Below are 144,179 nucleotides of genomic sequence, written 5' to 3'. Positions count from 1 at the left end.
CTTCCTCTCTCCCTCGTCCCCCTCTCCATCCCCCCATCTTACCTCCTTTCCTTCCCCACAGCACCTGTATATATGTATATATGTTTGTACATATTTATTACTCTATTTATTTATTTTACTTGTACATATCTATTTTATTTTGTTAGTATGGTTTTGTTCTCTGTCTACCCCTTCTAGACTGTGAGCCCACTGTTGGGTAGGGACTGTCTCTATATGTTGCCAACTTGTACTTCCCAAGCGCTTAGTACACTGCTTTGCACACAGAAAGTGCTCAATAAATACGATTGATTGATTGATTGATTGAGAGGAAAAGGGGGCTCAGTCTGGGAAGGCCTCCTGGAGGAGGTGAGCTCTCAGTAGAGCTTTGTAGGGAGGAAGAGAGCTAGTTTGACAGATGTATGGAGGGAAGGCATTCCAGGCCAGAGGTGGGATGCTGACCAGAGGTAGGATCATCATCATCATCATCAATCATATTTATTGAGCGCTTACTATGTGCAGAGCACTGTACTAAGCGCTTGGGAAGTACAAATTGGCAACATCTAGAGACAGTCCCTACCCAACAGTGGGCTCACAGTCTAAAAGGGGGAGACAGAGAACAAAACCAAGCATACTAATGAAATAAAATAAATAGAATAGATATGTACAAGTAAAATAAAAAATAGAGTAATAAATCTGTACAAACATATATACAGGTGCTGTGGGGAAGGGAAGGAGGTAAAATGGGGGCCAGCGGTCGATGGTGGGACAGGCGAGACCGAGGTACAGTGAGGAGGTTAGCGGAAGAGGAGCAGGGGGTGCGTGGGCTATTTTACTTGTACACATCTATTCTATTTATTTTATTTTGTTCATATGTTTGGTTTTGTTCTCTATCTCCCCCTTCTAGATTGTAAGCCCACTCTTGGACTGTCTCTATATGTTGCCAACTTGTACTTCCCAAGCGCTTAGTACAGTGTTCTGCACACAGTAAGCGCTCAATAAATACGATTGATTGATTGATTGAGAGAGGGGAGGTGAGATTTACCCCAGGTTGCAGCAGGCCAGCGGCAGAGCATTAGAACCCAGGACCTGACACCCTGTCTTTGCTTTTTCCATTCTACCATACTGCTTTATTGCATAACTTTCTTCCAGTTCACCCCAGCAGACCCCCTTTTCCCGTTTAGCAAGGGTATTAGACTTGAAACAGCTAGATCTAAATATGCTTTTCAAGACTTTGGGAGCAATTTGGCCTGAGGAGATGGACTTTGTTGGAAGGAAAGGCTAGGGTCAAGGAGGGAGGGGTGGAGTAAGGGGGAATCAGAAAGCTTTTTGCCCAGAGGCTCTGGGGGGACAGTTCCTGGTAATAAATGAGTCTGGGCCTTTTTAACTAATGGACTCCTCAATGCTTTTGAACCCGGGCACCTTGGTGGGATTGTTTTGTTGGGGCTTGTAGGTAGGGGAAGAGCAGAAGCCAAAAGAGAGATTTACTTGCACTGTACCGGAGTTGGAGGAAAGGGAGGTCTGTTTGCTCCCAACTCACCACCCCACCTTCTCCCTCTCCCAGCCTCTCCCTTCAGCCCTTAATAATAATAATTATAATAATGCTATTTGTGCCAAGCATTATACTAAGCACTGGGGTAGATCCAAGATAACCAGGCAGTCTCTCTGTTCCTCATGGGACTCACACTCTAAATTGGAGGGACATTAGGTATTTAATCACTATTTTACAGATAAGGAAACTGAGGCACAGAGAAATTAAAATGACTTGACCAAGGTCACCCAGCAGGCAAGTGGCAGAGCCAGGATTCCAGCCAAAGAAAAGGAATTTATTTTTTGTTGTTTTTAGGGACCATTAATAACACATATTACACCTATACCCGAAAAAGGAAAATGGTTTGTCAGTGTTTTTAAGGAATAAATCAGCCAAAGCCTTTGTGCTCATTTCTTTTGCAGGAGTGGCAAAGCTTTATTTGTGGAAATTCACTTCATATGTAACGAAAAGGATGAGGACGCCCAAGGATGGTAGAGGGAGATGTGTGTTTGGAAGTGTCTCTTTTAGTATGTCATTCAATATTCTATGCTAGTCGTTTGTCAATTGATTAGGAAACAATGAAACAAAGAGCCGCTTTCGAACACTGTAAACTCTGTACTCTACTCTCCCAAGTGCTTAGTACAGTGCTCTGCAGTCTATCAATCAACCAGTGGCATCTATTGAGTGCTTACCATATGCAGAGCGCTGAGTTAAGCACTTAGGAGAGAACAGTAAAGAAACCACGTGAGAAGCAGCGTGGCCCAGTGGAAAGAGCACGGGCTTGGGAATCAGAAGTCATGGGTTCAAATCCTGACTGCCGCTTGTCAGCTGTGTGACTCTGGGCAAGTCACTTCACTTCTCTGTGCCTCAGTTCCCTCATCTGTAAAATGGGGACGAAGACTGTAAGCCCCACGTGGGACAATCTGATCACCTTGTATCCTCCCCAGCGCTTAGAACAGTGCTTTGCATATAGTAAGTGCTTAACAAATGCCATAATAATAATATTATTATTATTATTATTATTAACAGTAGAGTTGGTAGATATGTTCCCTGCCCACAAGGAAATTACCATCTAAAGTCTAGAGTACAGTCTGTACACACTCAATAAATGCCATTGATGGATTGAAGCAGCGTGGCTCAGTGGAAAGAGCACGGGTTTTGGAGTCAGACGTCATGGGTTCCAATCCCGCTCGGCCACTTGTCAGCTGTGTGACTTTGGGCAAGTCACTTCACTTCTCCTTGCCTCAGTTACCTCACCTGTAAAATGGGGATGAAGACTGTGAGCCCCATGTGGCACAACCCACTTTGTAACCTCCCCAGCGCTTAGAACAGTTCCTTGCACATAGTAAGCGCTTAATAAATGCCATCATCGTTATCATTATTGAAGGCCTCGGCAAGAATAAATTCAGATCTTTTCTATTGAATTACAATATTGTTAGAATAAATGAGCAAGACCAGTTAAATCCATCTGCCATAGTGCAGTGCTGAAGTCCTAGGGTTGTGAGAGAGAACAAGTAGGTCATCAGGGCAGTGGATTGAACCCATAATAAACCTTACATTCTAACAGGGAAAACCTCAAGGAACTAACTTGAAAGCAAGGTATGGCAGTTCACACACAGTCAGACAAAAGGAGGAGGAATTAGCAAATCCTTCAAATGCTCAGATCTTGAATCTTAATACTGCCGCCTCCAGGTATCCTGAGCTCATTCAGGTAACATTTATGCAAAACCCCTGCAGCTCTTTTCAGCAACTCCACATCAAAGTCAACAGTGTTCCAGACTTTAATGTTTGATATAGAACCAGCAAAACAATATTATGCCCTTAGCAACAGATTGTAAATAAATTGGCAAATGTGAACTTGCAGGGAGTTCTCCTAATGAAATACTTCTTCCAGCGAAGTAATTAAGGCCCCAGCATTTGCACCAGCAGCAATTTCAGAATTAAAAGCATTAAAAAAAAATCATCTGTCTTGACTCAAAACCTGAGGAGCTAAAGTGAACATCCAGGGAATTGCCTGGCTTAGTATACCACCTTTGTGTTCTATGCACACTGGAAAGAAACATGGTTTAGATTATGAATAATTATTGCTTTCAGTGCTAATGAGCTGAGGAAGGGAAAGGAACAAAAAAAAAAATAGCCAGGGTCTGGAGATTTTTTTTTTCCTTTTGAGACTCAGAAAAAGTCCCAAATAGCCAGGAGGTGGTGCTGCTATAATTGTTACAGGCAAGAAAGATGATTTGTTCGGTAAATCGTAGTTATTAAAAAAGTTTTGTAGACATGTTGGTCCTTGAGGGGAAATGTGTAAGGTAAATATTGTAATGCTTTCTGATTGCAGCAAAAGTAATTAGGTTTGGGATCCAAACCAGTCCCTCCTGTTAGTATAGGCAACTTTTATAGAAAAACACTTAGTGGCATAAAATGTGTAAAGAGAATGAGATCCTGTAGAATATAAGGCATTTTTATAAAAGTTGCAGTTTCTTATAGAAGGAATCATTTTACAGGATTGTAGATTAAAAAAAAAAATTTCTCCCCTCAATCAATTAGTGCTAAATAGATTCATTGGGCCCACCACTCTCCAAAGGAAATTTAAAGATCGGAGCCTCTAAAGGTATTCTTTTTTTTTTTGCCCTTATTTTTTTCTGACAGAAAATTTAAAAAAGTATAATAATAATAACATATTAAGCACTTCTTGTTGTGCTAAGTACTATAGATACAAGATAAACAGAACTAAGCAAGGTCAACAAACACTTTTTTTTAACAGAGAAATCATTTTCTTCCACTCATCCTTGTAATACAGAAAATATGTAATGAAGCATTTCTAACACTGCCATTCTGCCACACTGATTCCTTCCTTTTTCTATAGCAACACTGCCTTTTGCCACAAAAGGAGCCTGATTCACCCCCTCTGCCTTTTATATGATTGCAGCTTTCCTTCTCACACCCTTACTGGGCTGATAATCTGGGTTTTTTTTGGCTGAATACCTAAAGCAGTGACCTTGAGACACCCCACCACAGCTGCTTTATTGAAGGACTAGTTTAGAACTAAATAGGTGGATCACTTAGATTTATTAGGGTTTTCTTCAAACAAGATTGAAAAAGTTAAAAATTATAAAGACTTTTTAGTAGGTTTGCCTAATAGGTAGTCTTTTTAAAGACAGTGTGACAGTGTGGTTTAGAATGTAAAGAATTAGGTGCTTACATTTTAATGTCTTTCCATTCCCCACATTGCTTTATTTGCCTCTTGGATACATTAGAAGGTTCACCTAGTCTAAATTTTGGAGGATGGTGGCATCTGATTAATGGTGTTTTATGTCATCAGCCTGAAGTTTGAAGTTTTTGACAATTGATTTTTGGACGTAGAGTATTTAATGCCACAGGCATTTCTGGTCACATCTTATGAAGGACACAGTAGAGCTGCAAAAGGTACAGAGAAGAACAACCAAAATGATCAGGGGAGAACTCAATATCGTCTGAAAAGCAAATCTCGGCCAAGAGGCCTTCTCCAACTAAGCCCTCATTTTCCTACTCTCTCTCCCTTCTGTGTTGCCTGTGCACTTGAATCTGTCTCCTTTATTCATTCAATCGTATTTATTGAGTGCTTACTGTGTGCAGAGCACTGTACTAAGCGTTGGGAAGTACAAGTCGGCAACATATAGAGACGGTCCCTACCCAACATCGGGCTCACGGTCTAGAAGGGGGAGACAGACAACAAAACAAAACATGTAGACCGGTGTCAAAATCGTCAGAACAAATAGAATTATAGCTATATGCACATCATTAATAAAAGAGTAGTAAATATATACAAGTAAAATAGAGTAATCTGTGCAAATATATACAAGTGCTGTGGGAAGGGTAAGGAGGTAGGGCAGAGGGGGATGAGGAGGAGGAGAGGAAAAAGGGGGCTCAGTCTGGGAAGGCCTCATGGAGGAGGTGAGCCCTCAGTAGGGCTTTGAAGGGAGGAAGAGAGCCAGCTTGGCGGATGTGGAGGGCACTTGATATTCACCCCACCCTCAACCCACAGCACTTATGTCTGTCTCCCCCTCTAGATTCATAGCCAAAATCATTCATATGTAAATTTAGCGAGATTCCTAGTGTTTCCATTAGATTTTAAGCTCCTTGATGGCAGGGGCCTTGTATTTTATTTTGAATTTACTCTTTCCAGAGCTTTACATTATGCCCCATGTTTGTACTGCTTCCTGCTTTATCCTTGCTCTTCCTCCTGCTTTCATTATCCATAAATAATTTTTGCCTGCCATCAAACTGTAAGTTGAGTTGTTCCCTACCAAACACTTAGTACAGTGCCTAAAATTCAGTAAGTGCTCAATACATTCCATTGATTGATTTGCAGTGCATAGTAGGCGATAAATGCTTTTTATTGATTTAACTGACTGGTGGGGAACACATTTGGGTTAAAACATCAGTGCCTGCAAGTAAGAAGCGTTACTAGTTTGAAATGTTGTCGTTCAAAAATAAAACACTTTTAAAACGCTGTGGGCATTGATATCTTATGACATATGATCTCTGATGAAGGAAGACTTGTCCCTTTCCAGAACAGTCTAAGTAGGAAGGAAGTGGACGCTAAAAATATTTATGTGAGTAGGATGGATTAAATTGTAATGTTCCTCATTAAGAAAAAAAAAATCAATCTCAGCTGCAACTTGAGAGAGAAGAGAGAAAAATGAAGAATTAGAGGAGGTGGCAACAAGACCAGTCAGCTCTCAAAACAAACAAGACCCAAACTTCAAAAGGTCATCTTTGCCAGGGCCCTGCCTATACAAACGTAAAACAGTACAAGGCCTTGACTGCTGTCCAATTCTTAAACATGACCCAGGAAAGAAATCCCCCAGGTCTCCCAAGATGTGTTAATGTTTAATCATTTTTATTATCTGAAAATCCTTTTTTATTTCTAGCAACTCCCTTGCTGCAGTTTCAACTCATTTTCACAGTCTGTATTCTATGGAGACAGAGCACAGCTGGACAGCACCCTCTTTTTAATAACTTCCAATATAGTGACAAACCAACACTTGGGTTTTCTTTGTAGCAGATTAAAGAACCCGAATTGCTTTCTCCTTTCTGCAGTGACTCCTTTTTGAGTCATTCCATAAAAAACGACTCCAAATGGGTATGTATTATTTGCACAAAATTCTGCTTTTTTAAAAAAATGCTACAGTAACAGGCACATGTGGCCAATATAATTATTGATTTAGGATTTGTCTGAAATTGTTCATTTGACCCAGAGGAGCCTAGACTTTTGATGATACCAGTTCCTTTTCTTGTGGGATTTCAGACTAGATGAAAGACTGTCAGATTGATAACATGTATGTCTCTGCTCTAGACTGTAAGCTCATTGTGGATAGAGAACGTGTTATATTGTACTTTCCCAAGCACCTAGTACTGTGTCCTGTGCACACAACAAGCCATGTGACCTAGCAGAAAGAGCACGGGCTTGGTGGTCCCAGCACTGCCAGAGCTTGGCATATAGTAAGCACTTAATTACCATAATTATTCATTATTGTCTGCTGTATGACCTTGGGCAAGTCATTTAACTCCTCTATGCCTCAGTTACTTCGTCTGTAAATTGGGGATTATGACCGTGAGCCATATGCGGGCCATGAACTATGTCCAACCTGATTCTCTTGTATCTGCCCCAGCACTTAGTACAGTGCCTGGCACACAGTAAGTGCTCAACAAATACCACTAAAAAATTAAGTAAGCACTCAGTAAATACCATTGATTCTAGTCCTCACTTTGCCTTTTTGAAAAAGCGAATGTAATATAGTTTGAATTAAACTCTTTTTGTTGTTTCTGAATGCATTATCATCATCAACAGTATTATGTCGCCTAGTGGAAAGAACATAGGCCTGGGAATCTGGAGAAATGGGATCTAATCCCAGCTCTGCCACTTGCCTGAAGTGTGACCTAGGGCAAATTCATTCATTCATTCAATCGTATTTATCGAGTGCCTACTGTGTGCAGAGCACTGTACTAAGCACTTGGGAAGTACAAGTTGGCAAACCACTTAACGTCAATCTCCTCTTATGCAAAATGGGGATTAAATATCTGTTTTCCCTCCACTTAGACTGTGAGTCCCTTGTGGGACAGGGACTGTGTCCTTTCTGATTGTATTGACCCCAGCATAGTAAGTGCCTAACAAATACTACAATTATTGTTATTCTCATGATTATTTAATGAGGCTATTTTGTGCAGAACTCTGTACTTGGAGCATTGAGAATATGTCTTGTTCCACTTTTTCCTAATGTCACCTTTTCTACTTTTCAGCCCCATCCCAAGTCAGCATCAGAACCTCACCAATTGTTCCCATTCCTCCTAAATGGACTGTTATTTTTAAAGACCAATTATGCTCGGGCCCCAGACAAAAAGGCCCCCGGCCAAATCAACAGGATTGGGTACAAACGTTTGATCTAAAGACAGGACAGAGAACTTGGTTATTGGCCCGCAATAGTGCTCTTGAATCTTTTGTAGCTCTGCCCCTCCTTCATACTTGGCTCACCATTGCCAACATTTGTGTCCTTCCCCCCTGTATTTATGTATCTGAGCACTCCTGGTATAAGCTCAAAAGCCATACTGGACTCATTTTACCTCAGATTTTCCATCACCTTGCAACTCTGCACTACAATGGCTAGATAATGATTTTACTCCTCCCACATTGGCATTTTGGCCCCCTGATTGCCTCCAACCGCTGGTAAGGCCTTCAGTGCTCTCCTTGAGCCTCTGACTCCCACATCTTCTCCATTGGTAACTCCTGGGCAGGTTGAATCTATTCAGGGCAAATTTCTCCAAAGGCCCCCCCTTTTCTCTTTGATATTATCCTCTCCTTACATCTATATTCTCTTCCTTCCCTGCTGTCTCTCAGAATTAATAATAATGTTAATTGTTAGGTGCTTACTGCCTCAAACTCTGTTCTAAGCATTGGGGTAGATTCAGGACAATCAGGACACATGCAGTCCCTGTCCCACATGGGGCTCACAATCTAAGTAGTAGGGAAAACAGATTTTGAATCCCTAATTTGCAGGTGAGGAAGCTGAGGCATAGAGAAGTTAAGTGACTTGTTCAAGGTCTCACAGCAGAACTTCCAGGCCTGTACTCTTTCCACTAGGCCTTGCTGATTCGCAAAGGAGATGTTCCTTTGCTGTTTTGGTTCCACTTGTAACCCCTTCCATCTTATGATGGCTCTTATATCCTCTTCTCTCCCTTTTACTGGCTCTTTAGTCTTCAAACCTGTTTGTCATCCCCATTTTCTAAAAAAAAAAGGAAGTCTTGACCTCACTGCCCCTCCTGCTATCGTTCCATCTTCCTTCTCCCTTTTCTAAACTCCATAACTACCTCCATTTTCTCTCTGCCAGTCTTCTCTATCCCCTACAATCTCCCTCCCCGCCCTTCACTCCACTAAGACAGCTCTTACTAAGGCCTCAAATGAGCCGCACACCAAATTCAGTGATCTTTTATCTGTTTTAATCCTTCTTGACCTTTCTGCTAGCTTTGACACTGTAGATTACCATCACCTCAAAAATCTAGCTGGCCATAGTTTCAAGGAACCTTTTTTCTTCTCTCTGATCTTTTTTTTTTTTTGTCTTTGGCTGACTCTTAGCCTGACCTGCAGGCTCATTTCTAGGTCCTTTGCCCCTTGGATTTTTGGATTATTTTTTACTCCTTATTTCATCTATTCTCTGTTCTTTCATTTCAGGATGCTGATAATGTTTTTATGGTATTCGTTATGCACTTACTTTGTGCCAGACACTATACAAATAATAATACTAATGATGGTATCTGTAAAGCACTTACTATGTGCCAAGCACTGTTCTAAGCGCTGAGTGGTGGGGCAGATACAATATAATCAAGATGGACACAGACCCTCTCTCACATGGGACTCCCAGTTATATTCCCCATTTTACGGATGAGGTAGCTGAGTCACAGAGAAGTTAAGTGACTTGCCCAAGGTCACACAGCAGAAAGAGTGATAGAGTTGGGATTAGAACCCAGGTCATTCTGACTCCCAAGTTCTTGCTCGATCCACTAGGTCATGCTTGATGTGAGACTCCTGAACAGGTTAAGGAGTCCATTATCACCAGGTTCCTTCCTCAGCTGTAGATACTGCTGTGCCTTCAGTGATTTTATATGTCACGGTTAAATGTATCACTCACTTCTCTGTAGGAGACTTTGGAATACAGGCAAATCCCACACAGATTCACACATTAGAAATTAGGATCTGTACTGGAACCTCTGGAAAAGCAATATGAAATTCCTTTTTGTGCTGTTTACTGTCAGGATAAATATAATCAGCTATTGTTCAATGTTGATTAAAATAATTCAGAGCATAACATAATATTAAATGAGACATGATAATGTGTCTACTATATGAGTCTTTGTAGCTGGTTGTAGAAGTGAAAGCTTGCCCTGCTGGCTGTTGCGGATTAAGTGAATTATTTGTCCAGTTTAAGTTGAACAGCAGCACTCTCCTCCTTTCAGCACCGTTGAGCAAGCAGGCTAATGCCTTCTGAACATCCCTTGGCACCTTTGAATTTGTCTTTCTATTGGGGTCTCCTTCAATCATATATATAAATTAATCTGTTTCTTGAAAATTGGTGTGAAACATTTTAATCACAGCATTTTAGCTGGTGGTGGAGAAACCATAATTTCTTCATCTGTTTTGGCATCCTGCGGTAGACAGTGGATTGGATTAAGTTTGATGTGTTCCTCTCTGAAGAATGATTCCTCTGAAAGAGATGCAATTAACTCATTGATAGCTGCACCATTCATTTCTAAAGTAATTTGTCTATCCAGTTCAATAGCTCCGGCTCTCTGCTCATGGGTCTCCTCAACGCTTTGATAATCTGGTGCAATCTATGGGGCAGAACTTCCTCCGTGATCCATTTGTTGTTGATTGGGTGATCCTAGTCCCAGCTGGTGTGGTGGCTTCTGGAAACAGATTGACTTACCTGTAGTGCTCAGATAGAAGTTTGGAGCTAGTTGGGCATAGATTTGAAATAAGGTATTAAGCAATATAATTGTATCCTTGGGATTGCTGCATTAAGGAGTGGTTGTAACCTAAGATACGGCTGCTTTAAAAGCAAGCTTACTAACATTAATGTGCATAACTCCTAATTCAGTTTTTCCAATCTTCACTTCTTATCTACTCTTTATGCTCATATTTTCTTTTCCCACCTTGTCACTTCCCAGTAAGTGTCCTACAGCCATCTTAAATATAGTGCTGCATGACAAAAATGGTACTCCTCCCCATTCTCCCCCAATTCTTCCCTCCTCCTAACTCTTCCACACTCCTATCTTTTTTGGTTCACCTGTTGACCATCCTGAAATTATCTGTGACTGTTGTCCCTCACCACTTCCTGCAATATTCACCCACCAAGTCCTGCTACTTCTCTGTAATATTCCATGTATCTGTCTGCCTTTTTTTCCTCCTCTTACAGTCAGAACCACATTACAACCAAGATCTTCGTCACCGCATACCCAGATTACTGCACTAATTTACGTGCTGCTCCCGCTGCCTCCTGAATTTCCCCATTTTAGTAAACGCTAGACACAGCAGCAGTCGTTGATTGGTGTTGGTATTTGTTGAGTGCTTACTGTGTGCAGAGCACCGTACTGAGTGCTTGGGACAGTACAACTGAATACAATCGGGCAGCATGGATCACCTTTCTCAGATGCCAACCTACTCCCATCACTGCCCACTCAAGAGCCTCAAGAGTCTCCATTGATTCCCTATTGCTACAAACTGAAGTGAGGTAGCATGACAGGAGCCAAAAATGCCATTTACGTTGTACCAGTAAAGCGAGTGGAAGAGAGTGGAGAACCTTGAAACCAAGGGTTAGGAGTTTCTACTTGATACAGAAATTGTTAGCCATTGGAGGTTTTTGAGGGGAGTGATGCAATATCATCTTCAAATGGAAGGAGAAGAGTGATGTGGGCTGAATGGCATTTGACAAAGATGACCCAGACAGCAAAGTGAAGTCTAGACTGAAAAGAGGTGAGTTGGAGGCAGGGATCTGGTAAAACGGCTGTGAAGTAATTCACTCAGGGGATGATAAAGGGCTCGAAGCAAGATGGAGTTCATAAGAATAAAGGGGAAGGGATGGATCTGTGCCAAATCCTAAACTCAAGTGTTAACAATGTTCAAATTCAATTGTTTAAGGTAAATCCAATTTCTTGTATTTATATGCTTTAAAATTTTGCTTTGAACTATGTACCTTTAATTGTTCACTTTCAGTGGGCTAGTTTTAAATATTTGACTATTTCTCTATTTATAATATTTTATGAGAAATCTGGTCTTTCTAGAACCTAGCCTTCTAATTCCCTTTGACTCAATGCTAGTAAACGTGAGGCTTTCCAAGAATGCAAATATGGTAAAATAGAGGATTTGACTGTACTAGAAATCACAGTCCTTGAGTTACTTGTCTCCTGCTGAGCAACAAAATCCTAATGCCCATAATGGGGAAAGAATGATTGAAAGGAACAGGGCAAGTTGTGAAAACACTGTACAAAACCTGAATGGCCTGTTGGCTAAAAAAAAAAAAAAATTGGAAAAATTGTCATTGGAGTACTCTGTAAACTATGTTTTGACAAATGAAAGGTCCCATGGAGTAATATTCAACAGAGAGTAACAATTTAGTAAACAGACTAGATGCTTGAAAAAAGCAGATTGGAAAGTTTGTAGCAAGTGTAAACAAAATAAGTAACTGGTAACAAAAGCACAGAAACAGCTTCGGGTTTCTCAAATCCAGCCTACTAAGGGAACCATCTGTGGTTTAATTCTGTTTCACGCATGTTAAGATTGATGGGAGAGGTCCATCATTAGGTGGTTACAGTGTATTCAGTGAGTTCTTTAGAATAACTCGTAATGGAGATACAGCAAGGTTTTGATTTTTGACCCCTCTGTACTGCATTTTGGGGTTGGGGGTGGTTATGATATTTGGGATGAGTGGTCTGATAGGGACTGTGTCCCATCCATTGATTACTTAAATGCTTGGTGTGTAGAAAGTCCAAGACTGAACTCCTTATCTTCCTTCCCAAACCCTGCCCTCTTCCTGACTTTCCCATCGCTGTGGACGGCACTACCATCCTTCCCGTCTCATAAGCCTGCAGCTTTGGTGTCATCCTCGACTCTGCTCTCTCGTTCACCCCTCACATCCAATCTGTCACCAAAAACTGCCATTCTCACCTCCGCAACATCGCCAAGATCTGCCCTTTCCTCTCCATCCAAACCACTACCCTGCTCGTTCAATCTCTCATCCTATCCCTACTGGATTACTTTATCAGCCTCCTCTCTGATCTCCCATCCTCCTGTCTCTCCCCACTTCAATCTATACTTCATGCTGCTGCCCGGATCATCTTTGTGCAGAAATGCTCTGGGCATATTACTCCCCTTCTCAAAAATCTCCAGTGGCTTCCAATCAACCTACGCATCAGGCAAAAACTCCTCACTCTTGGCTTCAAGGCTGTCCATCCCCTCGCCCCCTCCTACCTCACCTCCCTTCTTTCCTTCTACAGCCCAGCCCGCACCCTCCGCTCCTCCACCGCTAATCTCCTCACCGTACCTCATTCTCGCCTGTCCCGTCATTGACCCACGTCCTCCCCCTGGCCTGGAATGCCCTCCCTCCGCCCATCCGCCCAGCTAGCTCTCTTCCTCCCTTCAAAGCCCTACCGAGAGCTCACCTCCTCCAGGAGGCCTTCCCAGACAGAGCCCCCTCCTTCCTCTCCCCCTCCCCATCCTCCCACCCTACCTCCTTCCCCTTCCCACAGCACCTGTGTACATGTTTGTACAGATTTATTATTCTATTTATTTTCCTTGTACCTATTTACTATTCTATTTATTTTATTTTGTTAATGTTTTGTTGTCTGTCTCCCCCTTTTAGACTGTGAGCCCACTGTTGGGTAGGGACCATCTCTATATGTTGCCAACTTGTACTTCCCAGTGCTTAGTACAGTGCTCTGCACACAGTAAGCACTCAATAAATACGATTGAATGAATGAATGAATAGTAAATGTTTAACAAATGCCACAGTTGTTGTTATTCTTATCATCATTGTCATCAATGCAAATTATACTTTTCAGTGGAGACGGGCTCCCTTTGAAGGATGTGATTTGTTCCTGGAGGTGGGCAGAGAACAAAGAATTCCCGGGGAGAGTGGGACACAGGTATTTGGATGGGACTGTGTTCAATCCTATTATATTTTATCTACCCAGGGCTTAGTACAGTGCCTGGCACACAGTAAGTGCTTAACAAATACCACAGTTATCATGATTATTATTATTATGGGTCCAGTCCATTGGAGAAGCAGCATGGTTTAGTGGAAGGAGCCTGGGCTTGGGAGTCAGAGGATGTGGGTTCTAATTCCAGCTCTGCCACTTGTCTGCGGTGTGACCTTGGGCAAGCCACTTAACTTCTCTGGGCCTCAGTTACCTCATCTGTAAAATGGGGATTAAGACTGTGAGCCCCACATGGGACAACCTGATTACCTTATATCTACTCCAGCGCTTAGGGTAGTGCTTGGCACGTAGTAAGCACTTAACAAATACTATTATTATTATTATCTGCAAATTTGTGCCAAGAAAGCAAAACTTTCTAATTCTTGTCCTTTTTCTCACCTCTAAAACTCTCCTGATAATGTTCATCTAAAATGCAATTAGAATACATGTCAGGTGCCTTAGCGTGGCATATCTGCCTAGTTTCTTTCGATGTTGAATTCTGCTGATTTTAAGAAGAAATGATGCCTCAATTCTTTGAAAGGTTAACATGCTTGCTGGTCTCAACAGTGACCTGTGAATAGTACCTGTGATATTCGTTAAGTTCTTGCTATGTGCCAACACGGTCCTAAGTGCTGGAGTAGATAGAGGATAATTAGATAAGACACCATTTCTGTCCCATACAGGGGATCACTGTCTAAGGGGAAAGAACAGTTATCAATCAGCCAATCAATGGAATTTCCTGAGCATTTACTCTGTGCAGAGTATGAAGTGTACTCTGTGTAATAAGCACTTTGGACAGTACAATACGAAAGAGTTTAAGACAAGATCCCTGTCCACAAGGAGCTTGTAGTCTGGAGGGGGAGACAGACAGGTAGGGGAAATGGCAGAGTGTAAGGACATATCCATAAATGCTGTGGGCAGGGTGAACATCTAGTGCTTAAGGAATATAGATCCAAGTGCATAGGAGATGCAGAAAGGAGAGTGAATAGGGGAAATGAGGGTTTAGTCAGGGAAGACCTCTTGGAGGAGATGTGATTTTAGAATAGGTTTGGAGGTGGAGAGAGTGGCATTCTCTTGGATATGAAGGGGGAGGGATTTCCAGGCCAAAAGGAGGACATGGGCAAGGGATTGATGGTGAAACAGACAAGATCGAGGTACAGTGAGTAGGCTAATCTTGAAGGAGCAAAGTGTGTAGGCTGGGTTATAGTAGGAAATCAGTGAGGTAAGGTAAGTAGAGAGGCAGCGTGGCTCAGTGGTAAAGAGCCCGGGTTTTGGAGTCAGAGGTCATGGGTTCATATCCTGACTCCACCAATTGTCAGCTGTGTGACTTTGGGCAAGTCACTTAACTTCTCTGTTCCTCAGTTCCCTCACCTGTAAAATGGGGATTAAAGACTGTGAGCCCCCCGTGGGACAATCTGATCAACTTGTAACCCCCCCAGCGCTTAGAACAGTGCTTTGCACATAGTAAGCGCTTAATAAATGCCATCATTAATTGGGAGAGTGTTGATTGATTACTAAAGCTGATGGTAAGGGGTTATTGAATCCCCATTTTACAGATGAGGACTTTAGGCACAGAGATGTTAAACGACTCGTCCAAGGTTACAAAATAGGCAAGTATTGCTGAGCTAAGATTAGAACCCAGATCTCCTGATCTCGGTCCTGTGCTCTTTCCGCTTGGCCACACTGCTTCTCCAAGTAAAGTGGTGGAAGACACGGAATTATCTGTCTAATGAAAGTTTTTTTTTCTTCCATGATTTCAGACTGCTCTTCCTATCCCTACTCACAATAAAACAGTAGTAGTTACTGAGCCTCTACCATGTGCAATACATTATACTAAGTACTTGAGAAGGGTCATTTGGCATAAATGCACCCTGTAGGTTGTGTATCTCATCTGGAAAATCAATGTGTGTTTGTTCTGCTCGTAAATATGCTTTCATCCTCCCTGCATGCCCAATCTCCAAATTCTATATGAGATGGTCTCCTGATATTAGTTTCTTAGTGAATTCTAAGGTAGCAGTGCTTTGAGTAGGATCCTTGCTGTCTCTAATGTTTAATCAATCAATCAAACATATTTATTGAGCACTTAGTGTGCAGAGCACTTTACTAAGCACCTGGGAGTGTACAGTATAACAGGGTTGATTGACATGCTCCCTGCTCACAAGAAGTAAAAACTCCCCATTCTTGCATGGTTTTGTGTTCCTCATTCCCTGCGAACTCAGAATACATTTGAATTGCGTTGTGGTTCCTTTTATGTTTTCCTCAAAGCCACACCTAATCCCAAAATTGAAATGACCCAGTGACTGCCCTAACACATTGATGAGTTGAAACTGAAAAACGTGTCTCAAGTGTTTTCCTGTTCTACCATGTAAAGGTAACTGTTTTCATCTGATTTACTGAAAGCTGTCATTCCCCCCAACCCCGAGAATGAAGTTAAGCTCTTGTTAGTAACTTTTGTAGAATTTATATCTCATGGACTAAGAGAAGGGTGAGTGTGCTGTGTGGTTTATTAAAGAGTTGGTCATGTCGTAATGTGATGGAAATCTCATCCACTCAAAGAAAGAAAGGGGCAGCCCCATTCAGTCATTGTGCTAGGTGTCTGACCTCTAGAGCAACCCCATAGTGGCTTTGGTTGACCCTCATGTCAAGTTGCAACTCCTGCCAGTAGTGGCTTTACGTGGAAACTGCATTGACACTCTATCTGAGGGGATTAATAATAATAATAATAATAATAATGGCATTTATTAAGCCATTTATTAATAGGAGGAGGCTGTGAAGTATCCTTCAGGTCACTATTCTTGGCCATCTGGGAGTGTCTTTTTGGTGGAGCTGACCGTCCCCCTGCCAGCTGCTCTGGATTCCACAGTTTCTGGGCCCTGTAACTTCTGGTGCTTCTGGCTTCCAAGAAGCTGTAAAGAATCCTTAGTGGCAGCTGAAAGTGGCAATAAAGAATCAATCAATGGTATGTATTGAGCAGAGTGGCTCAGTGGAAAGAGCCCGGGCTTTGGAGTCAGAGGTCATGGGTTCGAATTCCGGCTCTGCCAATTGTCAGCTGTGTGACTTTGGGCGAATCACTTAACTTCTCTGTGCCTCAGTTATCTGTAAAATGGGGATGAAGATGTGAGCCTCCCGTGGGACAACCTGATCACCTTGTAACCTCCCCAGCGCTTAGAACAGTGCTTTGCACATAGTAAGTGCTTAACAAATGCCATCATCATCATCAAGAAGCTTACAGTGTAGTGGACTCTTACAAAGGAATACATTGCTCACCCCAGTTGGAAAAGGGCTAGCAAAAGCTGAGCTATTTTTTCTGCATGTGAGAAGTGTGGGAGGATATTGTCTTTTCAGCCACACTCGCACTCATAAATGAAATCCTCTGTCAGCGGCATTGCTTTTGAAAACAAATAACTATAACTATCTCCCTGTCTATCTAATGAGCGTTCCCTACTTTGTGTTAGTTCCAAAGCTGACACAGAAAAGAGCTGGAGCAATATAAGATGAATGAAAAAAATATTTTAAAATATGCAGTGAGGTCATTGGAGCGGAGGCTGGATTGTTGTACTTGGGAACCTCTTCAACCAGTTTGATTGCAACCTCCGTGGAAATCTCAACTTTGATCAAGAAGGGGATTTCTCTAATGGGAAAACTGCCATTTTTTTTTATGCCAGGAATGATTTTCCCTAAGTTCTGGGAACTCTTGAAGAACATTTTCATTCCGATTGCTACTCTATTAACAAGTATTCTGTCAATCATACAAAATCAATTGGATGATTTTTAAAGACATGCTTCATAACGGGGACATCATAAAAGAAATTATTATGATTGCCTAACCGTCATTATTGCATTCCATAGAAGGTTCTACTTCATGAGGCTAGAGTAAGAGGAGTTCTTCATTTGAATTTCCTCCTATTCCCTGTTTAGTTTCTGCCCAACTCTTTCACCTGCCCATTTCCTTCGTTTCATTCTTTCCTCTGTGCTGCACTATTCCTGGAGCAGTTTTTATTTCTCACTAGTCACAAACGGCAAGCGCTTAGTACAGTGCTCTGCACACAGTAAGCGCTCAATAAATACAATTGAATGAATGAATGAAAAAGTATTCCCCGCTCCTGAGGGGAGGAAACATCAAGAGGAAAAAAAAGAACTTTGCATTCTATGAACATTGGTTATAGAATGAGATCATGGGGATAAATGTCAGGTTAAGGGTACAGTCAATATGGTCGATTTTTGCATTTTGCAGTCCTCATCATCTTTCCAGATTTAAAATCTGATTAAATCAATTGCAGTTTCCTCAGTTTCAATTTGAATTGCATTATGGATTTTTAATGGTGCAGAACTGAGTGTCAAAGTGCTTCCTGATCTAGGTGTCTTCTTGATCTGAATTAGATCATCTCATTCACACTTTGAAAAAGAAGCATCTATCTACACAATCCCACGACAGTAAATTCAGACATTCCAAAACTTTCAGCAATGAAATGATAGGCTTTTAAAGTATCAATAATATCAGTTCAATAAAATAGCTTAAGAAGTAGTATTGTGCCAACTATTCAACTTCTCAATTAGTTTTACAGCATGTTGTCCAGACAAGCTAAATCGAGTGGTAAAAAGGGGGAGGATCAAAGGAAGAGAGTGCTGTTCCCAACCTCTCCAACTTCACCGGTAAATGATTTAATAGTGTGGTAAAATGATATTACTGCTCAGTAGATATTCAAGCTGGCAGTTCAATCCAACGTTGTTCAAATATTCCAAAAGAAGTTTTCCTAGCAACATAATTGGATGCATGCCTGATTTTACTTGTACATATCTATTCTATTTATTTTATTTTGTTAGTATCTTTGTTTCTGTGTCTCCCCCTTCTAGACTGTGAGCCCACTGTTGGGTAGGGACTGTCTCTATATGTTGCCAACTTGTAATTCCCAAGCGCTTAGTACAGTGTTCTGCACACAGTAAGCGCTCAATAAATACGATTGATTGATTGATTGATTGAAAAAGCCAATCCCCTAAAATCTCCGTCTCATTGGTTCAAATAGTTGACTCTATAGTAATACGGACTCGGCTCCCAGAATATACAACGTCCACTTCTGTCATTGGACAGGTCGGTTTAGTTGGAGAGTGTAATTGAATAATGGTAACATCGCTTCCCAGTTGAAAGTAAAACAAATTTGCCTTCGTTACAGTGAGTTTCCATTGCCCAATTTGGATGAAAGTGGCATTTTATTTATCCTCTTATCTTCTTGCAAACTATGTGGTTTTCTTTTCAGCTGCTTACCTGAGACGTCTCAGCCCCACACAATGCCGGTAAGTAACGAAGCAGTCAAAGCCTTAAAAAAAATGTAAATGTTTTCCAAGTGTTGGTTTTCCCCCCTGTTGTTTGGTGGTGCAACAAATCAGTGCTTTTCCTTTGTTCCTATTCTCTCACGTTGATCACCTTATTGCTCTATTGCTATGCTTATGTAACACAGATCTATCCACACCCTTATTTATAGTGAGAGATCATCATCTTGGAGAAGAAAGGTAAGAGATCTGACTGCATAAACTATTATAATATCTCTCTACTCCCCATTGTTAGGAAGATCTTAGCGACAGTCCTTCTTATTAGCTTTTTGAAGAATACTGTTAACCACACATTCCCTGAATCACAATGTGATTTCAGACCCAAGGGCCACATAAACAGCCCTGATATTTGCAGTATGAGAGGGACAAAAGTGCCAGAACCCCAAGACCCCTTTTTTTCTCTATTAGGAGGCCTACAAAATCATTTGACACTATAAATGTGGGTATGTATTTTAGTCAGTGGAACATTCAGTTTTATTTGTTCTGTTTATCCTGCTTATAAGTATTTCTCAGTCTGCTTCTCCCATTAGAGTGTGTTTCTTGTGTCTCTGTGCTTCAGCAGTATTTCCCAAGCACATAGTACAAGACTTTGTTACTACTAATGCTTTATGTTTTTTGATATTTGTTATGTACCAAGAACTGGGGTAGTTACAAATCCTCTGCTCCTTTCCTCACAATGCTTCAGCAGTATTTCCCAAGCACATAGTACAAGACTCAGTTACTACTGCTTTATGTTTTTTGCTATTTGTTATGTACCAAGAACTGGGGTAGTTACAAATCCTCTGCCCCTTTCCTCACAGTGATTTACCCAACCCTCCACATAGCTGGTTTGTAAATGTTTCTCCCATAGAGAAAATGAAGCAATGGAAAAAAAAAATCTTCCACCTTAACAAGAATATGAACACAATGACGTCAGTGCATCCTAGGGAAAATCTTAAAATGGATCAGTAGTTGTTACTTTGCCTGGATTTACACATGGACAGTTGCATGTTGTTTTGTGGTGAGCCCCAATTTAGTAGTATCAAAATCGAAACGGATCAAAAAAGTACAGCTAACATAGTTTTTTTTTAAAAAAGGAATTAAAATAGAGTGCATTTTAATATTAAAAACATTTTGGACATTTTCTGTATTAGATTAAATATCTTGCAGATCCTTGCATATATCTAATTAACACAAACTTGATAAAATTTCAAAGTTCTAGCCCCCTTAGGTATTTATGTGAAAAGAGTAGAATATTCCTTTTTCAGGATGATGCACTCTGTTGGATGTAGTCCCACTTTTTCTCACCTGGGACTCTAGATTCTTGAATCACAGGGCTAGAAGCTCACTAAGTACTTATTACTTATTATCATCATCAATAGTGAAAGCCAATATTTAGCCATTCCCCTTTGGGATTGTAATTGCCAAGTAACATTTGCATCTAGACTAAAATTTAATTAAGGTCACTATGATTATGGAAAGTGTGAGGCTGTCACATCTAATCACCATTTGTCATATCCAAATTCTCACTGAACAGCAAATTACGCCGTATTTCCTGTATTTTTATTGTTGTTGTAGCTGTGTGCTATTTGGAGGGTCTCCCATGAATTGGAGAAAAAGAAGGAAGGTAAGGAAATTTATACTTTGCCTGTCCTTCCAATGAGCAAGTGTTACAGGGGTGACTCAGAGGCCTGGCAGCCTATTGTTGAAATCAACTTATATTTCTCTCTTTGTGATGACTAAGCCCAAATGAGTTAATGGACAAAAGGAATAACTTATTTGGATCTTTTAACTAATGAGAAGAGACAGCCAAAACAGAAATGCTGATGCATACTACTTGAAGGCCTATGGATTGATTGTTTTCAGTGGGTAAAGATTTATTTATTAACCCCAGAAAAACACTTTTTTAGTGGAAGAGTTCTCATCATAGAGAAGCATTAGATTTGATACTCCTTGGCTATTTTGTTTGGTATAAAATCAGGCTGATTGAATTTTTAAATGATGCTGTTTTAAAGGCTGAGTATCAGAATCCAAACTTAACAGTATTATGCAGTTTTTACATTTAAACTGTTAATTCCTGGCACCTGAACTCCAAGTTTCTGCTCATTTTCTTAGCAAATGGAAGAATATCCAATGGTCTGATCAAGGGAGGACCTTAGTCCTGGCATGGAATCTAATTTCTGGTCAAGAAGATGTATATGTCTGCCTTCCTGTAGAAGCAATCCTCTGTAGTCAGCTATACTCCTCTATCCAGTCATCTTGACTGTAAGCTCATTGTGGGCAGGGAACATCTTTATCATCTCTCTTGTATTTTACTCTCCCAAACACTTAGCATAGTGTTCTGCACAGAGTAAGGGCCCAATAAAGACCACTGATTGATATGTCTGTCCATCCAAACCTTTCATGTTTGAGGGAATGAAATTCAGTTGGGTTAACACAGAGGACCTTTTAATTATTTTTAGCTGGGCGACTTTCTTGGCCAGCCTGAATCATACAGAGTCCCCTTCCAAGGAAGAGAGTTGTTATAAGGTGAAAGTGCCCCTCCACTCCACTCGAAGAATAAGGATGCACTTTACAGTCAAGTCAGATTTCCTCAGGTCAACAGCCAGTAGAAAGCAGAAACCTGTTCCACGGCTTCCCGTGTGTGTATGCAGTCTGGTTTCCTTGTGACTAAATATCTGGGGAAAATTTCGTGTTGATTGCATTTTCTCTTTTCCATTTTTGTCCCTTCCTATCCAAGTGAATTTCTTCCTGAGACATGTTTCCTGGGATGAGAATGAAGTGAAAGCTACTCTACACCTATAGACTTCCTTCACCTCCTTTGTAATTCTTCTACTGGTCTGGGTTCTTTCTTGGGTCCAGCCATTAGTGAGTATTAAGCAACCGAATGTCTACCAGTGTGAGCATTCTTTTACAGCACTGCAAGTTCTTACATGCTTACTCACGGGTGTGTACCTTCTTTCATGTTGCACTTTTGCCTTTTGCTATGCATTTCCCCTGTAAAATGTGGTCAGATACAAGATGGAGAAGGCCCAGTTCCAGTGTCCTCTGTGCTCATTGCTCTATTCAAAATGAAAAGTTTGCATCCCTGTCAGCAAGTATATCCTTGCTATAGGACAGGAATTACAAGTTTCCTTACTTTTTGCTTTCTGTCTTCAACCCCCAATTTTTAATATCTTTCTGATAATGACAAGGCACTCTATTCACCTATATTTTAAGAGTTTGTTATTGCAAATCCTTGCATTGAGGATCTCATGGTACTTGTTAAGTGATTAATATATGCCAGGCACAGTACAGAGCACTGGGGTAAATACAAGCTAATCATGTCCATGTCCCACAGTTTGCACCCCCAGATGAGGTAACTGAGTGCAGAGATGTGAAGTGACTTGCCCAAGGTCACACAGCAGGCAAGTGGCAGAGCAAGGATTAAAACCAAGGTCTTTCTGAGTCCCAGGCTCATGATTTATCCCCTTCCACTAGGCCACGCTGCTTCTCTATAATTATAAGCTTGCTTTGGAGTTCTTACCGTGTCCAATGCTGCATCCATGCCCATTAACCGTTTCTTCTAGTACCTTGTCACTTATCCAAACAGTCTGGCATTGTTGCAGGAAGATTCCCTAATTCCCTAGCAAGGTCCTAGCCAAAATGTATAGTGAAAACATGCCTTACGGCAGAACTGAGGATAAATTGTTTTAAAATAAGCAATGTGTTTTCTTTACTCTTTGTTTCTGAAGTGATTTTTCTATAATGCGGCAGTGCATTATACTTTATTTCTATTAGCCTTCTTAGAAAATTATATTCATGCAGTTATACACATGTGATTTGAGAATTAGAACAACTGGATCACTACTTTTCCCCCTAGGCAAATGTCTAACTGAAAAATCATTTGACTTCATTCCAAAGGGAATCCATAGGTGTGCAATGATTTTTACTTGGGTTATGGCCATAATGTGATACAACATTAAAAAAAATGTAAAGTGAGAAAATGGTTGAACAGGGCTTTGGAACTATAAAGTGTTTCATCATCATCACCACAGTAATTTGTTTTGTAAAACATTTTACTAAGTGCTCAGGAGGATACATAGAAAGCAATTAAGATATGGCTCCTGGTCATAGAGGACTCAGAATCTAAAGAGGGAGGACAAACTCACAGAGAAAAACCAACACGTAAAATTCAATACCTCAAAATAACACTGATTCCAAGGTCCAACACTAGAAGACTTCCCAATTCATTACTGCTCAGGTTGTGGAGAGCAGGATGGGGGTGAGGGAGGGGAGATGATAGGAGTTTATATTCTCCTTTGCTCTTTGGGAGAGTGGAACTTCACTTAGTTCTTCTAAAACATAGAGGTTACTTTCTTCTTACCACACCCCACTGTGAGGAAAACTCACAATGATACCATGGGCACAAACACCAAGTTGTGCTGTATCTAATGAGGCTTGTGTTCTCTGAAGAACACAGCCAGATTCCCATTATGGAAGAACTGAGTATATTCTTCACCATGGGGTCAGAAACTGGAAGAGCCCCTAGTCCATGAACAAATCCTTTTCCTCCTCTTCCCACCTTGACCCTCCCAAAGCCAGAGGTGGCGTGCTGTGGAGATTGATACTTCATTTAGATAAATAACAATACTGTTACAAAATAATATGGTAAATTGATCAATATTAATAATTTAGGCCTTTTCAGGGGGGATTCAATAGAAGGTGAAAAAAAATGATCATAGCTCAAATTTGCAAATATCCAGAACTGTAGCTACATGTATTTACACTCATGTCATGTTTCACTAAATTACTTTCAAAATATCTGTATCTATCTATCTATCTATCTATCTATCTATCTATCTATCTAGTCAGGTCATGGGTCCTGATCCCGGCTCCACCACTTGCCTGCTGTGTGACCTTGGGTAAGCCACTTCACTTATCTGTGCCTCAGGTACCTCTTCTGTAAAATGGGGATTGAGACTGTGAGCCCTATGTGGGACAGGAACTGTGACCAACTTGTTTTGCTTGAATCCAACCCAGTGCTTAGTACAGTTCCTAGCACATAGTAAGTGCCTAACAAATTTCATTATTATTGTTATTATTATCTATATTACAAGTAGATATCATTTAAAACCTGTATTTTATCTACAAAAACCTTATTATAGTTCTCTCTCCAATGGCTTCTTCCCCACTGCTTTCAAACATGCCCATGTCTCCCCTATCCTAAAAAACCCTCCCTAGACCCCACAGCTTCCTCCAGTATTGCCCCATCTCCCTCCTACCATTCCTCTCCAAACTCCTTGAGCAAGTTGTCTACACCCGCTGTTTCAGGTTCCCCTCCTTCAATTCTCTCCTTGACCCCCTCCAATCTGGCTTCTGTCCTCTTCACTCCAGAGAAACACCCCTCTCAAAGGTCACAAATAATTTCCTTCTTGCCAAATCCAACAGCCTCTACTCCATCCTAATCCTTCTCGACCTCTCAGCTGCCTTCAACACTGTTGACCACCCCCTTCTACTGGATACATTATCCAACCTCGGCTTCACTTACACTGTCCTCTCTTAGTTCTCCTCCTATCTCTCTGGCCACTCATTCTCAGTCTCTTTCTGGGCTCCTCCTTTGCCTCCTGACCCCTAAATGTGGGTGTCCCTCAAGGTTCAGTTCTGGGTCAGCCCTCTATTCTCAATCTACACCCATTCCCTCAGAGAACTCATTTGCTCACATGGCTTTAACTATCACCTCTTTGCAGATGATTCTCAAATCTACAACTCCAGCCCTGATCTTTCTCCCTCTGTGCAGTTTCACATTTCCTCCTGCCTTCAAGACATCTCTACTTGGATGTCCTGCCATCACTTCAAACTTAACATGTCAAAAACAGAACTCATTTTCTTCCCACACAAACCCTATCCTTTCCCTGACTTTCTCATCACTGTAGATGGCACCACCATCTTTCCTGTCTCACAACTCCATAACCTTGGCAATTTCCTTGACTTCTCCCTCTCATTCAAACTCACATAATCAAACTATCACTAAATCCTGTTGGTTCAATCTCCACAACATTGCTAAAATTTGCTCTTTCTTCTCCATCCAAACTGCTACCACATTAATCCAAACACTATCCGCTCCTGCCTTGATTACTGAATCAGCCTCCTGGCTGACCTTCCTGCCTCCTGTTTCTTCCCACTCCAGTCCATATTTCACTCTGCTGCCCAGATAATTTTTCTACAGAAATGTTCAGCCCATGTTTCCCCACTCCTCAAGAACCTCCAGTAGTTGCTCATCACCTCCGCATCCAACAGAAACTCCTTTCCATTGGCTTTAAAGCACTCCTACTTCACTGCGCTACTCTCCTACTACAAGCCAACCCACACACTTTTCTCCTCTAATATCAACCTACTCATTGTACCTCAGTCTCATCCACCTCATCCACATCCTGCCTCTGGCCTGGAACGCCCTCCCTCTCCATATCCAACAGACAATACTCTCCCCACTTTCAAAGTCTTATTAAAGGCACATCGTCTCCAAGAGGCCTTTCCTAAGTCATCTTTTCCTTTTCCTCCACTCCCTTCTGCCTCGCTCTGACTTGCTCCCTTTATTCATGCCCCCTCCCAGCCCCACAACACCTATGTATATATCCATAATTTATTCATTTATATTAATGTCTGTCTCCCCCTTTAGATTGTAAGCTCATTATGGGCAGGGAATATGTCTGTTATGTTGTTATATTATCCTCTCCCAAACGCTTAGAATGGTGTTCTGCACACAGTGAGAGCTCAATAACTAGGATTAATTGATTGATCGATTGAACATACTCAGGCTATAATATGTAGCCCACACATCTAAAATCTACAAATGCCCTGTCTGCACAGCATTTGGTTCCAAGGATTGTGGATCTTGCCTTCTGCTGCATTTTGATCGCTTTGGGGAAGAAATTTTTGTTACGTTCCTTTTAAGAAAATGTTCATTAAGGATGACTAAAAAGCTGCAAAAAGAAATATGGATTTGGAAATAGACTTAAGATGAAAATCTGGTAAACTGTTGAAATGAAGAATTGAGTTGTATCCAATCTTACTCTGGTGAAAGCTTTATGCTGTTCAGTAACTTGTTGAAACCTGCAATTAGATAAAAGGCCGTTTAGATACAGTCATTACATGGCACTGGGTTATGAATGGGGTATTTATGATCTTAATGCTTTTCTAAGTAGACAGGTGTTTCAGCAGGGTGGGCTTAATGTGATCTCTAAGTCATCAAACATTGAATCGTGTGTATAAAGCTGACTGCAGAGATATTCTACAAGGATAAAGACATTCTCACACAAACAATACTGAGATACCAGTAGGGAGAGAGACAGGAAGTTCTTAGATACTGCCTGGTTACCTGCAGCCTTACACAGATAGAACCTTGGTTTCACCTAAAGGATGTAGCTAAATTTAAAAATTACACTGGAATGACCTACCATTTCATGTATTTTATTTTGTATAATATGTCATGCCTTCCGTAAAACAAAACAGAATAAAACTTCTTGGGGAATTCAAGACTAGCTAAGAAGCTAGGAGAAAACTATTTATTTAAATGAGTACTTTTCCCATTAGGTAAAATAAGTAAGAATTAGAAAAATAATTATGAGGTGTGGGATGAGAGCTGTGAATTGAAAAGTGTAGGAGATAAGCTTTAGGAAAGAAATGAGATGTGTGAGTGCAAGGGATGTATGAGGAAATGTTGAAATCAAATGTGCGTGTTTAAGGGGTAGGAGTCTTATTAGATTGTAAAGTTCTTGAAGGCAGGGATCATGTTTACTTACTCTGTTGTGCTTTTCCAATAGCTTAATAGTGCTCTGCACACACAGCAAGGGTTTAATAAATGTTCTTAACTGGTGGAAATGAGAGGCAGGAGTACTAGTGACTAGAGTATATTACAGAATTGGGTATTTAAGAAGGATATAGAAAACTTGGACATGACTCACATTATAAAAGATTGTTTGAGACTAAGACCATGGCAGAAAGGATAAAGGAAGTGGAGAAGGGCAGGCCTGATTCAATTAGGAGTTTTGCAGTATATGATGGGTCCAGCTGTTCTTAATCTCATCTAACGATAGAAAACACAAGTGGATTTAAACTACAGTATTAGGGATTTGGATGGACATAGAGTAGAGTTTCCCGAACTTGAAGGTTAAATATTGGGTTGAATGGGTTGCAGATTCTTCTTCTCCAAGCATCTTTTAAATCAGGGTAGATTTTCATTTCCCTCTGTTGGTTTAGGTGTTGTCCTGTCAGAAAATGGGTGATGGAATAGATGACCTTTTAAACCTTTTAGGATCCTATGATTCTCTGGGAGTTTTGCATCACCACGAAAATTTGATTTAAAGGGAGATCAAAATTTATCTATAATAAAAATGCCAAAATAAAAAAATAGGTAATATCATCATCATCATAATATTTGTTAAGCACTTACTATGTATGTGTCAAGCACTATTCTAAATGCTGGGGCAGATGCAAGTTAATCAGATTGGACATAGTCCCCATCCCACAAGGGACTCATAGTCCAAGTAAAGAGGGAAAACAGGTCTGTATTTTACAGATGAAGGAAAATGAGGCACAGGGAAGTGAAGTGACTTGCTGAAGATCACACAGCAGGCAAGTGGCTAAACTGGGAATAAAACCCAGGTCTTCTGACTCTCAAACCCGACCTCTTTCCACAAGGCCAAACTGCTTCTCTTGAACCTAGAATGAAAACAACTCCTTTTTAAAAATGGAAATCAGAATAATATTTTTCTGATGGATGCTTTGAAATTTCTTCACTAGAAAAAAGTTTACACCCTTGATTATCAGTCCTTCTTAAGGTCTACGTACCAAACTCAAAACACCCATTAAAATATAGAAAACAATAGTTGCAATTAAAATAGCAGACTATGATGTAAAAACTACCCTCCTTTAAAAAAAATGCCATCCCACAGGGAAGACCAAGTTTAAAAGATGGATTTTGCACTAGGTTTAACAGTTTGGAGATCTTTTAATCTGAGATGAGCAGAGAATTTAATAGAAAACAACACTGCAGCATATTACCTGTAGGTGAAACTTAGAAATGGTCAATAGTCAATAAAAGGACAATAATAATATTGTATAATAATAATATACAATATTATTACTATCAAAGCATTTGGCACAATACAATTGGGCTAACAGATACAGCTGTATTTTGTACACAGTAGACACTCAATGAATTATTTTGATGAACAGAGAGGCCCTTGGGGTTGCCAGTCTCAATTGCTAAAGCGTAATTTTGCCTCCATCAAGCAGCAAGCAGGTTGACTTGACTTCTGGTGCATTCTCTAGTTTATTCATTCATTCATTCTATTGTATTTATTGAGCGCTTACTGTTTGCAGAGCACTGTACTAAGTGATTGGAAAGTTCAAAACAGCAATAAAGAGAGACTATCCCTGCCCACAACGGGCTTACAGTCTAGAGTGGGTGAGAGAGATATCAGTACAAGTAAACAGGCATCAATATAAATAAACAGAAATAGGCGTAGTGGAAAGAGCCCGGGCTTGGGAGTCAGAGGTCATGGGTTCTAATCCCAGCTCCGCCACTTGTCAGCTGTGTGACTTTGGGCAAGTCACTTAACTTCTCTGTGCCTCAGTTACCTCATCTGTAAAATGGGGATTAAGAGTGTGAGCCCCGTGTGGGACAACATGATAACCTTGTATTCCCCCAGTGCTTAGAACATTGCTTGGCACATAGTAAGCACTTAACAAATGCCATCATTATTATTATTATCAGATGTAACTATATATATATATATATATATGTGCATATAAAGCATTGTACTAGGCACTGAGGAAAAATACAGTTAAAGTAAACTTGGTACCTGTCCTTCAGGGATCTCATAGTTTAAAATGGAAGTTGGGGATATGAATGGTTAGTGCAGGGCACATGAGGAATCATGGAACACATAAAGACAAAATTATATCATGCTACTGAGATAATGTTACACACATTAAGATTTCCAGAACATTGCTTTTGAAGGTGCCATTTTCAGGTTACTTACTTCCAAGACTCCATTTGTCAAAAAGACCACTGCCAATCAATCAATCAATCAATAGTATTTACTGAGTGCTTACTTTGTCCAGAGTGTTGTACTAAGAGCCTGTGAGAGTATAATAGAGTTAGTGGATATGATCACTGCCCTCAAGTAATTTACAATCTAGCAGGGGAGACAGGGAAGCAACCTGGCATAATAGAAAGAGCACAGACATTGGAGTCAGAGGATCTGAGTTCTAATCCTGCTTCCAGCACTTACCTGCTGTGTGACCTTAGGCAAATAACTTCTCCAAACCTCGGTTCCTGTGTCTGTAAAAGGGGGATTAAATACCTGTTCTCCCTCCTACTTGGACTGCAAGTCTCAAGTAGGACAGGGACTGTGAGCCCGTCTTGTATACTGTGAGCCTGTTGTTGGGTAGGGATTGTCTCTATTTGTTGCCAAATTGTACTTTCCAAGTGCTTAGTACAGTGCTCTGCACACAGAAGTGCCCAATAAGTATGATTGAATGAATGAATGCTGTCTGACCTAATTAACTTGTATCTTCCCCAGCCCCTTAGACAGTTTTTGCACCAAGTACCATAAAAAATTAAAATGAATTACAGGTATGAGAACAAATAGAATTTAAAGACATTTACACATGTGCTGAGGCAAGAGTGGGGTGAGTTCCTAAGTGCTTAGGGGGTGAGAATTTATGGGCGAAAGCGAAAGTCCCCCTCTCCATCCCCCCCATCTTACCTCCTTCCCTTCCCCACAGCACCTGTATATATGTTTGTACATATTTTTTACTCTATTTATTTATTTATTTATTTTATTTGTACATATCTATTCTATTTATTTTATTTTGTTAGTATGTTTGGTTTTGTTCTCTGTCTCTCCCTTTTAGACTGTGAGCCCACTGTTGGGTAGGGACTGTCTCTATATGTTGCCAATTTGCACTTCCCAAGCACTTAATACAGTGCTCTGCACATAGTAAGTGCTCAATAAATACGATTGATGATGATGATGATGATGATAGCATTAACGGAGGAATAGGATGGGATCATGAGGAATTAGTCAGGGAAGGCCTCCCGGAGGAGATGTGATTTTAGAAGAGTTTTGGAGATAGGGAGAACAGTGGGTGTGTTGGATAGGAAGGAGGAGGGAGTCCCAGGCAGAAGGGAGGACGTGCGATCAAGAGATCCACTGAAAGAGGGATCAGAATGAGGCAGTGAGCCAAAGCCTGGCCAATGGTCTAAAATCTGTGGAGGAACACTGCTTGCTGCTGCTTGAGTCCTTGCCCATCTGACTCCAGGCCAGACATGGGGGAGTGGAGTCCCAGGTTGATGGGGAGGAGGGTGGTGTGAGTTCTAAGTGGCATAGCCACTGCAGGTGGCCACTTAGTGGGTTCGATCACCTCAGTGGGACTACTGTCAGGCAACAGAGAGCAGCCTAGTGGAAAGAGCGGGCACCTGGGAGTCAGGAGACCTGGGTTCTAATCCCGGCTCTGCCACTTGCCAGCTGGGTGACCTTGAGCAAGTCACTTTTATGTGCCTTAGTTTCCCTCTCTGCCAAATGGTGATTAAATTACCTGTTCCCCCTCCTGCTTAGACTGTGAGCTCTACGTGGGACAGGAACTGTGTATGATCTACATACGTCGTATCCACCCCAGCACAGCGAATGTTCGGCACATAGCAAATGCTTAACAAATACAATTACTGTTATTGTTTCTGTAGATAGGAAGGATAGCTGGCAACTCTTTATAATAATGATGGCATTTATTAAGCACTTACTGTGTGCAAAGCACCGTTCTAAGCACTGGGGAAGTTACAAGGTGATCAGGTTGTCCCACGGGGGGCTCACAGTCTTAATCCCCGTGGTACAGATGAGGTAACTGAGGCCCAGAGAAGTGAAGTGACTTGCCCAAAGTCACACAGCTGACAATTGGCGGAGCCAGGATTTGAACCCAAGACCTCTGACTCCGAAGCCTATGCTCTTTCCACTGAGCCATGCTGCTTCTCTGCTTCGCTGCTTTATCACTACTGATATCATGCAAATCTATAATGATGCATAGTATGTTGTTTATATTGTTCCTCCCTCAGAGGCAAACTTTACCTGGCAATCGCTAATTAAATCTAGTTGGGTAGTAGCAAGTATTACCTACTCTATTTTTGTCTTGTCTTATGCTGTCAAGTCTCCTCTGACCCATAGCGACACCACGGACACACCTCTCCCAGAACGTCCCGTCCCGCCTCCATCTGCAATTGTTCTGGTAGTGTATCCATCGAGTTTTCTTGGTAAAAATGTGAAAGCGGTTTACCATTGTCTCCTTCCGCGCAGTCAACCTGAATCTCCGCTCTCGAATCTCTCTCATGCCGCTGCTGCTCAGCACAGGTGAGTTTTGATTTGTAGCATTCACTAGCCACTGCCCAAGCTAGGAATGGAATGGATATGCCTCTACTTGACTCTCTCTCCCATAGTCAAGGCTGGTAGAATACTGGAAACTCCCCAGGTATGACCCTGAGAGGGGTACTCTATTTTACCGAGAAAGAAACAAGTTCAGAGCAGTTAGGTGATTCAACCCCAAGTCACAGAGTGACTACGATGCAGGCTACCATTTCCTGACTCTTTAGATTGGTTCTCTCCTTCTCCTGAATATAGTACGAATCATTGGAAACTTGACAGGAAACAGGCACAGAGCCAGAAATGGGGCAGAGAGGAGGCAAAGAGAAGACCTGCACACAGATAGAAGAAATAAAAAAAAATATATTGGAGGGATAAAGGGAAAAGATAAAAATATTAGTTGCTGGTGAGATGGTGGTTTCAGTGTGTATACTTGTGCTTCCTGGAACTGGTACTAAAGTAGCGGTAAGAGAAAGGCTGGGTAGGATTGTTTTCTTCTTGGCCCTGATTTTCTGCTATTTTCCCTCCATTGTCTCTCTCACCCTTTTTCCTGCTCCTTGAAGTAACAGTTACATTCCCATGGTAAGGTGCTTTCCCCTAGGTGGAAGTGGATTTCCCTGTCAGCCCCAACCCAAAGTGGCAAATTTGGGAAGGAAAGGGGAGGGAAAATGACCAATTTCAGGAAAAAGATGAAAGCAAAGAAAAAATGAATAATGCAAGATACGTATACGTATTTCTTTTAACTGCGGTTCACACCCCACCAACACAGTAGCTTGTAATACAGTAACCACTGCTGAAGTATCCCTTGTACAACTGCTAAAGCTCAGACTGTTCCACCCCCTACTGCACCCCCCAACCCCGGCACCCTGCGACTCTCACCCCAACAGGAACTGCGTGGTTGCCGACACAAGGAAACACTTTTTTTCTTTTAACTAAGATATAGCCAGCAGCTTAGTACCTGCAGTGACACAGTGATAGATCCATTTTGGCCTTTAGATGCAGAAAGTAATTCTACATCAAATGCTTTTGCAGTTCAGGTGGATGGACCGTGTCAGCTGATAAAAAGACACTTCCACTCCCTTGCCTGATTTCTGAACAAAAGTGAAATCTGGCAATCGCTCCATTGGGAAAATTTAGTCTTTTCTTCCCCTTGGCTTTCCATTCTAGTGTGGTGAAGGGTAGAGAGCATCTTGTGCAAGATTACAAGGTTAAGTCTTACACATCTCCCAGAATTTACCTGGTCAGTACTCTTTTATTATTGAATTGTTCTGCTCAGAATTACCATCGACTTAAAGCCCAGAAAAGCAGTATGACCCAGTGAAAAGAGCATGGGTCTGGAAATCAGGGGAACTGGATTCTAGGTTCTGCCACATACCTGCTGTGTGACTTTAGTCAAGTCACTTAACTTCTCTGTGCCTCAGTTTCCTCATCTGCAAAATGGGGATTCAACACCTGTTCTCCCTCCTACTCAGACTATGAGTCCTATGTGGGACCTGATTATCTTGTATACACTACAGTGCTTAGTTCAGTGCTTGGCACATAGTAAGCACTTAACAAAAACCATAATTACTAAAAGTGTTGTGCACCCAAACTCTATGGTATTGGGAAGGCTTTCCTGATTAATTCCCAACACCCCGAGTCACATCAACCTGACAACCACCATTAGCAGGTATGATTCAGGCTCATCCTCAGCACTTACATAGGGTACAAATGCAAGGGCAACACAGGAGGGAATGGGAGAAGAGGAAATGAAGGTGTAGTCGGGGAAGGCCACTTGGAGAAGATTTGCTTTTAATAAGTCTTTGAGTATGGGAAGGGTGATCATCTGTCAGATATGAAGGGGAAGGGAATTCCAGGCCAGAGGCAAGATGTGGGTGAGAGGTTATTGGCAAGATAGGCAAGATCGAGGTCCAGTGACTAGGTTGAATGGCTTTACAACAACGTGTTTTTGCTGTGCTGGAGTTTGGAAACTGTGGCTTCCAACCTTCTGACTGGTGGAGTGCAGAGAAGGAAGGGGAGGGGTATTACAAACAAATTGCTCAGATGGCACTTAATGCAGCCAAATGAAGAGGAACTGAGAATGTCTGACTCCGAAGCAGCTGGGACTAGCCCCAAGGTCACTAGATTAAGCCCTTTTTAAAGTAAACATATTTTTTCTTCTTTGCTACATGCAGGTACCCATAGTTTAAGGTTGGAATCCATCTAATGACAGATTCCTGGAACTATTAATTCATTAAGATAATAATAATCCACTCATGATTTATAGTTTAAAGGAATTATAATGGTGGGTCTGATAGGCACTTATTACCTACTTAGCTATTTCAGTATCACCAAAAAAAGTTGTGGCACAATAGGTGATGAATGTTTCTATTCCAACACTCCATTAAGATAAATCATTAATATGACAAAGAAGTGCTTAGCCTTTGTCCATTTGGGACCCCTGTAGTAATCCTGGAGTATGAGAGACCTAGGAAATCCTGTGGGGATTATGTTGGAGGTATGTTAACTCAAACACATTTCTTGTGTTTTACCCTGGCCACTTCAGCAAGCCGAAATTGTTTCTGTAAACATAAATCAACCTTAAAGGCTCCAAATATTCAGGCACTTTATTGAATCAATTATTCTCCATTCTCTCCCAGATACAGTCTTGGCCTCGATATTAGCAAGCTGATGTCATTGGTATTTAACCCAGATTCTTCCCTTTCTCGCTTTCATTTAGAAAGCTGAGTTAGAAAAATATTAACAGTAATGCAGTAGACAGTAGAAAGTCTGATGACTTTCTGGAGGCAAGATGGTGGGACGGATGATTCCCTTCCAGCTTTGTGTGGATTCTCTGAGAACAAACTAGAGCTAAAGCTTTGTTATCTGGTACTTCACCAGTTGGAAAGCTGTGGTCACAGCCATGTCTGAAATCCCCCAGAATTCAAGGGCCGTGGAATTATTGCTAATTGTCGGAGATTAGCTAATCAGAGCTAATGATCCATCTATCCCAACATTCTGCCTTCAACAATGGTTCTAAGGTGCTGGGGAGAAAGTTGATCTCCTTGGTGTTCAATCATCCTCCTTCTAACATCAACTTCAGCCCCGAGATTTCCAAGGACTGTGTACCCACTAAATGTTTGAATGTAAGCATGGCCAGGAGCCAGCTAAACTGTGAACAACTTCTCTCTGTTTTAAGGGTGGAATAATAGTAGTAATACTAATAGTAATGGTGGTAGTACAATCCTCTAGTCTGTAAGCTCAGTGTGGGCAGGGAATGTGCCTATTGTCATATTGTACTCTCCCTAGCGCTTAATACAGTACTCTGCACATAGTGAAGGCTCAATAAATATGACTGATTGATAGTTGTAGCACTTATTGAGCACTCATTTGGTGCAGTGCTCTGTATTAGAAACCTGAGAAGTACAGAATAATGAAGTGACACATTCCCTATCCATAAGGAACTTGCATTCTAACAGGGGAGAAAAACATAAAAAATATTTGCCATTAAAGTAGTTAAAATAAATAAATGCAGCAAACATATGAGCATAAGGGCTAAGGAAGGGGCAAATGCAATCATAAATGCTAGAGTTGGCCAAAAAAATCATCTGGCTTAGTGTCCTGAGAAATTAATTATGGAAAGTTTATTGAAGGAGGTGAAATTTTAAGAGGAGGGATTTGAATGTGGGGAGAATTTAGGTTTGTATGATGTGGAAAGAGAGGAATTCCTGAGCTATGGGATGAACCTGACTGAGGAGACAGAACCGGGAAAGTTGAGAGCAACATACTACTAGAAAGTTGGCTTGAGGGGAGTGAAGTCAGTGGGTTTGAGAGTAGTGGGTGAAAAGAGACGATAAAGTTGACCCATATGGTGGGAAGCCTGGAAGCCACTTAGCCTACTGAAAAGAGGACCTGGTTTCTAATCCCTGCCCTGCCATTTGTGTGCTGGGTGACCTTGGGCAAGTCTTTTAACTTCTCTGTGCCTCAGTTACCTCATCTGTAAAATGGGGATTAAGGCTGTGAGCCCTATGTGGGACAGGGACTGCGTCCAATATGATTATCTCATATCTACCCTAGGGCTTTGTACAGTGCCTGACACATAGTAAGTGCTTAACAAATACCATGAAAAAAGGCTGATTGTTTGCAGTGCTTCCTAAGCCCCATAGGCTTTATTCCAATTTATGTGGCTCTTGCTAGCTCTTCGTATGACTCTACCATCCAGAAACAATTCCCTCTGACTTTTCAGCTCTGATTCTTAGTGAAGTGGAATTTTTTATTTAAAGAGCAGCGGCTTTTTGTGTGGAGGAGCAGGGTGGGATGGAGTTTGGTCCAGGATGGGTGCGATTTGCATAAGAAGCTTTTGGTTGGCTTACAAATGCTTTTGGGCATCCTGTCAGTCCAACCAGTCCTGAAAGCAAAGAGGTTGGACTACGATCCAACATGGTGCCACCTCCCCCTACAACTCATATGACACAATCTGATGCCTGCCCACTCAGGAAATGGAAAAGAAAAGTCAAACCCAGATTTATTTTTCATATTTTTTAAATAAAAAGAAAACCAGCATGATGAGGCGGGTGAACCCGGTGCTCCTGCTTTCCCTGCTCTGGACACTGCTCCAGAACCTGCACGACAATTGGGGTGACAGACCCTTGGCGGCATGAACCCTCAGGGTCTGGAGTCTAGCAAGGAGTGGCAGGTGCTTTCCTGCTTTCCCCAATCTGGAGCCTGAGCTAATGAGCTGGGGCAGCTGAGGAAAAAGCACTTTTCTGCTTTTCTTGAGGCTGTAAATGTGGCTTAGTGGAAAGAGATGGGCTTGGGAGTCAGAGGTCATGGGTTCTAATCTCAGCTCTGCCACTTATCAGCAGTGTGATTTTGGGCAAGTCACTTAACTTCTCTGTGCCTCAGTTACCTCATTTGTAAAATGGGAATTAAATCTGTGAGCCCCAGGTGGGACAACCTCTTTACTTTGTAGTTACCCCAGTGCTTAGAACAGTGCTTGGCACATAGTAAGTGCTTAACAAATACAATTATTATTATTATTATTGTGGGCAGGAAACATGTCTATCAACTCTGTTATATTGTACTCTCCCAAACAATACAGTGGGGAAGCACCATGGCTCAGTGGAAAGAGCACGGGCTTTGGAGTCAGAGGTCATGGGTTCAAATTCCGGCTCCACCAATTGTCAGCTGTGTCACTCTGGGCAAGTCACTTTACTTCTCTGGGCCTCAGTTACCTCATCTGTAAAATGGGGATTAAGATTGTGAGCCCCCCCGTGGGACAACCTGATCACCTTGTAACCTCCCCAGTGCTTAGAACAGTGCTTTGCACATAGTAAGTGCTTAATAAATGCCATCATTACAGTGCTCTGCACACAGTAAGTGCTAAAAAAATGCATTTGATTGATTTCCCCGCTCCAGCTGCCACTGTGGTGGAAACCATGCATGCACATCCCCCTTCCCCAACACACGCTTCTGTTTTGGACGAAACCACAAGCATGGATGGCCCCAGTGGACATTCCACTCCCTGCGCATGAGTCCTTTCCTTCCTATGGGGCTTCAAGAAAAATCCCTATCCTCCCTATTCTCCCGCGCCTTTTCCGGCAATTTAGCAATTTCAACGGCGAGACAATCGACTAGTAACCATTAAAAACCCTTCGTTTGCTATATCATCCTGAAGGGTTTCGCCTCATTAACATTTCACAACACAAAATGAGCCAACCTGCCTGGAACCCTGAGGGGAGTTGAGAATTATTTCAGCCCTGTGCTGTGCAGTGTGACCAGTGCTCTTCTGCTTCCACGCCACGCGCTGAGCCTGTCAGCACAGTCTCTCGAGGGATTCATTATAGAGGCATCGGTGGGGTGGGGCCTTGGCTGGCCTGGTGTGACTGGAGAATCTCCAGGTTATGCCACGTCCTTCCCTACTGATACTTCCTTGGCCTGCTTTGGATGCAGCCCAAGGAGGTTTTTTTTTTTTAATTTCCCTCCGGCAGCTTCTGTGAAGCCTAGTTCAAGGAATAAAATCCAGAAGGCATGTGGCTCAGATAGGCACATAGGATGAATCAAACTCAACACACATTACTACCAAAATTTCAACTGAACAATTCTAAAGTCTAAAGTCATCTATAGAAAGCTCTTTAAAATAGTTTAAACTGAGTAGGTATTCCACAGCATTCCTCTCTAGCAAGGTAGTTGGTTGAAAAAACCTCTAAGTGCTCCCATTTTTCAGATGAGAAGATGGATAAATCAAGGGGAGTTGAGTTCCTATAGTCATTCTGCAATATAGCCTGGATTTTTCTGCCTTTGAGGTCTCAGTTTAGGTAACCTGGGTCACCTTTTCTTCCCTTGTTGCAAGAAAGAGACTGAAGGAATCTGTGAAGAACTCCAGTGATATGTGCCTTTATTGAGGCCTTCTGATGGAATTTCCCTTTCTCCACTTCTTTCCTGAAGGAGGTCAGATGGTACTGCATGAAACACTGGAATCAGAGTGAGGACTCCTGAGAGTTATTCCAAACCTATTTTTTTTTTTTTTTTTGGTGTTACCTTAGGAAAGAAACTTAATCTCTCTGGGTCTCGGTTTTCTCATCTCTAAAGGGAGTAGAGTAATATTTTCCTTCTCTTTACCTCATAGGAATGTGAGAAAGAATTAGACATCTGCAAAGAGCTTTGAACTCCTTGCAAAATGATGCTATTTAATTACAGGAATCACTCATTTGGGGGTCTGGTCTTACCCTGAACGGAGTCCATTCTGCAGTTGGGTTAGTCAGGAGCCTCTCCTGGCCTTCTCCTATGTGTTTGCGTGATTTATAGGTTTTTCTACCAATGGAACCTGTCCACACTGATCCAACCCAGATTATAAATATTGAAACTCATCTAAGTGTCACAAGCCTTCATCTCTCTTTTTTATTTGAAGATTAAATTCATATTTCCATTATCTACCATAGGTGTGTCCAGGAGCAGCAAGGTGATTTAACAGTCTGGAATTTAAAACCCCAAAGCCTTTGAAGCTTCAGCCAGAAAATTGCAGTCAACTGTAGTCACTCATGTTTATCAGAAAAAACCTCACTACAAACAAAAGCCTTTGGCAGAGGGAGGGAAAATATGAGAGGTATTTTGTGAGGCTGTATATTTGTTACTGGACATGATTCTGAAGATATTAACCTTTCAGACACTCTGCACCCTGGGTGCTTCTATGCTTTTTTCAAACTCAAGGACATTATTAAGTGTTAAATAATTAAGGTTGCTAAGTGATTTCCCTCCTTGTGAAAATAGAAGAAAGGAATGTTTCCTTTTTAAAAATCTGAAACACATGGATGTTTGGGAATCTTGTGTGAGGCTCTCTATGAATATTCATATTCATTAATTTAAGTCTCCTTTAGATTTGCCCAGTCATCACATTCTTCTGGTTGCTGTGACACTTCATGATGGTCTCCCTGGAGTCCCAGATCTCCATGTAGTTCTCCTGCTGTAGGAAAACATAGCGATTCTGTGATTATACTAGTGAGAAGATGCAAACTAATTCCATTGTAGTAGAAGGATGCTAACTGCATTAGTCTTTTTTCCTAGTACACAACTCATCCACAAAACAGATTTTTTTCAGTCCCTCGGGTTAATGCCCACTGGTATTTGAGTTTTCTTTTGCCAAACCTGGGATAATTCTACAAGCAATGGTAGAGCAGCATGATTCATGAGAACTGATGGGTATAGGTCCCACAGGGTGTGGTTTCTACCCTTTTACTCTTTAACTTAAGCTCCAGTCACTAGGTTAGTAATTCAGACCACAGTGGTTGTTATGGTAAACATTATGTCATGCTTTCTGCAAAGGCATGCCAAGTGGATAGGGCAAGTGGATATTCACAGTTATCTAAAGCTACCAAGGCCCTTCAGGGACACTGGCATCTTAACTCTGGCCTGTCATCCATCAGTGAGACTCAATGAGAGACTGTGGGCATGGGCGCCAACTTTTCATCTTGAGTATGGGGACACGCTGCGTGTTCAGAGCAGGAGGATGGGCTTCAAGGAGTTAAAGCATTTATGGGGAAGGGAGGAGAGAAGGCAGAAATAGGATTCTGACAGTAGAAAGAGAAGGCAGAGAGAAAGAGAGAGAGAGCGAGGACAAGCAAGACAGTGATAAGATAGTCAAGATAAAGAGAGAACACTGGCAAGATAGACAAAGCACACACAGAAAGAGTGCCAAGTCAGAGAGCAGCAGAGACAGAGGAGAGAGAAAGAAGAGGAAAAAAACCCCAGAAGCCAGAAAGAGAAAATATGTAAAAAAGACAGAGACAGGGATAGGTAAAGACAGAGGCCTTGTTCCCTGTACTTGGTCTCACTTCACCAGAAACTCCCTTACTCCACTTACCCATTCTTTCTGTTGCTTCTATTCTCCACTTCCTCCTCCAGACTTCAGCATGCTCCTCAAGTTGTTCCCAGATTCCAATTTCCTTGCATGAAGCACCTGGAATCTTGAGCTGCCAAGAAAATGTGCCTTTAATCCCTGTGCTGTTCTCCAGACTGGGTTCCAGGGCTGTTGAGGGTCGAGGGAGAAGGCCAATAGGGCCTGGCCTGTTCCTGTCCTTCCATCCCATCAACCAATTTAGAGAACAGAGGAGCCAGACCTCTCAAACTGACTTCAGATGTGGGGCCGTCACCGTTCTCTACTAACCAGGGCAGTCTATTTGCAGGGCTTTCTGTTAACCTCCAGAGGGTCTGTTGCCTTCATCATCCCCACAGATTCAGCTCCCAGAAGCATGGATAATAATGACAGTAATTGAGGTATTTGTTCATTCACTCATTCATTCATACTTACCATGTGCAGAGCACTGTACCAAGTGCTTGGGAAAGTAGTGACAGTCCTTGCCAACAGTGAGCTCGCAGTTGGTGGGGGCAGGGTGGGCAGTAGACAGACATCAATACAAATAAACAGACATCAATATAAATGAATAAAATTACAGATATATGAATAAGGGCTGCGGGGCAGGGAGAGGGGGGAAAGAGCAAAGGGAGCAAGTCAGGGCGACACAGAAGGAAGTGGGAGAGGAGAAAAAGTGGGGCTTAGTCTGGGAACACCTCTTGGAGGAGTTGTGCCTTCAATAAGCTTTTGAAAGGGGAAAAGTAATTGCCTAGCAGACTTGATGAGGGAGGGTGGTCCAGGCCAGAGGTTGGACGTGATACGGGGGTCGGCGGCGAGACAGGCAAGATCAAGGCACAGTGAGAAGGTTAGCACCAGAGGAGCAAAACGTGCATGCTGGGAAGTAGAAGGAGAGAAGCAAGGTGAGGTAGGAGGGGGCGAGGTGATGGAGTGTTTAAAAGTCAATGGTGAGGAGTGTTTGATAAGGAGGTGGATAGGCAACCAATGGAGATTTTTGAGTAGAGGAGTAACATGTCCTGAACGATTCTGTAGAAAAATGATCTGGGCAGCTGAGTGAAGTATGGACTCGGGCAGAGGCAGGAGGTTGGGTGGTCAACAAGGAGGCTAATGTGGTAAACTAGATGTGATAGGATGAATGATTGTATTAACATGGTAGCAGTTTGGATGGAGAGGAAAGGGCGAACTTTAGTGATGTTGTGAAGGTGAAACTGACAGGATTTGGTGACAGATTGAATATGTGGGTTTAATGGGAGAGAGGAGTCAAGGATAATGCCAAGGTTATAGGCTTGTGAGACGGGAAGGATGGTGGTGCCGTTTACAGTAATGGGAAAGTCCAGGAAAGGACAAGATTTGGGTGGGAAGATAAGGAGCTCTGTTTTGGACATGTTAAGTTTAAGGTGACGGGAGGACATCCAAGTAGAGATGTCTTGAAGGCAGTAGAAGATGCGACCCTGGAGAGAGGGAGAGGGATCAGGGAAGGAGATGTAGATTTTGGTATCATCTGCATAGAGTTGGTAGTTGAAGCTGTGGGAGCGAATGCGTTTTCCAAGGGAATGAGTGTAGATGGAGAATAGAGGGGACCAAGAACTGAACCTTGAGGGACCCCCACAATTAGGGGGTGGGAGGCTGCTTTGTTAAATGCTCACTATGTGCTAAGCAGTTAAGTAGATACACATTCTGATCAGACACAGTCCCTATAACATGTGGGGCCCACAGTCCAAGGGGAGAAAGCAAAGATATCTAATCCCCATTTTACAGAAGAGGAAACTGAGGCACAGTTTAAGTCACAGTTAAGTGGCTTGTCCAAAGTAGGGCAGCAGGCAAATGGCGGAGCTAGGGTGAGAACCCAGGTCTCTTGACTCCCAGGTTCTGTGTTATATCCGGTGAACGAACGATCCAACCTCTTAAAAACAACTTTTGAATGAATATTAGTTATCATGATTAGCCAGCACATCTTTGGTCACGAGAGGCAACAACAGCCAAATAACCATGTTGTTGCAAAAATTTATAGGAATAAGTATAATTAATGGCATGAATTTCATCTAATCTTGGTAATGATTATTTACCAAGTCAATTGGCCCTTCAACTCATATATTTTCCTAAGCACTGTCACCCACAGGGCATCCCTGGTTTTATCACATGATCTCCTTCCAGTTCTTTTCTGGGAACCTCCCCATATTGATTGCAAAATGTTCCCATTCTAGAAATAACAGCTGCTTATTAGGCTCACGGTGTTAATGGGGCGAGATCTTGAGCTCACAGTGTGTGTGGGAGGAGGGCAGGGCTAACTATGTATCCTCCTTCCTTCTACGAGTGGAGGGAAGATGGGCTATTTTTTAGCTTCTCATCCCAAGGATCACCTCCTTCATCAAGATCATAGAGCCCTAGAGAGCAGACTTTAATAGATTTTCTGCTCCTATTGAATACTCCCAAGTTCCTAGTACAGTGCTCTGCATGCAGTAGACGCTCAGTACATTCTGATGGTGAGAGTGACCTAGATAGAGGGGAGAATTCCAGAACAGTTGCAGTGGCCAGTGTTGTCACTGTGGAGGCTGCCAAGGCAGGGGAAACCTATGTAACTTGAAATGAACTTTAGGCTTCCCCTTCCAGGGAGACCATCTGCAAAATCCTGCCAGACGGGAGAACTGCACAGCGATGTGGAGGAGATTTCCACTCCTTTCAGCCACTGTTCTCGACCAGACTGGGTTCCCTTTAAGGTATTTTGCGTCCATTTGTATAAGTGGTAGGTGACAAACCAACTCTTTTTGCCCTTCCCCTGTAAGGAATGTAGGATACCTAAAGTATCTTTACTCTGTCCTAACAGTCTGCCTTCCAACCATTCAAAGCAATAGGAAAGCATTAATTAAATCAAATGGTAATCTAACCCAAATTTCAACCTGTTTTAGCAACGTTAGCAGCCCTTTAGAGAAACGTAATTATCGTCAGTACCGAAGCATCTGCATAAGGGAGGTTTGCATGACCTTTAATTATTAGCTAATTAGGTACAGGGTGAGAATATTGGTCCATATGGTTTGATTTACTGAAAGATTAATTAATGTAACTAAATCATATCACGAGGCTCCCCCTAACTCCAATTTACAGCTAGATTTAGTACCAAACAAACACTAAACCACTCTGATCCCAAGAGTCACATTCTCTTGTATTGTTCCAGTGAATTCAGAAATTGTGCTGGAACTAATTAGGAAGTGATTCATAACTTCCATAACCTATAATTGTGTGAAGATGCCCTGTTTATGGCCCGGCTGTTCCGTCTCGGTCACCTGACTGAAAAGAACAAGGGGGCTACTAACAGGGCTTTGGTGATTGAACCCACAATTATTTGGCCTTGGGAACTGCGCTGTACTCTTCAACTGTTTCCTGCCCTGTTGTAGCTTGTGGTGACTCAAACCCTCTGAATGAAAGGCAGGCAGTCCCCACTGGAGCCAAAGATCTGATGGCAATGGGACATAGTTTTTCAGCTCCTGTCATTTTGCATATCAGCTCCTGCCACTTTGTTTTTTTAGACAATTCGATAAACTCTGTAACTTCAGTAAGGAGCTTGATGGCGTACAGACAACTCATTTTTTTAAGGTTATAACACTCTGCCAGCGCTAATTATGGAAATTGGTGTTGCGAGTTTTTCCATTTTCTTTTTAAACAACAAACAAAATGCAACGACTTCTCCTTTGTAGTCAGACCACCAAAGCAGAGTAAAGTGCAGTCATTCCTGGAGAGTTTCTGCCTGTGTTCTGCTCTGTTTGTCCTTTTCAAAGAGGTCTCAATGAGGAGCCTTGGATAGACCTTTTCTAGTGGCACTGTTTTTGAGAGGGAATCCTTAGGAGTAGTTTAGTCAGAACAAAAGGAGTTTTGTTCCTATTGTCCCTGTACAGTTTGCCGTTGAAATTACAAAGCTATCTTAACCAACTAATAAACTATTTGCCTATGTAAATTAGTCTTTCTTAAAAAAAATAAAATATTGTTTAAAAACCCAAGCCAAACTTGTGGAAAAGTTGTTTTATTGGTCAAAAATGTTTTCTATTAAAGATTTTCAAAAACTTCATAGGAACTGGGAACTCTATTACCATAGCAACACAAAGTTGATTATATTTATGCATCTGCATCCGCTAAAAGTTGACTGCTTTGAGCAACTTTGCTTTGAAAGCACCAAACAGATACTCCAGTGATCAAAAAAATAGAAGTGCAGAAGCAATTTTGAAAAGTTTAGTCTCTAAGATTTATTTTAAATGCCTTCCTAGTCACCCCTGTGGTTAGTGATTTTCTGCTGCTCTGGAAGATTGCTTCATGCAGGCTGGGGCATTGTGGCAAACCGTTTTCAGTCAGGCAGTGAGCTCTGGAACCTTTCTGAAACCATGGAGAATCTGGTCAAAGTGTAGTTGTTTATGTGTAATTGCGGAGGGGGAATTTTGTGGTCAACCCCTTGGAGTATCAGATGAGTTCAGCTTCTCCCCCACCTTGGATCAGGGCACTGACATTTATAGGAATATCTATTGAACAAAGATGCCATTTATAGAAATGATTATACTCCAAAATGCATCTTACAGCCTCTTTATTGCTTATCCAGATTGTCAGAGAGATGGCAGCTGGCAGTATTACCAACTTGATTGGTTATTTAACATTACCTTAGAATCATTTTATGCAGAACAATATTTCCACCAGAATGAAAAAAAAGCTATCAAAAGAACCCTTCTTACTGGTTCTGGAGACCTCTAGTTTCGTGTTTTGGATTTCTCGTTCACTCAGAGAGAACTAACCATGGAAAATAAAGGTGGAGTTTTACGGAAAATAAAGGTGGAGTTTTACGAAAAATAGCTAATTATTAAGAACAGTTGGAGTCAATTTGTGTCAGAACATAATTAGGGAGCCCAATTACATTGGAGATTTATACTTTTAATATTTCTTTTTGGTATGACTCATTAATGGACTGCAAAGGAATTAATAATTAGCACAAGTCCATCGTGCATAAAGAATTTAGAGGATTCTGGTTTTGGCCACAGTTGAGTGTTATCTGGAAGCTGAACTTTTTCATCTCACTTCAATTTTGGTTTTCCTGCTGGTCTTTTTTTTAAAAACCGCTTTTGGAGAACATTCACATTAGGAGCCGTGTGGAAGCTTTCTGGCTGACAATTCCTAAGTCAGAAAGCTTTGATGGAACTTTTGAGCAGTATAATTCTCAAACAAGCACCCTCAGCTTGTCACTCCCATTTTTTTCTATTTTCCACGAAACAGTGACCAAATCTCCATCTCTTGCTTGGGCCTTCCCATCAGTGCATACTCCCACCACTTCTTTCTAAAAGCAAAAAGCCTCTTTTGATTTTCTTTCATTTTAGTGTAAATGATAGTCTAAAAAAATGATTTGGGGGGAAGGCTATATGGCTACAATAATTAAGAACAGCATTAGCTGGCAATTCTCTGAGGTATTTTAAGCAATTCCTCTGAGGAATAAAGAGGTCAAGGGAAATTCGTCTTTGTGTATAAAACTTTCTAGACTCTTAGGTTCCCTGAGGTCAGGGACCATGTCTTCTCATTCTATGGTACGCTCCCAAGTGCTTAGTGCATTGCTCTGTCTGAGGTAGGTGCACAATAAATGTCAGCGATTGCTTATAAATAACATATCTTCTAAAACATAAGGATTTTCATATTTCCAGACCTCTAGACTGTAATCCTGTAGGCAAGGAAAATGTCTCCCAACTCTGTTATATTGCATTCTCGTAAGTGCTTAGTACAGTGCTCTGCACACCATAAGCACTCAATAAATGCAATCAATTGTGAATTGACCAATTTAAAAGAGCAAAAAAAAACCTGAACCCGTTTGCTATTTCTACAGGTGTTTAAGGACCTGGATACACCAAGTATGTAAGCTACATTCTGGAGCCAGTCTAAGAAACTTCTTCTAATTCTTCCAGGTCATTTAGTACAGTGTTTCCAATGTGCCCAGGAGATTTTGCCAAACTGCTATTTTTAATTTCATCACAAATGCACAGCACAGTTCCCAACCTCATCCATAGGCTGCTGAATGTGAAGTGAAATTTAATATTTTAATTTCCAGAATTTATGCACCCTCAACCAAATAAGTTTGGGAAGCAAGGATTTCAGGTACTAAAATTGTTATGACTAAATCATCTCTTAATGACTTGAATTCTGTCCCTGGTAGCATCAGTGGGACTGAACGAGGCTTAGTGGAAAGAGCATGGGCTTAGGAGTCAGAGGTCGTGGGTTCTAATTCCAGCTCCGCCACTTGCCAGCTGTGTGACTTCGGGCAAGTCACTTAACTTCTCTGTGCCTCAGTTACCTCATCTGTAAAATGAGGATCAAGACTGTGAGCCCCAAGTGGGACAACCTAATAACCTTTTATCTATCCCAGTGCTTAGAACAGTGCTTGGCACATGGTAACCAACATTACCAACATTATTATTATTGTTATTAAACACAGACTGGGGAGTAAGAGGAGTTGGATTCTAATCCTGGCTCCTTCGCCTGTCTGCTATGCGACTTTAGCAAGTCATGTAACTTTCCTGTGCCTCAGTTTCCTCACCTGTAAAGTGGGGATTCAATACCTGCTCTTCCTTCTACTTAGACTGTAAGCCTTGAGTGGGACAGGGGCTGCATCTGACCTGATTGTCTTGTATTTACCCCAGCATTTAGTAAGTGCTTAGTAAGTCCTTTTAGACTGTGAGCCCACTGTTGGGTAGGGACTGTCTCTATATGTTGCCAACTTGTACTTCCCAAGTGCTTAGTACAGTGCTCTGCACAGAGTAAGCGCTCAATAAATACGATTGATTAACAAATTCCCCAATTATTACTGTTGTTATTAACCGGGGGGAGAGGGTGGGGGGTGAGGCCTTTGGGACTATGAGCAAGTTACACAACCATTCTGAGTCCATCCTTTTCATATAGGGTCCCACAGTTACTTGGTGTTTCTTTCCTGTTTCCCCATCTACTTACAGCAAGCATCATTTCACCATTCAAAACAAGTCCCAATGACTATTTACCCCTAAGCATCAACTAAATTATTTCAAGGGCACAATCCCATTTCCACAGCTAAATAAATATAATCTGCAATTGAAGGAGCAAGAACATGGTGACCCTAACTGGACACCAAACTCTAATAATGTCCTGACCAAGCCTAGCGGAAGGATCACCCCCCAGTTCTTGCGTGGCATGCTCCTGCTAATGCATTCCAGTCTCATGTTCGCTTTTTAATAACAGCACTGCATTGCTTACAGTCACATAAAATATCAAAAAATTTAACATCTTCCTTTGGATCTTTTTCAGGGGTCTGAGACAGTGCAGCTAAAGTTACATCTTTACATAGCGATAAACCTATAAATGCCCAACCACGAATCTAAAAAGTTCACTGTACAGCTGCGTATTAACATGCTTCTGAATGGAAAAGCTTGTAGGTCCATATGGGGGCATTTTAACAACATGACTTCCGTGAGTTATGTTCTGTTGTTCTATCTATAAAAATGCTGCCTCAGAGATAGTAATGCTTTTTAATCCCAGCGTGGGATTTGTCTGACTGTTTATTGCTTAATGCCAAAAGGAGTTTCTGAAGTCAAAGATGCCTGGGAACTGCCAAGCCAAGGGAAACTGACTACAGCTAAATTCATTGATTTTTTTTTTTTAATGAAATGAAAGAACCGAATGGCCGAAAATTAAATTTTCTGGTTATAAATGATTCTTTTGAATGACCATAAATCCTCCTTTGTTTCTCAAGTTCCCCACACAAAGTGTTTGGGAATCAAACAAACAATTCTAACTAAGAACAATAGTTGCAATAATAGGGTAAAAGAAAAATGCTCATTATGATCAAAGATTTTTAAACAGAACTTAAAACAGTGATTTTTGGAGGGGGGAACCCTCTATAACTCCAAGGGAAAAAGAAGTTGGTTGAACATTTAGAACCCAAAAAGCAATCTGGAAGACTATCTGGTTTGACCACAATCCCTATAATGGGCATTTTGCAACCCTTTTGAGGGTTCTTTGATTATGTTCAGGACCATCACATATTTTTCTTAGCTCTGTGACCACTGGCATCTTCCTGGTGGACTCTAGCCACCCAGACTTGGCTTGAAGATTTGCCATAATAGGTTCAGACTGGCTGTAGATACCTGGCTTGGGACCATCAGAACCAAATAACTAATATTGCAGTAGTAAACTCCTCACCCTGGGCTTCAAGGCTGTCCATCACCTCATCCCCTCCTACCTCACCTCCCTTCTATCCTTCTATAGCCCAGCCCACACCCTCCTCTCCTTTGCCACTAATCTCCTCATTGTGCCTCGTTCTCGCCTGTCCCGCCGTTGAACCCCGGCCCACATCATCCCCCTGACCTGGAATGCCCTCCTTCTGCCCATCCGCCAAGCTAGCTCTCTTCCTCCCTTCAAGGCCCTACTGAGAGCTCACCTCCTCCAGGAGGCCTTCCCAGACTGAGCCCCCTCCTTCCTCTCCCCCTCCCCCCCATCCCCCTCACCTTACCTCCTTCCCCTCCCATATATGGGATACACATGTTTGTACGTATTTATTACACTATTTATTTATTTTATTTGTACATGTTCATTCTAATTATTTTATTTTGTTAATATGTTTTGTTTCATTCTCTGTCCACTGTTGGGTAGGGACCGTCTCTATATGTTGCCAACTTGTACTTCCCAAGCGCTTAGTACAGTGCTCTGCACACAGTAAGCGCTCAATAAATACGATTGAATGAATGAATGAAAGTATCTGGAATTTACAAAGTGGCTATGTCTGCACAGAGCCATCCAAAGGACAAATTTTATGGATTCCACCCATGTCCTAATGGGATCCAACTCATTAGATGGACTCTGGGGGTGGGACAAGGGATTTGCTACTAGTACTTTTTGTCTCAAATATGCCTGGTTTTGCTCAGCCAGATGGGCCATTTTTAAGGTGAGATTGTGTGTTCTCTGGATCATCTGATTGGATTGTACGCTCGCTGTGGGCAGGGAATGTATCTGTTATTATTATATTGTACTCTCCCAAGCACTCAGTAAATACTGTTGACTAATGGATTGACTGAGAATATCCATCAAATTGATGACTGCTACCCAGAGGTCAAGGTCTGGATCTGCTGTTGCCCTCGATTACTCAAGATAAAGGAACTCCAATCCCATAACATTATAAAGGGTATTTCTTAGTTATGCTATTTATTAAGTACTACTCTGGGTCAAGAGCTGGGAAGGAAGCAAGATAATCAGATTTAGCACAGTCCCTGTCCACTTGAGGCTCTCAGTCTACAGTCCCCATTTTACAGATGAGGTTACCAGTGAAGCACAGAGAGGCAGTGACTTGCCCAAGGTCATATAAATTTGAAGTTCCTTGAAGGCAGGGATGGTATCTACAAGCTAACGCCATTATACTCTTCCAAGTGCTTAATACAGTTCTCTGCACACAGTAAACACCCAATAAGTACCATTGATTAATTGATTAATATGGCAGGCCAGTTTCAGAGCCAGTATCAGAAGCAACTGGGTGGGGTTCCTAACTCCAAGATCCATGCTCTTTCCACGGGGCCATGTTACCTCAACCAATCAATCAATCAATCATATTCATTAAATACTTATTTTGTGCAGCGCCCTGTGCTAAGCACTTGGGAGAATACAATATAACTGAGTTTGTAGACAGTGTTCCCTGCCAAGCGCTTACACATCAAAAGTTGATTATTCGAACAGAAAGAAGAATATCGTACTGTTTGGCGGTTGATTCTGTTTATGTGTGACCTTGAGCAAGTCACTTTACTTCTCTGTGCCTCAGTTACCTCATCTGTAAAATGGAGATTAAGAGTGTGAGCCCCATATGGGGTAGGGACTGTGTCCAACTGATTACCTTTTCTCTACCCCAGAGCTTAACAAATATCATTATTATTATTATTATTGTTATTAATTTTACTATTAATAATAATGATATTTGTTAAGCACTTACTATGGGGTAGAATACAACATAACCAGTTCAGGCACAATCCCTGTCCTAAATAGGGCTCACAGTCTGAGGACGATGGGAGAACAAGAGAGGTTTTGAGGCAAAGACGAGCTAAGTGACTTGTCCTGGGTCAATGTAGCAGGCAAGTGGTGGAATTGGATTATTATTACTCTATTTATTTGTTTATTTTATTTGTACATATTTATTCTATTTATTTTATTTTGTTAATGTGTTTTGTTTTGTTCTCTGTCCCCCTTTTAGACTGTGAGCCCGCTGTTGGGTAGGGACCGTCTCTATATTTTGCCAACTTGTACTTCCCAAGCGCTTACTACAGTGCTCTGCACACAGTAAGCGCTCAATAAATACGATTGAATGAATGAATTAGGTCACATTGCTTCCTAGGATGTTTTTTCATCCTGAGTTGGTCATGAATACTCTTTATATGTTGGAAAAATGTGTCATTTATCAAATGAATTAGTATTTTTTTGCTATTCAGAGACTCCTCATAACGTGAGCCGAAATAGTATAGCAACATTGCCAAAGGTTTTAGCAGCATGGCGGTCCTCCCCACAACCTTGTCACCTACTTCACTAGATTGTAAGCTCCTTGTTGGCAGGGATCAGGTCTACCAAGTTGATTGTAATGCACTCTCCCAGATGCTGGTACAGTGCTCTGCCCACAGTAAGCTCTCAGGAAATACCATAGATTTCATGGATTCTGTGGACTGTCCTGAGGCCAGCCAAGTTGGCAGCAGGGTGGGGAACGTGACTCTGGTGGCATTGGCGTGGGCGATACCTCATCATCATCATCATCAATCGTATTTATTGAGCGCTTACTGTGTGCAGAGCACTGTACTAAGTGCTTGGGAAGTACAAATTGGCAACATATAGAGACAGTCCCTACCCAACAGTGGGCTTACAGTCTAAAAGGGGAAGACGGAGAACAAAACCAAACATACTAACAAAATAAAATAAATAGAATAGATATGTACAAGTAAAATAAATAAATAAATAAATAGAGTAATAGATATGTACAAACATATATACATATATACAGGTGCAGTGCTCTATCCATCATCATCATCAATCGTATTTATTGAGCGCTTACTATGTGCAGAGCACTGTACTAGGCATTTGGGAAGTACAAATTGGCAACATATAGAGACAGTCCCTACCCAACAGTGGGCTCACAGTCTAAAAGTGCTCTAATTCCCGCTCCGCCACTCATCTGCAGGTCACTTGGCTTCTCGATGCTTCGGTTACTTCATCAGAAAAATGGAGATTAAGGCTTTGAGCCCCACATGGGAAATGGACTATGTCCAACCTGATTAGCCTGTATCTACTCCAGCGCTGAGTACAGTGCCTGGCACATAGTAAGTGCTTAACAAATACCATCAAAACAAAAAAACAAACAAGAAGGCTGTACTGGACCAAGGGTTCCATTGCTTGGCTTTCTGCCCTAGGCAACACCCCCGGGGAGTGGGGGAGATCAAAGCGAACAAGTTGGGGCGATGCAGAAGGGAATGGGAAGTGAGGAAAAGTGGGGCTTAGTCTGGGAAGGCCTCTTGGAGGAGATGTGCCTTCAGTAAGTCTTTGAAGATGGGGAGAGTTATTGTCTGTTGGATTTGAGGAGGGAGGGTGTGGCAGGACGTGGGCCGGGGGTTGGCAGCGAGACAGGCGAGATTGAGGCACAGTGAGAAGGTTAGCACCAGAGGAACAAAGTATGCAGGCTGAGTAGTAGGAGAGAAGTGAGTTCAGGTAGGAGGGGCAAGGTGATGGAGTGCTGTTCACCAATGGTCAGGAGTTTTTGTTTGATATGGAGGTGGATAGGCAACCCTGGAGATTGTTGAGGAAGGGGTGACATGTCCTGAATGTTTTTGTGGAAAGAAACCTAGTGGTAGGAAAGCTATAAGGTTTTTTTTTTTTTTGGGGGGGGGGGTGTTTTTACCTGAAGCACAGTGAGTTAGCCATAGGAGAAGGGAGAGAGCTGAAAGAGGGAATTACTAGATTAGGTTGGGGTTCGACATCTCAGTCCCACTAACCCCAGCAGTGACACACCTCATCAAGGAGCCTAAGTCCAGCCCTCACTGGGGCAGAACCTCTGTAAGTACTGAGAACCGTTGGATTTTTCCTGTTAACAGAACTGGGGATGGGAGTGAGAAGAAGGGGAGAAGGGCAAAACCACCGAGATGCCGCGCAGATTTAGGATGTTATCTCCCATGTTCAATTGTTCCTTGTTTCTGTGTTTATCTTCTTCCCGGATTTCTGGTGGGTAAGGATTATCTTCAATTTATATCTTCTTTGTATATTCTTGCGAGTCTAGTATGGGGTAGGCTGGCCAAACAGCGGCTTGCGAGCCAACACACGGTCTTGTTTACTTGCTGTGTGTCTTGTGCACACTGCTGTAGCATTGTATTTTTTGCTGCAGTAGTGGTGGCAATAGCTGTGGGGCACTGCTGCTTGGGCCCTTCTGGGGATGGTACCTCTGCCAGTATGGGCTCAGGTTGTGAGGGGCATCCCCAGCTCCTGCCCCAGCTGCTGCCACTCATCACCTCCCTCCCCCACCTCCGACACTAACTCTTTACCACTTGCTGCCACTGCACTGCCCACTGCTTGCCGTTCCTGTTAAAGTTTTTTTATTTATTTATGGCTCTCAACCATATTATGTTTTTGGTTTGAGGTTCTTTGGCTCATGTGGCTTGGCCACCCCTGGCGTAGTAGGTACTCAGTATACTTGAGGAATAGATGAATGGTTGAAGCAATGAATGAACGAATGAGGATTGTTCCAAACCTGTAGAGATAGCTAACCACTATCTCTGATTTGGCCAGGTAATAAACCTAAAGAACTACAAGGTTGGTGGGAATGGGACCTGGAGGAATGACTTGGCCACTGGCCATTTCTAGATCAGAGTCACAGACACAGGCACATCATGGAAACAAGATGGAGAGATTGAAATCACAGCGGTTTGGTTAGGGAAAAGGGGTACGTGAGCTGCAGTGAAAATCTTCTTGCCTGAGTAGGGGTCAAAACTGGGGTGCTCATACTCTTAGGCAGAGGACTATGCACCGGAGTTAGGTGTTGTACATCCTATGTATACTCTTCCTCACAGGAAATACATGATAATAAATTCTAAAAACAAATGCCAGCAAAAAGAATAAATAATGACAACAACAGTAATTAACAGTGTTGCAGCCTGAGGCTGCAGCTTGGGTGTGCAGGACACCAAATTGTGGCTCAGGCATCAAATTTCTTTGGAGAGGGTGTGTGTGAGTGTGTATATGTGTGTGTGTGTGTGTGTGTGTGTGTGTGTGTGTGTGTGTGTGTGCATGCACATTTTCCATTTTGGAACTGTGGTCTCTGCCACATGCACTTAAACTCAACAAAAGACATTCATTCTCTGTCTTTCTTACTGGTTTGGATAACAAAAACACAGAAGATAGTCACAAATTCATTCATTCATTCAATCGTTTTTATTGAGCGCTTACTGCATGCAGCACACTGTACTAAGTGCTTGGGAGAGTACAATATAACAATAGACAATTGTTACACAATGAGCTTACAGTCTAAAGGTGAAGACAGACATTAATATAAATAAATGAATTACAGATACGTACAGAAGTGCAGTGGGGCTGGGCTATATCGTTCATACCCTGGTAAACTAAAGGAGATTTTCATTGGAAATGAATTATACATTTTGTCTACATTAAAATTCTCTTTTTTATGGATAGGACTCCTTTCATGGCCCCTTGTGAACAAGGATTACTGTCCCCATTTTACCAGTGGAGGTCCTGAGATACTGTGTGGTGAAATGAGAGATAGAAAGATCCAGGAGTGCTCGCTTATCTAGCCTTTGCAGGAGTCAAGGGAAGAAGTTTTATTTTCCAAGCATCTGACTTTTCTATCAGTGCATCTGGTGGCATTACAAATGAAAATTAAGTCTGTACCTAACCTGAATAATGTACAAGTCAGCAAAATGCTGTTCTTCTTCTTATTGCCTTAGAAACATATGCTGTTAGTAAAACCATTTCACAAGATTTAACTGATGATGTACGATATGAAAAATCCTTGCCCGTCACCTGGAGAATATAGAGAGTGCTGCACAGTCTCTCGGCTTTTCTGGGTGCTGTGGAGTCAGATGATAACAATACCTTTCCTTTATATAGCATCATTTATCCTGAAGAACTTAACCCCAAGGAGCTTTGCAGGCTAATTTTGCATATCAGATTACACAGCAATGAAATGCAAACACCTCTGAAATGGAACATCGTACACGTTTACCATCACTGGCTCCACAGCCAACTGCTAGGGCTGGAAGGCTGGAGGGAAAATTAGATAAAAACTAGTGAAGTAGCTGGGGAGCTGACAGGTGGGACAAGGAGTTGAATGAATGAAAAAGGTTGTATCTTCAGAAAATGTAGTGTGGCTCACCTGCATTTTCAAAAGATCTTTTTCTTTCCTGGAATCGGTCATCTAAACCTTGAGGGGAATTTTGCTTATCAGCTCTGAATAAATTCTCTTCCTTCTGCATAGCAAAAGGAACCATTCAGGAAAGCTGGGGGGAGGGGGAGGGGGTTGTGTGAGTGTGTGTGAGTGAGTGAGTGTGTGTGTGTGTGTGTGTGTGTGTGTTTTAAGAGCCTAAACTTTAAAAATGTTTTCCTTTGCTTTTCACCCAGATGCTCACAAATGGCCCCAGCCCAATCCAGCCAGCTGTTTTCCGTAATATTTGCTACACCAGGCCTTGAATCACTCTCTTCTATGATTTGATGCTATGAAATAGTGGGGAAGGAAGGGTGAGGAGTGAGGGAGAGTTGAAAAAGATGTGACACGGCATTCAGCTGAAATGGAGACTAGGCTCCGGGAGTGGGGTGCGGTTTTGGAAGTTTACTTGGGTGAAAAGGTCTTGGGGAAATAATTGTATGTTATTCACTAAGGGCAGCTGTGTGGCCTAGTGGAAAAAGCATGGCATAGTCAGAGAACATGGGTTGTAATACTGGCTCTGCCTCTTGCCTACTGTGTGACCTTGAGCGAGTCACTTAACTTCTCTGTACCTCAGTTTCTTCACCTGTAAAATGGGGATTGAGCATCTCAGTCGATCAAACCATTAGACCAACGGTATTGGTATTTAGCACTTACTAAACACTTGGGGGAGTACAATACAACAGTCTTGGTAGAAATGCTCCATGCCCAAAATGAGTTCACCGTCTAGAAGGGGAGACAGGTTATGAATATAAATAAATAATCGATAATATATAATTTATAGATATGTGCATTTGTGCTTTGGGGCTGGGGGGGCACGAATACCAAATGTCCAAAGGTCACAGATCCAAGTGCAAGTCTCTTGGTAGCCAGATTTGATTGTCCCATGGAAAGGTCCACAGGGTGGAGTGCAAGAGTCACCCAGTGTGGAAAAGGAAAACAAGACCAAAGACCTGTACAGCCTGCTCCCATTACACACCCATTCAGGCCATTTCACTTCATCCCTATAATAATAATAATGGCATTTGTTAAGCACTTACTATATGCAAAGCCCTGTTCTAAGCGCTGGGGTAGATACAAGGTGATCAGGTTGTCCCACATGGGGCTCACGGTCTTAATCCCCATTTTACAGATGAGGTAACTGAGGCCCAGAGAAGTGAAGTGACTTGCCCAAGGTCACACATCTGACAATTGGCAGAGCCGGGATTTGAACCCATGATGGCATGGCACCACCTCACTTCCTTCTGTCCCCAATCTGAGGGCAGAAACGATCCACTAGTGAAAGTTGTTGCCAACTTGTACTTCCCAAGCGCTTAATACAGGGCTCTGCACACAGTAAGCGCTCAATAAATACGATTGATTGATTGATTGATTGAAAGAAAGAAGCTGAATATCAGCCGCACGAGCTCCGTGGATCTCCCAAATTTTGCTGAGAGAAGAGACAGTAGGGACGGTCTATCTGCCACTCTCCAAATCTTCTCCTTGAGGGCAGTCCCTACAGGTTAGAAAGAATAGAAGCATGAAGCAGGAGGCATTTGCTTTCATCCAGGAGCTCTCATCCTGATGGCAGCAACTGGTGGGTGGCTGGGTGGGGCAGAGGGTGGCACTGCTGACTCTCTTGGATCAGGGTGTTACTTCCCAGGGGCATGCCTGTGGGTAGGGCTGTGGTGAGGTGGGGTGGAGTGAGTGGGAGGGGGCAAGCCGGGATTTCCCCTGGCAGCAGTAGCAGCAGCTGGTTTGGGGGTGGCGGGGGAAGGAGAGTGAGGAGCAGAGTGAGGGGGCTGGGCTCCTAGGGAGTGGAGGGGCACTATGTCTTAGTCCTCTTTCCTTTTTATAACTATTGTTACGCAGTCCTGAAAAGCACCAAGGGCAGCTTGTGACCAGCCCCTAATCCGTTTACATTAAGTTAACTGCTTGTGAAAGGCCCACCCTGCTCTCAGCCTGCAGCCTGAGAAACATCTTGAAAAGCAACCTGATGAGATCGTCCTCCGGGCTGTAACTCGGATTTCTCTTTTGAAGCAGTTTAATGTGGATTTGTCTGCACGCGCGTGTATGTGTGTGGGGGGGGGGGGGGGGAGAGGGAGAGAGAAGGGAGAGAGGTGAGGGAGGAAGAGGGAGGGAGAGGGAGGGAGAGAATGAGAGAGAATGAAAGCGCCTCAGAGTTTTGCTGGCTGCTCCTCCCACTAGATACAACCTCCTGCTGCCTCTGTCTGCAAAGCAGCATTCAAACACACTTTGACTTGGCGTGTGTGAAGTGGAGAAGAGAGAAGGACTGAAGGAGGGAGAGAAAAGAGACCAGCCACCTAGGAGAGTTCAGGGCACAAGCAGTCAGTTCCCGCGGTCCACTATCCAATTCTTCCCCTTCCGATGGATTTTACAAACCGAGAAGGAGCGAAGGGCGAATAACTCCGGAAAGTTGGCCATGAGGACTGCCCTGCAGCTGATTTCTGGGGCAGTTCTTTAGCGAGGGATCAGGACTTCGAAGCCGCCTCTGCGCGCACACAAACACCCCCACACCCCCACACCTCTCTTACCTTCAGCCGTATTTAATGGTAAAGTATTTAGTTTGGATCCCCAGCCCAGTCGATCTCTTCATCTCCCCGGCCTGGGGAGCGGTGCGAGGCGGGGGAGAAGATGCTCGTGGTGTGGCCCGGCCAGGGGACCCCCGGCCTTTTGGTCCTCTGGGCCCCTTTCTTGCTGCTGCGCTCCATCCTGGCGGACTTCACCCTGGATAACGAGGTGCACTCGAGCTTCATCCACAGAAGGCTGCGGAGCCAGGAGCGCCGGGAGATGCAGCGGGAGATCCTGTCCATCCTGGGCTTGCCCCATCGGCCCCGGCCCCACCTGCACGGCAAGCAGAACTCGGCCCCCATGTTCATGCTGGATCTCTACAATGCCATGGCAGTGGACGAGGAGGGGGGCGAAGAGGGGCAGGGCTTCTCCTACCCCTACAAGCCCATCTTCAGCACACAGGGGCCCCCGCTAGCCAGCTTGCAGGACAGTAACTTTCTCACGGATGCCGACATGGTCATGAGCTTCGTAAATCTGGGTGAGTAGCCGGCGCCGTTTGGGCAAGTGAGTGCAGGGGCTAGCCCCGGCGAAGGGGAGGGGGAGGGCAGAAGTTGAAAAGTGGGCAGAGAAGTAAGTGGCTGGCGAGGTACAGGGAGGGATGGAAGGGTGTGTGTGTGTGCCTGTGTGTCTGTATAACCCCCGGTGACGGCAGTAAAGGGGGTGAGATGCATTGTTTATGATGCAGGTAGGAAGAGGGTAAGGGGAGACAAGGATACGCCTTCTTGTCTCTGATAAGACAAGGGGTGGGGTGGGGAACTCAGCCAATTCTTTAGCAGGGGATCCATTTCGGCTTCCCGCAATTAGGCTCGTGTCCCGTCCTGCTGCTTCCCTAACCCCCTGCCCCCCCAAACCCACACACCTTTCTCTCCGGCCTCTATCCTCCTGTCCCCCTCCCCAGAGGCCAAAGCGGGCTCCCACCCCCCAACTCCTCCCCACCCCGTAGAGGCGAGCTGAAGATTCCTGCGGGCTCTTTCTTCCTTGGGCCGTGCACCTCCGAGGAAGATGAGAAAACCGGGACGAGCCGGGAGTTGCGGCCCAGTTCAAAGACAAGGCTCCCAGTCATGTGAACGATCAGAGCGCTAGGGGAGCTGCAAATGGACAGATCCCAGTAGAGGGGGGAAGCCAGCGGTGGCTAGATTTAAAGGGCCGAGTTTGGTTAACCTGTCCGTTGAATTGATCCATCTCCACCTCCCCAACCATCCCCCTAATCGATCAGTCTCCCCCCCCCCCCCCCCCCCCCCATTCCCTTCAATTCTGTCCTGGGACCCAGTGGTGGCCAGTGGATTCACTTTTTTCCCACAGGCGCACGTAAGGAAGAAGCCTTCCTTTCTCTGGCCGCTTGAAATCCAACCAGTTCTTTGGCATATCCATTCTTTCATTCAGTCGTACTTATTGAGCGCTTACTGTGTGCAGAGCACTTGGGAAGTACAAGTTGGCACCATATAGAGCCGGCCCCTACCCAACAACGGGCTCACAGTCTAGGCTCGGACCTCCTTAATTGAACCCTCCGATCCCAACAGATTTTGTTTTGTTTTAGATAACACGTTCCCTTTGACTCATTCGGCCGGATTTGAGTAAAACGTTGCCATTGCAAATGTTCTATTTTAAATAGGTAATTATAGGTTCTGGCTGCCCGGATCCATTTTAAGCACTCATCACGTGTGGCTGGGCAACCACCAAACATACAGATTGGGACTCTCTCCAAATGGTGAGACCAAATCCGAAGGGCAGTTTGGAAAACAGGCACCAGGCCCCATCTGCACAACGCCCGCCGAGGGTCTACCACGGCCCGGGGTGTGCGGGCCAGAAGCCCGTGGTGGAGCCAGACCCCCTGGCATGAGCAGCTGTGCATCATAGGATCCATAGTCTACCCAGTCCTCACCTGTAGCTCTGCTTGGCCAACCTCCTTCCACCCCCCCCCCCCACCCGCTCCAGTCCAGCCCCCCAAATTCCCCCCTTTAAGCCAGATAGCACCCCATATCAGTTTGCCGCTCCCCAAACAATTTCATCGCCAATACCTACTCTGCTCCTTAGCATCAAACATTTAAGGAGCAAAATGTAGAGCTGGTGATCAAATATTTGCTTTCAGAGATAACAGACACACTGAAATTAGTGTACCCTATGGCTTTTTAAAAACATTTTTACATGTGTAAGCCCCAGCCAAAACCCAAACAAAGCAAGAACAAGTGATTTAAACAGATTTTTTTAAAGTTGGAATAAGGAAACTAAATCAAGACTTCTGTTTGCGCCTGAAAAAAAAGTGGGAACTTGGGGAAAGGGCAAATAGTGTTTCCCTTCCAGATATATTTTCAGAGGAAGAGGTCTTTTTTTAAAAAAAATTTAGCCAGAAAAGTCTACTCAAGCACACTTCCTAAAAATAAATAGTTTTGTGTTCAAGCCTTTCCATGAAAGTGTGAGTCTGGAGCTAATCTTCCAAAGGTTGTACAATGCCCAGTTTAAATAGCATCATGAGTAGGAAAGTACAGTATCCCAGGACTCTCTTCAAAGAGGATTGCAGGCAAGTACAAGTAAACTAGACAGGTCACAGTGCAGCATTAAAATCCTGACTGGGTCCATTAAAAAACCATTTGTTAAATCCTGGCTTTTGTAGTCAGCTCTGAAAGTATAAAAGTGCCCTTCATGCAAAATGCTCCATTATATTTAATTGCTGTCAGCATGGTCAGTCATTAGTTTGTGGGTAGGCCAGATCCAATGGTTTTATATAGACAGGTGGAATTATTACTAACAAGGCACTTTTGAGAGGTTTATCTGTGCTGTTTTGTTCCCTTGTCAACGGTGCATGCCAGGACGAGTTTAAAAAGGACACAGATTCATAATGGCTTTCTTCCTCGCTGTGTACACCTTTCATCCCGTTATAGTCATACTTCTTTCATCTTTAAAGGACAAAGACTGGTTTGTTTGTGAACTTTTGAACAAATTAGGGTAGCTAGTGGCTATTGTACATATATATTCGAAACAATACTGGCTTTAATATGTACAGTTTATCATCAATTAGCGAATTAGATGATCTATTTTGGAGCAGATGCGTTTTTTAAAAATGAAGACTTTCTACTGTGATTCAATTTAAAGTAGAGGTGAATTGTTAGGTGAAACCTGACTTAAACTGTGGCCCAGTTTGGTAAAAGATAGGCTGTGGGAACTGTATTTCAAAAGAGGACGTAGACGACGTCTTTTATTACTCAAAGCCAGCAGATGCAGAAAATGTCATAACGTCACAAAACGTCCTGAGGAGGATATGTCTTCCTTTGGCGATATCAGTTGCTGCAATATTGCAGGCCTTCTTGAACTGCATTTTTCTTTTCCTTGCTGTGTGAATGCAGCTAATCTAGCCCTTTCACTAATGGCAGTTTGGGGGATTCTAAGTTTTTTTGGCTGAATATAAAGAGGAGTAAACCGGAGAAGGGGAATTTACAGTCAAGTAACAGCTCAGAGATTCAGGATTTCAGATATTTCCTCCTAACAAAGAGTCTGGCACCAATTTTTGTAGGAAAGCAGAATATAACGTTAGATGCAGTTAATTCATGTTCAGATTTTAATAAGCCTGGATATCAGAGTTATATAGTGTGGTCTGTAAACTGGTTTGGATTAGCAAGATCTGGACATCTCTGTTGTAGACTTAATTTCAGAATTCAAAACAGGCTACTCACTAGAAAACAGTCCCTACGGCTGCTTGCAATTTGTTAACTGAGTCCAATTGGATGTCCTTACTATGCTTTACTTGGTAAATCAGCCCATTTCAGAATTTTTTCCCAAGGTCCAAGCATCAGAGATATGGGATCAGCAGTGGTCTCCAGTTGTAGATTATAAATGAATTAAAAATTGTTTAATCTTTGTAAAAGCAAAAGGAGAGAATAGAAAAATTAGTCACTCTTGGAATCAGCACATAAAAGTGGCTTTTGTTAATGTAAATCAAGAAGCTGAAGGGCCCCCAAGTTTTATTTCATCTTATACCATCTGCTGAATCTTTTTGTTGACAAGTGTTTGGCATAAGGAACCATCCCTTTGCCCTTTAATAACAGGCTTTACCACTGTAGGGTATTAGAAAAAGATTCTGTAACAGTTTAAAAATTTCCTTCAGGGAATACTTTATAAAGTGAGCATGGGCTACAGGCATTTGCAGCTGTAACCTGGCTTGTGTTAAAATTTGGAAGGGGCTGCACTGCATTCCAACACACTGCAGGCCTTCATTGGTGAGCAGCCAAAGGTTAATATAGATGTCACACAGTTTTTCTGTGGCGAGCCTTAGATATAAGAGTACACATACAGCTGTGTTTTTAGTAACCCTTTCATAATCACTTCTTTTAAACCTCATTTTCCTGCTTATATAAATCAAAGATTTTTCAAGGATATTTGACCTGGATTTGAACTTATTTGATCTTCCACGTATTTCCCACTTGAAACAAAGCAGATTAAATCTTGAACCAAATGCCAGCCCAGGATCACATGATTCGGTCCATACGTTCGGCCAGACCGTTTTCTTAGCCAATGCACTCAAGGTCTTCCTAGCCAGGGCCAGCCTGCCTGTAGGTTGAGCGAGACGATGAGGGCATAACTGAACGGCCTGGGCAAGAGAAAAGCAACTCCTGGGGGAAATAGGATGGAACCATGGCCACGTGCTGAAATGATGCATTTCTAACTTGGCCAGGAACCGAACAACCAACCGGCGAGAAAAGGTCCGATTTCGTTTCAGAGTAACTGTTCCTACGTCACGTGATGACTCTTTAAACCTGAATGTCTTACCGGAAGGCCTTGTTTTGGCCTGCCAGAGGAATCTGAGTGTCTCTTTACGTTCTCCCCCTTGATCCACTAGGGTTTGGCAAGAACACTTAGCAAGGGGGAACAGTGACAACAAGAAGCTGGAAACATTAATTTCTTAAAAAGATAACTACTAAGGCCCAGTTGGGGTTGTCGACAGGCTTCTTTTATTCCGGACACTGTTATGCTTTACTTTAATACATTTTGGCAGTGTCACTGGGGTTAAGGCTAATACAGGGATGTGTGGATCCTGTCATGTTATTGTCAGAAGGAATGTGGGGATTAGGTTTAAAAGTGGTGGTGGGTGACTGGTGCAGCTGTGTACACTTATTATAAAAGATTTAAGTCCCACTGGTAAAATCAATATATTCAATTGCAAAGAGCCTCTGTTTTTAATTAGTTTAAATCAAATATGTTGTTAGTGCCATTATATCTCTTATTCTTGCAGTGAGTGAGGAAATATCAATATTTACATGGAAACTGTTAATTCGTGTGAAAATGATAACGTATTTGGGTTAACATATCCAAATTGCTCAAACTTGATAAATACCGGCTTGATGCTGAGTAAGGGATGAGGTTACTGGAGCAAATGAACCATGAAGAAAATATTAATGACAAAAATCTAAAGGGGATACTTGGGGCTGACCAGTTCCAGGAGAAAGGAGGGATTAGTGTTTTGGTGTTTTGGTGTTTTTGGTTGTGTTTTTTTTAAAATTCCCATCTAACAACTCTGCTCATTTCATAGGTTAAGTTGATCTGAAAATGGCTTGGATCAGGAACGGGAGGTCAGCCCTTAAGGAAATCCCTCCAAAATATTAATTGAGGGTCATTAATTCATCATTTAGTCTTTCATTTAAAATATATTATCCCTCTCTGAGAACTCCAAAGAAATATGTTTGCAGCTGTTTCGAGTTGAAACCCCAGTTCCAGTTCTAGCAGTAGACAAGGTCCTTGCACTGAGTGAATCAAGGCACAGTATTTTATTACTAGGCTTCAAATAGTTTTCTTTCCTAATCTTGAAACTGTTTATAGAGGAAGAGGGTTTCTTTTACAGCAAATGATCGCAATGTATACCCACTTCCATTATGCTGCCTGCTTATTATTAGCAGTTGAATCTGTGTTGTTCAGCTGCAATTGAATTCTGGTTTTTGTAACAAATAGTATTTGACAAATAATATTTGACAAAAAATGTGACTTGATATTTCTTAATACAAAACAGATATTTCATCCAGTTGACCTTCACTGATGAAAAATTGCCGGTATCAAAAGTTGAATAGCAACACAATTTATCTAAGGAAATACAAAAATGGAAGCGTTTCTGAATTTGAGGATTATTCAGAGGGCATGAATTTTGACACGTGCTTATGTAAAAATTCAGATTAGCATGCTAGTTTCTCTTCTTTCAACATTTGTGTCAACTGCATGTTGAGTGCAGTGAAAAGCCTTTTCTGATCCAGATTGAGTGGCTTGAATTAATGGCAACTCGGAGACTACAAGTTTTAGTGTAATTGCTTTATTGTTTTGGAACCAAGATGCTTATAATCTGGTTCCTGTGCAAACATGTTTAACGTGTGTTAATGTGTTTCAAAACCAGACCCTCTTAGCAAAATTCTGCTTTTCATTAATTGACATCAGTAGCATGGTACAGTATTTCAAAGAGCTGGCCAAATGTAAACTGTGTTTCTAATTTCCTTACTTTCCTGTGTTTGGAATGCCAATGTTAATTTGTTCCCATGGAAGAGTGAGAGCTGCCAACCACAGTTTTATATAAATGGCTTTACAGTGCAAAGCTTCCAGCATTAAATGATGCTCAGGAATTTCCTTGTCCGGTTTTATGACATTGTGTACCTAATCCTTTGTATGGGATATTGGGATGCTGCACACGAGAGCCATAACTGATCTTCAGTGATGGAACTGGAAAGGCTTGGTTTTTCAGAGTGACTGTATTAGACTCTCATCTAATCATTTTATTGTTTTGGGGTTTTTTTGCCTGCCAGTTTTTTATCCATCAGATGCTGAATATTTCATTTGCTTGTGTCTCCCTGACAGCCGGGTGTTGACTTTTCTTGATTGTCACTGGACCTAATTTTATGACTGCTGTTACTTCCGTCTTGATTTATTTGTGCTTTAAAATTTCAGGTTTCATTATCCGATTTAACAGTATTGAGATTAAGCCGCTTTGATTTAAAATATCAACCAGTCATTTAAAAAGATCTGAGATACAATCTAAAAACCCCAGATGTGCTTAGAGGCGAAATAAGGAAAACTCGGGTTTACTTTCATTTGTTTCAGTTCACACTTTAATTTTAAAAGTTCTCTTTTATTATAACTTGCATTTAACATGATGGAGAAAACCTTTTTCCCTTATGGAAGACAGTCAAAGTACAAATTGACCTTCCTTGAGTGTAGTTCTTTTGATGAATGTTTCAGTTTTGGATCTTCCAACTTTCTCATTTTATTGGAACAGGTGCAGTGTCTACCATCTGTGCCAGTGTTATACTATAACAACAAACAAAGTGTTGTTTTGGTTCAGTGAATTTAGAAGCCCCTTGAGAGTAAAGAAATGAAAGAGAAAGAATGTAGAAAGTGCCTAGCAAAGGAAAGGCACTTCAAATAATGTGCTTTGTCACTCAAGTCTTCTCATAAATTACCTTCAACTATTTCCAAGCTGTTTGAAAAATTCTACCCACCAAGTATTAAGTTTCCATGCATCTTCGAGGTCATATGTTATTCTTTAAACATCTTTATCTTCCAGGGTTATCTTTCAGGTTAGAATCTTTTGTTATCTGTTTTAATAATAATAATAACAATGATGACATTTGTTAAGTGCTTACTATGTGCAAAGCACTGTTCTAAGCACTGGGGGGGATACAAGGTGATCAGGTTGTACCATGTGGAGCTCACAGTCTTCATCCCCATTTTACAGATGAGGTAACTGAGGCACAGAGAAGTTAAGTGGCTTGCCCAAGTTCACACAGCTGACAAGTGGCTGAGGAGGGATCCAAACCCATGACCTCTGACTCCCAAGCCCGAGCTATTTCCACTGAGCCTCGCTGCTTGTTTTAATTAAGTTTGGCCAGCCAGTACAAACTTTCACTGTTTTCAACAACTAAAGCTCACGTATTTTCAGGTACTGAATTTGAGTTGGCCTTTTGTGTACCTTAACTCCTTTTCAACTTCTTCTTGATGATAACAGCCGTATTTTTCATGGTGTTTGAAGCTCCTGCCATGTGCCGAGCACTGTTCTGAGCACTGGGACAGATGCAGGTTAATCAGGTCAGACACAGTCCCTGTCCCACATGGGGCTCGCAGTCTAAGTAGGAGGGGGAGTAGGTATCGAATCCCCATTTTGCAGTTGAGGAAAATGAGGCACAGAGAAGTGAAGTGACATACCCAAGGTCATATAGCAGGTAAGTGGTGAAACCGCGATTAGAACCCAGGTCGTCTGGTTCCTAGGCCCGTGCTTTATCCACTAGGCCATGCTGCTTCCCTATTTTAATAATAATAATAATGGTATTTGTTAAATGCTTACTGTGTGCAAAGCACTGTTCTAAGCGCTGGGGAGGTTACAAGGTGATCAGGTTGTCCCATGGGGGGCTCACAGTTTTAATCCCCATTTTATAGATGAGGGAACTGAGGCACAGAGAAGTTAAGTGACTTGCCCAAAGTCACACAGCTGACAGTTGGCGGAGCTGGGATTTGAACCCATGACCTCTGACTCCAAAGCCTATGGTCTTTCCACTGAGCCGTGCGATTTTAGAAGTAGCTTTCTAAAGCTCCAACATTTTTCCACCAATTCATGTGCATGAGCATGAGTGCTCTCTTCCAGTGCAAGTGGCATCTTTTTAATGCAATAAGGCAATTCTTCAACTGGATAGTATTTACTGCCCTTGTGGCTGGTAAAAATAAGACACAAAACCTTTCCAACTTTTTTTTGACAGAGTAAAGTCAATTGCCTGGAAAGGTTTACAATTATAGTGCCTGAAGAGCTGGGTGAAGATCCTTAAGGTGGCAGGCTATATTATCATTCTAGAAAAACACATGAAAATGATTCTTTAACAGGTGATGAGTGTTGTGAAATGTGAGGGGAGGGAAACAACATTCCTTTATGTTTGATCTGATCTCAAAATCATTAGCATTCTTGTAATTTTTATTGACAAATTAAAAGGGTTTAACCCATGCTAAGCACACATTCTCCAAGAGAAACGGGAGTTAATCATTTGATGTAGTCAGTAGAATGACTTGCAAAATATTAATAGGGAAACACACAAAAAAATAGGAGCATCGTTTACTGTCTCATTGCAGATCTTTAAAATTGTAGCCACTGACATCTAAAGCTCTTTATCTATAACCCATCTAATCCTTGTTTACCTCGCAAGTTCTCACGATTCCAGTTTGAAACCTCAGTTTCCTCACCTGTAAAATGGGGATGATACCCTTCTCCCTCTCTTTTAGTATTATTAATAACAATTGTGTGTTAATTTAGTATATCAACAATAATAATTGTGGTATTTTTAAGTGCTTACAATGTGCCAGACACTGTACAAAGCACTGGGGGGGATGCAAGCAAATTAGATTGGACACAGTCCCTGTCCCACTTGGGGCTCACAGTCTCAGTCTCCATTTTACAGATGAGGTAACTGAGGCACAAGGAAGTGAAGTGATTTGCCCAAGGTCACAGAGCAAACAAGTGGCAGAGCTGGGATTAGAACGCAGGCCCTTATGACTCTCAGGCCTGTGCTGTATCCACTAGACCACAGTCTCTTAGACTGTCATATCTATATGGAACAGGGACAGTGTCCAACTTGATTATCTTGTATTTACCCCAGTGCTTAATATAGTGCTTGGCCTAATAAGTGCATAATAAATACCATCATTAATATACCAAAGCAGCATGTTCAGGCTAATAAAAAGTGTTTCCTAACACTCTGAGGAGTGTCTCTCTCTCACTCTTTTTCTGTCGCTCTTTTTTTCTTCCCACCCATCTCCCTTTTTTGTATCTTGTCTGTCTCCCCCTCTGTCTCCTTCATATTGAGCATCCACATTTTTGCTTTAAATGGAAGACCTGTGGTAAAGCAGTACGGTCAGAGCAAGATAAAGATGACATTGTACTGTTTAATCATTCACTTGCCTTGAAGCAGAGATTTGTGTGGATGATTCAAAGCGCATCTTCTCCAAGATGCCTTCCCAGACTAAGGCCAAGTTTTCCCCATCTCCCACTCCCTTCTGGGTAGCCTTGATTTACTCCCTTTTCTCACCCCCAGCCCCACAGCATTTATGTATATATCAGTAATTTTATTTATTTGTATTGATGTCTATCTCCCCCGCCTAGACTGTGAGCTCCTTGTGGGCAGGGAATGTTACTGTTTATTATTGTATTGTTCTTTCACAAGTGCTTAGTACAGTGCTTTGCACACAGTAAGCGCTTAATATGAATTGATTGAATGATTTTTAGAAATCCCTTCCAACTCTGTTTTTCTATATTTCATATTCATTCTTTTTCTCTGCCTTTACATCCATCCAGACACCCACACGTGCACATGTACAAATGCATACACACACACACACACACACACACACACACACACGTATTTTGCTTTGTTCAATTTCCACCAATTGAATTGCTTGGAATTCAACATTCATTCAGAAAAAGGACTTTAAAAATGGAACGGTCTCAATCTTCATAGTGTAATAAATGTTATAGGCTGCTGGTTGGTTGTTTCCTTTCAGAGGAAACAATAAATGAACCTAGTTGCATTTTAACTACTTTACCACTTAACTCTTAATTGGAGTTATATCCTCATCATAAACCAAAGCAGAGAACCAAAAATAATCTTCATGCTTTCTCAGTGTGGCTCATATGTTCTCTGTTTTGGAAGTATATTCTAGCTGGGTGGCAAGTGATTTCATGAATCAAGATACTGGAAATTGAAGCAGAGGTTTAAATCTTTATTCAGTGCACTTTTTTTCTCCCATTAATGTTAAGTGAAAAAATGGCATTTCATGCTGATGGTGTTGGTTTTGTTATTATATGGTAGACTCAAAATGTGAGCTTCCTCTTGGGATCGCTGGTACTTTGGACCGACGCATTTAGATATCTAGGAAATGAAGACAGAAATAACTGTGAGGGTAATACATTAATAAAGAGATCTCAAATGGAAAATCTATAAGCAGGCGGGTATTATCTTTAGATGGCAATAGTACTTTTACATCACATTTCACTGAAGGATGTTAAAGAACTTTGAAAGCAAGCACCATTATGCCTTAGCACACCTTGAAGAATTAGGTCATAAAGCGACCAGCCCCAGGCTGAGTTACCGCTTGGCTGCATCTACAGTGGGAAATGGAGTCTAGGCAAGGGTGCACACGCGGTTTTAAAACTATTTAAATAGGTGCTGCTGGTATGCTAACACAGTTTTATCAAGCAAATGCATTTTTAATGTGCGTATTTAGGGACTTGCAAAAAAAGCAGTTGATTTAAGATGATCTCAGGATGAAAATGGGGCTCCAACCCAGGACTGGAGAACCTGGCTGGTGGGGGTGGGGGAAGACATAAAGAGGGGCCAATACCAATGGGCCAAATGTGTGTGTGGGGGAAAAAATAAAAACTCAGGAAAGTTGGGACAGAGAAAAGAGACAGAATCGTTCACAAGAGTTGTATAGTTGAGACAGACACTGAGAGAAATCTCACAAAGAAATAGAGTGATCCTCAAGAGAAATGAGATAAGAAAAACTGATGTTGATACCCAGATATCCAGACAGTTTGACACATTTCTTACAAGAATTGTTAGGGGCACTGGGCTGTCATATTTTTTGGACTCTCCTCTCCCTTGAACCTCTCCATCCTTCTCTTCCCCCAATTCCTCCTCCATATCTTCTCTTTATCCCCATCCTCCTCCTTCTTTCTCCCCTTCATCTCCCCACCTCCTCCTCCAGCTCTTCTTTCTTCATTTCCTCTTTTGCCCCATCTCCTCTTCCTCCTCAGCCCCCCTTCACCTCCTGCTCCTCTTCATGTTTGTATCTTTTCTTCTTTCTCCTTTTCTTTCTCTCCTGATCTTTTCACTCTCATGCCCATTCTAACACTCACACAGTCACCCCTCAGTGACACACTACATGCATGCATGTGTGCACGCACACACACTCTCATTCAATCGTAGTTCATTCATATTTATTGATCGCTTACTGTGTGCAGCACTGTACTAACCGCTTGGGAGAGTGCAGTAAAACAATGAACACACACATTCCCTGCCCACAATGAGCTTACAGTCTAGTGGGGTGGGGAGACAGGCATCAGTATTAAAAAATAAATTGCAGATATGTCCATAAGTGCTGTGGGCCGGTGGAGGTGGGGGGGAGAAGAAACAGAGGGAGCAAGTCAGACTGTAAGCTCATTGTGGACAGGGATTGTATCTGTTGATTTCTTATGAAGTCAGCTGGGGTAAATTATCAGTGTTTTGCAAAATGCAAAGTCTGGGAAAAAGGTGGCATTCTTCCTCTCAGCTCCCTTACTGGGCTAAGTAGGGTAATGGGATGCAGAGAGGAGCAGCATGGCCTAATGGAAAGAGCCCGGTCCTGGAAGTCAGAGGACCTGGGTTATAATCCTGACTCCATCCTGTGTCTGCTGTGTGACCTTGGGCAAGTCACTTAACTTCTCTGGACTTCAGTTACCTCGTTTACAAAATAGGGATTCAATAGCTGTTCTTTCTACTTAGATTTTGATCCCTGTGTGGGCTGGGGACTGTATCTGATCTGATTATGTTGTATCTTCCCCAGAGCTTACAACAATGCTTTACACATAGTGAGCAGTTAGCAAATATTACTATTATCATTATTAACCTCAGAGGGGAAGGAGTAGATACTATTACTACTATTACTCTGTCTATCTTTATCTTCTCAACACTTCTCTCCATTTCCCCTCTGTCCTGTCAGAGCAGGGCTCATGTTGAAAGTAGCCTGTTTTAATTAGTGGGGAGGAGTTTCTCTGTAATTGGTGTTGAGCAAGACCAGGCTGAGTTGGCCCCATTCTCGAAACAGCAGACATTGGTGTCCTTCCTTCTTTCCCTTTTAGGTAGCTAGCAGCATGGACAGAAATCCAGTCTCATGTGTGTGTGGGTGAGATGTGGTCCATTTTCTCTGGTCATTTGTAAAAATGCGGGACATTTCAATGACCTGGGTGGTGGGACGTGTTCCTCAAAATCATTGTGACATTTGCCTGCATTATATGTGTGTCTATTTAGATTATATGTGTGTCTATTTAGATTATATGTGTGTCTATTTCGACCTTTGGTGACTTTAAGAATGGAGTTGTCAGTCAGTTAATTGTATTTATTGAGCACTTACTGTGTGCAGAGCACAGTTCTAAGTGCTAGTACAATGTAACACATTTCCTGCCCAAACAAGTTTACAGACTAAGGACTTTAAGTAGACTGTAGTAACTCTAGACTGTATAGGGAGAGACAGACATGACAGACAGACTGTATAGTCTAGAGTCTAGTGCCATTTACGGTCCTTGAATAGGAACAGCAGGTGGAAAGTGGACAGAACTGGGACTCAGGAGACCTGAGTTCTAGTTCCAGCTCTGCCACTCTCTTGTTGTGTGAAGTTGCGTAACTTCTCTTTGCCTCAGTTTTCTCATCTGTAAAATGGAGACAAGGTAACATGTTCCCCCTCCCTCTGAGACTGTGAGCCCCTTATGGGACTGAAACGGTATCTGATCCGATTATCTTGTGTCAACCGCAGAGCTAAGCTTAGTGACATAGTAAGCGCTCAAGAAATACCACAACCATCACCCTAGCACTTGGCACATGATAAGGACTGAATGTAGATTTTTATTAACAATAGTATTATGAGTATTATTATTAATCCCCCAATCATTTCCAAACAGGTAAATATAGCTCTCACACAGTAACAGAATGCTCAACGTGATGATTCTGTGGACTGAAAGGACTTGCAGTTCCCTCACCCTGAAAGTTCTTCATAAATCGTGGTTGCACATGATGATGAGCCAATTGGGTTTCTCTAATCCATCCTAAGTGAGCAACTCATCTGAGCCCAAGAGGCTGGGGGGGTGGTGGGGGGAAAGGGAATGCCTATTTTCCAATCCCCAGATTACTAGTCTCAGGTGCAGCTCTCTGGTGTGTATACTTCCCTCACTGACTGTTTTGAAATCCCAACCAGATTGGAATGTTGATAGGAGGTCTGTGCACAGAACAGTGCTTTAGAGTCCCGTCGTGAGGATCAGAGGATGGAAACCATAGTCTGTTATCCTGCAGAGCCTGGATCTAAGGCCTTATTGAGCTCGTTTGACCTAAGAGGTTGTAGGTCTTTATCAAATGAAAGGAAAGCCATCTACTCTACATTGTGTAGTGAGAAGAGGTGATCAGGCCTATGAGCGTGTATATACCCCAGTGTTCAGCAAAATGCCTGGCACACAGTAAGCGCTTAACATTAAAAAAAATGGAGAAACATAGGTATGATTCACAGCCCTGATTAGCGATGGAACTTCATCCCTCATTGAGAGGGGCTTAATAAAGTATATTGGATTAGGTGGAGCAAATACCCTAAACCAGTAAGTGCTTTATTGTCAGTTGATTGCTTTTATTCCCCACCCCTGAAATCCCATACAACATGGCACTGGTGAATTTTCTCAGCTTTCAAAATATAGAAGAATTCAGCTGGCTTGGGCAAGTCATTTAATCTATTGTTTCTCTATCTGCAAAATCTTGGCACGTTAATACATTTATTCATTCATTCAATCATTTATTGAGCATTTACTGTGTGCAGAGCACTGTACTAAGCGCTGGGAAGTACAGTTTGGCAATACTATTTGCTTCAGTACTGTTTGCTTAGAGAAGCAGCAGGGGCTAGTGTACAGAGCATTGGCCTGAGAGTCAGATAGACCAGGCTAATTCTAATCCTGGCTCTGCCACTTGTCTGCTGGGTCACTTTAGGCAATTCACTTAGTTTCTCTGTGCCTCGCTTACTTCCCCTGTAAAATGGGGATTAAGACTGTGAGCCCCATCTGGGACAGGGACTGTGTCCAACCTGATTAGCTTGTACCTAATACAGCCTAGTTTAGTACAGTGCCAGGCACATAGTAAGCACTTAACAAATACCATTAAAAAAATACCTTTTTCAGGAAGAATCTCCACTCCTTCTGTTAATGGTGGAGGTGACAATCCATGGTATGTGATCAACAAATAGCGACCGACACTTAAGTAAGAACCATGGGGAAGAATAAAGAGTTTTCTTGTTCTCCACAAGTCAGGCAGATACTCTGGTCTCAGGCTGTAAATTAGAGAGGAATTTTACCTTTAAATGACTTCCTATACCCTGGTTAGATAGTCTTGATCCTGTAAGGACAGTACCCCGGCCTCTGCCTCATGGGGCTTGGGATTCCACCAATCTACCTCCAGTTCCCTTTTCAGTGCTTAGTACAGTGCCTGGCACATAGTAAGCACCTAACAAATGCCCTAATCATTTACTGCAAAGTTTTAAGAATTAATGTGAATACAGCTTTTAAGTGATTTGAGTTTCTTAGAGAAAAGATGCTCTGTGTATTCAAAATACGATTGAACTAATACCAAACTCTGATAGTATCAGAGTTTGAATGCTCATGTTAAAGATTTTAGACTGTGAGCCCGTTGTTGGGTAGGGACCATCTCTATATGTTGCCAACTTGTACTTCCCAAGCGCTTAGTACAGTGCTCTGCACACAGTAAGCGCTCAATCAATACGATTGAATGAATGAATGAAAAGATTGCAAGTTTTTTTTTTTTTTAAATGTTGAAAGCGAATTATGAAACTCTTGCCTTCCAATTAGGTGTCTTATGATTTTGGGGAGGTTTGCATTTTTATTACAATATGTTTTACCATAATGAACATGTAGGAACCAGGAATTACTCTTGATACCAAAATGGCTCCTTTACAAAAACAAAGGACCATCTGGAAATCTGTTTGACATGTTCATTATTTATTTACTATAACTCATAATAAGCACTTGTAATTTAAAAACTCACTTTATATTTTATGTACTTGGTTTTTTAAATTGTACTGAAATTAAAACACAAAGGAAGAAGACGTACAGTTAGGGTGGTTCTGATACCAGAGAGTCTTGAGATAGAGCAAAATAAAATTAATGCAAGATTTCAAAACAGAGATACTGTTTCAGCAAAGTATCCCCCTGAAGTGTCTATTCAACATTAGTGCAAATATATGCACATTCTGTTTACATAAATAAAGCATTTGAAGAGTCTATCAAACAATCTCTTTGTTTTAAGTGTTGCCAATAGATGCACAATGAATGCATATGCTTTTAAAAGACTTTTATTTTGAACACAAGATGCAAATCTGTGGTATTAAGGAAGGCAGAACAATCCTTTTTTTAGCTGCACCTGCACCTTACTGCCTAATGAGTTTAGCCTGATGGAATCCAGACCTCAGGAAGGATTATAAATTCTCATTTGATTTCATTTGCTTCCAAAATACCTTAAACCAGCTGTACCAGTCTAGAATCCGGTCCTTCCAGGCCGATTTTGCAAATGATGTTTAGTCCTCTGTTGTATTGGTAACTTTATGCTGCCCCTTCACAGTAATAGAGAACAGAAGCCAAGTAGATGGAAATTCAACTAGCTGAAAGATAATTAGAGCAGTGAGAAAGCAGACATCCTCACCTCAGTGGTCCAGCTGTGTTATTAAAGTGCTCTAGGACTGATCACTTTTGCACTGAACTGCATGTCGATCAGTAAATCAGAGGAAATGGAAACACTAACCTGGCATTTCAATCCTACTAAGCCCAGTTTTCTAGAAAATATTTTCTTTTTATAAACCCTCCCAAAACGTTGCATTAACTTTAGTTTTAGTGTCCGATGGAAGGTCTTAGGCTTTGAGAGTTCCGAAATCTGTGTCAAATGGGAAAGGGAGGGGTGTTTATCCTGCGATTGACAGGGACCAGAACATTGTAGGCAGGGAATGTGCCTGTTTATTGTTATATTGTACTCTCCCAAGTGCCTAGTACAGTGCTTTGCAGCCACTAAGCGCTCAATAAATATGATTGAATGAAAGATATAAGCGCTCATCACAAGCATTCTTCTTTAAACTCAACTGGTAGCATGTTGCATCATGGAACACGAAAGGCCCCATGTATAAATAGAGGCAGAGACATGAGCCAGATTAATCATCAGTGGTATTCACTGAGTGCTTACTGTGTGCATAGCACTGTCCTAAGCCACTTGGGAGAGTACAATCCATTAGTGTTGGTAGATCCAATCCTTGCCTTCAAGGGGTTTGCAACCTAGTCAGGGAGACAGACATTTAAATAAATAACGGACAGGGATAGCAGCAGATATAAGAAGGATATGTACAAAAGTGCTGTGGGGCGGGGGGGAGTATCAGAGAGCCTAAGGGGTACAGACGCAAATACAGAGATGACGTGGAAGGGAGGGTGAGTAGGATGAGGAAAAGAGAGGTTAGTAAGGGAAGACTTCCTGGAGGAGATGTGATTTTAGCAGGGCTTTGAGGTTGGTAGACTAGTGGTCTGTTGGTTATCAGAAGCAGCATGGCTTAGAGAAGCAGCATGGCTCAGTGAAAAGAGTGCAGGCTTTGGAGTCAGAGGTCATGGGTTCAAATCCTGGCTCCACCAATTGTCAGCTGTGTGACTTTGGGCAAGTCATTTAACTTTTCTGTGCCTCAGTTACCTCATCTGTAAAATGGGGATTAAGATTGTGAGCCCCCCTTGGGGCAACCTGACCACCTTGTATCCCCCCCAGCGCTTAGAACAGTGCTTTGTACATAGTAAGTGCTTAACAAATGCCATTATTATTATTATTATTAAGGGAGAGGGAGTTCCAGGTTAGAGGAAGAACCTAAGCAAGGCGTTGACAGAGATCTCAAATTAGCCTGTACTCCACATCTCAATTTACAGATAGGGGCAACTCTGACTCAGAGAAATTGGGCTTGAGGGTTCTCTAGTGAAGTTTTTAAGCTATGATTTTTATTTCTTGTAGTCTCTAGTATCAATGCCAATTGTGTTTTTAACTCTGCAATGCATGCTTACTTGCTACTACCACAGTCCCATTCCCTGAGGGCCTGAAGCCCAAATGGCCTAGACAATACAATTAGAACAGGAACTATCAAATGAGAAGGTGATAAAGTCTCAGGCATTTTTCTACCTCTTGTTTTCCTCTGCATTTTCATTTTATTGAGTGTCTTCAAAGAAGTGAGGTTTCAGGAGATGTCAAAAAAAAAAGCAGAAGTGAAAGAGGGCAATATGGCTATGGAGTGGTGCATTTAAAGAGGAAGGATCATGCAGGCAAAAAGAAGAGGAGACCTGGGGAAGTATTGTGGTCTTTTGGAAAGAACACAAGCCCAGGAATCAGGAGACTTGGGTTCTAATCCCAGCTGTGCCACTCGCCTGCTCTGTGACCTTGGACAAGTCACTTAGTTTCCCTGTGCCTTAGTTTTCTCATTTGTAAAACAAGAATTTGGTACCTGTTCTCCCTCCTACTAAGAGTGTAAACTCTACCTGGGACCAGGACTATGTCTGACCTGATTAGTTTCTATCTACCCCAGTGCTTGGCACACTGTAAGTGCTTAACAAATACCATTAATATTATTGTTATAGTTACTTAGATAATTTAGGTCAAAATGACCCCCTTTAGTTTTTTTAGTGGTATTTGTTGGGCTTACTATGTGCTGGTCACTGTACTAAGTGTTGGAGTAGATACAAGCTAGTCAGGTTGGACACAGTCCATGTCGCACATGGGGCTCACAGTCTTAGTTCCCATTTTACAGATGAGGTAACTGAGACACAGAGAAGTGAAGTGATTTGCCCAAGGTCACACAACAGACAAGTGGAGGAGTGGGGATTAGATCCCAGGACCTTCTGACTCATCCATTCAATCGTATTTATTGAGCGCTTACTGTGTACAGAGCTCCCGGGCCATACTCTATCCATTAGTCCACGTTCCTCATGCTACTAAAAAAGACAATTTTGAGTCCCAGTTTCTCCGGAGTCGCTGCCAAAATTAATCAAACTCTCAGGATAATTGCTCAGTTGTCTACCTGATGTTACCTATGGAGTTGAAGCTTTAGGGAGCAGCGAGGCTTTGGAGTGGGAGGGGATGAGCCTACAAGGTGAGGGAGTGCAGCGGATATGCTGAGCCTTTCCAAGGGTATGAAAAGAGAGAGGTGTGCTGAAAGTTGTTTCGGATCAACTGATAATATACGGAGAACTAAAAATGTGTGTGGTAATGGCAGAGAAGAAAGAGTGACGCAGCCATTAGGAATGGACAATGCAGGCTTCTTGGGTCACTATTCTTGGTTATTCCATAAGCTTGTGTGTCCTTTTAGAAAATTAACCACCTCTCCTAAGGCCTCACTTTTCATGACTGTAAAATGGGCTCATTGATGCTGTTCAGGGGAGTAGGGAGGCTCCATTCATTTCTTGGTGAGAGACAGAAGAATCTTCGAAGAATCAATCAATCATGCTTATTGAGTGCTTACCGTGTGCAGAGCACTGTATTCAAAGGAAAGTACCGTGTTCTTATTATTGGGGTTCCTTTGGGTTCAGTATTCTTTTCCACTTGAGCTTAGAGACTTAGTAACATTTGAATCTCTTGGGTAAAGAATTTGCCTCAGCTCCACAGATAATTAAACCCATCTTTCCCCATCCACCCCACCCCCTTTCGTTCACTCACAATGATAATATTGTTCGGAGCAGTGCTGCACACATGTTGACATTAAAGTGTTTAATCTTGTGGTACAGTATTCCATTATTTCCTCTTGTACATCTGTGCACGATAGAAAACGGGTTATGCTGAGGGTCCTGTTGACAAAGGAACGGCTAAGGCTGTTGCCTGGTTGGGCTGAAAATGTCTTTCCCAGGTGCCATGGTGGAGTGGAGAGGCCGTCCTTTTCCATTTGGGGCACCGCTGGTATTAGCAGAGTTGAACTTCTAACAAGGAGTCAGTGTTTGGAGGAGGCCCACAGGGTCGCCATTTGATTCCCCTCTTGGTGGTCATTTGGGCAACATTGTCGCTGGGTGGAAAGTCGACAGGTTAAAGGGAAAATAGGAACGTTGGAGCATTTCCCTTTACCTACCTCTAGAAAATGTCATCTGCTCAATTTTGAGCCTGGTTCAAGGGCTTTTGGGCCTGAAGAGATATTCAAGCTGTCAAACATGTGGCCACTCTGGCTTCAGAAAACAACAACAATCATTTCCTGGGCCTGGGATCGGGAAATGAGGAGACCCAGTAGCAAATGATGGCTTCTTGCTTGACGGGCTGTGTCTCCCCTGAGAAGAGCCTCCCAGAGTTTTTAAAGAGGCTGCATGACAGAGGCTGAACAAGGTGATAGGAGACATTATTGACTTGAAGAAATAAATAACAACCCCCAAGTCTTCCTGCCACCAAATACAATTTTGCAGAACCAAATCCCAGTTATGTTTGTTTTGCTTTGGGTTTCTTTAAATACTCTTAACAGCCATTTTTCAGAATGGCTGGACAGTGAAAGTCAATCAGAGACCACAGTTTAGTCCAAATGCTGTATTAGTAGTGTTATTAAAAGGACATTTTCACCTCAATTACTCCCCAAAATAGGACTTTTGCTCAGTTTTCCAGAACTCCCAATTTATAGTGTGCCTTTAGTTGCTTTTTCAAGCTCCCTAATCTCAGCATATAAATCATTTAGTCAAGAGGCTTGAATGAATGAAAACTAATCATTGAATTTCACATTCCCAAAGTCTTGTGGCTATAAATCCCCCATGACAATGGTCTCAGTAACTTTTGCTGTCAAGCGGGTCGAGGAGGAAGTCTATGCCTGAGCACACCTAAAATGCCTGAGAGATCCAGCTCCCAAGCTGCCCCAGTTGAGTGCATCCATGTGGAGAATGGAAGTCCCCAGAAGAGAGACTGCCAGGGAGAGGGGGCAGGGAATGTGTTTGTGCTGAATGCTTTCACAGCCCATCTGTAAGAAAGGGCTGTTAGGACTTGCTGGATCGTCTTCCAACTTCCTGTCCTAGGAAATTTCAGGACACGTTCAGGTGATGCCTGGAATCCTCAACAGCCCGTGTCTTATAACCATAAGCAAAAATTTGGGATGTTGGACCAGTTGTAAGAGGTAGGGCAAGATTGGTTTTAACCCATCTGGGGCAATCAGTGATTAATACAGTGATCGGCATACAATAAATACTCAATAAATACCACTGGCTGATTGAATGATTGGGTAGGGATAAGGGAGAAAGAGAGGGGAACTGCAAAGAAAAAAAATGGGCCAAGCACTGTACTAAGAGCTGAGGTAGACACAAGATAAACAGGTTGGACATAATCCCTATCCCACTTGGGACTCACACTCTTAAGTAGGAGGGAGAACAGGTATTGAACCCCCATTTTACAGAAGCGGAAACTAAGGCACAGAGAAGTTAAGTGACTTGCCCAGGATCACCCAGCAGGTAAGTGGAGGAGCCCAGGTCAAAATCCATGTCCTCTGACTCCCGGGGCTGTATTCTTTCCACAGTAAGGGCCGGCAAGGTCTGGGCTGGTCTGGGAATGTGGAGAACTGGGTTATTGGGCTGACTCTTTGACTACCTTTCTGTGTGCCCTTGGGAAAGCCCTTTAACTTCTTTGTCCATTGAAGGGAAACAGCCCAGAGAGCTGACTCTTTGGTGAACTTTCTGTGTGCCCTTGGGAAAGTCCCTTAACTTGTTCCGTCCTAGCCTAGTTTCCCTTCTGCAAGATAGGAATAATAAGATCTGCCCCCACCTACCTCACTGGGGAGGTTGTGAGGATTAGCAAGGCAATGTTTGGAGAATGCTTTGGGTTCTCTGGAAGAAAAAAACACCTAGATAAATCCCAGGTTCTGGAAGGAGCTAAATGCAGGGAGATAATGCTGTTTATTTTCTCCCATCCATCAGCCCCACAAAATCCCAAGCAGGAGAAGACTTCCAAATAAGAAACAGATGGATCGATGAAAACTGTATCCATCCTCCCTTGATCAGAAAATTCACCGTGTTCACGGACCGTACCCTTTCCCCCACAGACCTTCCCCTTTTCCTTGGGCCTGTGGAAACCATAAGGGAAACAGGAACAGGAGAAACCCTCTCTCCTTTCACAGAATTTTTAACGAACTGATTTCCAGTGTCTGTCTTGTGCTTGAGTCCATCATGGGCGATTGGGCCTCACCTCCTCTTTTTTATCCTGTTGGAAATGAAAAAATCCTGTTAGTAGTTAAGATAGCAAACCATACATGACTGTCTTCTGAGGGCTAATGTTGTTTTAGGACCCTTTTACCATGATAAAAATGTGCTTATGTATGTAGTAACGAGTACAAAGCAAGTTCGTGAAAAAGAGCAATAATAATAAATTAAACGATTTCTTCTGAGCTCGGGAGAGAATAAGCAATGTGAACTTGCCTGTTCAGTATGCTGAAAACCAGTACCTAGATATTCATTCTTGAAGCTGACAAAAGAGAACTGGGAAGGTAGAGCAGAATTACCATGGCACTCCTCTTCCCAAATCCACCTTCCCCACCCTGAAGTACAGCTCTAACTGGATTATTGCGTGGCTTGGACATCAGTGAAAGCAGAATTTTGGGGCATAGAGCCACTCACCTGTTTTGAGCAGAGTCTAAAGATATGGGAACAGGGAACCTATCTACATGTTTTGTTTTGTTGTCCGTCCCCCTTCTAGACTGTGAGCCTGTTGTTGGGTAGGGACCATCTCTATATGTTGCCGACTTATACTTCCCAAGTGCTTAGTACAGTGCTCTGCACACAGTAAGCGCTCAATAAATACGAATGAATGAATGAATGAATGAATGAAAGGTGTTTATGGAGCAGGATGGTGCTGAGCTCAGCAGGTTACATTTGATGTGGTGAAGGGTGTTCTCCTTTGCTGGCATTGGAAGTAATTCCGGCAATAGTTAGTGACAACGTAGTCATTGAAATGTTTCCCCAGAGAAACAGTAGGTGTACTGCTGTGCTGAATGTTATTGGTAAAAATCAGGGTTTACAGATATGTAAACCAAAACAAGTGAGCACAGTGCCTGAATTTATTATTCCCAACATGTTCACCCACATTGATTTTTAAAACTCAGTTTGTGTAATTAAAGGGAAAACCCAAAGTTCTTCTTATGCCCACCTCTGTTTCACCTCCTCAGCATCCACTGGGTCACAGCATTCATTAGCAACTGTAGATCCACAGAGCCCATGGAATCTAATTTTCACATTGGTTGATACTTACATTACAGACCCTTGGCTAAGTGACTGTAGGTGGTCTTCCGGTACTGTCTTATGGCTTTTAGGTTGCTGCCCGGTGGTGGTGTTCTTTGGAATCCATTTTCTTTGACTTATCTTTTGGTCTCAGGAATTCAGGCCCTTTAATCTTGTTAAGATTAAAGTCCTTTGCAAATCCCTCCCAGCCCTTTTGGAGGGTGAAAAGAAAGCTGCTAGCTTCCCACTTTGCATTCCTCTTTATGAGGTTATTTTATTTTGAAGATGAGAAGCAATTTTTGTTTATGGCATTTCTGACAGTCATTATGGGTTGACAGTATAATAAGATGTGGTAGCTTCAGGAAGGGCCTACAGAAAAATGAGTTGTTTTATTTATGGGTCTTAAAGGTTGTATTTGAATTTGGTAGTGATGATTAAATTATCTAGATCAATAGGCTCGATAAATTGAATTATTAGACCTAAAGTGCAGCCGTTTATCCCACTGCATTGTTTCCATTTCTTAAAGAGCAATTTTGTCCTCTTTACATTCACATGTGAAATGCAGTTCAAATGCAATACATGCCTATTTGACTCAAACTACTGCTCTTCTACTTTTCTGTTCTTTTCAATCCACCCTTTTTAGCACATTGTCGTAACAACTCATCTCCAGAAATGAATAAGAAATGCTAGAAAGTTGAAGAACTTTGCACATTGAAGAGAAAAATGGTGAATGTAAGGTATAATTTTCTTGAACAAATTTGAGAGACAAAGTTTATCCGTTTAGAGAAGTGGCCAAATATGTGCAAATGACCTTGAAGGCATGTCAACATTTTGCTATTTGGCCTGCAATTTATACTTCATTTTCAGGAGCCATTATTTCACTATGTGTAAAAAAAAAAATCCACTCAATTTTGTGTTCTAGTACAGATGAAACTATCCTCTGTTGAAATAATTTCTTCTCTAAAAATGGCAGATTTGAGCCAGTAGATGTTGGCTATATAGTCCTCTAGACTGAAATCTCATTGTGGGCAGAGACTGTGTCTACCAACTCTATTATATTGCTATATTGTACTCTCCCAAGTGCTTAGTACAGTGCTCTGCACACAGTAAGCTCTCAATTAAATACAATTGATTACATCTTTGACGTCAACATCTGTAGCATCACTCAGACAACTGTCCCAGACAAGTGTTCAGTCATCAATGCTGGTGAGTTCAGGTTCTCTTGAGTTTCAGTTGGCACCTTGTATTACACCACATTGTGTCACTCACATAAGAGAACAAAAGCGAGGTGTGACAGAACAATGAATTTACTCCACTGACTCTTTTCATGCTCTTAGTGCAGAAAGCAGGTGCCTTTGGGGGAAAAAAGTGATTGTCAAAATGAAGGTTATTTGATATGAATGCTGTTCAAGTATAGACATATCAGCTTTTCTGGGTCCTTTGCTTTGAGAAGGAAGTTGTAACTTCAAGTTTATTGCCAGTCGCATTACCTGTAGCCAGTTATTTCCCTTCCTCTTCCTCCATTTACCAGCCCTTAATCGTAGAAGTTATGCGAATAGAAAAAATATTCCAATTAAATTTTTCTCCCATGAAGGCCTGGTTTTCACAGAAAAGGTAGTCCGACTAGACAGACCCTCCTCTTCTGAATCCTCTTTGCTCTGCTGACTGGAGCGCAGTAATGTTTGGAAGAAAGAGAAACAAAGCAATCAAATAATCTCTGGCATACATTTTCAAAACCCCTGAAGGGCTGAATCCAGATCTGTTGGCCCTGTGTTATCCAAACTGCTTATCCCAACCATGAATGCCACCCTAATTGTGATATGCTACTGCAGCCTGAATCAATAGGCTTGCAAGTTTCTGAGACTTGTTATGCTAATTGCCAAGACAAAGGGCCCTTTCTTTCTAAAGTATCCCCGGGTCTGTAGCACAAGGCATGGAGATTCAGCTTCACCTCACATTTAACACCTAATGACCTATACTTGGTGTGCTCAGAAATGGCTTGGTTTCCAAAGTTTCCTCCTCTAGACCAGCCGAAGACTCCCTTTCTGGACACCCGGTAAAGGTTTCAATCAATCCATCATTAGTCGTTTTAACTGAGCACTTACTCTGTGTACAGAACTATATAAGTGCTTGGGAGAGTATAATAGAGTTAGTAATCAAACCGTGGTATTTGAGTGCTTACCGTGTTTGTTCTGAGCACTGTACTAAGCATTTGGGAGAGTACAGTACAATTGGGTTGGTAGACACAACCCTTACCGTCAAAAGCCCACTGTCCAGTGGGAGAGACAAATATTAAAATAATTACAGATGGAGGAAATATTAGAGTTTAAGGATATGCACACGCTGTGGGGTTGGGCGGGGGTGAGTATCAGAGTGCATAGGCAAAGCAGAAGGGAGGGTGAATAGGGTAGGGAAATGAGGTTAATTAGAGAAAGCTTGTTGGAGAACAATCCCTGCCCGCAAGGAATTTAGAGTTGGGAGAGTGGGGGAAAGGCAGACTGAAATAAATGATCGATCAAACACATTTATTGAGCGTTTACTGTGTGCAGAGCACTGTACTAACTGCTTGGGAGAGTTCAGTATAATAGAGTTGGTAGACACGTTCTCTGCCCACAAAGAACTTACAGTTTAGATGGGGAGACAGACATGAAGATAATTACGGTTATGCACTTAAGTGCTGTGAGGGAATTATAGGTGGGAGAAGCAGCAGATAAGTGCTGAGGGTGGGAGTGAATACCCAGTTGATAGGGAGAGAGGGTTCCTGGTGTATAGATGATGCGGTAGAAGAGTAAAAAGATTAATTTAGTCTTTCTGAGCATCACTGTCAGTCCAGGATCCCAATCCAGGAGACAGCATTACTGCAGTCTTGTGTCCACAAAAATCTGCCATCCTTCACCATGACCTAGTTGAGTTATGTCTAAATCCTCCTCTGAAAACAGGCCGTGGAGCCTCTGCCTGCCCGCCCCCCATTGCCTCTCTTTATTGCTGTATTGTACATTCCAAGTGCTCTGCATAAGGTAAGCGCTCAATAAATACGACTGAATTAATGAATGAATGAACTGTTCAGGGAAAGGCAGTCAAATTCTGTGCTCCTCAGAGCTAGATCATGACTGCTGCAGCAGCTCTTCATAGGCCCCCTTAGATTTAGGGCAACAGCAGCTGTTCCTCTGACTGGCTGTAACAGGTCAAAAATTGTCGACATGGCCTATTGTATCAGCAGGTCCCCACCCATCTGAGGTCATCACGGCACCAAGGAACCAGTTCAGTCTTAGTCAGGGAATGGCCTGGATTCCAGAAACCTGCTTTGGTTTCAAATGACTATTTCACATACATAACAGATTCTCCCACTCTTTTCTCTTCAAAAGCCAGCCCCTCCCGTTAGGCAGTTAATCAGACTGTGTCACACATTGTCCAAGGCCTGGCTTCAACCCACAGAAGCTAGGAAACTCAGACTTAAGGTTTCTCACTCGGTGCTTACCTCATACTGTTATGTTTAAGGTATCGCTAGGGTCACCAAACACTGCAGGATCTTACGTACCATATGTGTCGAAGCTCTGCGGAACAAGAGTTTGATTTAGGGATGGAATTTCATGCTGAATATCCTTGCATTTCTGGGACTGCCTCAGTCGCTCGATGTACTCTAGTTGGCTTTTGTATTTAATTAATGCAATTTACTATCATTGTCTAATATGTGGACCCAAGGTCAGTGTTTCTCATAAATGAGGTCAGAAAGGATTTGTTACTTCTGGGTCAGTAGATTCATCCAGAGTGTATAGGGAAGCAGGAAGAACTATAAACAAGGAAAGGAATGGTTTCTCGAGATTCCTTTTTTGGCTTTTTCTCCACATGTTCTCAGCAGCTGCACTACATTGGAGAAGCATGTGTGTTAATATCAAAGATCACATTTCTGAAGGGCTTCTCACAATTCATGGGTATATCCCCTTACATAGGGGCGAGAGTAATTAAATGAGCAATTTATCTGAGGCGCATGCACAAATAAGCTGCCCAGTTTGGGGACCTTTCCCAGAGATCTTTTCAAAAGGTGGATCTAAATGTTTTCAGAAACCTCAGGAATCGTCCACCACCACTACCAGCTTGGGCACTCAGGGTGGCATGCCAGGCTGTTTGGCTTGGCTGAAATTGCCTCTCACTGGCATGGGGGTGGGGTTAGGGTTAGGGGTTAGGAACAGCCACTTCACTCTCAGCTCTGGGGCTCTGCCCGGTCCCCGTGTCCATTGTGAACTGGCCTCTGGGGCTTCCAAGCACCCTCCCTGCAAATTTATGCCTCCACCCTGTTAGCAAAGACTCCAGGCAGGACGCCGGATCCTGAAGGATCATCCCAGAGGCAGAAGAATGTTTGGGTATGGTGGGAGCCAGGGCAGAAACAGAAACATCCACAGGGCAGGTAAGTGTGCTGTTCCAGTGCCTTGCTCTTTGCCTCCCAGAATTGTCAGGGCAAAGGATATTTTAACTAATAAATAAGAATAGTCTTTGTTAAGTGCTTATTACGTATAAAGCACTGTTCTAAGCACGAGGGTAGATATATGCTAATCAGGTTGGACACAGTTCCTGTCCCATATGGGGCTTACAGTCTTAATCCCCATTTTACAGCCGAGGTAACTGAGACACAGAGAAGTTAAGTGACTTGTCTAAGGTCGCACAACAGATGAGTGGTGGAGCCGGGATTAGAACCCAGGTCCTTCTGACTGCCGGGACCGTGCTCTATCCACTAGGCTATGCCTGTGCTGTGCAGTTTGGAAATTGGTGAGAGATGCCTCAAACGAGTGTTAGAGAAGGGGAGAATGTTCTACCTCTGGCAGTCCTCAAAACATTGTCTATGTGGCGGGAAGAAGACAGGTTGGGGGCTTGACCATTTGGCCTTGGGCAGGCCAAGGAAGGGGGCAGGGAATGGGCAGGGTGGGAGGTTTCCATAAGATCTTTCCCCGCTGCCTGTGGATGGTAATCAAGGAGGTGCCGTTATAACAAGCAACACATCTGAATCAGAATATTAAATCCAACATTGCAAAAAATGAGGTTTTTCAAAAACTCCTGCATATGTCCAAATTCTTTTTGGTCTACAATACTTGGCGTTGGCCCAGTATTTTTCAGTGCCACTCCTTTCCCATCCTAGCCAATAAGCTAAAGAATAGCACCTATGTTCATATCTGTAATTTATTCATTTTATGTTGGTTTCTGCTTCCCCCTTTAGACTAAGCTCATTGCAGGCAATGAATGTGACTATTATATTGTTATATTGTACTCTCCCAAGTACTTAGTACAGTGCTCTGCACACAGTAAGTGCCCAAGAAATATGATTGACCGACTGACTAACCAAGAGAAAACGTGCTTCCAGCTCTGAGCAGTTCTGTATACACAGTTCCCTTTAAACTCAGACTGCAGCACTGGCAACTGGAGCTGATAAGCCCAGTGACTGGCACTGTTCTTCATACATGGGTCAGGCTGAGCGCGGTCTCCTTTAGCCCCTCAAACACTAAAACTCAGGCTTGTCCTAAGATTTCTGAGTCTGAAAGGGCCTTACGGATGATCAATTGTGAGACTCCTCAAGGGCTCTGCATTTTTCTAGCATCTGTTGTAGAATGCAAGCTCCTAAAACGTAGGGACTATGCATTATTTGCTATGCACTGTACCATATGTGATATTTACAGGTGAATAATCAAAGTGATCAGATGGGGATGATTGGCAGTAAGGCAGGAGTGTTCACTGGTTGCTGCCGAGGAGAACTGGATGAAAAACGGGAACATGGTCTGTGAAATCTACCTCTGGAAAGTGCTGGAAACAGAGAAGGGAATTATCAGTAAATTGCCGCTTGAATGTTTTTGTCCCTTCCTGCTGATCCCAGGTGACGGGATGATGCTACTGGGAAATGGATCTTGGAAGAGGAATGTAAATCTAAGTCTAGAATTCAAGACTGTTTTTCTCTTTGCAGTGGAGCACGACAAAGAGTACTTCCACCAGCGGTCTCATCACCGGGAATTCCGGTTTGATCTCTCCAGAATACCAGAGGGGGAAGCCGTGACAGCAGCCGAGTTCAGGATATACAAGGATTACATCCGAGAACGCTTTGAAAATGAAACTTTCCAGATCAGTGTCTACCAGGTTCTCCAGGAGCACCCAGGGAGGTAAGTGCCTGAGCACACGGGGTTGGGGGACTGACTGCCCCCCTGAAACAGACACTCCTGGGATGGTTTAGTTCCATTGCTGAGAACGTGATTGGAGAGAGCCTGAGTTTGAGGAAAAACAATTTCTCAGCTTAAAACTGGTTTTATAGACCTTTGCCTGGGGTAGCTAGAGATCCTGATTGCCGTTGCCTGGTGCCTCTTGAGAAGGTCTTGTTTACTGCTTAATAATAATAACAATTATTATTACAGTGTTTGTTAAATGCTTACTATGTGCCAAGCACTTTTCTAAGCGCTGGGGTAAATACGAGGTAATTGGGTTGTCCCTCTTGGGGCTCACAGTCTTTATCCCCATTTTACAGATGAGATAACAGAGGCACAGGGAAGTCAAGTGGCTTGCCCAAGGTCACAACAGCAGACAAGTGGCGGAGCTGGGATTAGAACCCATTCTCTTGCCACTGAGCCACACTGATTGATATGTCACTTGTACACCCATCTTCCTGAGAGACGCTGTTGGACGTCTCAGGGGAACAGCAAGGCAGGCTTTTGCAGGCGAGGAACGTGACTTCCAACTCTGTTATGTTGTACTCTCCTAAGCGCTTAGTATGGTGCTCTGCTCACAGTAAGCGCTCAATCATTACTGTTGATTGAGTGATTGATTGATTGCTAATGTCAAACATGAATGCTGATACATAATTTTTTGATGACTATTGCATTCCCATATGAACAGCATCATTTTGCCTTGAGATTCATTCATTTATTCGTATTTATTGAGCGCTTACTGTGTGAAGAGCACTTGGGAAGTACAGTTCAGCAGCAAATAGGGGCAATCCCTGCCCACAGCGGGCTCACAGTCTAGAAGGGGGGAGACAATAATAATGGTATTTGTTAAGTGCTTATTATGTGCCAGGCATTGTACTAGGCGCTGAGGTGGATACAAGCAAATCGGTTTGAATGCAGTCCCTGTCCTTCCTGGGGTTCACAGATCTGGGTTCTAGTCCCACCTTTATTCAATCTCTCTGAGCCTCAGTCTCCACACCCCACAGCACTTCCGTGCATGTCCTATAATCTGTCATTTCCCATCTCAGTCGTTTCTTTAAATGTCTGTATCCCTCTGTAGGCTGTAAACTCCTTGTGGGCAGGTACCATGCCTACCAACTCTGTTGCATCTTGCTTTCCCAAGTGCTTAGTATAGTGCTCTGCACACAGTGAGTGCTCAGTAAAGGTCATTGATTGGTTGATTGATTGTTTATCTGAATCGTAGGGCCAAGATGCTGCCTCCCCCTACCTCTTAGATTGTGAGCTCTGTTTAGAACAGGGATTGTTTCCAATCTGATTACCTTATGTCTGCTCCAGTGCTTATCAGAAAAATCGCTATCGGTGTCCCCAAGGAAGACCCTCTGGAGGGGGTTTTGGAATTTGGTTTAGGTCTTATTCCACCTTTGGAGGCCTGGAAACTGTAATAACAACAATAATAATAATAATAATAATAATAATAATGGTATTTGTTAAGCGCCTACTATGTGCAAAGCACTGTTCTAAGTGCTGGGGAGGTTACAAGGTGATCGGGTTGTCCCGTGGGGGTGCTCACAGTCTTAGTCCCCATTTTACAGATAAGGTAACTGAGGCCGAGAGAAGTGACTTTAAGCTCCTTGTGGGCGGGGATGGTGTCTACCAACTCTGTTGAATATATGTATATATATCTTTGTACGTATTTATTATGCTATTTATTTATTTTATTTGTACATATTTATTCTATTTATTTTATTTTGTTAACATGTTTTGTTTTGTTCTCTGTCTCCCCCTTCTAGACTGTGAGCCCACTGTTGGGTAGGGACCGTCTCTATATGTTGCCAACTTGTACTTCCCAAGCGCTTAGTACAGTGCTCTGCACACAGTAAGCGCTCAATAAATACAATTGAATGAATGAATGGCACCTCATAAGCACATAATAATAATAATAGTAATAATAGTACCAACAATAATAATTTAGTTTTTACCTGTACCAATTTCCAACCAAATTGGCTCCATGGGTGGGAAAGGCAGGCATTTTCCTCTAGGTAAAGTTTCAGAAAGCATCACCTACTTCCTCACGCTGACCACAGACTACATGCTTTCTCTCCAGAATGTAAGGGATCTTAATTGCAGTTCTTTATTGATAAAAGCATTCAGACTTCCTAATTAACTCAGACAGACTGCACCGTGGTCTTCATATTTATTTATTGTTTTCCATGTGCAAAATTACAAGATGAGCCATTATACCTACTCCAAGCAATTATTAATGTATTCTCTACTCTCTGACAAATCCCTTGGGGCACTTGAACAAGACCATATGTTTTATTTTCTCATCTAGGCTGATTAATTGGGACTACAAGAACCTCAAAGGCAATTTATCAATAACACTCAATCAGTTGCCTTACTCGAGTCCACATGCTTAGCTTGCACCCTAGTCCCGCTGACAGTCATAAAATTTTGCCGTAGTTATGTTCACAAAACCTGCTTCAAAAATATTGGTCAAGAAGTTAATCTCAGGAATTTAGCTGGCCTGCAGTAATACTATTCCAGTCCTGTTTCAGCTGTTCGGCATGTTATATAGTTTAAGAACATAAAGTACATAGTATTGGCATTTTCATGTTGCATGATTGAGTAATATGGGAGTTTGGCTTTAGAGTTTTAAAATATACAGCCCCCCAACTTTCTATAACATTTAAAAAATTGCTTTCCTGCTGGGGAAACCCTTTTTTTTCCCCTTTCACTTCATCAGCTAGTTCTGAAAAGGGCCTTTCCCTTTAACCTTTCCCTTGTTCTCCATGATTCTTCTTGCTGCCTGTGCTAATTATTAAAGCTCTTTGGATTTTAAATGACGGTTTGGTTCTTTTTACGGTTCATTTTGTCTTCCCACTCGATCCTGCCGAGCAGTCATTAGCGGGTTGAATTTATAGAGTCCAGCGTAGCACTGTGCTCCCCAAGGAGCTGGATAACTAGTGTTTGAAGAAAATGATCTTGATGGAGAACTTCATTTCCCTTGCGAAAGGTGGAGGGATTCTAAATCCCGGGCCCAGCCTGTCAGACTGAATTTTTGTCCCAAGCTTCCTCTGGTATGAAAGGGCTCCTCTAAGATTTACACTTTAGACTGAGATTTTGGCCTCTGGGAGGGAGGTCTGCAGGCTCAAAAACAGAATAGCAAATCTTCCAGAATCCCAAGAGTGGTGGTGTTCTCACAGTCTTCTTTTTGTTTTTTGGGTCTTTTTTTTTTGGAATTACATTAGCTTTCTAAATTCAAGGAGTCAAATGATCCTATTACCATATCTGATTCAGCACTAGGGAAAGAGGGCTCTGTATTCAAGGATAAGATAGTATATCAGTCTCTCCAGGGAAAGATTTCCAGCTTCCTACCAATTGCCCTTCCCTTTGCTCTCCATGATGTTCTGCATAGTTCTGCTAAATACCTGGTGATAGTGGGGTGGCAACCTCCTAGCTTCAAACACTTCCAGCTTTTGTGGAAACTAGAGATGGGCTGCATTTTTGAAACCACTGGCCAGATCCCCCACCTCTGGAATGGTTTTCTTTATTCATGAACTCTTCTCCTACCAAAAAATACCTATTGACAATTATGGTAACTGTTAAGCCCTGACTATGCCAAGCTCTACCTGTAGATAGTACATACAAGATAATCAGATTGGACACAGTTCTTATTCTACAGGGTTCACAATCTAAGAGGTAGGGAGAGCAGATATTTTATCCCCATTTTACAGATGAGGAAACAGAGAAGTTGACTTGCCTAAGGTCACAAATGTAGTCGTAATAATAGTCATAGAATTTATTAAATGCTTATTGAAGCAGCATGGCTCAATGGAAAGAGCTCGAGCTTGGGAGTCAGAGGTCATGGGTTCAAATCCTGGCTCCTCCAATTGTCAGCTGTGTGACTTTGGGCAAGTCACTTCACTTCTCTGTGCCTCAGTTACCTCATCTGTCAAATGGGGATGAAGACTGTGAGCCCCACATGGGACAATCTGATCACCTTGTATCCTCCCCAGTGCTTAGAGCAGTGCTTTGCACATAGTAAATGCTTAACAAATGCCATCATTATTATTAATATTGTTATTGGGTGCAGAGCACTCTACTAAGTGCTGTGAGAATATAAAGTGGGAATTAGACCTGAACAGTGTCCCTGAAGGGCTCACAATCTATGGCTAAATTGGGACTGAAACCCGAACTCCTGACTCTGGTCGATGCTCTTTCTTCTAGGTCTGATACCCGTCTTCTCTGCCTGTTGATATATTTATTAGACACCCAAATCCAAGGGAGCCAACTCTTGGATATATAACTTTATATATATATATTTCCCTTCCCGGATCTCTGTCACTGCTCCAGACTCCTGCCCCTCTTTCTCTTTCTGTCACCCTCTCTGTCTCTGAATCTCTGCTTTAGCAGGGGATCTGCCTCAGCTGAAGAAGGCACGCACTTTGCTGACATTAACAGGGCAAGGATGCACAGCTGTATGCGAGCTGTAGCATCTGGAGCTCCACAAAAGCCTTGGGGATCCTGCTGGATTAGTCGGCTTTGGATCTGGCTGCATTGTCTCTTTCCTCTTGGGAGTCGCTTTCCTTTGACTCCTCTTGATCTTTCATCCAAATTAAATTCCGATAATAAGGCCTGGTGGATGCAGTCCAGGCCTGGGACCTGTCAGCAGCCAAAGTCCAACAACCTAGTGTATTGCGCTGGTGGGGAAAGGCAGAAGGCAGAGAGGCTCCTTTCTGGGCAGGGAACTCGTGTTATGTTGTATTTTCCCCACATTCAGTAAAGTGCTCTGCACACTGTAAGCCCTCAATAAATACCACCGATTGATGATAGGCCGCCCGGCTGGTTTGGGGCTTGGGTGGACTTGTCCAAACTGTGGTGTAAATTGAAATGCGATAAGAGCTTGCCGATGGCAGTGGCCACGGGGTGAGGGTGAGCCATCCCGGGAGTAGCTGAAGAAAGCCCCATGCAAGGCCAAACAGACAAGACGGGGAACATTGTCTTTCCAAACCCGGGAATGCAGATGGAGATAAGGACATAATAGAACAGGAAAGTTGTTGGGATAGGGGTCCTGGGTACTGCTTGGCTCACATCACCTGGAGGCATTGTTTTCCTGGAGAGATAGCCTTTTGTTTGCTGGACCTTGAGCTGACCGCTAGCAGAGCTGCTGGAGGGCTAGAGATTGGGCCGGGTCAGAAGAGTAAGGGAGAGGTTTTCTTTAAAATCGATTACCTTTGGCCTTTCCATTCACTGCAGAGAGCTCCATTTCATCCCAACTGACACCTAGAAGTCATCTTTTATCCCTCAAGCTTCCGAAACATTTTGGACCGAGAGTTATGTCATAACTAGGTGGAAGCCGTAGGCTCATTCATGTTGGTCAATGATAATAATTGTGATATTTGTTAAGTGCTTCTATTATATGGCATTTGTTAAGGACTTACCATGTGCCAGCACTGTACTAAGTAGACACAAGCTAATCAAATTGGACATAGTCCGTGTCCCACTTGGGGCTCACAGCTTTAATCCCTATTTTACAGATGAGGTAACAGAGGCACAGAGAAGTAAAGATCACAGCAGCAGACAAGTGCGGGAGCCATATTAGAACCCAGGTCCTTCTGGCTCCCAGGCCCTTGGTCTATTCATGAGGCCAAGCTGCTTCTCATTATTATGTGTGAAGCACTGTACTAAGTGCTGGGGTAGATACAAGATAGTCAAAGCCCACATGGGGCTCACAGTCTAGGAGGAGAACAGGTATTGAATTCCTATTTACAGATGAGGAAATGGAGGCACAGAGGAGTTAAGTGACTTGCCCAAGGTGACCTTAACAAGCAAGTCAGGATTAGAACCCAGGTCCTCTGACCCCCAGACCAATGCTACTTCCAGATCCACATAAAACTAGAGGAGAGTTTAAGGCTGGCAGGAAAAGGCCACCACCTTTAATGGGCCATCACTCCCTGACTTTCAAGATGTGGCAGGATGGTCCCTAATCCCCCACTCCCACCCCACCCCTGCAGCACTTGCATTGTGCTTTTCCTATTCTCACTACCTCATTCCTTTGCTCCAGGATTCATTTTTATTAGCCCTGACCTTGTAGTACCATTCCCTACCCTAGCACCTACTTCAGTTGCTCAGTAAAACCTTGGAGCCAAGAGGGAAGGGCAGAGACAACATTTTACGGATAATGTAAAACAAAGCCTTAGACAGTGTCGCCACCCAGCTGAAAACTGGTTGTCAGCTTCCAAGGATAGACCAGCATGGGTTACTGCCCCTCTAAACTATAAGCTCTCTGTGGGCAGGGAATGTGTCAACCAATTCTGTTAGAGGGTACTCTCCCAAGGGCTTAGTATAGTGCTCTGCATACAGTGAGCGCTCAAAAAATATGATTGATTGATTGATTGATGCTATCAAGAAAGGAGTGTCTCTTCCAAGCATAAACGTCATGAGGAATGAGAGGCAAGGAAAAAAAAAGAGAAAACAGCACCAGGAAATACAGCAACACAGTAAGTACAAAGGACAGCCTTTTCATACCCAAATGGGGCCAGAACTGTGGGTCTTTTATTGGCTTTTCAGCCACACATGCACTAATAGGTGAATTTCAGTGGCGCCTTCTTCAACTACAAAGGATGACAGTATACAGTGGCAGAGAGAGGAGCCAGTGGCATATTCAAGAGAGAAGGAGGGGTTACAGGAGGCAACGAGGCAAAATGACAAACTCTTTGCCACTGCTGTCCAGCAGACTGAGTGCAGAGCTGAGGGGAAGGAGGGACTGCCACTTCATCATGGGGCTCTTGTGAGTGGTAAATATTGGGGTAGGAAAATGGGGGAGGAAGGGGTTGTAGTTGCAATTTCTCTTCTCTCTCTATACCCCCATCCCCAACTTCCCTCAGACTACCACTTGCCCCCGTGCTCAAAATAGATAGCTGGGGCCCATACTGAAGACAAGCTTAGGGCACTGTCATGGAGTCCACTGCTAAGTTTCAGGTCCTCTAATAGTGATTTAATTTGAGTTGTACCATTCCCTAAGTCCAAATGTCTCCTTGGAATTTGACTAAAGAAACCCCTGAAGCTTATCCAGTGGACCAGGTTCTGGTTCAGATTTCCACCAAATGAGGAGCTAGGAATAGGATTTAATTTGGGAGAGGGCTGAGGATAATTCCAAGGGCAAAATTTAACTCAGTAATTTTTTTTAAAGCCCATGACCTAGACAGAACATCCCAAATACATTACAAATGGAGCCAGACAAGAAAAGAAATCAAATTGACTGACCTCTCCCTGATAGTCTGTAAATTCCTTGTAAGCAGGGATTGTGTCTACCAGCTCAGGTACGTTTTACTCTCCCAAGTGCTTACTACAGTGCTCTGCATTCATTCATTCAATAGTATTTATTGAGCACTAACTGTACAGTATAAAAATAATCAGATACATTCTCTGCCCACGATGCATACAAATGCAACCAGCAGGTATAGGGCTAGTGGGGGAACAGAAGCTCTTCTCTCCAGTGTTACAGCTGCCCAGGGTGTAAAGCAAAGGATATGGATATGGTTCTAACAATCCTACCAGTTGTCTTCCCTGAGGCCCCGAGCCCTGGGTTGGGGATGTAGCTGAGGCTGGAAAGATGAACTCAATATTCCAGAGCATCACCAAGCTATTTGGAATGAGGCATATCAATTAGTTAGTCATATTTCTGGAGCACTGACTTTGTGAAAAGCACTGTACTAAGGACTTGAATGAGTATAATAGATTTGGTAGACAGGAACCCTGTCCTCCAGGATTTTACAGCCTAGCTGGGAAGACGGACATTACAATAAATTACAGGTAAGGGGCTCAACTGAATATAATAATATGTACATAAATGCTGTGAGGGTGGGGGTGGAGTGAATACCTAAGTGTGTAGAGGGAGGGACTTAGTGAATGGGTGAAACAATCAGGAAGGGTGGGGAGCATGGCCTAGTTGAAAAAGCACGGGTCTGAAAGAGGATCTGGGTTCTAATCCTGCTCTTCCATTTGCCCGGTGTGTAACCTTGGGCAAGTCATTTAACTTCATTCACTCAATCATATTTATTGAGCGCTTACTGTGTGCAGAGCACTGTACCAAGCGCTTGGGAAGTACAAGTTGGCAACATATAGAGACGGTCCCTACCCAACAACAGGCTCACAGTCTAGAAGAGGGAGACAGACAACAAAACAAAGCATGTGGACAGGTGTCAAGTCATCAGAATAAATAGAAGTAAAGCTAGATGCACGTCATCAACAAAATAAATAGAATAGTAAATATGTACAAGTAAAATAAATAGAGTAATAAATCTGTACAAACATATATACAGGTGCTGTGGGGAGGGGAAGGAGGTAGGGTGGGGGGAGGGGGAGGAGGGGGAGAAGAAGGAGGGGGCTCAGTCTGGGAAGGCCTCCTGGAGGAGGTGAGCTCTCAGTAGGGCTTTGAAGGGAGGAAGGGAGCTAGCTTGGCGGATGTGCGGAGGGAGGGCATTCCAGGACAGGGGGAGGACGTGGGCCGGGGGTCGACGGGGGGACAGGTGAGAACGAGGCACAGTGAGGAGGTTAGCAGCAGAGGAGTGGAGGGTGTGGGCTGGGCTGTAGAAGGAAAGAAGGCAGGTGAAGTAGGAAGGGGCGAGGTGATGGACAGCCTTGAAGCCAAAAGTGAGAATTTTTTGCCTGATGCATAGGTTGATTGGTAGCCACTGCAGATTTTTGAGGAGGGGATGCCATGCTGTGCAGGAGGAAGTAACAGGGAAGAGGCAGGGAATCTATACAAGCCAGCATGCCCTAAGGCAACCAAATTCAGGAATGGGGCTGTGGTGGTAGGAAGAGAGAGATAGAGAGAGAGAGAGAAAGAGAGAGAGAGAGAGCACAGAGCAAGGAGCTTGGTGTCAGTCAGTCCCCAAGTTTTCAAAGAGCATCCCCCAGGGAAATGATGTCCAGGACAGTCCGACAGAGCTCCTGGGAGGGGAGACAGCACAGACAGGCACAGGCATATGTGGACAGATACAGTAGTGAGAGGAATGAGCCAGGTCAGATGAAGGGCACCATAATAGTGGAGCTGACTTTAAGTGACCTGTTCCCCAGTGTTAGAGTCAGGATCCTCTGGCGGATATGCTTGGTGTTAATGCCATGCACCAGCGGGTTGACCATGGGGGGCACCAGGAGGTAGAGGTTGGCCACGAAAATGTGAACCTGAGGTTGCATCCAGTGACCAAAGCGGTGAGTGAAGAAGGAGAAGAAAGCCGGGATGTAGAAGACCAGGATGACACATACGTGGGCCCCACAGGTGCTGAAGGCATCCTGGGAGGGCAGGTGGAGCACAGTATGGAGGATGAAGCCATAAGAAAAGACAATGAGCACCACGTCCATCCCTGTGACTGAGAGTGCAACCGTCAGGCTATAGATGAAGTTGATCTTGATGTTGGCACATGCCAGCTTAGCAATGCCCATGTGGTCACCGTAGGTGTGGGGGAATCACATGATGCCCACAGAATGGCGATCTGTGGATCAGGATGATAAATGGGAAGACGAATAAGAGTACCTGTTCATCATCAATCGTATTTATTGAGCGCTTACTGTGTGCAGAGCACTGTACTAAGTGCTTGGGAAGTACAAATTGGCAACATATAGAGGCAGTCCCTACCCAACAGTGGGCTCACAGTCTAACACCTGTTGTCCTTCCTACTTAGACCGTGAGCCCCGTGAGGGACAGGGACTGTGTCTGACCTGATAAACTTGTATCTATATCAGTACATAGAGCAGTGCTTGGCATATAGTAAGTCCTCAACAAATATGATGATAATGATGATGATGATAATAATAATAATAATAATAATAATAATACACCTAGGTCCTGGCATGGAGGGCAGCAGCCTCAACAGCAGCCGCACATTACCACTACTTTGTATTGAGCTCTCACATCTAAGGTATTGGTTTAACTTTGAAAAGAATTCTTCAGTTTTTTGTTTTTTTTTTTTCAAAATGAATAGCCAGGTTAGAGAGCAAGTGGATTTTATCAATTTCCAGAAGGTAAACTGTCAAATGCTCTCGCTAACTGCAGTGCAACAGTGATTGAGAAAGGTTTCACCATAGGACTCTCTCAAGTGCTTAGTACAGTGTTCTGCACACAGTTAGCACCCGATACAGTCCAGTGATTGATCGATGAGCTGATTACTCTTTAGAGCACTTTCAATCAAGGTCAGATTAAGGCTCAGGTAGGCCCTGAGGAGTGGAAGTCCAGTGGCTGTGTTACAGTCAGAGAGAGGGTGGGCAGCCCTTATTCTGCCCCACATTCTTTGCCGGGCTTTACTATCTCAGTGATGCGAGCAGAGACAAGAAGGCTGGGGTGCTGTCAGGTGTACCCTGATCTTGGGGGGTGAGGGGGTGCCTTTGAATTATGAGATCCCATGACAGCTGCGTGGGGACCCTCCTGTGGTTGGGGACCCAGGGCACAGTAAGGGAGTTTAGTTCGCCAAATGAATCAGCTCAGTGCCAGAAGTAGCATGGTCTAATGGAAAGAGCATGGACCTAAGAGTCAGAGGATGTGGGTTCCAATCCTGGCCCTGCCACACGTCCGTGGTGTAACCTTGGAGTGGAAAGAGCACGGGCTTTGGAATCAGAGGTCATTGATTAATTCAATCATATTTATTGAGCGCTTACTGTGTGCAGAGCACTGTACTCAGCACTTGGGAAGTACAAGTTGGCAACATATAAGACGGTCCCTACCCAACAGCGGGCTCACAGTCTAGAAGGTCATGGGCTCAAATCCTGGCTCCGCCAATTGTCAGTTGTGTGACTTTGGGCAAGTCACTTCACTTCTCCGGGCCTCAGTTCCCTCGTCTGGAAAATGGGGATGAAGACTGTGAGCCCCACGTGGGGCAACCTGATCACCTTGTAACCTCCCCAGCGCTTAGAACAGTGCTTTGCACATAGTAAGCACTTAATAAATGCCATTATTATGATTATTACTTCTCTACGCCTCAGTTACCTCATTTGTAAAAGGGGGATTAAGACTGAGCCCCTTGTGGGGCAGGGACTGTGTCCAACCTGATTGACTTGTATCTAACTCAGTGCTCAGAACAGTGCTTGGCACATAGTAAGCACCTAACAACCACAGTTATTATTATTAGATGACCCCTGTGAGAGACACTCCAATCTCCTCTCCATCTACATCCTGTACATCTCCTCTTACGGCTTCTGAATGAATCACTGTGACGTTCCAGCTCACAAAGCCTTAAATGTTTCTTCCATTCCCTCCATTCTCTCTGAATGGGCCTATCAGTTTGCTTCACCTTTGGGTAGGTGACTGGACTGAGTGGGAGAATTTTCCATATTCTGTATTATTATTTCCAAGCAACTGGAGAACTAGCATGGCATAGTAAGCATTAAAGCCATGAAACTACCAGATAAAGAAAATCTTTCCTTCTTCCCCCTTCTTTGCAGCACCTGATTCATTGCAGACAAAGCTGCTTTGACTTGGTAAGCTTAAACAAGTTTCTTCTTTTAGTCCAATGTACATCCCTGTTGATGTGAACCACCATTAGGGTTTCCACCTTGCAGATTTTTCCAGGGAAGGAATCCCTATCCATCCCTACAAACTCCTGCCCACTAGTCCAGCCTCCCCAATTCCCCACTGTTGGCTTTTTTGGACCCCCTGCCCACACTCCAGATTCACCCTCTGTCTCCCTTGTCCCCTCTCTATTCTATATCTATTTTTTGAACTGTTTTTTTCAATAGTTCCAGACTTTACTCCCCTTGTTATGGTTGATGCTGCCTCCGCCACCATCTCAGCCGCCTCTGCAGCAGCCGGAGCCCATCTTTTGGCCGAACCGCTGGGCTGGGACCAGACTGGGGAGGGATAGGGGGAGAGCAGGTTACAGGAGGTGGGGAAGCCCCCTTGGCAGTCTCCTCCTTCTCCCTCTGCCTTGCTCTTTCTCCCCTTCCCGCTCCCCCACTCCTCCTTTTCCTCTGACAACATCACCTGTTCCGCAGATTGCGGGCTGTAGAAGCGGTGGGATGGCAGCGGTAGGAGCAGCGAGGTCTAGATGAACCCAGCAAAGTTAGAGCTGTGAAAAACCTCAGTTAAAAAAGTGGAAATAGAATGGAAGGTGAAGGTGCAGGAGTACTGAGGAAGCAGGGGGTATTTGGGAGCCAGGAAAGTATCAGAAAATTGTAAACTTCTTGTACCACTCTATCACGGGAAACTCTCAGTAAATACCAGCTCTGTACATGGAAAGCACTCAGTAAATACCAATGGTTAACTGAGGAGGAGTGGGTGAGGCTAGGTCTGCAGCTTCACTTGGAAAGAGGTCAGATGGATAGCTCCTGGGGTTCCCAGTAGAGTGAAATTCACTTGCTGATGGGTAATTTAAACAAGTAAGGAATGTTGTATCTTCAAATTTCTTCACTACAAAGTGAGGATTTTTTTCACCCTCATCATGTTTGGTGGGAATAATATTGACAACAGGCAGAATTTAGTCTTTCCAGATCAGTGGTTTAATGCTGATATTTGCTGCTCCTAGTAGGAACCAAGGCCTGCACCTAGTAATCCAGGAAAATCCTTTTCTGTGTTTCATGTTAGTCAGTCAGTCAATCATATTTACCGAGGGTTTACTGTGTGCAGAGCACTGTACTAGGCGCTTGGGAAAGTACAGTATAACAATATTACAGACAAGATTACAGCCTCTAGCTTACAGCCTAGAGGCGGGGAGACAGACATTAACACAAATAAATAAAATTACAGATATGTACATAAGTGCTGTGGTGCTGGGAGCCGGGATGAACAAAGGGAGCAAGTCAGGGTGCCCCAGAAGGGAGTTGTCCCTTCCCTCAGTTTCCAGGGACAGAACTAAGGTTGAGGGTGGCGGGATTCTCAAATTTCTGGAGTGGTGGCCTTAAGAGAACTTCCAACTCGTTCTGAAAAATGCCAATATAAGTCCAAGTAAGTATAAAAACCTCAGCCAAAGTGGTTAAATTCAGTCTCATGGATTTATGGAACTCACTTAAACTGCGTAGACAAGATCATTCAGGGAAGCCAAGAAGTGAACTACTGGCTCGAGGTGGATTTTCCTCTCCCATGAATAGGACTAGACATCGGCTTTATCAACTGGAGCGTTCATTGATCCCTTGTAGCTTTGCTACCATAGCTTTGCCCCAGAAATGCCCCGGTCTCACCTTACAAAGAGTTCTTCTGAAGGAAGCAGACTGTGAGGCACAAAGCCCATAAAGCCACTGTCAATTCTCGGGACCAGTCCCTCCTCCTCCCCGACTTCCCCGCAGACCCCCAAATCTCCTCGCCTGTTAGGTGAGCAGGATTAGCTTTCTATTTCTCTGGCTTCCAACTCCTCCTCCTGTTGACTTTCACCCTGCGGCACAAGGACCTCCACTCTTGGGATTTACCTTCTTAGCTCTCATAAGCATTATTGACTTTCAAGGCAAAGGGGCCACATTATTTCAAAGTAACTTGAGGCTACCACTGAAGAACTGAAGTGACATATGGAGAGCCGGTGAGCACAATCAAGGGGCCTGTCTTAGTTATCTCCTTAAACTGTCCGAACCTCAGACACCCTGCTCTCTGGGAAAAGGTAATCCTGGTTTTAAATCCTGGCTCGGGGTTGGCTCATTAAAGCTCTAGTAAGCTGTAACCAAAACATCTTCATGTCACTTAGCAAGCCGAACTTTGCTCATTGCAAGCACTTGAACAGCGGCAGAGGGTAGGTATCTTTGCATACCCAGTTGCATTCCTGCCTGGTCCATTAAGGCATTAACGAAAAACAGCCACCTCCCTGAGTCACAAAGAGACAGGTGTGGGTCTTTATTTTCATTAATCACTTCTTTTCCTTTGCTTTGCCCGCATTATGACACCCCCAGATTAATATTAATTTGCATATTTGTTCAGAGGAAAGAACAGAACAGCACTCCTCCAAAGAAACCATTTAGTGAGGGATAGCCGGCAACCTAATTATGGGAAAATTGCAATTGAGGGCTTTGATTTCTTTGACATTTTTGGTTCCTTTCCCAGAAGCAAGTTCCCAGAACCGGGTTCGAAAAATAGATCGGTCACCTACCCTAGAATCATTTGGGTATGGAGAAGAAAAGAAACATGAAAGGATTCTGTGGAAATCCAGGGCTGGGGTTGAGTGGGGAAGGGGGTGCAGAGAGGGTTGCCTGCCAGGTACCTTTGAAGGAAATGTGTTCTTAGTTCCTTAGTCCTACCTCAGAAACCGAGGAGTTTGGAGTAGCGCCTCAGCCTATATGGCCCTCTACCTCTTTACCCTATTTCTTTGTGGAGCAGGTTCAAGGCCCATTAGCAGTGTAACGGAGAAATGCTGCCAAATGTGTCACCGTGAGCCTGGGAATCAGTGGAAACTGAGTTCTAATTCCGACTCTGCCACTTGTCTGCTTGTGACCTTGGGCAAGTCACATAACTTCTCTGTGTGTCTGTTACCTCATCTGTAAAATGAGGATTAAGACTGTAAGCCCCATGTGGGAAGTAATAACAACAGTAATAATAATAATAATAGTGATTTGTTAAGCGCTTACTATGTGCCAGGCATCGTACTAAATGCTGGGGTGGGTACAAGCAAATCAGGTTGGATGCAGTCCCTGCCCCACATGACGCTCACTGTCTCAATCCCCATTTTACAGATGAGGTAACTGAGGCACAGAGAAGTGAGGTGATTTGCCCAAGGACACAGAGCAGACAAGTGGCAGAGCCAGGATTAGAAGCCAGGTCCTTCTGATTCCCAGGCCCGTGCGCTCTAGTCACTAGGCCATGCTGCTTCTAAGCAGGTTGGACTGTGTCCAAGCTGATTAACTAGTATCTACCCCAGTGCTTAGTTCAGTGTCTGGCACCTAGTAAGCATGTAACAAATACCATAAAATAACACAACAACAACAAAAAACTGATTCTAAAGACAGGATAGTCCCTTTTAAAAGTTTCCATTTATAATACTTCCTAATTCTATGGAAGTTCTGCTCTGATTATTATAATTATGCTGCATTATTTACCATTTGACTGACAATAGGGCATTAACACTGTTTAAGATTGGGATGATGTTGAAGTCTCCACTAGAGGAGGCTTCACCCCAGGGTTTATATAATCTGCACAATCAGAACATCCTCTGATTTGTTTTGTAACTTATATCGATAGAATTGATTTTTATGTTAGCAGCTATTGGTCTACAAAACTTGATCCAGGATATGATTCTGAAACTATTTCAAACTTGGAACTCTGCTTGCCTAGGGAAGGCTATTTTTCCGAATGCATTACCATCTGTACTTCATATCAAAACCCTGTAATTGGTTTAGTTTTTTTGGCAGAAGGCAAAGAGAATTCATAGTTTTCAATTCGGTCATAAGCAGTCATCTGTAGCAGAGTAGGGAGAAGCCTGTGCAAGTATTAAATACTGATATGTGCAAATGCCGTCAATAAAGATTTAGCGATAAGCCGTATTTACTGGGAATATAAACGTTGAAAGGAACATAACTTTGTTCTGTGAGTCATATAAAATGACTTCAACTTCAGACCAGGAAAGGGGAAAATATGTTCCAATCTAGTCCCGTTTTCCCAGCTCTGGGGGGGTGTGGGGCGAGAAAAAGCCTCTCCAAATTATGCTTGAGGGGGGAGGGGGAACGGGTGGACCACCCGGCCTCTTGCTTTACACTGAGCTCAGGGGTTGGGAATCCCCAGCACTGAGGCTGCAGAGCCAAACCCAAGACTCTTCCTAGTGGCTTCCTCCTTCCTGGGAACCCTCATCCCAGTGACCTGGGGCATCCCCGAGGAACCGTGGTGGAATGGGGAGGGAAAGGTACAGTCGTTTCAAAGGAAGCCATGTAAACAGAGAGGTAGGCCAGGAAAAGCCTTGATTCGGCATCTTACGGTATCATCTCAGTACCATCTGGATTTTAAGATTTTAATCAATTTACTGGATTTTAAATTTTCCTTCCATAACTCCTGGATTTGTAAGTTAGTCTCCCTGTCTGTGTCAGGAAACCTACCTGGCACTGCTCAACAAATGGTGTCCGGCGCCCATTATTCCACACTTCGTCTTCTGTGTCTCCAGGCTGGGCAGCTTGCCCGATTCTCCTGGTGTCTAGAAGGTGTTCCCTAGAGTTGTCTAGTACAGGTGTTCTCTATTACTTAAAGAAAAACGTTGGGTTTATGCCATGATCCACATCCCCCCATCCTTCAGTTTTACCTATTTCAGTTGCTGCAGCCAACTTCAAAGACCTTTGCTTCTCACCCATTTGGGCTGCCTGGTCCTTGACACTTGAGACAATTTCCTTAGCACTCTCTCTTAGGTCATCCCTCTCTTCTCTTTCTCCTGCTGGTTTTCTGACTTGTATTTATGCCTTATTCTCACTGTGTTAGTGTTTATTTGGCTCAAAATGGCTTGAAACAAACACACACAAAAAAGATGCACCAATTAAATTGCAGGAATAAATACTGTATCTTGGTACATATATTGGAGTTTGAAGGAAACTCAAATTACATCATTTTAGTTTTGAAGAGAGCTGGAGTCATTGGAGGAAAGGAAGTGATGGGAAAAGAAATGGGAGGAGGGAACTGCCTCAAAATCCACATCCCCACCAACACACACCCCCACCCCCGCCACCTCCCCACAAATACCAGAAGGAGACAGCTGATCAGCTTGTATTTTTCTTTCCATGGCATGTCAGACGTTTCCAGGTTCCACCCACAAAGCAAGCTTTTTGGGGGGAATCCCACAGATCTTTAAGTTACACCACAAATATGTCACCAAGCACAGAAATCAGCAGCTTGGCTCACCTCTCGTTATCGTGTTTCCCGCAGAGATTGAGGTTAGGTTTAGTGGAATGGTCAAGACCCCTGATTTTACTGTAACTCTGTAGCCAGACCTTTGGAAACTCAAGACTGACAAAGAGAAAGGGTTGAGTTTGAAAGTGATCTCAAGGTGCCCATCTCCTCTCCTCCGTTTCTCTCCATTCCTTGCTCCGTCCCCTCTACTCTTTGCTTCTTTCTGGCTGCCCTAAAACTCCCATTTGGGGATGCATGTTATCATTCATTCACACATGTGTTGATCAGCATTTTAGAAGTTTGTATCAGAAGGAGGAAAAGGAAAAAGAGAGGAGGAGTAATGGAGAGAAACAGCTTAATGGAGCTGGCTGTTTCCTGTACATTTTAGTACTAGCCTTGATTACTGTGGCTGTAAATTCCATATTATATTGTATAATTGTAGTTTATGTTGGTAGTGTATGCTCCAAGGAGCTGTAAGGATTTCCAGAGGGTCATTTCTTGCAGGGTGGGTTGGGGGGAGGTGAGTGTGTGTGTGCGCGCATGTGTGTGTGTTTGTATGTGTGTGTGTGTGTCCATGTGCCTGCAGTGGTGACTTTCTGCCAGAATGGCCAGGTCATTGACCTGGTACCTTTTTTAAAACAAAAAACCAAAAATAAAAGAAAGAAAGAAAATCATCACTATCTCCTCCCCTCCAGAAGAAATAGGGCCCTGACATTGAGAAGCAGCGTGGTCTGATGGAAAGAGGACGCTCATGCAAATCAGGCACCTTGGTTCTAATCCTGGCACTGCCAGTTGCCTACTCTGTTACCCTGGAAAAGTCAGTGAACTTCTTTGTGCCTTGTTTCCTCATCTGTAAAATGGATCTGTTCTCCCTCCTACATAGACTGTTACAGTTCCATTTGTGGCAGGAGCTGTGTCTGCCGACTTGTACTTCCCAAGCGCTTAGTACAGTGCTATGCACACAGTAAGCACTCAATAAATACGATTGAATGAATTTAGCTTTCATCTACCCCAGGGCTTAGTTCAGTGCTTAAAGGCACAGAGTAAGCACTTCACAAATTGCCACCATTATCATTATTGGTTGTTTGGGGACCTGAACTCTCTTTCTTGGGCCTCCTTCTTGGTGATCAGGCTCTTTTAGGACCCAGAGTTTGTTTGGAGGTAGGTACTCAGGACACAATAGGAGAGTCATGGATTGAGGCAGAGTAGTGAGCAAGAGAGCAGCATCAGCAGCAGCGCATGCAGAGCTCCCCAATTTGGGGACTGCTGCTGAGAAGCTGGAACACTTTGTCATCCGAGGGGAGATGTCTCAGATCAGACTGGGGACCGGGGAAACAGGAGGGCCTTAAGTGCCTTCTAGATTGTGAGCCCGTTGTTGGGTAGGGACCGTCTCTATGTCTTGCTGACTTGTACTTCCCAAGGACTTAGTACAGTGTTCTGCACACAGTAAGCACTCGATAAATATGATTGAATGAGTGCCCATCGGAAGCCAATTGGTATTTCCACAAGCAGAGTATGTGTTGAATGACAACCAGCAAGGTGGGATGAAGTTTCAGCCCACAGCTCATAGCTGTCATCCTGCTTTAGACCTTCAAAGCTGAGGAGACCCACCCGAGGAAGGTTGACTTGGGCCAGCTCAAGTTCAGCAAGGCTGCCATTCTAAATGCCATCTCTAATGTGGGTGAGACAAAAGGGGTGAACTTGAGCTGGCCTTCCTTCCCCTCTTTGCTCCACCACTGCTCCCTCATATCCCTACCCCCAAATTTACAAATGTTCCCCCTACATTGTGCTTTGCGTACTTGCCTGTTCCATAAAGCCTTTCTCCCAGGTACTTTGTTTCTCATTCTCCTAAGGAGCAGATCTGTTCTTGCAAATAAACAGAAATAACCTGTATATCCACGAAAGTAGAGGTGCAACACTATGCATACTTAACAGGGGATTCTTTGGGTCCTTACTTTTCCGTAACTTAGGTTTTTCAGCTGACCAGTTACCTTGTTTGTCCAATAATATTCCTTGCATCATCTATTAAATATGATTGAATGAATGACTAATCCAACACCCACACACACAATGTGCACACACGGCTTTCAACTGGATTTTATATGCAGCCTTATTTGATCATACTTGGTATCTTTTTCAGTGTGATACAACTGCCCCTGTCCCAGTAGCAAATCCTGGTCCCGAAGTGTGTTAATGTGGGCCCTCCAGATCATACATATACATATGATACAAGATACATTTGATCTCTCCCTGAGTACAGTTGAGAAAGTTCAAGTTTTGGGGGCAGAATCTACAGCAACAGGACAGAAGAGAGGCAGTGTGGTCTAGTGGAAAGATCATGGGCCTAGGAGCCAGAGGACCTGGGTTCTAATTCTGGTTCTGCCACTTGTCTGCTGTGTGACCTTGGGCTATTCACTTTAACTTCTCGGCACCTCAGTTCCCTCACTTGTAAAATGGGGATTAAGACTGTGAGCCCCATGTGGGATGTGGACTGTGTCCAACCTGATTATCATGTACCTACTCCAGTGCTTAGTTCAGTACCTGACACAGTAAGCACTTAATACCATAAAAAGAGAAATAAAACCTGATTAGATGCCTCCCTCTCTACCTCCCCAATTTTCTTAATATTTTTTAATAGCAAACAAATGTCACTGTAGCCCACTGCAGTTCACGTAAGGCATCGGCTGATGCTTCAGTCCCAGCTTACTGAGAACAGCCCCTTCCTAGAAAATGCAAACACTTTCAGGATGTTTACACTATTTAAATGACTGTAATTGGAGAGGAAAATGTAGATACCAGCAATTCTCCTGAAACTCGAGGGGGCCGTTTTCTTGCAGAACGCTGTGTGAGGAAAGTTCGTTGCTGTATGACGCGGTGTATATGTATCCAATTTACTCTACAAGATCACAACATGTCGAATCCAGACAGACACACGTTGCTGGAAGAATGTTCCCAAGTTCTTCCTTTGACGTTCATCTCAAACATATAGGGAAAGCAAGCATTGTGGAAGGACTAACTGTGCAGGATTTGGATTTTGGGGGCTGGGCAGTACATTACTTATAAACAAGTGGTCTCTGCCAAATGTATGTACCTAAGGTCTGAGAACACATGCATGAGAGCCAGAAGGACCATGGTGACCTGGTCCAATCCCCAAGCAGGTGAATGGTTCACCCACCCACCCACGTGTGGTTGTCCTTTATTTTTACAAAGCTCTCCAGAGACAGAGACCAGGAGTGCCAACTTTTCATTGTGAGCCCAAGAGTGACAAGGGATGGGGCTTTGAGGTGTAGGGTGTTTGAGGAGCATTGGCTTCTAGGGGCAAAAACCTCTTCTTTCTGGCCTTCAGTGGGGGAGGAACTGTCCTCCCTGGTGCCCTGGGAAGACAGGAAAAGCCCCACCTGGATCCTGGAGCCTAATGGAGGTGGGAGCAGGTTAAAGCAGGTCCCCAGGAACCCCACTGAACTCTTTGGATTTGTAGGATCTTTTTTCTGGCAAGACCCAAGGGATCGGGGATGGGGAGGGCTGGACTGGGAGCTGCAGCATGTGGACAGCAAGCAAATAAGAGAAGTGGCGATGACAGTGATGATGATGGTATTTATTAAGTGCTTACTATGTGTCTAGCACTGTTCTAAGCACTGGGGTAGATAAAAGATAGTCTGGTTGGACACAGTCCCTGTCCCACATGGGGCTCACAGTCTTAATCCTCATTTTACAGATGAGGGAGCCGAGGCACAGAGAAGTGAGTGAAGTGACTTGCTCAGGATCACACAAGTGGACAAGTGGCAGAGCTGGGATTAGAACCTGGGTCCTTCTGACTCCCAGTCCCAGGTTCTTTCCACTAGGCCGTGCTGTGTGGAGCTGCCAAAATGGTATTCCAGTGGTATTCCAGTGGGACCCACCCCCTAAGCCCTGCCAACATTTGAAGGTAGTTACAGCCCCCATCACATCCCCCGTCCCCAAGAGTTTCCAATGGAGACCACCTGGCTAATCTGTTTCAGTATTTTTCACCGTAACAGTGCTACCTCTATCTGTCTTATGTATCAGAATTTTCTCCTGCTTAAAGTGAAGTCTGTTTTCTGTTTTTTGGTCTCCTGGGGACTTGGAGAAAACTCATTTTCATTATCCTTGTGGAAACATTTTATATACTTTGAAGAAATTATTAGGTCACCTTTAGGCCCTCTCTTCTCCAGGCTAAACATGGGAAGTTTTGCTTATAGCTTCTCCACCTCCTTGTTAAATTGTGTTAGGACACAGTCTTCTAATAAAGTTCTAAAACTAATTCTAAGCATAGCGGGAGAATTATTTTCCAGCCCTTACATGTCATACTCTTGTAAATTCATCCCATTACCACACTGACTTTTAAAATAATAGCTCTGCATTGCTCATTCACATTCAGCTTGTGGTTGACTATGGAACCCAAGGTCTTTTCTGCTCTGTTTGTGTCTCGCCAGTCTTTCCCCACACTACGTTTGTGTATTTGATTTTGCTCCTTAAGCACACTCATCTCTATTGAATTTCATCCCATTTTATGGAATTGCCACTTGCCTGCTGTTTGACCTTTGAGAAAGCACTTAACTTCTCCATGCCTAAGTTTTTCCTGTCTGTAAAATGGATATTAATTACAGTGTTCTTTCTCCCCCTTATTGTATGGGGCCGCATGATTCATTCATTCATTCAATTGTATTTATTGAGCGCTTACTGTGTGCAGAGCACTGTACTAAGCGCATGATGGGTCAGGGACTGTGTCTGACCTGTTTATCTCTTATCTACCCAAGTTCTCAGTAGAGTACTTGGCACAGAGTAACAGCTTAACAAATACCACAATTATTACTATTACTATCATCATCAACAATGATAATAATAATTTTTCCAGTTTATTGAGTTTTAAATTCATGTTTTCAAAAGTGCTAGCAACTCCACAATTGATTGTCATCTGAAAACTTATTGTGCCAACTCACAAATTCCATATTCAAGTTGTTGTTAAAGATATTATTCAGGACCATGCAAAGGAACAATCACTCTGGGACACCACTCACTTCAGATTGGCAGTGACTCTCCCCTTAGGTTGTGATGCCCAAGCCATTTTATTAATTATTATTAATGATAAAATTATGCTTGTCAACTATTTCTACGTGTCAAGTGCTGTTCTAAGTGCTGAAGTAGATACAAGTTAATCTAATCAGAGACGGTCACCATCCCCCATGGTGCTCACAGTCTAAATAGTGGGGACACCTGTCACTGAATCCCCTTTTTACAGATAGGGAAACTGAGGCCCAGAGCAGTTAAATGACTTGCCCAGTGTCACGTAGCATGCAGTTGGCAGGGCCAGGACTAGAACCCATGTCCTCTGACTCCTGGATCTGTGCTTTTTCCATGCTGCTCCTCATCTGTGTCCCAATAGCAGTAGTTCACGCAAACTGTATTTTCCCAGCTTATACCATTCTTTCCTAGGATGAAATCGCAGTGTGGCTCAGTGGAAAGAGCACGGGTTTTGGAGTCAAAGGGCATGGGTTCAAATCCCGGCTCTGCCAATCGTCAGCTGTATGCCTTTGGGCAAGTCACTTAACTTCTCTGTGCCTCAGTTACCTCATCTGTAAAATGGGGATTAAGACTGTGAGCCCCCTGTTGGACAACCTGATCACCTTGTAACCTCCCCAGCACTTAGAACAGTGCTTGGCACATAGTAAACGCTTAATAAATGCCATTATAATTATAATTATTATTGCTTTAACATGATGTGTTCTTTGCAGGTTTTTAAATCAAAATAGTACCTTGGGGTTAGGAAGCAACTTATCTCCTAGTTGCCCTGAGGTTTATACAATTTATTCATTTTTAAACCAAATGAATAAACACTCATTATTATACATTATATAATATAGTATACATTCCCCTAGGTGGTTGTCTAGACTGTAAGCTTGTCGTAGACAGGGAATGTGTCTGTTTACTTTTGTATTGTACTCTCCCAAGTGCTTAGTACAGTGCTCTGCACACAGTAAGTGCTCAATAAATACGATTGAATGAACGATCATCCTGAGCACTGATGTTACTCTGGGTAGTCTGTAATTGCTCACTAGCCATTTTTCTCTTTCTGGGGAGAGCCTGATAACACATCCATAGAATGGGTAGTGAAATGGTAATAGTTTGATGGTATAATACCTCCTTTAATTGCTGTTTCTAGATCAGAGTTCTATTTCTTTTAGACCCTAAGTCTAGGACTCAGTGCTAACTTCTATGGCAACAGCAGATTTTAAAAGTAGACCCTGCTCACTTTGGGAGAGAAGAGAGTGTCTGATTTCTTAATCAGATTGATATGCTAATTGGAAATCTTTATTAAGAAGGTTTTCATTTTCTTACGCCCCTAGTAATCCAGGTGATTCAACAGTAAGGGAATTTGCGGAGGAGCCTAATTTATCTGAATAATTCTCTTTCTGAAGAAAGACTCCAAAATTGAAATGAGCTGGGCTGTGAAAGGAAATCAGTGCAGGCACAAACTGGGAGAAATGAAGTGTAACAAACAAGGAGTAAGTTGATTTGTCCCCACAAAGCTGAGGAGCTTTATGAGATGCTCTGACCTGCATAGCTCACTGATTCCTTCTGATCCTGGAACACCAACACTTCTCTAGTGACCTGCGATGTTCTCCGGAGGGTGAAATGGATGCTAATTAATCTGGTAGTTATTTGGGAGGGGTTATAAAGAAAGACAACTGTAGAATCAGGGAACAATCAGGGACCATGCCATGTTTGTGGGAGGACAGAATGAAGCTATTTTTAAGGATTTTTTTCCCCACTCCTCCCCCAGTTAATTTCCTTGCTTATGCCATTTTGAAGTGCAGACATTAAAAAGTCCAAGACCTTTTTAGTATGCTCTGAGAGGCAAGATATTGTTTTTGGTAACCTGGACCTTGACTTCATTAGGCCATCTCTGAAGTGAGCCAGGTTCAGTTATTTCATTATTGTATTTACTGAGGACTTTCTAGATGCCTAGGGCACTGGGGTAGATACAAGATAAATACTTCAGACACAGTCTCTTTCTCACCCGGGTCTTTTAGTTTAGTCAGTCAATCAGTGGTATTTATTGAGCACTTATTCATTCATTCATTCAGTTGTATTTATTGAGCGCTTACTGTGTGCAGAGCACTGTACTAAGCACTTATGAGAATACAACAGAGTTGGTAGAGACATACCCTGCCCACAAGTCAGTCAGTGAATCGCATTTATTGAGTACTTACTATATGCAGAGCACTGTACTAAGCTCTTGGGAGAGAAAAATATAATAATAATAATAATAGTGATGATGGCATTTATTAAGCGCTTACTATGTACAAAGCACAACAGACATATTCCTTGCCCACAACGAGCTTGAACTGGGATAAGAAACCAAGCTTCCGAGTCCCATGTTCTTTCCCCTAGGCCATGCTGTCAAACCAGGAAGTTAAGAAACTATGATTCAAGTAATCAAAATGCTGGTTGTCTAGCATACTCATAATCTGGTGTGCAATTCAAGAGACAGTGGACTCCATTACCCCGAAGGGGGAGTCACTCCATGCAAGCCCAAATTGGATAATCCAAGGTCCTGGGGATGGGATGGATGAAGCAGGGTGGCCTAGTGGAAAGAGCATGGATCTGGTTGGGGTCAAAGGACCAAGGTTCTAATCCTGGCTCTGCCATATGTCTGCTGTGTGACCTTGGGCAAGGTATTTGACTCCCCTGTTTCCTCATCTGTAAAAAAAAATGGGGATTAAAATAGCTGTTCTCTCTCCCACTTAAGCCTGTGAGCCCCACGTGGAACAGGGACTGTGCCTCACCTCATTATCTACCCCAGTGCTTAGTACAGTGCTTAGCTCATAGCAAGCACTTAACAAATACCACAATTATGATGATTACGGTCTATACTTTCTTTTGATCCACTTCCCCCCAGGCCCACCGTTTGCCAGTTTGCATCACTAGATAATCTCCAGCGGATGGTATAGTTTCCCTGACTGTACTCGCCCAATATGTATCATTTGAGGCTGGCTTCACATATTGCAACATCTTAGCTTGGGAAATGTATTAAGACCTGATTTTCTATGTGATTATGACACAGGAATTAACACGCAGCTTTTAGTCTCATTTTCAGTGGCAGTCCACCAAGGATCAAAGGAAGAAGGCCTGAAGGGTCCAGTCCTTAGAGCAGGTGTGGCTGAGTGAATCAAGGGTCAGGATGGAGGTTGGGTGGCTACCACCTGCCATGGCCTACCAGTGAGTGCACCTAGAGGGTTCTCATCTCTCTCTTGGCCTTGGCCTCCACTAGCAGGATGGAGAACTGCTTTAATTTAGGGGATTTGAAAATGAATTAGGAACACCTGCTCACTCCCTCACTCCTCCCCATTTCCTGTTCCCCCCCAGTGTCTTGCACAACCATCTAAATGGGTGTTACACAATCTGGTGCTGTTGCCTAGGTCTTTCCCACCCTTGGAAATGAGCAGAATGCTAGAAATGCATTGGGAGGAGTTGCTTAAAGAAAAATTCACTTGCACCCACCAAACTACAAATTTACAAAAATACTAAAACATTGGTCTTATCAATCAGTCAATCAATCGTATTTATTGAGCGCTTACTGTGTGCAGAGCACTGTACTAAGTGCTTGAGAAGTACAAGCTGGCAACATATAGAGACAGTCCCTATCCAACAGTGGGCTCACAGTCTAGAAGGGGGAGACAGAGAACAAAACCAAACATACTAACTAAATAAGATAAATAGAATAGATAGGTACAAGTAAAATAAATGGAGTAATAAATATGTACAAACATATATACATATATACAGGTGCTGTGGGGAAGGGAAGGAGGTAAGATGGGGATGGAGAGGGGGACGAGGGGGAGAGGAAGGAAGGGGCTCAGTCTGGGAAGGCCTTCTGGAGGAGATGAGCTCTCAGTAGGACCTTGAAGGGAGGAAGAGAGCTAGCTTGGCGGATGGGCAGAGGGAGGGCATTCCAGGCCCGGTGGAGGACGTGGGCCGGGGGTCGATGGCGGGACAGGCGAGAACGAGGTACGGTGAGGAGATTAGCGGCAGAGGAGCGGAGGGTGCGGGCTGGGCTGTAGAAGGAGAGAAGGGAGGTGAGGTAGGAGGGGGCGAGGTGATGGAGAGCCTTGAAGCCGAGGGTGAGGAGTTTCTGCCTGATGCGCAGATTGATTGGCAGCCACTGGAGATTTTTGAGGAGGGGAGTAACATGCCCAGAGCGTTTCTGGACAAAGACAATCCGGGCAGCGGCGTGAAGTATGGATTGAAGTGGAGAGAGACACGAGGATGGGAGATCAGAGAGAAGGCTGATGCAGTAGTCCAGACGGGATAGGATGAGAGCTTGAACGAGCAGGGTAGTGGTTTGGATGGAGAGGAAAGGGCGGATCTTGGCAATGTTGCGGAACTGAGACCGGCAGGTTTTGGAGACAGCTTGGATGTGTGAGGGGTGAATGAGAGAGCAGAGTCGAGGATGACACCAAGGTTGCGGGCCTGTGAGACGGGGAAGGATGGTAGTGCCGTCAACAGAGATGGGAAAGTGAGGGAGAGGGCAGGGTTTGGGAGAGAAGACGAGGAGTTCAGTCTTGGACATGTTGAGTTTTAGGTGGCGGGCAGACATCCAGATGGAGATGTCCTAAAGGCAGGAGGAGATGCGAGCCTGCAGAGAGGGGGAGAGAGCAGGGGCAGAGATGTAGATCTGGGTGTCATCAGCGTAGAGATGATAGTTGAAGCCATGGGAGCGAATGAGGTCACCAAGGGAGTGAGTGTAGATTGAGAACAGAAGGGGACCAAGCACTGAACCTTGGGGAACCCCCACAGTAAGGGGATGGGAGGGGGAGGAGAAGCCTGCAAAAGAGACTGAGAATGAACGACCGGAGAGATAAGAGGAGAACCAGGAGAGGACAGAGTCTGTGAAGCCAAGGTCGGATAGTGTGTTGAGGAGAAGGGGGTGGTCCACAGTGTCGAAGGCAGCTGAGAGGTCGAGGAGGATTAGGATAGAGTATGAGCCGTGGGATTTGGCAAGCAGGAGGTCATTGGTGACCTTTGAGAAGGCAGTTTCCGTGGAATGTAGGGGATGGAAGCCAGACTGGAGGGGGTCGAGGAGAGAGTAGGTGTTGAGGAATTCGAGGCAGCGCGTGTAGACAACTTGTTCGAGGAGTTTGGAAAGGAATGGTAGGAGGGATATGGGGCGATAACTAGAAGGTGAGGTGGGGTCAAGAGACTTTTTTTTAGGATGGGAGAGACATGGGCATGTTTGAAGGCAGAGGGGAAGGAACCAGTGGAGAGTGAGTGGTTGAAGATGGAAGTTAAGGAGGGGAGAAGGGATGGAGCGAGAGATTTCATGAGATGAGAGGGAATGGGCTCGGAAGCACAGGTGGCCGGGGTAGCACTTGAGAGGAGGGAGGAGAGCTCCTCTGAGGATACTGCTGGGAAGGATGGGAGAGTAGCAGGGAGTGTTGAGAGCCGGGGGGTTGGAGTCTTATGCTACACTGTGTCTCTCTAAGGATGCATATTTGCAATTTATATTTTTAGAATGTCATACAAATCCTGCCTGCAGCCCTTTGAGGGGAGCAAAAGGGGCAGATTTTATGAGACTTGTTTTATGCCTGAGGAAGCTAAGACTCAGAGAGATTAAGTTCTAGCTTGTGGGAACACAGAAAATTGAGTCTCTCCTGACTTTCTGAGCAATAGATACCGTGAGGATCTTGGTTAGTGTATGTAAGACCACAGTGTTTGGTCCCCAGGACACTCCAAATCTAGACAGCAGCAGAGACATCGAGGTCACAGGAAGCTCTGAGAACACTTTTCCAGTCAGCGTGGAGCCCAACTTGGCACAGATTTCAAAGATACACTTGATCAAGCTTTTCCAGGGACCAGGTTTCATCAGAAATATTTTGTGTAATTATGAGCAAATCCCTTTATTTGGAGAAGGCTATTCAGGGTTTCCCCATCTAAGGACACCCGGGGACATCTTTGTTTCATCCTAGAAGCAGTGACAATTCTGGACCCAGAAGTGTGGCACTGTAACCCGAGACCACGTAAGATGACCAGAAACCTGGTGTTGAAAGAAGGACTGGGCTAAAATGGGGTGGGGTAGAGAGTGAAGAGAACAGGGAAAGAAAGGGAAGGAGCAGTGTGGCCTAGTGGAAAAAGCACAGGCCTGGGAGACAGAGGACCCGAGTACTAATCCTGGCTCTGCCAATTGCTGTGTGACCATGGGCAGGCCACTTAACTTTTCTGTGCTTCAGTATCCTCAACTGTAAAATGGGAATTCAATACCTGTGCTCCCTCCTTCTTAAACCGTGAGCCCCATGCACGACAGGTACTGCATCCAACCTGATTACCTTTTATGTACCCATAGTAAGTGCTCAACACAAGCCATTAAAAAGAAGAGGAAAAGCAGAGGAGGGGGAAGAAGACAAAGGAAGAAGGAAAAGGAAATGGCAGAAGGAAAAGAAGAAAGGGGCAGAAGCAGAATTATAATACTTATCTGCCTTCTCTGACACTTCTACTCAGCAGGCCAATAGAACCTATGGCCCAAAACAGGCCAGCTCCCCTGAGATCAGGGACCTGTCTGCTGGCTTTGGGAGCAGGACTAGTTTCAGGATAATCATAGTGGTAGTTGTTAAGTGCTTACTCTAAGCTAAGCAGTCTGGTAACTACAAAATAATCAGATTAGACAAAGTCTCTGTCCCATATGGGGCTTATACTTCTAAGGAGGAGGGAAAACAGGTATTTAATCCCCATACAGATGAGAAACCCCAGAGCACAGAGAAGTTAGGTGCCTTGCCCATCTTGCCCATGGTTATGCAGCAGACAAATGGCAGAATCAGGATTAGAACCCAAGTCTCCTGACCCCCAGGGCTTGCACGCTAGCTACTAGGCCGCACTGCTTCACACTTATCATTGTTGAATTTCATTCTTTTGTGTAGACTTTCCACTTGCCTGCCGTGTGACCTTGGGCAAGTCACTAAACTTCTGTGTGCCTCAGTGTCCTCAGCTATAAAATGGAGATTCAATACCTGTTCTCCCTCCCATTTAGACTGTGAGCTGTGGGACAGGGACTGTGTCTGACCTGATTATCTGGCGCATCAGTGCTGGCTCCTCTCCCAAAGCCCTAGTTAGTCTTGTCCCTGTCCATCTTGCTGATTTGAGTGAGGGGAAAGGGCTTCTCCTGTCTCTTCCCCTTTCATAATCCTGAGGGCAGGGTCACGATCCTGGGCTCCAGTGGCCTTGAAAGCTCTGGGTTCAGATCTGGCAGGTTGAACCGAGAGGGAGAGATTCAGGTTGACGTGGACGTGCATCTCCCTCCCTCCACATCCCCTCCCATCATCTGGAAGGCGTGTGCAGCTCAGTCGACTGATTTATTTCCTTAAGTTTTTGGGACGCGGCTGTATCCTGAAGAACCTCTTTCAGGAGGCTGAACGGACCCTGAAACTTCAGGACGGCCCCAGCTGAACTGGGATGTGCACACTTCCTTCACTCGCTCTGCTTCCCTTCTTCACCCCTGCTTCAGGTCCCTATTCTGGGGATCGAGTTCCAGGCCCACAGCCACAGGGAAGGAAAGCTGAGCCCCGAGACCTTGCCCGGCACTCTCCGGCCTGGTGCAATAACTGAACTGAGGCTGTAACCAAATGCAGCTGAAGTGAGTCAGCGCTGGAGGCCGGGATTATTCACCTGGGATTGTTCAGTCACATCTTCCTGAAGTCAGCCACAAAACCGTGTGCCGGCCCAAAGTAGCGCCCCTCCGCTCCCCCGCCCCCCAACTGCTGTATGTTGGCAATCGCAAACAGCTTGGGGATGTTTATGCTATTTAAATGACTCATATTTGGAGAAAACAGTGTACATATGGAATTTTAGAAAAGTTTTGGTGTGGTGTTGCTTTACTAGGAAGCCCAGAGCAATCTCCCCTGACAAGAAGTGCGGTCATCCAACATCCTCATATAAAACCAAAGGCCACCCAAACTCAGGACATCCAAAAAAATACATCAGATAAAAAGAAAAGGCAAATGTAGCTGGTGGGCGGGGGGTTGGGGAGGGTTTGCAAACAGCTGCAAATTCAACCCTGGAAAATGTAGTAAGCATATTGTGACCATATGGGTGGTCTCTCTCTCAGCTACTAGTCCATTTCCCACCAAATCACACCTTAAAATGAGAATGTAGCTACAATGTAAGGGTTAATCGCTAGCCCATCCAGCAGAGGGGAGTTAGTGGTATTTAGTCATTTGATGTTTCAGGCCAGCCTTTGGGAATATGAGGCCTTCCTGGAGAGAATTCTCCTTGGTCCTTCATGGTTGGCTGAGATTGGGGCAAATATGGTGGGGCTTCGACCACCCTTACTTCTTCTCCTCCTGCCCCTCATTTTTCCTCTGTCCCCTCCTTTTCCCTCTCCTTCTTTTAGCCTCCTGCATCTTTCCTCCTCCTTCTCTTCTCCAGTCTTCTTCCTCCTTCTTTTCTTTCTTCCTTTCCCCCCCACTTTTCCTCTCCCATCTTCTTACCCTTCTTTCTTCTCTCTGCCCCTGGTCTCCAAGCTGCCGCCCCTCAGGGTTCCCCAGACATTAAGAAGCTTTTCCAGGCATAAAGAGTTGTTTTACCATCATTCTTTTCACTTTGGAACTCTCCCTCCTCTCTCTGATTGAGCATTTCAGGGTATTCCAGATGAAAAAATATGTTCAAGAGACTGGGTGGTGGAGTTTTCTAATCTGCATGTAGTATTGGAGAAAACTCTTGGACCACTGCCAGTGGAAATTTCAGTCATAATTTTTTTTCAGTGTAGCATTCAGACTGCTGATTTATTTCCCCAAACAGCCATCAGCCGATAAGAACTCAAATAAAGTTACTCTTCTCCCGACCTCCCATCTTTCTTCTAACATGATCATAATAATTATAGTATTTGATAAGCACTTACAATGTGCCAGGCACTATGCTAAGCATTGATAATAGTGGTGTAACCCTGTACCAGTCATCATCATCATCATCAGTAGTATTTATTGAGTGCTTATTATGTGCAGAGTACTGTACTAAGTGCTTGGGAGACTAAGCCCCCCTTTGCCTCAGCTCCCCCTCCCCGACTCACTCCCTTGCTCTACCACCTCTCCCCACCCTACAGCACTTGTGTATATATATATTTTATATTAATACCTGTTTACTTGTTTTGATGTTATATATGTATGATTCTATTTATTTATATTTATGCTTGTTTACTTGTTTTGATGTCCATCTCCCCCCTTAGAGAAGCAGCATGGCTCAAAGAAAAGAGCACAGGCTTGGGAGTCAGAGGTCAGGGGTTCTAATCCCGGCTCTGCCACTTGTCAGCTGTGTGACTTTGGCCAAGTCAGTTAACTTTTCTGTGCCTCAGTTACCTCATCTGTAAAATGGGGATGAAGACTGTGTGCCCCACATGGGACAACCTGATTACCTTGCATCCCCCCAGTGGCACATAGTAAGCACTTAACAAATGCCGTCATTCTTCTTCTTATTATTATTCTAGACTGTAAGGCCAGTGTGGGCAGGGATTGTTTCTCTTTATTGCTGAATTGTACTTTCCAAGTGCTTAGTACGGTGCTCTGGATACAGTAAGTGCTCAGTAAATAGGGTTGAATGAATGAATGAGTGAATGAATGAATGACAGTGCAGTCTTGAGTCTGTTCTGGCCCTCTCAAATACAGTCCTGCACCTTCTCAAATCATCATCATCATTATCAATGGTATTTATTGAGTGCTTACTATGTACAGATCGCCATATTAAGTACTTGGGAGAATACAATACAACAGAGCTGGCAGACATGTTCCCTGCCCACAACAAGCTGGAGAAGCAGCGTGGCTCAGTGGAAAGAGCACGGGCTTTGGAGTCAGAGATCATGGGTTCAAATCCCGGCACTGTCAGCTGTGTGACTTTGGGCAAGTCACTTCACTTCTCTGTGCCTCAGTTACCTCTTCTGTGAAATGGGGATTAAAACTGTGAGCCCCCTGTGGGACAACTTGATCACCTTGTAACCTCCCCCAGCGCTTAGAACAGTGCTTTGCACATAGTAAGCGCTTAACAAATGCCATCATCATCATCATCATCATCATCAACAAGCTAAGAGTCTAGAGGCGAGAGTATAAGAAGCAAATGAGAAGCAGCGTGATGGTCTTGTTGGTTGGAAGATCATAGAGGGCAGCAATCCTGTCTACCAGAAGCAGTGAGGCCTAGTGGAAAGAGCATGGGCCTGGGAATCAAAGGACCTGGGTTTTAATCCCAGCCCTGCCACTTGCCTGCTGTGTGACCTTGGACAAGTCACTGAATTTCTCTGTGCCTCTCTTACCTCATCTGTAAAATGGGGATTAAGGCTGTGAACTCCATATAGGACATGGACTGTGCCCATCCAGATTAACTTGTGTCTATTCCAGTGCTTAATACAGTGCCTGGCATCTAGTAAGCACTTAACAAATACCATAAAAAAATATAGTTTGATGGCCTTTGAAGTTTGTTGCAGTCAAATGATCAGGCGCAAACAGGAAAACTAAGCCAAATCAAAACAAAAAAATCACCACCTCAGAACTCGTATTGATTCACGGATGAGTCAGTGCTGCACTGACAAATCTGGCCCTTGGTTTCATGGTTTGTAATAAAATATGTTTTAGGACCACTTGGCCAGGCTTTCGCTAGAGTAGAGCCATAGCGCTACTCCCCGGGATGTCATCTTTCTACTGCCGAATGTGAAAGAATCACACATTGGGCCTGTCACATTTTCCCTTTTTTCTTGTAAACATTTCCACTTAGAGGCTGCAGAACCACCACCCAAGTGTAATGTCTTCTGCCTGCCTGAAGCAATAGCCCTTGATCCCTTAGTACATTTGGGTCATTCCATTCATCTTCTCAGAGCTTTGCTATTCCCACATTCTGGTCCATTGCTGAAAACTAAAAGCTGGATGGGTATTCATTTTGGTTCCCTGCTGCCTTTTCCTGGTTTGAAAGAAACGTTGTCCAGCTGGAGAACAGAGTGATTGATGCGTGTTCTGTGCTTCATAATTGGGAAATTATTTCTGGTGCTTATGGATTTGATGGATGACAGTATAGAGCAGGATCCACGCTACAACAGGCTAAGAGATTTTGGCCATAATCTGCTAGGGGAGTAAGAAAAAAAGGGAAAAAGAGATTGGAAGTCATCAATCAATCAATCGTATTTATTGAGCACTTACTGTGTGCAGAGCACTGTACTAAGCGCTTGGGAAGTACAAGTTGGCAACATATAGAGACGGTCCCTACCCAACAGTGGGCTCACAGTCTAGAAGGGGGAGACAGAGAACAAAACAAAACCTATTAACAAAATAAAATAAATAGAATAGATATGTACAAGTAAAATAAATAAATAGAGTAATAAATATGTACAAACATATATACATATATACCCGTGCTGTGGGGAAGGGAAGTCAGCATTATGGTTGCTGTTGTGCATTTCAGAGAGATTGGCATTAAGCCAACCAAGAATCTGTAACCTATGGATCCCAAAATCCAAATCAATAAATCCATATTTAGGCACATCTATGACAGGTAAGTATGGAGAGATGAAGTAATGGGAGTTGGCAGAGCCAGGCCTAGATTCCCAGTATCCTCAGCCCCAGCACCTTGTTCTTTGCCTGCTCAAGTTTTGGTTTGATATGAATAGGCCCCAAGCCCCCACAGGGACTGGAGTCCATTCACTGACTTTTCATTTATCCATCTTTGCTCCATCCCTGCTACAGCCTCCTTATGTCATAATTGACCTGATGAACTGATCTGATAAATGATTGATTTTATTTTTCCCCCCAAATAGTCTTCCCTAGGTGACATATAGCCCTGTATTTCTCTTTTCAGGGATCCAGATTTGTTTCTGCTTGACAGTCGAACAATCTGGGCTGCAGAAGAGGGTTGGTTGGTGTTCGATATTACAGCCACCAGTAATCACTGGGTGGTGAATCCACAGCACAATCTCGGCCTGCAGCTTTCCGTGGAGAGTATAGATGGTAAGTCCCAGATAGTAATGTCAGCCACAAATACCCATTTCTGCTGCAGAGCTCTAGTTCAGACTAGTCTGAACACGGTTAGTAATCATGTATTTAAGTGGGATCTCCTGAGAATGTTTGGTCTGGAGTTTTCTTCAAAAGAACAGACTTTCCCAAGGTACTTTTAAAAATTCATCATTTTGAAAGAGCAGTGCCTTTCTTCTTCTCTGGAATGAAGGAATATAGGTTTGTTTTGACAGTGATGGGTTGCGGGAGAACTTTGTCCCTACTGACTGTGCGATTTTAGCAAATGGAGAGAATTATCTGAAGTAAAAGCCGATGGGGTTACTGGTGCTCAGTCAGTATTTTCAGGGACTGACTGACTGATAGAGTTGGGTAGTCCTCCTCTTGACTCCAATCTCACCAGTCCCTGTCCCTTCAGTAATTCTCAGCTTCAGCCTGGCAGGCAGCAAACTGAAATGTGGGGATGGCCCTGGAGCAGAGGCTTGAGGAAGATTGCGACTCCAAAAGGAAGGGTCAAACGCGGCAGTGAGCACTCTAGGTAATAGATTCAACCTCTTAAAAGGCCCTTACAGTACCATGAAAGTGAACAGATTTTAGGTCACTTTCTAGCCCCTGCCTCCTCTTTGCAAAGAAGAGCTGTGCACAAGATGCCTCCAGCAATGGGAAAGAAGCGTGTGCTCTGTGAGCTCTTTGGATCCAGCTTGGATCCGAGATCATTGTGAGTAGGTCATAAGTGGGGCGGGTTGCATCAGCCACACTCCTCCCAAGAAAATGTATTTCTAATTAAGCTGGGCAGCTCCTGATCCCATTTTTTTTTTCTCTTCTAAGTCACAGCCGGAGCTCATCCCACCGTTCTTGTCCGGAGCAGTTATCTGGGTTTCTGTCCAGGGCCTGCAAAATGGTTTCAGGCTGACACCCAAGAGTGAGGATGGATCTGGCAAAGTGGAAGGCAGAGAAGGCTGGTTCAGAGATCTCTGGGCTGAGTCAGTCGGGCAGTGTGGGTATCTGGATTTGGCCTAATGCTGGGGTTGTGGGGCCTTTTTTTCCCCCATCCTAAATGGACTGTGTGCTTTCCTGGTAATTCTGGGGAACTGATTCCTCTATTTTCCAGCCCTCCTTACCCTCCCTGCCCCTGGTGCCTTTGATAGGGCCAGTCGGGAGTTCTCTGCTAGTTCGTCAGCTCTGGCTTCTCTCCAAAGCACTAGCTGGGTTCTTCCCCACACATCTGGTTGATTTGGGTGAGGGGAAAGTGCTTCTCCTGCCTCTTCTGCTTTAATAATCCTGCGGCAGTGGACTGAATAATCTATTGCTGAAGGTCAGCAGGGCAGAGAGAGAATATCCTATAGCTCACCCTAAACAAGCAGAGAGATGTTGCTTTCCACCTCTTTCTCAGCTATTATTCATAGAGGATCAATCGGGACTAACAAGCAGCATGGAGTAGTGGATAGAGCATGGGCCCAGGAGTCAGACGGTCATGGGTTCTAATCCCGGCTATGCCACTTGTCTGCTGTGTGACCTTGGGTAAGTCACATCACTTCTCTGGTCCTCAGTTACCTCATCTGTAAAATTGGGTTTGAGACATGTGGAACAGGGACTGTATCCAGCCTGATTTGCTTATATCCACCCCAGTGCTTAATACAATGCCTGGCACATAGTAAGCGCTTAACAAATACCGTAAACATCATTATTATTATTCCTTGTGTATTAAGCCGACTCTGCTTTCAAATCTTTCATTCAGTGGTAGTGGTAGAGAGGGCAGAGATCCCTACTCTCAAGCAGCTTGCAATCTAGTAGGAGACAGACAAGAAGTAGATTGCAGGTCGGGGGAAGTATACCAGTGTAATGATATGTACAAAAGTGCTGTGGGGGCAGGGGGTGGTGTGACTGCTAAGTGTTAAGTGGGTTCAGACCCCAGTGCATGGGTGATGGAGAAGGGAGGGAAAATAGGCTGGGGAGATGAGATCTGTCCAAGGGAGTTGAGCTCACAATGCCTCTTTTCTCCACAGAGTCCACTCCAAGGGGGCTAGGGCTTGGTGGGAGAGCACCTTATACAAAACAGACCATAAATAAATAAGAAACAATCCAGGTCACCCTATGTTTGTAGTGAAGAAATGGACGGTCAAGGAAAAGTGAAGCCAGGACAGTTAGATGGATCAATTGAATCAATTAGATCCATCAGTTAGCTGGATCAGTCTCTAGGTCCCGTACACTGCAAGCTTCCTCCTGTAGACTGTAAGCCCCTTATGTAGACTGTAAGCTCCTTCTGAGATGGGATCATGTCTACCAACTACAGTATTCTGCATGCGGTAAGCACTCAATAAATACCATAGATTGATTGCTCAGTTGGTTAAATGATTAGAGCTTTGCCTAATAGAAGCAGTGTGGCTCAGTGGAAAGAGCACGGGCTTTGGAGTCAGAGGTCATGGGTTCAAACCCCGGCTCTGCCAATTGTCAGCTGTGTGACTTTGGGCAAGTCACTTAACTTCTCTGGGCCTCAGTTGCCTCATCTGTAAAATGGGGATTAATCAATCAATCAATCGTATTTATTGAGCGCTTACTGTATGCAGAGCACTGTACTAAGCACTTGGGAAGTACAAGTTGGCAACATATAGAGACAGTCCCTACCCAACAGTGGGCTCACAGTCTAAAAGGGGATTAAGACTGTGAGCCCCCCGTGGGACAATCTGATCACCTTGTAAACTCCCCAGTGCTTAGAACAGTACTTTGCTCATAGTAAGCACTTAATAAATGCCATTATTAATAATAATAATAATGATAATAATAATAATGGCATTAATAAATCACCTTTCTTCCAAGGGGCGCCAAGCCTTTCACTGACAGTCACTCAAAGTCTCTTTCACGGATGATGGAATTGAAGCCCCGAAATAGGGAGGAGCTCCCTCAGTGCATAGCCTTTTGGTCAGCCCGCTGATCAGCCAGTCAGTAGTACTGACCACAGGCTGTCCACGTGCAGAGCCCTTTTCTAGCCTCTGCTCCTCTGGCATTAACTTCTGGGACTGAATAGGTGACATCTGGATCTTCTGATGTGAATTCATGGGCTGTTGCCCAGGAATCTATTCTTTGTTGCTGCACACATTCCCTGTAAAACACACCAGGTGTGTAGAAAGTATTAAAAACATAGCACTTATGTTTTCAACCCTGTGTACATATGGGATATAAGCAGACTTACTTCCCTAATTAATTAGACTGGTCTTTTATGTTCAACAGATGAACCTCAGGGATTGTGGCACTGTGACACTTTTTTTGTCCCATGTATTGTATTTATTAAGCTCTCATTAGGTGCCAAACATTGTGCTCAACCCTGGGAGAGGTACAAAACGATCAGATCGAACACAGTCCCTGTCCGCCACAGGGCTCACAATCCTAGAGGTAGGGATTGCTTTTAGCAGAGAAGTTGCACAAGCCAGGATTAATGTTCCTAATTAGGATTTTCTGAGCCAGAGCTGAGGAGAATGTAGATTCATTCCACTGGCGGATCTGGGTTGGATAATTCTCTAAAAGGACTGGGAAATTAATTCCAAGCCCACAATTGGGTTTGGGGAATGATTTGTTCTAGGGCAACTTGTTCAGTGACAATGTTGCTTTTCTGTATCAAAAAGTAAACTCCAAGGTAAGAGAGGAAACTAAATCCTGCTGGAGTTTGAGCGAGTCCCAGGAGACTCCTTGGGAAGGCAGAGTGTCCACATGTCCGGTTTTCAGCTGGTCTGTCCCCTTTCTGGTACTAATGTGGCACCAACCCCTTTACGTCCCATACTTTTATTTTTAAACAACAGTCTTCCTCTACCTTGGCTGATGCTATTTGGTGCTGTGGCTCAGAAGTAGCACCCCTGCTTATGGGGAATGGGTGGGGAACAACAGCTCCGGAACACTGGGCCCCCGCAGTGACACTCACCTGCCCTGTAGGTTCTGCCTGCCCTGAAGACCTCCTGGTTGATTTGTGCATTGGTTTTTGGTTTGCCCCAGCTCACCCATACTAATAGAAAATTTATTCTAATGAGGCTTCTTGTCTAAAAAAAAGGCCAATTGGTTGGCCAGTAGTAGCTAATTAATTCCTGCAGGGACAGTCCTGCAGCCTGGTCTAGTAGATAAAATGTGGGCCTGGGAGTTAGAAGGGCCTGGGTTCTAATCCTGACTCTGCTATTTGTCTTCTGTGTGACTTTGAGCAAGTCACTTAACTTGTCTGTGCCTCGGTTCCCTCATTTGTAAAATGGGGATTAAGACTGTGTGCCTCAAGTGGGACATGTACCATGTCCAACCTGATTAGCCTGTGTCTATTCCAGCACCTAGTACAGTGCTGGCATAAAGTAAGAGCTTAACAAATACCAAAAAAGAAGAGAGAAAGCAGTATTATCAAAGTTCAGAGAGATTAGATAACTTGTTCAAGATCACCCAGCAAGCCAGAGATGGGGGCTGGGAATAGAAAATAGCCTGTCCAACTAGATCCACAAGACTGGAAGGCCATCAAATTCTCCAAAGTCAATCCATCCCATCCTGAACATCCTGAAATTGGACATGATTTGAAAACATGGAAACGAAATACAGCAAGTGGGTTGCTGGAGTATAATTACAGTTTCTTTAGAAGATTATACTGGAGGAGCACCTGTTTTTTTTTTCCTTTTCTCCATGTGTATTTATTTATTTTTGGAAAGAAAGGAAGAGCACAGTTATGGAAATGCATTTCCCTTCCCCTTCATCAGTAAGAAAATATAATGCAGGCAGCATCTCTTCCCCACTGGTCCATTGATGCCCTTTTTTGCTTCATAGCAGATTTCTTTCTTTCTATATTATATGCTAAGCATGGAAGGGCTGTTTACAGCCTCCACATACTATGAATTAGGTGGCTGCCTCTGAGAGACGAAAGAGCGTCATTGAGCCTAATGTATAGACATTCTGAATTCCCAACTTGCACTTAGGTGTTGGTTTCCACATTTGAAGTGCTGGGTGAGAATTCAGTTCCTTCAGGAGACTGGAATCCTTTGTGAGCATAAAGAGTCCCTCTCTGATCCCTAGTGTTTGGACTGACTGTCCAAAGCTCATCCCCAAGATTGCTCAGGAACACTTGCCCAGCTTTACAGCCTCACATATATGGAGACCACAGTGGGAGAAGCATTTAGGTGATAGGGGATCAAGGAGAAAAATCCGGCTCTGCCCCTTCTAATCGAGGGGAAGTCATGTCTGAATAGTTTCACCAAGGGAGGAATTGGAAGAAATCCCAAGGGTTTGGCAACCTGCTTCTCCGCAGATCATTATAAGAATCGATGGGGCGCCGGCCCTTGCAGCCTCACCCTTTGGTCTGGCATGAAGAAGAGCAGCCCAACCTGCCACAGATACAGGCAGAGAAAAGAAAATCGGGACTAAGCAAGAAGTCCAATTCACCAAGAGAAAACAATCACCACTGGTCCGCGTTCACTACTAGAAGGCAGCCTTTTTTTCTCAGGAGGTTGTCAGTTGTGTCTTGAGGAGTAATACTCTACGTTCTGATTTTGGAAGGGTATTGATCTTAGAGGTGGATCTGGGCTCTAAGGAGGTGGAACACCAAGGACAGACCTTGGAATAATCTAATTTGGGATTGGAACATCACACTTTTGTGCCCATGATAAGGCTCTTGCTCAGTGTCCCCACGCAGAACACCATCACACCTCTTTCCTCCCCATAGAGGCGGTGGAGAGGATAAAGCAGGAAGTAGGAGGGGTTGGCTTCTGGCCCCATGGTCCTTCTTCCCATACCCACAAGACTCTGAGACAAGTCCCCAGGTCTGGGGGTCCTCCCACCCAAAAATTCCTGCTCTGAATGGCCCCAAAATAGCATCAGTGCTCAGAGACCGTGGTGAAGGGACAGGAGCCAGGCTGCCCTTTCTCAGTGACTGAAAATGGAGGCTGCCCCACTTCACCTCCGTAGCACTAGGGGGAACCTGAAGCACAGAGCAGGGAGTGTGTAAGGGACAAACCCTGAAAGTGGAGAATAGACAGAGTATAGGACATATCAGTCCCTCTTTCATCGCTATACCTGGGGCGGTTGCCTCCCTGCCCCCAGCTATGCCCTGATCTCACCTGTAACTGCAACTCACCTGTGATTTCAAAGTACTCTGCAAACTGTCAAGATGGTTTGGCTCCCTTTGTAGTTGAAGGGGGAATGAGGTCTAGAAAGACCGGCAGAATAGACTTCCAGGCTTGAATCCACCAACCACCTTTTCTCTCTCTGGTCCAAGAACAAGCTCTTCACCGCCCATGACAAGTCACCCCTATTCTGGTGATTTTCCACAGTAACTGTGCCCTCCCTCCAGGTCTGCCACACAAATGGGACATCTTTTCCAAAATTTATTCATTCAATCATATTTATTGAGCTTTACTGTGTGCAGAGTACCTAAGCACTTGGGAGAGTACAGTATAACAAGAAACAGACACATTCCTGCCCACAACAAGCTCACAGTCTAGAAGTGGACATAAAAGTGAACTGGTGAAGATCCATCCCAAAGTTGAACTTCCTCTTTTCTTTGCATGATAGGACATTAATATTGGTATTCATCCAGGTACCTTGAGCACTGACTCATATCAAAATTGGAAAACAACAGGAATCCGTGCCCTGAAATAGGTATTTGTTGTTCATATAAAATTTGGATAAACTGAAGAAACCAAGGTGAGAAACAGTGAAGTGATTCACTAGCCTGAGGCCCATTAACAAGTGAAGCGATGTAATACGCTCCCCTCTGACAGCACGTAGAAATGGCAGCGGAGTCTGTAGCTTCCCTTAGTCCATTACTTATTGCTTCATATCCTGTTTGTCTCAGCAACAGAGAACAAAGAAATGGGTTTTCAAGATTAAACACTGTGCATAGTGATTCAAGTGGCAAGGGGCTCAACTTCATTGGAGACAAGAATGTAATTGGTTAATTAAGCCTAGGCAGATGGCTTCAAATGTAACCACATTCTCACTTGACATTTGGTCCTTGGCTATATGAAGAAATTGAAATAAATGACTGGAATTAATAATGTTTTTTCCACAATTATTTTAATGGAGAACATGCAGTCCTTGTGGAGTGGGCCTCGTTTAGAGCAGTTAGATGTTCTTAGTCCTAAAAACAGGAGAGTTGTATTCTGAAACAATGAAAAATGTAGCTGCCTGACTGTTGCACCAGAAACCCACAAAAAACACCTAAACTCAACATTCCCATAGTGCTTCTCATGCTTCACAAGTTCTTGAACAGTTTCTCTCCCAGGTTTTGACTATCTGCCTGTTTGTCTATAGTGATGATAATTATTATTATGGCATTAAGCACTTACTATGTGCCAGGCACTGTGGTAGATAATCTCTCTCTCTTTTACATTCCCTCTCTAAGCAAACACTCTCTACTGGGATGTTTTTGCAGTTTTCAAATGAGGGAAGAATATTGTTAAAGCACCGTCCTGGCCAGATTGTTTTATCCACTCCAGAAAAAAGGAAGGGGAAGAAGCACTCGGGCCATTTTAAACAGCCTGGATCATTTTAAGAGTTTCAGCTCCCACGACACAGCCCTAGTTGGGAGAACTCAAGCCCTTGCTAAGCAGTGGGGAGCCAGAGGAGGAGTTGGATGCATTTGTCTAGAAGTGTCATATCCTCCCAGCTACGTGGCCTAGTGGAAGCAGCGTGGTATAGTGGACACAGCTTGGGCCTGGGAGTAGAAGGACCTGGATTCTAATCCTGCCTTCTCCACTTGTCTGCTGGGTGACCTTGGACAAGTCACTTCACTTTTCTGTACCTCATTCATTCATTCATTCAGTCGTATTTATTGAGTGTTTACTGTGTGCAGAGCACTGTACTAAGTGCTTGGGAAGTACAAGTCGACAACATATAGAGACGGTTCCCTACCCAGCAACGGGCTTACGGTCTAGAAGACGGGACCTCAGTTCCCTCATAGCTTGTATCTACCCCAGTGCTTTATAGTTCTTTGTGCATAGTAAGCGTATTTATGGTATAAATACTATAAAAAAACCCAAAACCCAAAAAGCTGCTTTCCTCTTCCTGAATCATGGTGGAGGTTACCTGTTTTGGCCAAACTGGAACTGTGTTTTCTGGACAAACATCCACGTGGAACCCATTTAGAGCTCTGGAATTGATGCCCAAGAACACAGGTGTATTGAAGACCTATTTGAGAAATGTCATTTAATTCACCTGGTATTCATCATCATCATCATCATCAATGATATTTATTGAACTTTTACGTATGCAGAGTACAGCGCTAAGCACTTGGGAGAGCACAGTATGACAGAGTTGGTAGACACCTAACTTTCTAATATTAATTACTTAACCTTAAGAAGAATGCTCAGAATACATTGGAATAACCAAGGGCATAAGGGAGGGTTTTCTGTTATCTTCAAATTGGCATTTCATATTTATTTATTCATTCATTCATTCAATCGTATTTATCGAGTGCTTACTGTGTGCAGAGCATATTTAGAGTCAGACTGAATGATGGCATTGGCAGGTTTTTGTTGGCCCTTACTCGTTTCCAACCAGTTGTTGGGGACCAGGCTGCCTCTGTCACCAACCAATCCATGGTATTTCTTGAGCACCTAGTGAGTGTAGAACACTGTATAATTGCTTGGGAGATTATATCAGAAAGCCAAACCCAAGCCCATCACTGTCTTCCTTACTCTATTGGATTGTCCCAATATCTGCATTCAGTAAGCACTCATTAAATACATTGATTAATTAACTGATTGATCTTAGGGAAGCAGCATGGCCTTGTCGAAAAAACATGGGCTTGGGGGGTCTGAAGATCTTGTTTCTAAACCGGTCTCTACCACTTACCTGCTATGTGATTTTGGGCAAGTCATTTCACTTCTTCTGTGCCTCAGTTCTCTCATTTGCCAAATGGGAATTCAATACCTGTCTCCCTCTTCCTTAGATTGTGAGCCCCGTGTGGGACCTGATTATCTTATATGTTCCCCAGCACTTAGTACAGTGCTGGGTACTTAGTAAGCCCTGAACCAATGCCATTATTATTAGTAGTAATAATTGCTATGGGCAACTTGATTCAAAGTCGTCCATCCATAATCTGTCATGATAAAGGCAGACTTGCTCTTAGAAATCTTTTCTGAGGGGCAAAGTTGAAATGGCTGGGGAAAATTGCTGTCTGTCACCTGGTCTTAACTGCTCTGGGGATAAGATGAAATGGACTCTGGAGTGGTCAGCACTTCTCACTCACTCTGTCTACTTGTTCAGTTATGTCAGTAAAATCTAAATAATCAGTGAGTGCATCAAATCTCTCTACTAGGAAGCCTCAATGTTTCTGAATTGGCGGCCTCATTCTAGACAATTGCAACGGTTAAGAAAATGCCCCCAGATCAGAACTACATTTCGGAACTGTAAGCGACTTTCAAATTTAATATACCTGGAACGGTGTCAAAGTATCATGCAAGGCATTCTTATTTTGACTTAATAACCTTCCAAAGAGAATTTATAGCTCCTGTGGGCTATGTTTTATGGTTTCTTTTATAGGATCACTTCAAATTATAGGTTGGTGAACTTAAAGAAACCTTGCTAAAGAATGTAGGAAAATCTAATGTTAAGCGGATTTAAGGTAAAATAATTATAGACGGTCGAGTTTTATTTTGCATACCAGTAAGAAGTGCATTGTGCAGATATGTAACTTAAAGAACTGCAATACCAAATTTAAGTAAAGTTAGCCGCATGCGTGAAATAACCCCTGGCCTCATTCATCCACTTTCCCACTATGCAGATGTGGAGAGTGTAAAGGCAGTATCATCTCTTGACCATAAGCTCGTGGTCAGGGAACGTTTCTACCAACTCTGTTATATTGTACTCTCCTAACCGCTTAGTGCAGTGCTCTGCACACAGTCAGTACTCAAAAAATGCAATTGGCTGATTTATTAATCATTGTTGATCAGTCCAATTGTTGATGATCTAAATGGAAAACCACAGTACTTAGTCTCCAGAGAATGATGTGTCTTTTTGTTTGTGTGTTTGATCTTTTTCTTCAGGGCAAAGCATCAATCCGAAGTTAGCAGGTCTCATCGGAAGACATGGGCCCCAGAACAAGCAGCCTTTCATGGTGGCTTTCTTCAAAGCCACTGAAGTGCACCTTCGCAGCATCCGATCTGCAGGGAGCAAGCAACGGAGCCAAAACCGATCCAAAACCCCCAAGAACCAGGAAGCTCTGAGGATGTCCAATATAGCAGGTAGGCCCCCATGGAGCTAATCGTTACTGCTCATAGCCCTTTTTTTTTTAAGTGTCTGAGAGACGACTGAGAGGTGATTTAATGAGCGCCTTCAGAAGTGATAACCAGTAGTAATTTTTTTACTGTACTGAAAACAAAACAGGAGGACATGAGCAAAAAGTGAAGCCTGATAGGTACAAGGAGGAATATCCTGGCAGGGAAATTAGACCTGGGAATAATAAGGTCTAATTGGGAAGTTATAGGATCTCTTCTCTGGAAGTGTTTAGGAACAAGTGCTTTCGTCTGCCTAGATTGGTCTAATTTGACCTAGCCTGGAAGCAGGGAGATGGACTAGATGACCTATCAAGGACTCTTCCATACTTGAGAATTCTATGGTACTCCTCTCTCATCCCAGGTGAGTTGCATTTTCCAGGCTTGTCTTCCCGAGTCCATCAAAATAACATAATAATAATTGGGGTACTTGTTAAACGCTTACTATATGACAAGGGCTATACTAAACACAGGATAATCAGGTCAAACACAGTCCCTGGCCCACGTGGTGCTCACAGTTTAGGGAGCAGGGAGAGTTGAATCCCTATTTTACAGATGAGGAAACTGGGGCTCAGAAAGATAAATTACTTGCCCAAGGTCACACAGCAGGTAAAGTGGCAGAACCGGGATTGGGACCCTGGTTCTCCGTCTCCCAGGCCCGTGCTCTTTGCAGTAGACCATACCGTTTCTCTTGTCTTGAACTTGGGAGAACTCTCCTGAATCCTAGAGCTGCATTGGACCTTGAAGGCCAAGCCCCTGTCCTTACCAGTCAATCAATTGTGTGTTCAGAGCACTGTTTTAAGTGCTTGGGAGAGTACAATATAACAGAGTTGGTAGACATGTTTCTTGCCCACAACAAACTTGCAGTGTAGAGGGGGAGACAGACATATAAATAAAGAAATGATGGGTATGGACGTAAGTGCTGTGGAGTTAAGGGAGGGGTGAATAAAGGGTGGCACAAAAGGGAGTGGGAGAAGAAGAAATGAGGCCCTAGTTGGGTAAGGCCCCTAAGGGACTGTTTACCCTTAGGCAGGTGAATATCCGGGACCAGGAGCTGTTCAGTTTATATCTAAAGATATCCTGGGATGGAGTAAATGTCCGACAAGTGTTTTCAAATTGAGCTTTAGGCACACTTTCCCCATTTCAAAGACTGGACTTCACAGGGTGGGAGTCCTCTCCTCTCCCAGCCCCACACTACTTATATACATATCTGTAATTTATTTATTTATATTAATGTCTGTCTCCCTCTCCCTCCCTCTGTGGGCAGGGAAGTTGTCTCTTATATTGTTATATTGTACTCGCCCAAGCACTTAGTCCAGTGCTCTGCACATAGTGCTCAATAAATAGGACTGCCTGACTGCCTGACTGTCTGTCTGTCTCCTGCTGGAGGCCGGCATTTTCCTGTTTTCCTCTCCAACATACTTCTTGCCCCACGCCTCCAGTTTTGAGCCACTGTACTGTTGGCAGTGTAAGACATGCCAGGAAGCCATCATTTTCCTAATGGTCCTTTCGTTATGTTAATGAGCCAGGGCACATATGCTGAGCTCCAGTTCCCTGGGAACCTTGAATTAATCAACTGCAACTTGGTAATAAGGTAGAGAACCGGCGGTTTTCAAGAACACTTCCAGCCGTGCTGGAGGTCTGGGCAGCGCAAACTTTTCCAAAGAATCCCCTCATGGCAGGCATTAAGTCTCATTGAAAACATGTAGTGGATTCTGGATGGGATGGAAAGGAGAGTAGGGCAGGGTAATTGCTGGAGTCCTTGCCCATCTGCATCAAATAGAAACTCCTTATCGACTTTAGGGTACTCAATCAGCTCTCCGCCTCCTACCTTACCTTGCAGGTCTCTTAGTACAGTCCAACTCACACACTCTTGCTCCTTTAACACTTACCTACTTTCTGTGTCTTGATCTCGTCTGTCTCGCCGCTGACCTCTTACCTACGTCTTCGTTCTGGTCAGGAACCTTCTCCCATTTTATAACCAAGAGACCACTACTCTCCTCATTTTAAAAACCCTGCTAAGATCTGCCCAGCGCTTAGTACAGTGCTTGGCTTAACAAATATCATTATTATTATTATCACATCTCCTCCAAGAGGCCTTCTCTAACTAAGCCCTCATTTTCTCTATTCGCCCCTACTTCTGTGTCACCTTTGCAATTAGGTCTGTTCTCCTTATGCACTCTGATATTCACCCCACCTTCAGCCCCACGGCACTTTGGTACTTATCGGTCTGTAATTTATTTCAATGTCTCTCTCCCCCTGTAGTCTGGAAACTCCTTGTGGGCAGGGAACATGTCTACCAACATTAGTGTACTGTACTTTCCCAATCACGTAGTACAGTGTTAGGCATCCAGCAAATGCTCAATAAATGACACTGACTCGAAGACATAAGTCAGAAAGAATGGGGCGTTGGAAGAGAGGAACCCAGTAAGGGAGGGAAGCTTCTAGCATCTACATTTGTCCCAGACATCACTGTATTCTTTTGGCCACACCTCCACTTTGGGTGGGGCTGGAGAGGCCTAGTAGGTGCAATTTGAATAAACTCAATGAATCAGAATTTATTTTGTGCTTAAAATCTGTGCAGAACACTGTTCTAAGGGCTTGGGAGTTCTAATAGAGTGAATAGTCATGATCCCTACTCTCCAAGAGTTTACACTCTAGGTGGAGAGGCAGATACCAAAATCAGTTATAGGGAAGTTAATTGGGATGGATGCAAGTTCAGATAATCACATGTTCAAATGACGAACCTAAGTGAGGTAGTGTTTCTTGCATAGCCTTATTCCAATTTAGATAAGTTATCTGAATCTTGTCAGTGATCTTAGCTAGTCTCAATCTGAGAAACTCAGTTTTAGTAGGAAGACTTTTAAATCACTGATTTTAATGCATCCATTAGAAGCAATTTATTTTTGAAGAAAAGGAAGCAGCATGTCTTAGTAGAAAGAGCATGGGCCTCGGAGTCAGAGGACCTGGGTTCTAGTTTTGGCTTTTCCACTTGCCTGCTTGTGACCTTGGGCAAGTGACTTAAGTTCTCTGTGCCCCAGTTTCCTCAACTGTGAAATGAGGATTCAATACCCGTTCTCCTTCCTGCTTAGAATGTGAGCCCCAGGGGGACAGAGAGTGTGTCCAACCTGATCTTCTATCGACCCCAGCTCTTAGTACAGTGCTTGGCACATAATAAGCACTTAATTATTATTATTGTTACCAATAATAATATACGGGGGATGGTTTCTTCTGGGGCCTTCACCTTTGTAAAATTGTTTTTCCATCAAGAGTGGAATTGGAAGTGGTTCCAAGTTGATCCGTGGCAATCCAGTGGCTGATGTTTCACAGTGGAGCTTATCTGTATCCTGTCATTTCTCTTGTATCCCTGACATCTGCTTTGCCCATTTCACTGCTCATAGGCTTCTTCTTCAAACATTAATCAAGGCAAAGGAAAGAAGACAAAATTCAAACGATCAGTCTATAACTTTTTATCAGCTGCGGTCAAAGCTCTGGCAGGATGGAAGATGAAATGGTTTGTGGAAATGACAGTTGGAGGTGATCTGTGAATCTCACTGATCCTTGCAATCCCTATTGCCCTTCAATTTAGGGAAGTGAGACTTTCTGGATCTCGCCTTCCCTTGCATCACAATCTAAACAGGGGAGACCTCTAGGCATCAGACAGGGGAAGTATAATTAATACCACAGGTAGCTCCCTCCCTTTCTCCTCTTCTTTCCCTCCCTCCCCTCTGGCTCAGACCACTCACACCCTACAACTCCCAGCCTTGCGTCCCATTGTATTCCAGCGCATTTCATCACTTGGCCCGTAGACAAATTCCTTATCCTTTCCGTGATGCTGGCTTATCAGCTGATGGAATTTGGTTGGAAAGTCCCAGGAGATTTAGGTCACTGCTTTTGCTTCCTGGGATGAAAGGAACATCCTAGGCTCCGCCTAGTAAGAAGCTCAGGCCCCGTGATACGTTGCTGGCATCCCAACATCCGTGATTGTGCTGAACATGCCCTACAGGTCCCAGCCAACCATTCTAAGCTTCTTAAAACTTCTGGGATGTATCACAATGCTCAGTGTTAAGCCAAAATAATCACTTGGGTTGAAACGAAAGCTGTAACAATTCGTGTGTTAGCAGGGGTTAGTTCACACAGTCACTCTAAGCCTCACCAGCTGAAGATGAAGTCTCAGACCTTCACCTTTACATCTTTGGCCAGTCATTTCTGGCTTCTCCTTCCTTTCCCGGATACACCTGAGTCCCACATGTTTCCTCACTTGCACTTGTTTATCTTTCTTCCTGACTCGCCTTTAGGTACGAAAGAGAGCAAATTAATTCTCTCCCTGCCCCCTTTCCTCTCTATTTCCATCTCTTCCTTACTCATTCTCACTTCCTTTCTCTGTTTACATCTGTCTTATTCTCTTCATCCCTTTCCTCTCTCCCCCCCTGTCTTCAGCTCTTTTTTCCCACTTTCTTTCTCTCACCTCATGTTCCTGTGACCTTTGCCACAAGTTGGTACACTTGGATAGGCTGGGGGAAGTCTCCTGCTGAGTCAAACATCTGTGTTTACATATAGGAGAACAAGCAGGACTGATGGTTTGGGTCACTCAGAGAGCACTGCAGGTTCATTGATCAAGAAAGGCCTCTTTTGATTGGGTTAATTGAACTTTAGTCACTTCATGTCCCTTCTTTCCTTCCATCAGGCCTTCTCTTTCAAAATTACAAGCTGCCACTCTTCTTCTGGGAGTGTGGGCCTCCTTTGCTCCCTGTCCGCTCTTGAAAGGGCCATTATGTGCTACCTCAAATAGGCTGTTCACGTGGGACTCTCCCAAGCAGGGCCCAGTAGCGCAGAGCCCAGCTCTGAGATGGGGCTACTCGGGCTACCAGGCCTAGTGGAGGTGCCAGTCCTTCCACCAATCATGTCAGTATTTCCCTTTTTTTTTTTAAAAAAAAAAAGGTATTTGTTAAGTATGTACTATCTGCCAGGCGCTGTTCTAAGGGCTGGGGTAGATGCAAGTTAATCAGGTTGGACACAGTCCCTGTCCCACATAGGGCTCACAGCCTTAATCTCTAATTTACAGATGCGGTAATTGAGGCACAGTGAAGTTAGTTGACCTGCCCAAGATCACACAGCAGGCAAGTGGTGGAGCTGAGATTAGTACCCAGGTGGTCTGACTTCCAGGCCACTAGGCTGTCTTGCTTCCCGTGGCTTAGTGGCAAGAGCATGGGCCTGGGACTCAGAGGATGTGGGTTCTAATCCTGGCTCTGCCGCTTGTTTGCTGTGTGACCTTGGGCAAGTCACTTCACTTCTCTGTGCCTCAGTTCTCTCATCTGTAAAATGGGGATTAAAACTGTGAGCCCCACATGGGACAACCTGGTTACCGTGCATCTACCCCAGCACTTAGAACAATGCTTAGCACATAGTTAGTGCTTAACAAATACCATAATTATTATTATTACTAAAACTCAGAGTAACGGGCTCCCTAGCCCTCCTCCCAGACCCAGTGGAGGTGCCAGTCCTCCCTCCCACCAATCATGTCGGTATTACCCTAGAGACTCCCCAGGGAACTCAATGGGCCATGAGGAGATCTCCCCATGGAACTGGTTTCTGCAAGTTGGCAGGCGGGGTTGGTCCAGAGCCTTCTGAAAAAGATTACACTGAGCAAGGCTTCTGTGGCGTCGTGCAGAAAGCCAGATGGGGGCTTGATTATTTTTATTGAATCCAGCCCTGATTTCATCATCATTAAAATATAAGAAACTGAAACCGACACAAAGATCTGACAAGTGCTATACGTTGCCTAGTAAGAACAAGGGAGACTTTGGTGCCGCTTTCTCTGACGCCATCCTGCCGAACCAGGTGGGTAGAGGAAGCTGGAGATAGCCAGTCATTAGGCCTTTAAAGGCCTGGCCTTTATTGGAAAGTTTACACTCCAAGATTCTGTTATTGGAGAGCTGCTCTTGCGATGGCCCCACCGAAAGAAAAAAAAAATGTGTGTTTCTCTTCCAACCCAGAAAACAGCAGCAGCGACCAGAGGCAGGCCTGCAAGAAACACGAGCTCTACGTCAGCTTCCGAGATCTCGGTTGGCAGGTAAGCAGCTCTCTCAGCCTTTCAGCCCATCCAGCTTTGGCTATCATTTGGATATTAAGTTAAAAATAATAGGATATTTAGAAGAGAACTACGCACTTTTACAACAATGGTTAAATGTCTTGACCCCACTTCCGGTGGATGGGGCACTTTCTTGACTTTATGCCTTATTCTGGGCTAGTGTATTGCTGTAGGGTACTGACAAATAACAGGCTCCGTACCAGAGGTGGCATCATTTCATTAGTGAGAAATTCAGCTTCTCAATAATAATAATAATAATGGTAGTAATGATAATATCTTGGTTTTTGCATAGTGATTTTTATTTTTCCAAGCATTGCCGTATCAGTGATCTCACTTTCTCTTCAAAACATCCTGATGAGATAAGACTGTTTATAGTGAATGGCATTGCAACCAATGATTTGTCCAAGGCGTTGATGGATGGCCTTGAACTGGTGTACTAGTGTTTTGAATTTCACTGGCTTCTTTCTTAAGTTTGGTCTCTTTCTTAAGTTTGGTCTTCCTGTATTTCTTCTTCTTGGTCCAGGACTGGATAATCGCTCCAGAAGGCTATGCCGCCTACTATTGTGAAGGAGAGTGTGCCTTTCCCTTGAATTCCTACATGAATGCCACAAACCATGCAATTGTTCAAACACTGGTAGGTTCAACCGCTCTTGCCAAGGCAAGCCGGCTTGTCGTTTCCTGCCTGAATCATCTAAGCTGGGGAAAACCATCCCAAAGTTCCCAGTGGATGGGAGGCTTGAGTTCTGAAATCTGCCAGATAATGCTGCCCTTTCATTTGGCAGGCAGAGTGTTAAGGCCAGAATAAATATTTGGATGGGGGTTAATCACTCTTGGTTACAGGCATTAACTGTGCCAGAAGCAGAGGGAGAATATCCTCAGGCAACTTGCCAGGTCTGGAGACTGAGGACTGCCTGGATTTCCATTGAGGACCTGTCCCACATGAGACTATGGGTTTTCAGTGCTGTTGATGCTCCATCCCCAGGTAGTGTAGGGATCCAAGGTCTTCCTGCCTCGAAGGATTTGGCTGTGAAACTTTATGGGGATGGAGAACTGAAGACGTTCCTTTTCGGAATTTCTCTCTTCTTTTAGTTTGGCTTCAAAAGACTTGCAGGCTATAGAAATTGGTTCCCTCTTTTCTTAAGCAAGGGAAAGTTCAAAAAATATTCAGATGTAGCTACAGAAACTGATGGGTGAGGGAAAGCTGAGGGGAAGATGAAGATGACAGCCTCCACTGCAAATATCCTACCAAATGAAAATTTCTGCCAGGAAGGATCCTTGCTGCAACTGGGAAGTAGCTCATCTTCCCAGCTTTTGCTAAGAGAGAAACTCTTAGCATGAGCCAGAGGTTTCACTTTAGACAAGAGGTTCGTTCCTGTAGCATTGATCCCCATTACTGTAGCAAGCTGGATTTTAGTGGAGGCACTACATAGCTTCCAAAGATAATCTTTCACACTGGTTGTGGGATTGGGCTGCCAACCTCCCTGAGATGGAAAAATGTACAATCACAGATCTCACAGGAAGCTTAAGTGCATCAATTTAGGCAACATGCTTACAGGCAAATGAAATCAGAATCCACCCAAGAATATGGGTGGATTCAGAAACAAAAACTGTGTTCTCTTAGACTCTGAGCCCCGTGTGGTACAGGGACTGGGTCTGATCTTTCCTTCTTTGTTTTTTCATAGTATTTGTTGAGCACTTACTATGTCCAGGCTCTGTACCAAGCACTGGGGCAGGTACAAGATAATCAGGTTGGATACAGTCCATGCGTCGGACTGACAGTCTTAATCCCTATTTTACAGATGAGGTAATGGAGGCACAGAGAAGTTAAGTGACTTGCCCAAGGTCACATAACAGATAAGTGGAGGAGCCAGGATTAGAACCCAGGTCCTCTGACTCCCAAGCCCAGGCTCTTTCTGCTACACCATGCTGCTTCCATGCTGCTTGTATTGTTCCAATCGCAATACTTAGTATGGGGCTCTGCACATAGTAAACGCTTAACAAATACCTCAATCAGTGGTATTTATTGAACACTTCACTTCCTTCTAGACTGTGAGCCCACTGTTGGGTAGGGACCGTCTCTATATGTTGCCAACTTGTACTTCCCAAGCGCTTAGTACAGTGCTCTGCACACAGTAAGCGCTCAATAAGTACGATTGAATGAATGAATGAATGAACACTTATTTCGTGCCGAGCACTGAACTACATGCTTGGGAGAGTACAGTACAGTAGAGCTGGTAGAGAAGCAGCGTGGCTCAGTGGAAAGAGCCCGGGCTTTGGAGTCGGAGGTCATGGGTTCAAGCCCCGGCTCCACCAAGTGTCAGCTGTGTGACTTTGGGCAAGTCACTTCGCTTCACTTTCCCCCTTCTAGACTGTGAGCCCACTGTTGGGTAGGGACCGTCTCTATACGTTGCCAACTTGTACTTCCCAAGCATTTAGTACAGTGCTCTGCACACAGTAAGCGCTCAATAAATACGAATGATTGATTGATTGATTGATTCTCTGTGCCTCAGTTACCTCATCTGTAAAATGGGGACTAGAACTGTGAGCCCCCTGTGGGACAAGCTGATCACCTTGTAACCTCCCCAGTGCTTTGAACAGTGCTTTGCACATAGGAAGCGCTTAATAAATGCCATCATCATTATTATTAGTATTAGACAAGATCCCTCCCCACTAAGAGAATGCAGTCTAGAGGGGGAGATAGGCAATCAAATGAATTACAGAGAGAGAGAAAAGGATATGTACAAATGTGCTTTGGGGCCAGTGATGGAGTGAATATCAAGTGCTTAAGGGGTACAATCAAGTACATAGATGATGGAGAAGGGAGGGCAAATAGGGGAAATGAGGTTTTAGTAAGGGAAGGCCTATTACTACTACTACTACTATTACTCATAACAATAATTAATAGTGGTGTAGCACTTTTAGCCTCAGTGATGTTTTACTCTCTAAGTTATTCTGCTAGGTATTTGAAGAGATTCCTCATCTTTCCTGAGCACTATGGCTCAAAGTCATAACTCAGATGATTGAGTTTGCCCAACAGTACTGTTGTTTGGACTTGACTTCATTTGCCAAGGTGCTTACAGTGTTTTGTCCAAGATGTGGGCATTGGCCTAGGGGTCAGAAGGTCGTGGGTTCTACTCCCAACTCTGCCACTTTTCTGCTGTGTGACCTTGGGCAAGTCACTTCACTTCTCTGTGCCTCAGTTACCTCATCTGTAAAATGGGGATTGAGACTGGGAGCCCCATGTGGGACAAGGACTGTGTCTAACTTGATTTGCTTGTATCCACCCCAGCACTTAGTTCAGTGCCTGGTACAGCACTTAACAGATACCTCAATTCTCCTTCTTCTTTTTCTTATTATTATGTGCTGTGACCAGAGCAGAGATAAAAGAGACTCTCTAATAGAAGCAGCATGGTCTAATTAAAAGAGCACAGGCCTCGGAGTCAGGAGACCTGGGTTCTAATCTCAGCTTTGCCACTTGCCTACCGTGTGACCTGGGGCAAGTTACTCGATTTATCTGTGTCCCAGTTTTCTCGTCTGTAAAAGAGGGATTCGATAACCTGTTCTCCCTCCCCCTTAGGCTTTGAGCCATATGTGGGATGGGGACTGGGTCTGATCTGATTGTATTGTATCTATCCCAGTGCTTAGCACAATACTTGACACATAGTAAGTTCTTACATATTATTTACTATTATTGCTATTGGTAGCAGTAGTATTAATAATAACATTAATATTCCATGATTGAACATTTCCCCATTGTTTACCCTTGTTCTCTCTCAGGTACATTTTATAAATCCAGAGACTGTGCCGAAACCCTGCTGTGCCCCAACACAACTCAATGCCATCTCCGTCCTCTATTTTGATGACAGCTCCAATGTCATTTTAAAAAAATACAGGAACATGGTTGTCCGGGCCTGTGGTTGCCATTAGGGTTGCCCCAACCTAACCACCTATTTTGGACGCTGATGCGTTTTGGAAAGAGTGTCTCCGTGCCATTTGGCAATAGGCTCGAGGCCTTCCTCAAAGAGCTCGTTTAAAGGAAGCTGACGAAACACCATCCGGGAGGGCCTCGTTCCTCGTTTAGGTGAACAAGCGAATGGAAAAAATGTACGGAATTTGGGATCCAGGTGGCTTTTGATCCATTCCTCTTTCACTTCTTGGAAGCAAGATGCTGCAAGCTGCTGCAAGAGAAGCAAACCCGTATTAAATAATGCTGGGCTGTGATAATTGATGTCTGTGTCTCACCCAGAGATGATTCACTCTCCAGGGATAATTATGAACACCACTTCATGGAGGCCACCCAGCAGGATATGTGTGTGAGTGCGTGTGTGGGTGGGTGTAAAAGTGTGTACACTTGGGTTGTGCTAAGCAAAACGCATATGGAAGTTCCTGTAATAAATGTCACAATAAAATAACTAAAGAAAATGGTTGGGACATATCAAATGAATCTCCCTAAACAATTTATCCCAGATTCATTATTTACTTTGTCTTCATAAACAAAATCCAATGTTATGGAGCAGGGTGAATTACATTCACTTTAATATCGCAACAGTAAATTTTCTCTTCACCCGCAAGAGCAGCCATGGATAACAAAATTCCCTTTTGGGGCATGTGGATACTAATTGGTAGAGAAACAAAATGAAAAGTAAATACACTTCAAGCAACAAGCTTGCTCTTTTCATTTGTATTCTCTGGTGGAAAGGAAAATAAGGATTTCAAGCACCAGCGAACATTTTGATTTACAGTTCTGGGAGGAGAGAATTAAAAAAAAATTACTGAGATGAAATTGTCGGGGTGGGGGGAAAGTAAGGCAAATAACCTGTGATTTATTTCCAACTCTTTCATATCAGACATTGGCTACATAATGGCTTTGAGGCGGTGTTCTAGAAATGCTACCAACTATTGTGGAAGAACAGGAACTAAAGCCTATGTGTAGCCCTGTTTAAAGAGTTGGGGCTTTCTGTCTTACTCTTTCAAGTTGTCGGTTTTCTTTATCCATAGCAACCTGTAGAAATAAAGACTCCAGAAAGGTTCTTTCTCAATTACTGCCTCTTTGAAGTCTGAATGCACACCCAACATTGTCAGGAATATGTAAATTATTTTGAAGAGAAGCAACCTCAGGCAAGACACCAGGAGTGCACCCTCTGAAAATCATCAGAAAGTGGCTGGCTTTGAAAATGGGATTTAGTAGATAATGGATCTTTAAAAGAATTTCAAGCAAAGGAAAAGGAAAGCCCTTGCCCTTCCAACCAAGCAGGCAAACACGGATGAACCATTTTTGGAGCCAGTTGGGATCAGCATGCTCAGAACCCATGAGCAAGTATGTGTTGGATTGCGTGGCTTGTGGATTGTGTGCAACTCACCATCCACGTACCCGAATTTGTCTAAGGAAAGCTAGTTGGGGATTGGTCCAGTAAATAGAATGGGCAAATTGAAAGCCTAGGCTCTTGATAACTGGTGGTCTTTTCCTATTTTTAACTGTCCGGGAACCATTAGGAAAAGCAAGACGGAGGGACTGGGTGATACAGTCCTGAAGGTGAGTTGAAGTTGAGCTTTTGGAGGGTGGAAGATATTACCAAATACACTACATACACAGAGCATTGATAACCAAAATATCTTAAGATTTTACAGTTCATGCCATAAGGCAGCCCTGAAAACCCCTTCAGTTGCTTCAAGCTGGTGGCCATTTCTGTTCCGTTCACAGCTAAACAGATACATCTGGAGCTCGGTTGCCTTCCTCTTCTCCGGAGGTTGGTCTATGAGGCCGTCCAACTAGGGAACCATGGAGGGACCACTTAGATTTTACTATTTTCTTGTCTAACCTGGGCAGAGGGACTTAGGGACCCCGTGTGTTTTTGACTCTAAAACGAAACTGCAACAGTTCTGCCCTCATGGGCCTGTGTTAATGTGTCAAAACCTGCTCTTTGCCCTTGCTGTGGAAACACAAGGGCTTGGGGCAAACATCATTGTTTGTACATTTTTTTTGTAAATAATTGTCACAAAGCAGAAAAAAAATTATTTATTTCCATCTCTGAATTTCCTCATTATTCACTGAGGAAACTGATTCTCATCTCTCTTAAGACACATTTGTTTCCTTATTTAAGAAGATATTTATTAACAGTTGGCAAAGTATATGTACACGTTTTTGGTTCTTTTCGTAGAGCAGTTGTTGTTAGATGACTTTTGTACAAATAGGAAAATGAAAGAATTTGGACTTTACAATAAAAAAGAAATCTCATCTTGTAGGCCAGTGTGGTTATTTTCTGGGTTCATTCTACCTATGGATTTGAAAACCGGGGTTAGAATTTCCACCTCATATGCAAACCAGCCTACTACTCTTCTTCCGCTGTTTTTAATAAGCTTTTTTGTCATTCTGCCGGTAGAGGGAAATGGGTACTTGTCAAGTATATACTGCAGCTGTTTGGGCTAAATACAGGAGAGAGGGAGCAAAATGAAAAATATGAATATGGTTTGTAGGCTCCACTACAAAGATCCTTGATTGAATTATAGTGCAGCTGTCAGCAGCTGTTTCAAAGAAGCAGGGGGTAAATTAGTTCTGTTTACTGCTAACATAGTTCATGGATTTAGTCATCCCAATAAAATTATAGAGGCACAAGAAAGGAAAAAGAAACTCTGAAGCAACTCGAGCCAAAAAACTGACATTTTCTAATTTAGATTGTTTGAGCATATTTCAGAGATGCTGCTGGCATCGGGGCTTCTCACTGTGTACACAACACCACATTGCTATGGAGGCAACTGAAAAGCCATTGCCTAAATACAGAATTAGGAAAACACCATCACTTTAGGGCATAAACTAATCATTTGGGTTCCCGTGTGCTTTGATGTGTGTGCTGAATTACCCTGCCTTAAGCTCACGCAGTCCCTGACTTGTGGGGGCGAAGCATAGCCGATGGGCTCGAGTGCCCCCTCCATTAAAAATGAAACAGATCCTTCTTTGACAGGTTGCAAATCTGCATTTGGATGCCGGATTGGTGTCCCTGGTTTTGTAACTATATACTCATTTAAACCCCATTTACTGTTTTCCCTGTGAGTGTAGAGCAACAGATAATTGAGCGCCATTTTTCCTTGGCTCCTGTAGGTGGGTAGTCTGAGGCTACTGTAACTCCTCTCGGAGAGGTTGTCAGCTCTTGACCTTTTGAGTCACGTTGATCTTCACCCCACCACAATAATGATGAAATCTACTGCGCACTTGCTATGTGCCAGACTATGTGCTAAGCACTGAGTAGATCCAAGGTAATCAGATATGAATTCTGTCCCACCTGGAGCTCACAATCTAAGAGGTAGGGGTAGCAGGTATATTATCCTCACTTTGTAGGTGAGGAAACCGGCCCAGAGAGGCCAAGTGACTTGTCCAATGTCACTCAGCAGATCAGTGACAGAAGAGGGGCTAGAATCTGCATCGCCTGAATCCAGTCCTGTGCTCTTTCCATAAAGCCACACCATTGATGAGGCTGCTTCATCTCCAAATCTACTTTCCCGGAAAATAAGCTTTAGAGGATTTATATTACCAATCTTGAGAAAACAGCTCTTCGAATTTGCAAGGGAGAAAAATGATATAACATGACTAACTTGGTTTCCCTCTTTTGTTGCGGTACGTAATAACCGGCTTCCAGTTCTACACTCTTACAAGGACCTTTCTATTTGGGAAATTGTGAAGGAAAATGAATTTGCTGAAAATAGTTTGCATGAAACCTAAATAGGTCAGAAAGTTAATGAAAACGCATTTCAGATTTCTTTCAACAATATACTCCGAAAGATTCTCCCGTGTTTTCAAGGGGGTATAAAGTCAGGAGAAAATGATAAAAGCTAGAATGTGAAGTTGCTTGGGTGTTCCAACCCAAAGAATTGAATTTAGGTGGCCTACAAGATAGGGACCAAATTAAGCTTAGCCAATCTAGTTCCATTACGTCCAAGTTTGATCAATCAATGGTACTTATTGAGCACTTACTGTGTGCAGATTACTGTACTAAGTGCTTGGGAAAGTATACTATAATAGTCGGTAGTTATGGTCCCTGCCCACAAGGAATTTATAGTCTAGTGGTAGAGGTAGACCTTAAATTATCCTGTATTGAGAAATCACCCTCAGCTTCTGCCAAGAACCACAGCCCTGAATGCAAACACTTTCAAAATAGGGGAAGAGCATTACTAAAAACT

General features: G+C 43.4%; 1 protein-coding gene across 1 annotated transcript; it reads left to right on the top strand.

Annotated features, from left to right (window-relative positions):
• Positions 1-56,450: 56,450 nt before the first annotated feature.
• BMP7 (bone morphogenetic protein 7) lies at positions 56,451-142,080 on the top strand. The gene is made up of 7 exons (XM_038750277.1): positions 56,451-57,264; positions 85,715-85,907; positions 119,536-119,684; positions 129,689-129,886; positions 135,913-135,989; positions 136,531-136,641; positions 139,785-142,080. Exons 1-7 carry the CDS (start codon positions 56,850-56,852, stop codon positions 139,932-139,934), a joined length of 1,293 nt encoding a protein of 430 aa, XP_038606205.1. The 5' UTR covers positions 56,451-56,849; the 3' UTR covers positions 139,935-142,080.
• Positions 142,081-144,179: the final 2,099 nt, after the last annotated feature.

Source organism: Tachyglossus aculeatus, chromosome 8, assembly GCF_015852505.1.
Source record: "Tachyglossus aculeatus isolate mTacAcu1 chromosome 8, mTacAcu1.pri, whole genome shotgun sequence".
NCBI lineage: Eukaryota > Metazoa > Chordata > Mammalia > Monotremata > Tachyglossidae > Tachyglossus > Tachyglossus aculeatus.
The sequence above is the reverse complement of the archived record's forward strand: the minus strand, read 5'-3'. Positions and strand labels throughout refer to the sequence as shown.

What these genes read in the sequence shown, in the direction of transcription:
- BMP7 (XM_038750277.1), top strand. Translation starts at nt 56,850, where the DNA reads ATGCTCGTGGTGTGGCCCGGCCAGGGGACCCCCGGCCTTTTGGTCCTC. An exon ending in CTCCAGGAGCACCCAGGGAG is followed by an intron (nt 85,908 to 119,535) that starts GTAAGTGCCTGA and finishes TTCTCTTTTCAG; the next exon opens with GGATCCAGATTTGTTTCTGC. An exon ending in ATGCAATTGTTCAAACACTG is followed by an intron (nt 136,642 to 139,784) that starts GTAGGTTCAACC and finishes GTTCTCTCTCAG; the next exon opens with GTACATTTTATAAATCCAGA.